The sequence below is a fragment of the Pongo abelii genome, chromosome 18 (genome assembly GCF_028885655.2).
Source record: "Pongo abelii isolate AG06213 chromosome 18, NHGRI_mPonAbe1-v2.0_pri, whole genome shotgun sequence".
Classification (NCBI taxonomy): domain Eukaryota; kingdom Metazoa; phylum Chordata; class Mammalia; order Primates; family Hominidae; genus Pongo; species Pongo abelii.
The window spans coordinates 83,750,644-83,876,413 of record NC_072003.2 but is presented as its reverse complement, the minus strand read 5'-3'; the positions used below and the strand labels follow the sequence as shown (position 1 = coordinate 83,876,413).

Sequence of the window (125,770 nt, the reverse complement as noted above, 5' to 3'; positions counted from 1 at the left end):
TGGGAGGCTGAGGTGTGAGGATCATTTAAGCCTGGGAGGTTGAGGCTGCTATAAGCTGTGATTGTGCAACTGCACTCCAGCCTGGGCAACACAACAAGACCCTATGTTTAAAAAAATTGTGTACCTGGTTTAGAAAAAAAAGATAAAAGGATACAACTTAAAGTCAGTCATCTTCCTGCCTCTTCTCCAGCTATTTTCCCTCCTGACAGGCAAAGGCACTGATGCAAAAATCACTCAGGTCTCCTCCCTGTGACTTGGTGCATACCTGAGCATCACCGTGTTTTACACACTGATGTGTCCCTCGCTTTCTTTTTTAAAGGGAGGTCCGTAACCACCCACCTGCCTCCCTGTTGTGTTTATGGACTGCGTGATGTCCCACCATATGGATGCTCTCGGGCCTAGCAGTCCACCCTCCGCAGCTGGGGAACATTTTGTTTGCAGCTGATCATTGTCATGAATATCATTTATGTGTGCCTTGGTGTGATGGTGTCTGTGGGATAAACTCTTAGAATTGGAATTGTTGGATTGAGAGGTATATGCCTTTTGTTTAGATATAGATGAATTAAAAAACCTCTTGAGCTCAATTTATACTCAATATACCGGGGTGCCTGTTTGCCATGTTTTCAGCAACACTATATTAAAATATGTTTTTTTAACCTGATAGACAAAAAACTATGTTTCGTTGATACATAATATTTACATACTTATAGGGTACATGTATTCACTACATACATAGACTGTAATGATCAAGTGAGGGTATTTGGGGGTGTCCATCATCTTGAGTATCCTTTCCACATTCCAAGCATTTCAAGTCTTCCCTTGTATGTACTGTGAAATACACGGTGTATTGTTGCCGACTACGGTCACCCAGTGCTGCTATGGAACATGAGAACTTATCTCTTCTAACTGTATGTTTGTACCCACTTGTGGGGCACCTGGTTCTGTTGCTGTTCACGGTGCAACTAAGTAAGCCCCACAGACCTAGGGGGACTGAACAAAGGGGGCGAACACGGGAATAAAAGACGAGACAAAAGAGTATATTTGGAAGAAGGGGTCGGGGGCACCTTGCCTCTAGTGGACAAGGCCCTCCGTATTTATTATGCAAAAGAGATAGTGAGAAACGGAGTGGAAGAAGGGGTCAGCTGCTCAGTCCGGAGTAGGCTTGCAAGACTGCATTCCTCAAACAACAGGCTCTAGATGTCGCAGTAGATAACCTCGGTGACAGGGAGTGATGGCCTCCAGCAAACCTTCTGTCAGCAGGCGCAGTCGTGAGTTTGCTCACATCCTGCATTCATGATAAACAGTTTGCTGTTTGATCATATAGCCTCCAGTGGAATGCTGAGTTGGTCACATCCCACGGGCCTTCGGCTCCCTGTACCCACTAGCCAACATCTCTTGCTCCCTCCCTCCCACCCATACATCCTTCCCATCCTCTAGTATCTATCGTTCTTTTCTCTACCTCCATGAGATCGCCCATTTTTTTTTTTGTTTGAGATGGAGTCTCGCTCTGTCGCCCGGGCTGGAGTGCAGTAGCGCGATCTCGGCTCACTGCAAGCTCCACCTCCCGGGTTCACACCATTCTCCTGCCTCAGCCTCCCGAGTAGCTGGGACTACAGGCACCCGCCACCACGCCCGGCTAATTTTTTTGTATTTTTACTAGAGACGGGGTTTCACCGTGTTAGCCAGGATGGTCTTGATCTCCTGACCTTGTGATCCGTCCACCTCAGCCTCCCAAAAGGCTGGGATTACAGGCGTGAGTCACTGCGCCTGGCTGCGTTCCTGTTTTTCTACAACCTCATCAGCATCTATTGTTTCTTGACATTTTAATAATTGCCATGCTGACTGGCATGAGATGGCATATACCACGTTTTCTTTATCCGTTCATCCATTGATGGATGTTTAGGTTGTGTCTGCATCTTTGCTATTGTGAATAGTGCTGCGGTAAGTGTGGGCATGCAGATATCCCTTTGACACACTGATTCTTTTCCTTTGAATAAATACTCAGTAGTGGGATTGCTGGATTGGATGATACTTAGTGATGTTGAGCTCTTTTTTTTTTTTTTTCCATATAGCTGTTGGCCATTATATGTCTTCTTTTGAGAAATGTCTATTCATGTCCTTTGTCTACTTTTTAATGGGATTGTTTATTTTTAAATTGTTGAGTTCCTGAAGTGTTTTCCCTGTTTTCTTCTAGTAGTTTTATAGTTTTGGGTCTTACATTTAAATCTTTAATCCATCTTCATCTGGTTTTTGTAGATGGTGAGAGGTAGGGGTTTCATTCTTCTGTGTATGGATATCCAATTTTCCCAGCACCATTTATGGAAGAGACTGTCCTTACCCCAGAGTATGTTTTTGGCAACTTTGTTGAACATAAGTTGGCTATAGATATGTAGATTTATTTCTGGTTTCTCTATTCTGTTCCATTGGTCCATGTGTCTTTTTTTTTTTTTTCAAACCAATACCATGCTATTTTGGTTACTATAGCCTCATAATAGATTTTGAAGTGAGGTGGTGTGATGTCTGCAACCTTGTTCTTTTTGCCCAGGATTGCTTAGGCTACTCGGGCTCTCTTTTGGTTCCATATGAACTTTAGGATTTGTTTTTAATTTTGTGAAAAATGACATTTTGATAGGGATGGCATTGAATCTCTAGATGGCTTTGGGCAGTATGGTCATTTTAATGGTATTAGTTCTGATCCATGAGCATGGGATGTTTTCCATTGGTTTGTGTCCTCTTCAATGTCTTTCATTAGTGCTTTGTAGTTTTCCTTGTATAGATCTTTTACTTCTTGGTTAAATTTATTCCTAGGGTTTTTTTTTTTTATAGTAATTGTCAATGGGGTTATTGTCTTGAATTCTTTCTCAGATATTCCATTATTGGTATGTAGAAACACTACTGATTTTTGTATGTTGATTTTGTATCCTGTAACTTTACTGAATTTATGAGATCTAATAGTTTTTTGATGGAGTCTTTCTAGATATAGGGTCATATCATCAGCAAAAAGGGACAACTTGAGTTCCTCTTTGCCACTTGGGATGCTTTTTATTTCTTTCTCTTGCCTGATTGCTCTGGTCAGGACTTCCAATATTATGTTGCATAGGAGTGGGAAAAGTGGGCATCCTTGTCTTGTTCCAGTTCTTAGAGGGGAAAGGCTTTCAGCTTTTCCCCATTCAGGATGATGTTAGCTGTGGGTTTGTCATATACGGTCTTGATTATGTTGAGGTATGTCCCTTCTGTCTAGTTTGTTGACAGTTTTTTTTTCAGGAAGGAATGTCGTATTTTATCAAATGCTTTTTCTGCATCAATTTATTAATTGATTATATCTGATCATATGGTTTTTGTCCTTCATTCTATTAATGTGATGTATCACATTTATTGATTTCTGTATGTTGAACCATCCTTGCATAACTGGGATAAATCTCACTTTATTATGGTGTATTATTTTTGTTTTGTTTTGCTTTTTGAGATGGAATATTGCTCTGTCGCTCAGGCTGGAGTGCAGTGGCACAATCTTGGCTCACTGCAACCTCCGCCCCCTATGTTCAAGCGAGTCTCCTGCCTCAGCCTCCCAAGTAGCGGGGATTACAGGCACCCACCACCACACCTGGCTAATTTTTGTATTTTTACTAGAGACAGTTTCACCATGTTGGCCAGGCTGGTCTCGAACTCCAGGCTTCAAGTGATCCACCTGCCTTGACCTCCCAAAGTGCTGGGATTACAGGCGTGAGCCACCACACCCGGCCTATTTTCTTTTCTTTTCTTTTCTTTTTTTTTTTTTTGATGTGCTGTTGGATTCAGTTTGCTAGTGTTTTGTTGAGGATAGCTTGCTTGGATGCTAAATGGCAGTAGTGGGCCAGGTGGCTGGGCTCTTGGGCCCCTGGGCAGCCAATGTGGCATAGGAGATGGCAGTGGCAGTGGCAATGGCAGGGTAACCCTCTGGGTCCCTAGTAGTGTACACTGGTAGTGGTGGTGGCTGTGATGAGCTGGGTGGGCCAGTCTCCAGGCCCACAGGTGGCACATGCAGGTAGATGCCAACTAGTGCAGGTAGTGGCAGGGTGGGTGAACCCAACCTCAGCAGTCTAGGAGGAGTGCTCAGGTACCAATAGTGGTGGCCTCGGCTGGGCCATCCACAGTCGTCTAGACTGTGTGTTCCAGCATAGGGTGTGTGTATTAGTCCGTTCTCATATGCTGCTAATAAAGACATATCTGAGCCTGGATAATTTCTAAAGGAAAGGAGTTTAATTGGCTCACAGTTCAGCATGGCTGGGGAGGCCTCAGGAAACTTACAATCATGGCAGAAGGGGAGCAAACACGTCCTTCACATGATGGCCGGAAGGAGAAGTGCAGAGCAAAGCAGGAGAAAAGCCCTTTATAAAACCATCAGATCGTGTGAGAACTCACTAGCATGAAAACAGCATGGAGGTAACCACCCCCATGATTCAATTACCTCCCCCACCCAGCTCCCTCCCATGACACGTGGAGATTACGGGAAGTACAAGATGAGATTTGGGTGGGGTCACAGCCAAGCCATATCAGCATGTGTGGCAAAGCCAGGCTGGGCAGGCTTGTTCTGAGGTCCCTCGATGGCATACGCAGGCATTTCCTGTGGTAGGTGGGGAGGGGGCAGTCCCCAGGCCTCCGGTGGAATGCTTGGGTGGGAGGTAACAGCAGTTGTGCTGTGACCTTGCCACTGGGGAGGGTGAGGCTGCCTTCAGTGGCAGCAGCCCATGCCAGCGAGTGGGAACACGCACCCCACTTGCACCTTGGCAGTGGCAGCCCGCACTTTGCTGTGCCTCTGCCCTGGTGCTGCTGAGCCCCAGGCTGGTGTGCAGTCTCTTGTGGGCTGGGCTCCCATATGGTGCCTTGCTCAAAACTGTACCGTTTAAATTTTTCTTACAAGTGACAATGAACAGCCTCATTTTCCAAAAGCTTTCTGTATCATCTTTTTCTTGGTTTTCTAGGGTGTGGGTCTTTTTCTTATCGATTTGTAACAGTGCTTTTAAAAAATAAAGTAGAAATGAGGTCTCAATGTGTTGCCCAGGCTGGTCTTGAACTCCTGAACTCAAGGGATCCTCCTGCCTCAGCCTCCGAAAGTGCTGGGATTACAGGCGCAAGCCGCCACACCCGGCCAGCAGTGCTTTTTATGAATGAAGTAGCATTTCCCATGTATGGTCAATGTTTTTTACAGTTTATTTGACTTTGTGGTGTTTTTCTGCCCATAAATTTTACAGTTTCTGTCATATTTGCCAGCATTTCTGCTTAAGGGTCTTAGGATTTGCCATTTGTTTAGGCAGTCTGTCTCTACTCTGAGTATTAAAAATATCATTTTCCTCTACTGTGGTTTCTGTTTTTACCTCTTAAATCTTTTATCTATTCAAAAGGCATTTATATATATATGTGTGTGTGTGTGTATATATATATGTATTTTTATGTGTGTGTGTATATATATAAAAATTATATATATGTGTGTATATGTGTGTGTGTGTGTGTGTGTATATATATATATATGTATATATATATAAAAATTTATTTACTTTTTGAGATGGAGTCTCACTCTGTCACCCAGGCTGGAGTGCAGTGGTGCGATCTCAGCTCACTGCAACCTCCGCCTCCTGGGTTCAAGACATTCGCCTGCCTTAGCCTCCCGAGTAGCTGGGATTACAGGTGCGTGTCACCACACCTGGCTAATTTTTGTATTTTTAGTAGAGATGGGGTTTCACCATGTTGGCCAGGCTGGTCTCGAACTCCTGACCTCAGGTGATCCTCCCATCTTAGCCTCCTAAACTGCTGAGATTACAGGCATGAGCCACCATGCCTGGCCTTCAAAAGGCATTTAAACATATACCCCTATCTTAGCCCAAAATAAAGTCCCATTACCTTGTATATTAAGTGGTTTGTCTTTTTCCCATTGACTTCTAATGATACTTTCTCATCAGCTGAGTTTCTGTATGAATTGAGGTCTCTTTCTCATGTTGTAATTGCTGGAGTTTGGTGATAAAAATATGTAAGAGCTGTTTTTCTCTTACTACTGCTTTTTGGAATTTTTCTGCAAATGCTTGGCTGCTTATTTTCTCCGACCTTGGCACTGTGACCACTTCTAAAAAATAGGATAGTACTTTCCAAATGGTTCTGCGTATGTTAATGTATATTTAATGCTGACATTTGGCTAATGTTGATGCTTCTATCCAAGAACAGGGACATCGAGCTTCTTAGGTAAATTTTTATTGTCATTTCTGGGACTGTCAGTGGACATTTTTCCCTAAGTGATGGTTATTTTAACATAGGAAGCTCTTGATTTTTGTAGTTTTATTCCCAGTTACCTTACTGAATTCTTTTTTTTTTTTTTTTTTTTTGAGATGGAATCTTGCTCTGTCATCCAGGCTGGAGTGCAGTGGTGCAATCTTGGCTCACTGCAATCTCCGCGTCCTGGGTTCAAGCAATTCTCCTGCCTCAGCCTTCCAAGTGGCTGGGACTACAGGCATGCAACCACCATGCCTGGCTGAGGTTTTGTATTTTAGTAGAGGTGAGGTTTCACCCTGTTGGCCAGGATGGTCTCAATCTCCTGACCTGGTGATCTACCCGCCTCAATGTCCCAAAGTGCCAGGATTACAGGTGTGAGCCACTGTGCCTGTTTTTTTTTTTTTTTTTTTTTTTTTGGAGACAGGGTCTTGCTCTATTATCCAGGCTGGAATGCAGTGACATGACCTCAACTCATTTCAACCTCCGCCTCCAGAGTCAAGCGATCCTCCCACCTCAGCCTCCCGAGTAGCTGGGACTACAGATGTGCACCACCACTCCCAGCTATTTTGTGTTTTTTGTAGAGATGGTTTCGTCACGTTGCCCAGGTTGGTCTCAAACTCCTAAGCTCAAGCAATCCACCCACCGCAGCCTCCCAAAGTGCTGGAATTCCAGGCATGAACCACCGTTCCAGGCCTCTTACTGACCTCTTTTATCCAATAGTTCTCCCTCCTTGAGCATGCATCAGATTTGCCTAGAGAGCTTCTTAAAATGCAAATTGTGGGTCTGCATTCCTGCTTCTGATGATGTAGGTGAGGATGGGATTAACTCTTGACAACCTTATTCATTTCTTTTACCATTGGATTGTTTTAAATCTCTGCTGGAAGTCTTCAGATTACTTTATGTAATATTGACCCCAAAGTATTGAAACTCTTTTGTAGTTATTTTTTTTTTTCCTTTTCTTGTGTTTTCATTTTCCTAGATTGGATTCAGTTACTAATTTTGCTTTTATATTATTTCTTCCTGCTTTTCTTCAGTATTTTTTTTTTCAGTTTTTTGAGTTATTTTACTAAATAAAAAATAATGGAAGTAAATGAATACATAAAGCTATTACTTTTTTCTTGGGCCCTGAGTTATTTTGCAGTATTGTATAGATACTGATAGGTGTGTGTTGATCATAAGCTTCTAGATTTTCTGTGGCCTTCATTTTGATTTTCTCTTGTACCCAAGAGTTTTTAAATTTTGGTATGCTAGAGAATTTCCCCTAGTCCTGTCACTCGTCTTTAATTACACTGCATAATGATTAGAGATGTCATCTGTATTATTATTTTTTTGAGACAGAGCCTTACTTCATTGCCCAGGCTGGAGTGCAGTGGTGTGATCTCAGCTCATTGCTACCTCTGCCTCCCAGGTTCAAGCGATTCTCCTGCCTCAGCCTTCTGAGTAGCTGGGATTACAGGCGCCCACCACCATGCCCAGCTAATTTTTGTATTTTTAGTAGAGATGGGGTTTCACTATGTTGCCCAGGCTGATCTCAATCTCCTTACGTCAAGTGATCCAGCTGCCTCGGCCTCCCAAAGTTCTGGGATTACAGGTCTGAGCCACCATGCCCGACCAAGAAGCCATCTATATTAGATGTATTCTTTGGAATCACTTTGAGGTTTTGTGTCCTTTCATGTGGTAAGTTAATCTCCTAATGAATTTTCTGTATCCTTTGCCTGAATTTCCCATACTGTTTCCTCTTTAAATTTGAATGTCGTGTTGGTACATAGTCTGGCCTATGGATTTATCAGTGGTGATTATAACTTGTTAAATTTCCTTCTTGGTCTCCCTTAATGCTTTTGGCCTTTCTTTTAATCTTGTCTGATTAGACTGTGTCACCTTGGTCGTGTGTGGTGTTTGCCTTTACCTGGTGTATTTTTGCTCTATGAGTATATCTTATCTTCTTATACACTTTGAAATAATTTTAGATTCATATAGACTTACAAAAATTGTACAGGAGTTTCTGTCACTCCATGAGTGAGTGGATAAAGAAATTGCGGTACATCCATGCAGTGGAATACTAGTCAGCCATGAAAAAGAACACACACAAAACAACTTGAAGGGACCTTACAGGTATTATGCATAGTGACAAAAGCCAGTCTTAAAAGGTTCTATACCATGATTCCATTTATGTAACAGTACTGAAGGAACAACATTATAGTGATGAAGAAGGGATTAGAGGTTGCTGGGATTAGGAGGGTGTTACTATAAAAAGTAAGGAGGAGTTTTTCAGGGGCGATGGAAGTTTTGCCTCCTCATTGTAGCAGTGGTTACCTGAATTGATGTGTGTCATACAATTTCATAGAATTTGTGTTGTGGGGGGCAGGCAACCACCCTCAGACCCAGTGATTTGCTAGAAAGATTCAGGACTCAGAAACTGTTGAGCTCAGAGGGAGAGGGTGACCAGTCTCTGCAGTTGCAGCCCTGGGGCTGTTCTAATCTGTATCTTTTCCTGGTAATAGACATGGCTGTGAGCATGACAGGTGTCAGTGAGCTCTGTGTGCCTCATCAACGAATCATCCAACCTGAAGATGGTTTTGGGAAACTCTTGGACCTGCAGTCAGTATCAGAAGGCCTGGGCAGACTTGGCCAGCCACCTGGAGCACTGTGCCCTTAAACTCTGGTTTGCCTAACATCAGGTACTATGTAATAACCAGTGAAATTGAAATAGGTCTGCTGATAACAATATCATACCAAGCTTGTTAGGACAAGTTTATCTGTGTCTAAAAAAAAAAAAAAAAAAAAACAAACCTGGGATTTTGATGGTAATTGTGTTAAACCTAATAAAACAACCTGGGGAGAACTGATAGTTTTGAGACAGGCAAATAGTATTCAATTTTAAATTTCAGTTTCCAGTTGTTCATTGCTAATGTATACAAATATGACTGCTTTTTGTGTGTTAACCTTGTATCTTGTGGCTTTACTAAACTCATTAATTCTAGGAGGGTTTTTCTTTATTAAAAAGATTTGTTGGGATTTTCTGTGTGGACAATTATGTTATCTGTGATTTTCTCCTTTCCAGGCTCTTTTGTAATGCCTTTTAACTTTTCTTGCCATATTACACTGGCTAGGACTTCTAATACTATGCTGAATAGGAGTGGTGAGGCTGGTCACCCTTGGACCTTATCGTGTGGGGAAAGAATTCAGTTTTTCATCATTAAGTATGATGTTAGCTATAGGTTTTTTGTAGATGTTCTTTATCAGGTTGAAGAAGTTTCCTTCAGTTCCTACTTTGAGAGTTATTACAAATGGAGATTGAATTTTATCACATGCCTTTTCTGCATCAATTGATATAACCATGTGTTTTTCCTTCTTCAGACTATTAATATAGTGGGTTATATTGGTTTTTGAATGTTGAACTTTTCAGTTATATTGGTTTTGAATGTTGAACTTTTGAATGTTTGAATTCCATTCCTCAATTAACCTCACTTCGTTATGGTGTCTTATATTCTTCGTACCTGGCTAGATCTGATTTACTAATATTTTGTTGAGGATTTTCGTGCATATATTCATAAGGGATGTTGGTCTCTAGTATTTTTCTCTAGTTTTGGTATCAGAGTGATTGTTGACCTCATAAAATGAGACGTGCTCGGTCCCCTTTTATTTTTGGAATACAGTGTATAGAATTGACATTTCTTTACAAGTTTTAGTAAAATTCACCAGTGAAATCACCTGGCTTCAGAAACTGCCTTCTTTGGAAGGGTTTCAAATTCAGCTTATCTAGTTCATCTTCAGTGAGTTTTGGTAGTTTTTGGTTTTCAAGGAATTGGTTTATTTCATCCAATTTGTTGAATTTAGGTACTTAAAGATGTACATAGTATTATTTATTATTATTGTTGGAATATCTTGAAAGGTTTGTGGTGATACACTTTTTCATTCCTGACATTGGGTCATTCCTCTTCCCTTTTTTCTTTGATAAGCTTATTGCAAGACTGATAGTTTATTGATCGTTTTGAAGAACTAGGTTTTGATTGATTTTCCTCTATTTTTGCTTTTTCATTTGATTTCTGCTCTTTATTTTGATGACTGTTTCTATGCTACTGTAAATGGGGTGTTCTACAAGTGTAAATCAAGCTAAGTTGCTTAATGGTGGTGTTCAAGTCTACTGTGTCCTTAATGAAAGGAAGGTCTTAGTTTTATTGTAGTCTAATTTATGTTTTATTGTTAGCATTTTGTGTCTTATTACAATTTTATCCCTCAAGTTTTACATGGTATAAGCAAGAGTTAAGAGTAATTTTTGTTGTGATTGCAAATATCAATCAACCCTGGTTTTTTGATTACTTATTTTTAAATGGGAAGTAAATTTCTTGGGCCAGCAGTGTGCCCAAGGATCCTGTAAAGTAGAGCCGGAAGTCTCCCTGACTCAGGGGGAGGCACTCCTTAGCAGACTGTGTAAGTGGCACAATTCAGCCTTGACCTGTTAGTGGTTCCAGGGGTGGGCAGCTTCTGGGAAGACAGCCCCACAGCTTGAAAGGTTTCTTCTCCAGCCAGCCCTGTGTCTGCGTCTCACTAGGAATGGCCTGTCTCTGCATCTCCTCCTGTGGCCCTGGTGTCACAGGTTGGGCCGGAGAGGGGCTTCTTCCCAGGCTGTGAATCCTACCATGGAGGACTTTGGACTCTGCCTGGAACCCTGGCGGGGGTCCACTCTGACCTTCCTTATCTTGGTCTGACCCAGCTGTTACCACCCCCGGTTAGCCCTTTTCATAGCTACTGTGGCTGGGTTCAATGGTTACTTTTATCTGACAACTTGGTCAGGCCAAGTTGATTTTTGTCAAACACTGGTCTAGATGGTGCTGTGTAACTAACATGTAAGTCCATAGACTTGAAGTAAAACAGATTATCCTTCATAATGTGAGTGGGCCTCATCCAGTCAGTTGAGGACTATAAGAGGAAAAGGCTGAACTCCCTTGAGGAGGAGGAAATACTGCCTCCAGCCTGCATCCCCAGCTCTTCCCTGGGTCTCCAGGATGCTGGCCTGCCCTCAAGATGTTAGACTTGCCAGCCCCCAAAATCCTATGAGCCAGTTCCTTAAAAAAAATCTCTGCATCTCCCTGCATCCTATTGGTTCTGTTTCTCTAGTGAGGCCTGACTACTAACTGGGGGTTCTAGCTCTGGCCTCATTTCCTGAGAGATGGGGACGGAGTTCCCCTTCTGGTTCTCTTTGGTGGTTCTAGTGTGGCTTCAGGCAGAAGAACAGCATGGAGACCTCTCTCTTCTGCCATCTTTCACCTGGAAGAGCAGATCGGTTTTTGGAAGTCTTTGGGGCAGTGGGAAATCAAGTTTGTCTGCAGGCAGCAGGAGATACTGCAGTTTCTGGTTCTGGAGAGAAGGGCCACTTTTTGAGAGGGAGTCTTGCTTTGCTGCCCATGCTGAAGTGCAGTGGTACAATCTCCGCCTCCTGGACTCAAGCCGTTCTCGTGCCTCAGCCTCCCGAGTAGCTGGGATTAACAGGTGTGCATCATCACGCCTGGCTACTTTTTTTTTTTTTTTTTAATTTTTAGCAGAGATACGTTTTGCTGTGTTGGCCAGGCTGGCCTCAAGTGGTCCGCCTGCCTTGGCCTCGCAAAGTGCTGGGATTACAGGCGTGAGCCACCAGGCCCAGCCCTACTCTTTATCTCCAAAAGCCGAGGCCTTCCTGTAGGCCATTCACGATGGATTGCTGCTCACCCCACGTGGCCATTAACACACGGCTGTGGGTTTCCAACCTGGCCCCTTGTATGAAAAACCCTAGGTAAACACATCAAAATAATAATTAGTCCCCGGCATAGCACTTTATTTAAAAAGCCCTCATTTTATGATGAGGAAATGGGGCCTCCAGGAGGACAATGGGCAGAGTGTGACCATCCTACCCACTGCCTCTCAGGAGCCCCTTGTATCTGCCACGACTGGCCTGCCTCACTGCAAGCTGTGGCACAGATACGTAGACATGGTTAATAAAAATCACTGTGATTTAATAAATAGTGTGATGTTTCTGTACAGGCCCCTCCCTGTCTGTCCCAGAGCCAGCGGGAGTGCTGGAGGGATGGGGGCCTGGGTCCCTGGAGCCCACGAGATTCCTGCAGCTTTCCCAGGAGGAAAAACTGATCCGGTGACAGAAGGCTGCGGCATCCTAAAAGTCTCCCCTGAAGAGTAGACACGGCAGGGCCCCCAGCCACATCCAGATCGAGATGATTAGGGAGGGTGCCGCAGAGCGAGGGTCACTACACATCTTCAGGATGCGTCTGGACTCTCTTGGTGCTGCAACAGTATTTTTCACATAGTTTGAGGAGCTCTGACAAAATGAAGACGGATGAGGCCAATCCAGTTAAAAACAGCAAATCTGCCAAAGGGGAAAACAGAAAAGAGTCAGGACATGCTGCAGCTGTGCCGCGCCAGCAGGAGGTGCCTTCCCTGCCAGTCCTCCTGATAAAGTGAGAGGGGCGGAGGACCAGCCCTTTTCATTCCCCTGAAGGCAGGGAGATCTTCCTAACCCAGGATCCAAAATGCTGTAGTTCCAGAAGGGCCTGCCTGTCGTTCCAGGCAAAGGCCAGGCAGCTCCAGAGCACAGGGTGGGTCTGGCAGGCAGCTGGGAGCATGTTATGGACTCGGGCTGGAAGGGGAGTGAGTTTCCTTTCCTGACAGCAGCTGTCCCAGCGCTCTGCTGCTTGCAAATGGCCCGAGTGACCAGTCCGGGCTCCCTGTCCTGTGCACCCCGACACGTTCCGTGGGATGAATTCCCAGCGTCTCCGTCTGCTCCTGTCACATGCTATTGTGAGGAACGATCCCTGGCTCCCTGTTGATGATTCCTGATGTACGGGCTACCCAGGCACAACCCCTTCAGCCGTGGGAAGCCTACTTCCTTCCCGGCGGGTGGAAACAGCCAGTGAGCAGAGTGTTTTGGGGGGTCCTTTTGTCTGTTCCTACAGGGCATTCACTGGTGACCCACACTGACACTGCTTTTTGGAGGACAGGGCAGAGTTGACCATCCCAGTCTTGCCTGGAGGTCATAGGACCGTTGTCACTGCAGCCTCAGGCCTTGACGGATAATCCCATGACCCTCCAGATCTGAGCCAGGATCCACTCTGGGCCCTGCCGGGGAGGAGGCGGTGGGCCCGTGGGGGCTGCCTCACTGGCCTCCCTCATCCTCCATTCCGGGGTGGGGGTGGCTCTCAGCACCCTGGGGAAAAGGGTGGGGTCGATGACTTGTCCTTGGCTCCCTCTTCCACTCAACCCTCCCCTCACCCCATGCCTGCCATAACCGCAGCTTCAGAGAAAGGTGCCACACTCGCTTGGCTGACAATGTTGGGGAGTCCCCTGGGCTCCACACCAGGGCGTGTGCCGTTGGAAAGCCACAGTGACTGAATCATGTCCCTTTCAGCCAAAACTGGAAGACAGCCCAGCTCCCTGTCTTCAGGTGACCAGATCTCTAAATCACACTACTGGCCCCAGGGTCAAGTCCAGGCTCCCCAGCTGGGGCAGATCCCAGGCTGAGTCCAGGCCTTGCACAGCTCCCTCCTTCCTCCCTGCACGTGCTCTGAGCCTCCAGCCCGATGCCTGGGATGCCGATGCCCCTTGGGCCCCAGACCCTACTACTCTTGAGTGACAGGCCTCTTCCTGGGGGTTTCTGTGTATCCTCTGTGCATCCCTCACATCACCCACATTAGAGTCCCTTCCTGTGAGGACAGAAGGGCCCTGCAGAGAGAGCTGGCCCCTGGTGAGCTCCGCTTTCCTGCACTGACCCCTCCTGGGCTGCAGCTTCCCACCTGGCAGCTGCCGCCCCCCACGGCCGTGGTCCGAGGTCACCTGTCGTTCCTGTCCCCGCCACTCACCAAGCGCTCCCAGGTTCTCCGTCTGGAAGACCCTCTGTAGCGGGGGGATGTAAATGACCGCCAGCTGCCCCAGGATGGACCCAAGGACGGAGTAGAGGAACATGTGGTTCCTGAGAAAGCCGATCTCAAATATCAGCTTGGTCTGCGGGGAGAAGGTCACACAGGGGATTGTGTGCTGTCCACACCCCAGGTACAGGCAGGGGAGCTCTGGCTGCCCGTGCTGAGCCAGAGCTGCTCAATGCTGTGGGCAGGGCCGGGGCATTGCTGTTGAGAACACGCTGCAGCTCTGCAGCGAGGAGGGTCAGCCCGGGTCTCACCTGAGAGCGGCAGCTCAAGGCGTTGAAGAGATCAAAAAACACAAAACAAGTGAACGTCATCGTCGTGGTGCGGGGAGTGCTTGCTCTGTCTTCAGGCATCTGGAAGGTGAGTACAAAGGTGAGAGGTTAGGCAGGAAGAGCCATCCTCCATCCTGAACCAAAGGGCACATGCCTCACTGCTCCTGGGGCATGGCTGGGGGCCACTTATAAGCTCATGAATCGGTCACACAGCTTCCTCCAGGTGTGAGGTCAGTGGCTGCTACCCCAGGGTCTCCCCAGCACATGCTGGTTTGCTGCCACCATGAGGATGGGGGCAGGGCACCTATGGGTGGAGGAAACACCACCTCCTCCAGGAAGTAACTGTCTCCCAGGAAGGTGATGCCACTCCAGTTAAACCCAGAGTGAATGTCATTTCCTACAAGGAAGGCTGAAGGATGGCCTTCAGTAGTAGAGGGAGAGCTGGAGGGAAAATGGAGGCAGGGTACCCGGCCAAGGTCCCCTCCCGCTTCCTGCACATGTGCGATCTGCGGTGCGGTCACATGGCTCACCTGCCTCATTTCCCACCTAGGTCATTGCCCGTCCTGGCCCAGAGCTCCCTGAACCTGCAGGCCATGAAAAGGTGACCCAGGCCTAGATCCAAAGCAAACAATCACCTCTAGAGCGTAACACAGGAGGATCTTTAGCAGATTTCAAATTGTTTCCTGGGACAAGGGAACAGGGGGCAGCCTGTCCTCATGTACATTTCAACTCCCGTCTCGGCAAAGTCATCCCCACCCCGCTGGCCTCTGCAGTTCCCAGGCACACACCTGGCGACCTCCCTTCTTTCAGGGGTCACCCAGTCCCTTTGCCTCATGCACCCCACCCCTCTGATGGCATCACATTGTCCGGTGTCTGTACATGTTTGCCTCTCCCAGATGTGAGCTGTGGCAGGAGGGCAGGGACTGCAGTCCCCAGCGTCTGCACCGCACCAGGGCTTAGAGAACAGGCCGGGGTGGCCCTCGCTCACCTCCTTCCAGAAGATAAAGAGGGTCCCGCTGATGATGACGGCCGCAGACATGAGGATCTTCAGGATGAGGGCTCTGCTGAGGATGGTGTCCTTCACACTCCTTGGTGGCTGCCTGAAGGCGTCTTTGTCAACGGGCTCTACCCCCAAGCTGCTCCGAACAAGACATGGACACTTTGAAATGAACCAGGAATGAAATAAAAGACCCTTGAAACAGCTGTGCCTGAGCCTCCCAGGCCAAGTTGGCACAGGTGGCAGGGCCAGGCATTTGCTGAAAGCCCCCAGGCATCGCACCTGCCCTCCTCGGCACCTTCCAGAAGCCCCAGAGCCTGGGTCCATGGGCAGCTGTGCCCCTCCATCTGTCCGGCAGACAGTGAAGGAAGACCACCCAGTAAGGCCAACCACACACAGTTCCTTACACCCAGGTGATCTCCATCACCCCGAGGGGACCCCCCACGTTGAGCCTGGAGAAACAGGCTCCAGGCTCCACCCTCCGCAGGGCCCCTCATTGGCCGACGGAGACCTGCCTCCAGCCAACTCCACACAGCAGGGTTGAGGCTAGACCAGCAGCGGGCAGTATGGTGGGAGCGGCCGGGTGAGGCCCCACTGCTCAGACACAGCTGAGGCCAGCTTCGTGGTCCCACTTCTGCTCCCAGGGAGAGCTGGCAGGAGAGGTAACCCTCACACTTGACTTTGGGGACACAAATGAGGACTCTTTCCCTTGGCAGCTGTCACTGGTGATAACAGCAGCACTGAGCTCCAGCGGAAGCAATGGCTCTGTGCTCACACGGTTACGCACGTGTGGCCAGATGGCTCCCCTGACTTCAAAGCGCATTCCTTCCCCCACACCACTTGGCCAGCTTGTTGAAGGGGATATTAAGTCGCGGAGCGGGTAGACTCCTGAGCACCTACTGAGTGGCAAGCCTTTTATCTCTAGACATCAGGGATGAAACCACAAACTCCGCCTCCATGAAGCTGATGTTCTAAAGGGGGGACAGATCACAATCAGATCCATAAGGAAAAGTGTGTGTGTGTGTGTGTGTGTGTGTGTGTGTGTGTGTGTGTGTATCTTCCTCTCTAGGGAAAAATACAGCAGGGTGAGGGGAGTGAGTGGGAGTGCAATCAGGGAAGACTTCCTGAAGGCAGTGACTGGAATGAAGAATGAGAACGAGCCATGCACGTTGCCCAGAGAGAGCATCCAGGCAGAGGGAGCAGAAAGTTCCATCCTCGCCAAGCTCTGCTGGTCCAGGTACTTTCTCCTCTGCCTTCTACTCCCAGTCTCACTCCAGTGCAACACACTTCAGTTTTCTGGGAACTCCTAATGGAAAGTGGCTGTATTTGTTCATCCCTATATCATTGGGGCACAGCCAGCAGCCCCTGGAGGAAGCCCCGCAGGTGGGTAAGGAGACACAGGGCTCCCAGCCGGCCCGGCCTCACCTCTGTGCTGGTGGCCCATCCATGATGATGTTGATCCACAGGATCTGCATGGCGTTGAGGGGGCTGGGCAGGTTGAACACGGTGGACAGAGTGATGAGACTCAGGGCAGAGATGCTCCTGCGGGGCACACGCAGCCAGTCAGCGGCCGCCCGCCAGGCGTGGTGCTTAATGACACTTGGAATGCTGGCCTCTACTTACGTGCTCAGCTGGAATCGGACAAAGTTTTTGATGTTGTAAAAAATCCCCTTGCCTTCCTCCACTGCATTCCTGCAAGAGAAGAGAGCCATTTACTCACGGAGCGGGCTTGCGGGAGGGCTCAACCAGTGCATCGGTTGCTGCAAGGGGCAGTGGTGACTCGCCCAGATGGACGTTGTACTTGGGACCCTGCTGGTTCCCCTTGCTGGCATTCTTGGGGACACGGTTGTAGGAGACGGTGGTGTTCTAACAGGTGCCCCTCAGCCACTGGGAACTGATCCTCGAGCCATGTTCGCCCTTCTGTGCCAAGGGTACACTTGATGCCTCCAATTAGACCATAAATTACTCTCCTGCCGAGCCCACGGACCCCATCCCTGCCCAGACTCCCGAAGCGGACCGTGCATCTGAGCCATTTACCAAAGAGAAGAGAGAGACACAGCAAAACCAGTCAGGCCTAAAAATGAGGTGAGGAGGGAGGGATGGGGAGGCTGAAGGACATCGCCTGCTTCTGTCTCTAGAAAGCTCTTCGCGGAAGCCCTTTTAAACCTTAACCTGGGGTCACTAATGTAGAAAAACCATCTATGCACCGCACCCGCCCTCGCCGCCAGATTTTACTAAAATATTTTGCAAAAGAACTATAGAGCTGATATTATGACTTTTTTTTCTTTCTAAGTGTGTTAAGGTTCCTATGGTGAATCAATTGTGGAGACACCTTTGTAAAGTGCACGATCACACCTAGCCTCAATATTTGTTCATTTGGATTTTTTTGTATCAGGCTTAAAAAAGTTTTCCCTCACCCCTAACTAATTACTGCGATTTGCTTATGAGGAGAGTCTTAGAACTAATTGAAGATGTTCATTTTAATTCTTTCTCACCCTACACTCAAGTGCGAGCACGTATTTGGCCACAGGTTTTCCTTACAGACTCAGCTGCTGCCCACCAGCCCGAGCCAGGCAGGCATTCCCAATAACACATGAAATGCACCCACAGGCAGCAAATCCCATCTCTGCTTCATGTCCGTAACATTCCCCTGGGGGCAGCATGCGACTAGCCCCAGGGGTCATGGACCCCATGACCCTGCTATGAGAGGCTCTTGGTACTTGGAGTTGGGGGCATCTGCCACACTGACTAGCCCCGAGATTCAGCTCTCCCTGGGGACTCTGCGAGACCCCCCCTCTATCTCCACAGTAGCAGGTTCCAGGGAGAAGCTGGTGACCCAGGCATTTTTGCAACTGAAAAACTACCAGAAGGGCAGCTTACATGATGGCTGAGAAGTCATCGTCCACCAGGATCATGTTGGCAGCCTCTTTGCTGACGTCCGTCCCTGTCTGCCCCATGGCGATCCCGATGTCTGCAGACTTCAGGGCCACTGCGTCGTTCACCCCATCCCCAGTCATGGCCACGATCGCCCCTGACTCCTGCAGAGCCTTTGGAAAGAGCAGGCAATGAAGGCCTGCAGCCTGAGGACCACGTCCCAATGCCCGGCCACGCACATCCTGTGGCCAGCCACAGAGACCTCTGTCTGGAGGGCACCCAGAGTTCGAATCCCAGCTTCACCCACATTAGCTGTGGGAACTGGGCGAGCCCTTGACCCTCTCGACCTCACTTTCCCCATCTGCAAAGTATGAGCAACAGTTTCTTCTTCCCAGGGCTGTTGTGAGGCCCAAACTGAGATGATGGATGTGACGGTGCCCAGCATGGTCAGTAAAGGCTCATAAAGGTTATCCAGTCCCAGTAATAAACAGTAATCAACAATGCGGCCCTGGAAACCATGAGGTACCTGGTAAGTATTACTACCTTCTTTGAGGAGTAACTCACATAGGGATTTACTCTGTAGAGCTAAAAATAACAGGAAAGAAGAAAACCCGTCTACTAAAAGACCTCAAGAGCAAACTTTCAGAGCACAGGTGAGAAAACCAAGCACATTTTCTACCTTTTTTTCGTATTTAGAGTCAGAAAAATCACATCAGCTCTTTACTGGGCTCCTGCTGTGTGCCAAGAGATTCATGGGCCTGGCTTTGTTTAGTCCTCTACCCAACCCTGTGAATTAGCTGACGGCATTAATAGTTCCCCCATTTTACAGATAAGGAAATGGAGGAACAGAGTTGAATAACAGGAATAAAGCCAAAAAGCACCCAGCACTTTGGGAGGCCAAGATAGGCGGATCACCTGAGGTCAGGAGTTTAAGACCAGCCTGGCCAACGTGGCGAAACCCTGTCTCTACTAAAAATACAAACATTAGCCGGGTGTGCTGGTGCACACCGCAATCCCAGCTACTTGGGGAGACTGAGGCAGGAGACTCGCTTGACCCTGGGAGGCAGAGGTTGAAGTAAGCCGAGATTGTGCCACTGCATTGCAGCCTAGGTGACAGAGTGAGACTCCGTACCTGCAACCCCCTCCCCCAAAAGAAAAAAGATAGCTTCTGTTGTAGTTTTCCCCTTTCCATTATCTAATTACAGCTCCTAGTTTTCAGTGTAGGTAGCAAAGGTCCCCCAGTTCTCCCCTCTTCCTTAAAATGACCCCCAGGTTTAGTGGGGCTCGTGTCTGCCCAGCTAGAGATGACACTTCCCAGCATCCCTTGCAGCTAAACCTGGGCCCGTGACTGCGTTCTGGCCAAGGGGCTGTGAGCGCAAGTGATGCTGGCAACTTCAGAGCCTCGTCCTCTCCAAGGGAGCTGCCCGTGCGCCCCTGTTCATCCTCATCCCCTCCCCCTGGGGCAGCTGCCCTGGACCTAGAGAAGGAAGCCACCGTCGGGCCCTGCACTGTCACCCGACGGACGCATGAGCTCCTCGAGCCACAGTGTCTCTGGCCCCAGCAGCGCAGCCTGTGCCCGCCTTGCCCAGCGAACCTTGATGATTTTGAGCTTGTGCTTTGGGCTGGTCCTGAAGAACACGGACACCTGGACATGGAGACCGGGAAGACAAAGAATCAGATTTCAGAGCTGCGACCCAGCCCCGCCGCCAGCCGAGCCTCCGGGGACCCACCTTCCCCACGCGGTCGGCCAGCTCGCCCTTCTCCACTCCGTCCACCTCCTCTCCGGACATGGCTTGCAGCTTCCCGTTGCACAGGCCGATGTTTCTTCCTTCAGAAGAACCTGTTCTGAGGGCCTGCTCCGAGGCCCCCATCCCCACCCCTCACTCCCGGCCCTACCTCGGCCATGGGGAATACCAAGAATAAAACCATGCTGGAGACTGTTTACTGAGGACCTACCATGCTGCATGGCCTCGGTTCTATCCACAGGATTAACTTACACCAAACGCCTCATTGTCCCCACTTTAAAGATGGGGAAACAGAAGTGACTTTGCCAAGGACACACAGCTGGTAAGGAGTAACACTGGAACCTGACACGGCTCTGATTCCAAAGCCCGTGAACCTTTCCCCAGCACCAGGCTGTGACCACCCACATAATAGTAACTAGAGGGGCTGGGTGCAGTGGCTCAGGCCTGTAATCCCAGCACTTTGGGAGGCTGAGGCGGGCAGATTCCCTGAGTTCAGGAGTTCAAGACCAGCCTGGGCAACACGGTGAAACCCTGTCTCTACTAAAATACAAAAAATCGGCTGGGCGTGGTGGTGGGTGCCTGTGATCCCAGCTACTCAGGAGGCTGAGGCAGGAGAATTGCTTGAATCCAGGAGGTGGAGGTTGCAGTGAGCCAAGATTGCACCACTGCACTCCAGCCTGGCCAACAGAACAAGACTCCATCTCAAAAAAAAAAAAAAAAAGTCACTAGAGGAGAAGGGCTGCTAGCCCTGTACTGATGAAGAGACTGAGGGTCAGAGTGGTTCAATGGTTTGCCAAGGGTACACAGCTAGAGGCAGAAGGCAGACTGAAACTGTACATGGCCATGATGCTGTCTGTGAACACAGTGGATGAAAAGCCCCTGACACACAGTAGGTCCTCAGTATCCATGAGGACTTTTTCCCTTTTGCAGAACCTGCCAACATTTCAGAAACAGGAACACCTCAGAAATTGGAATGCTGGCCCACGAATACTCGGCATCTTTTCTAAGCCCATAGGGCTAGGCTTGAGCACTCCTGACAGAGTTTGCTGAGTCTTCCCTTTGGTAGCAGCCCCCCATTGTAAAGGATGGGTGGGTCCTTTCATCCTCACCCCCGACCCTGTCCCGGTTACCTATGGCCAAGGCCGTCTCCAGGGCATCTCCCGTTATCATCTTCACGGACACGCCAGACTCGGAGAGAACCTGGACTGCTTCCTTCACGCCAGCCCTCGGGGGGTCGATGATGCCCACAAGACCCAGAAACGTCAGCCGCCCCAGCTCGGGCCCAGAAGCCAGGGCCAGCACTAAGGAGAGAGGGGGAGTAAGGGGGGGTCACCGGGGGCTTAGGGGCCATCGTTTTTTTGTTGTTTCTTTCTTTTTTTTTTTTTTTTAAGAGAGAGTTTTGTTCTTGTTGCCCAGGCTGGAGTGCAGTGGTGTAATCTTAGCTCACTGCAGCCTCCGCCTCCTGGGTTCAAACAATTCTCCTGCTTCAGCCTCCTGAGTAGCTGGGATTACAAGGCATGCACCACCAGGCCCAGCTAATTTTTGTATTTTTAGTAGAGACAGGATTTCACCATGTTGACCAGGCTGGTCTCCTGACCTCAGGTGATCTGCCCACCTCAGCCTCCCAAAGTGCTGGGATTACAGGTGTGAGGCAACGTGCCCAGCCCTTTGTTAGTCCCCAGCCAGCCCCCACCATGGCCCAGATCCTCCTCGGTCTGCAGAGGGCTCGGGCAACAAGTCCCTAGACTGAAAGGGAGGGCAGAGATGCCTCTAGCGGCTCTCAGGCCTGCACAGATGCACAATAGAGAGAGAGGCCAGAAACAGCTGCGTAGCGGAAAATACCACTGCTGTCCGCTTGATATGGTATGGCTGTGTCCCCACCCAAATCTCATCTCGAATTGTAGCTCCCGTAATTCCCACGTGTTGTGGGAGGGACCTAGTGGGAGATAATTGAATTACGGGGGTGGTTTTCCCCATAATGCTCTGTGGAAGTGAATCAGTCTCATGAGATCTGATGGTTTTATGAGGGGTTTCCCCTTTGGCTTGGCTCTCATTCTCTCTTGTCGGCTGCCATGTAAGACGTGACTTTCACCTTCCACCATGATTGTGAGGCCTCCCCAGCCACATGGAGCTATGAGTCCATTCAACCTCTTTTTCTTTATAAATTACCTAGTCTCAAGTCTGTCTTTATCAGTAGCATGAAAATAGACTAATACACCACTCATGGTATAAGACCCACCCCACTTCCCAACAAAAGTGGCCGCAGAAACCTGTGAGCTGGCCCAGAATGGGACATGTGAGGGGCATTTCTGACCGTTCTTGCCCCCATTTGCTCTGTGCTAACTCATCTTGTCATCTCCAGCAGACTTGGTGGGGCGGTTCAGAGGTGAAGAGAAATTGACAGGGGAGCAATCCATCTGAGGGGACTCTTGCTGTGAGCTTGCCCTGGGCCTTGATTCTCTTCTGGTGGCACAGAAGCCAGGCCCAGCTCCTGCCACCTGGGTGATCTGAGAGGAGGTGGTGTACTTGTCACCTCACTGACACCAAAGACAGGGCTGGCATCCCTCCTGCACAGTCATGATGCTGCACCAATGACACTGGTGCCCTTCCTCCCCTTTTCCAAGGGCTCCCTCCCCTCCCTGAACCTGGGCTTTGCCAAGCCAGGAGCATCCCCTGCTTCTAGTGGCCATCTAGCAGGGCTCTATCCCCAGAGGATACTCCTGCCTCCGTGCTCCCCTCACCCTGACTCTCCTTCCCGCTCCGTGGGGTTTGTCATCTTCCCCTGGATGCATGTGGGGTGGAGGGTCTCAAAGCCCAAGACGGGATTCACCGACTCTTCCAATCCCCACAGCAATCACTCCAGGGGATCTAGCAGGTTGGGGGCTTCTCCAAGTCACTCGGGCACTGCCCCAGGCCTGCCAGGCAGCAGGCATCAGTTCACGGTCACCTGCTGAGGAATAACATCCCTTCTATTCTCAGACCAGACATGGGTTAGAAAAACACACAGGCCTTCTCTAAGGCCAGTTCCCAGGTTGTAGCTTTCCCAGCCACAGGTGGGAGACAAGTCCATTTGTAAACACAAAAGGACCTGCATGTGGACTGGGGGAGACAGGAAAAGGTCTCACTGCTCCTCCGCCACTGACCCGTTCTCATTACGCTCTCCCGCAAGGTCTGGAGCAAGCCCCTGGAATGCGTCATCATGCTCCGCAGCAGACATCCGGGCGAGGGCGCTGGCTGCACTAGGTGGGGCTGTGTCACCTGGGCCGGCTCCTCTGCCCGGTGGGGACTGAGGGTGTGGCCTCACACAGGCACTTAACCTGGTGCCCAGCACACAGGTGGGGCCCAAGTGCCAGGAGCAGATTTAGACGCCAGTGCCACGCAGGATGTTTACTTACTAACGTGTCCACTCTTAAGTGAGCCGTTTCATCGTCAGCAGAGGCACGATGTGACCAGAACAGGGAGCTACTGAATGGCTTGGTCGTATCAACCATGACGAAAGCAGCTGCCACCCACGTGCCAGATTGTCTCCCAATCCCTCCGCTGTGCAGGAGGGATGCCACAGCCCCGTCTTTGGTGTCAGTGAGATGAAAAGGACCTTCTTACACCACCCGCTCTCAGATCACCCGGCTCGCAGAAGCTGGGCCTGGCTTCTCTGCCACCCAAACAGAGTCAAGGCCCAGGGCAAGCTAAGATGGGATTCACCGTCTCTTCCAATCCTCACAGCAATCAATGAAGTCACTGCTCTCGTGCCTTCCTTACGCATATGGGGAAACTGAGGCACAGTATTTACCTGTAATCCTATTGTAGACCCAGCGCTACACAAACCATTTGGGGGGCAAAGTGCCCATGCTTTGGGGAACGCTCCCCTCACTCAGGAAGAGGGGACACGTGCTCGGCGCTGGCTTCACCGTGCCCCAGAAAGCCGCAAGGGTCTCGCCCCGTACACCTCTGAGCAAGCTTGCCAGCAACCTACAAACTCTGTTCCCCGAAGGGGAAAACCAAGGCTCCTGAGCCAGTAAGGCCAGCCCAACGCCTCTCACTTTCCCCCGAGGGAACATCAGTGCTCAGAGCGCTTCTAAACACTTCCTCTGTAACTGGCCAGGGTGACAAATGACACCAAGGGAAATGTGAGATTTAATGTTCAGCCCATCAGGGCAGGCACTGGCTCTGCTACAGAAAATTGAAAATGGCTAAGGGAGAAAATATGTTCCTTGACTGAAAAGAGCTTCGGGTTTTCCTGACAAGAGGCAATGAGCAAAAAGACCTATTGAGAAAATCAATGTTTGGGGTGCAGCCCATTCACCTGCCTTAAGAAACTCAGCAAGGGAGGGTCCCCCTCTTCTCTGGATTAATGGGGGTCACTGAGGAACTGGGATGAGGTGGGGACCTCTCTGCTTTTCATGTGACCATCAGGTTCCAAGCACACGTTATTGCCGTCAGCATGCTGCCTGACTCCTTGGGACGGGTGACCTCCTTGACTGGGGACCCTGCTGGAATGCACTTAAAAGTCAACATTACATGCAAGCTTAAAGCTCTGGGCCGGGACCACAGGCACTGACCCCGCAGACCGAGCGACCCCATCCTCTTCTCTTCCTGCAGGCAGAATGACCTCTGCTGGGGCATCAGCGGCAGGGAGATGCCTCCGTTGTTGTACATGGTGCAGTAGTGGATCACCTCTTCCAAAGCCCCTTTCATGAAATAAATGTCTTCCTGATCCTTAGAAAAGACAAAGGGAAGAAATCCACTATCACTGGAAGCCTTGGTTCATAGTGACCATCACCCCACTCTGCACAAGGTTACAAAGACACACACGGGGATGTTTGCAGCAGAGTTATTTATAGTGGTGGGCTGGTGCTGTTCACTAAGTGGTGCTGGACAGGTTCACTAAGTTCTAGAATCCATCCATGGAATGTTTTGCAGTCCAGAGAAAGAACAAGGCCAATCTTCAACCTGTACCACCTTGTTCTTTTTTCAGTTCCCTTGTTACGGTCACTCAGAGCGTCTTGTATGTTTCAAGCACGGGAGGTATCATCCCACTTTGGACTATGCCTTTCGGGGTGTGATTAACTGGGAATATTTCCATTAGACTGTTGCCTCCCTAGGGCAGCACCAAGTCTATTTTGTACCCACCCCCAGCACTTGGCTTGTAATAGTGAACCCACATGAGTAGCTGATCATTTTTCCTGTGTTTCTGTTAAGCTCTGTATGACAAACATGTAGACTATAAGCTCCATGTGGGGAGGCCCTGGGTCACTGAGAGTCACACTGTATCCCTAGCCTCAATACCGGACTCACCTGGCTCACGTGGGTGCACAGTGTGAATATAACACTGTTATAAAATAACATAATATTAATTATATATGTTATTAGTTAATACATTAATTATGATACATATGTATTGTATTATATGCATGTATATTATTTATATGTATTATATTACATTATATTATTTATATGTATATTATATGTTATATATTATATATTACATATAATTATTATATATTACATAATATATATTAAATAATATATGTAATATATGTAATATGTATTACATAGTATATAATTAATATGTTAATATAACAAGCTTATATTAACCAACACAGGCATCTAAGACATAATATTAAAAGAAAATCTTAAGGGGAAAAAGCAAATTACACACACTGTAAACAGTGAGCTTGTTTTGAAAATACCATCCAGATGTTGTCATTTGCATATTTAGAATGTGCAATGCTCCATCCCAGACTTAAAACAGAATTACCTCTGGGTGGGTGGTGGGGAGGGAGGGAAGAAGGGTGGAATGAAAAAAGCTTTCATTTTTATGTCATATTTCTATACTTTTTCAATGAGAATATATTACCATTGCCTTGCAGGGAAAAAGATTTAAAGGTCTAAAAGTTTTTTGAAAATCTATAATCCCTTCTAAGCCCCTGAAATGTACATGTGACCATCCACGTACAGCAAGGGCCTGGCACGAGCTGGCTGAGCTGCCCATAGCCCTGAGTGGGAGCTGAGCAGTCTGCATGGGCAGACACGGAAGATTCTAGAAAGAGTGGGAGGGAAGAGGAGGGGTGGAGAAAAAGCTAGAAGGCAACAAAAACTTTAAAAAATAGCTTTTAAGGAAAATCTGAAAAGCCACAACAAATCTGAAAAGAAAATTTTAAAAATCAGCTGTAATGTCCACCCGAGGTGGCCATAACTTGGTATGTGTTCCTCTAGTCAGGGACAACATGTGTGCACACGCTGATGCACCACGCGGACACGCCTTCCGTACTGAAGGATTTGCTCCCCAGTATGATGGGGAGATGAGCTAAGAAGTATAAAAAACTTAGCACAGGGCTGCAAAGAGAGGACTGGCAAGTTGGCGACTGGTGTTAGCAGCAGGGCCTCAGTCATTGGATTGGATTACAGGCTGGTCAATCTCAACATTCACACCTGCATCAGAATCCGCAGAAAATGAAGATTACTGGGTCCCACCCCTGGACCATCCGACTCAGGAGGTCTGGCATGGAACCTGAGATTCTGCATTTCTAATAAATTCTCGCGTGATACAACCGCTACTACTCCAGGGACCCTGCTTTGAGAACTTCTGTTTTAAACAAAAAGCCAGAAGCAGACCCAAGAGAATCAAAGGTTTGATGGTGACTAAGTTTTTCCATGTATTTGGAATGTCACAGAAGCATCCAGGAACTTTCAAATTATCCTTGAAGTCTGCATTTTGCTTTATTTCTGGGTGGGGGCCCGGGCAGAAAGAGAGAAGAGGCTGAAGATTGAAAGGTCTCACCTCAGTCTTCAGACTGCATTTCACCGCCATCCACTTCTGCTCTGAACTGAATGGAATCTCTTTTTTTCTTATATATGAATTTTTAATATCACTTAAGTCCATCTAGCATAATAAAATGACACATTTTTAGTGAGTCATCCAAAGCCAATTTCTATACAAAGCTCAGTCCATTTAAATTATTCATTGTTCAAACCACCTCTGGCAGATAAGAAATCCTAGCATTTAGCACACAGAAGAAAGGCCATTTCTCTTGGAATGTCCCACCTGGAAAAAAAAAAAGAGTCTCTTCTCTTGGCTGAAGGGCAGACCCGACGTCTTTGCAACAGCCTCTATCTGAAATCTGCTTAGAAACAAACCTGCAGTGTTTCTGCTGGGAGGAACGTTTCAGACTTGAAGGTGTAGCAATTTCTCAGAAGGAACCCCCTGAGTCAGTGAGACAGCCCTGCGTCCACAGCCTGGGGTCCTTGCCAGCCCTGCCGTCCACAGCCTGGGGTCCTTGCCAGCCCGGCCCTTTGTTGCTCTTTGATGGCTTTTGGATCAGTGATGTGACAACTCAGAAGCTCAGTTTCCCCAAGTGTAAACCAGTCATGGCCCATGCATCCCACAGGGGGTGAAAATGGGGTGCAGCAGGGGCACAAAAAACTACTCCTTTTACGTATAAAGTACGGATATGCGTACAACACTGTATCTGCAGTATTAAATTTCAGGGGGAGGGAGTGGGGTGATTAGGGAAGAAATGCCTAAAACATCTCCTTAGTGGGGTTGAATTGTACCCCACAAAAGATATGTTGAAGTCCTAACCTTGGAACCTCTGAATGTGATCTGATTTGGAATAGGACCTTTGCAGATATCGTCAATTTGAGGCTATTAGGGTTGGCCCTAAGCCAATATGACTGGATATAAGAGGAGGAAGGCCGGGCATGGTGGTTCATGCCTGTAATCCCAGGACTTTGGGAGGCCGAGGCGGGCAGATCACAAGGTGAGGAGATCAAGACCATCCTGACTAACATGGTGAAACCCTGTCTCTACTAAAAATACAAAAAGTTTTAGCCAGGCGTGGTGGCGGGCGCCTGTAGTCCCAGCTACTCGGGAGGCTGAGGCAGGAGAATCATTTGAACCTGGGAGGCAGAGGTTGCAGTGAGCCGAGATCAAGCCAATGCACTCCAGCCTGGGCAACAGAGCAAGGCTCCATCACAAAAAAAAAAAAAAAAAAAAGAGGAGGAAAACGTTGCGCATAGCCATGGCGGGGAGCACCTCGTGACAGAGACAGAGCTTGGTGTGAGAAGCCAAGGCAGGGATGCATCTGCGAGTCAAGGAACGCCCGGGCTGCCAGTAACACCCAGAAACTGGGAGATGGAGCCTGGCCCTGCTCACACCTTGATTTCAACTTCTGGCCCACAGAGCTGTGTTTCAGTGTGTTTTGGTTACTCTAAATCACCAGCCAGTGGTGTTTTATTTCAGTAACCCCAAGACCGTAATCCAGGAGCAATAATGGAAGAAAAGTTGGGAACCAGTGGCCTGGCCTCAGTGCCATTTAGAGCAGGCGAGACAGGTAAGAACCACGAAGTGCTTGCCCCATGCCTGTCACACAGGCAGCACTTCCTACATGCCTGTGTTTGTTCTATATTCCAAAATCTTAAGCCAGGCCCCAGGGAAGAGGAAAATTATAACACATCAAGGAAATCTCCCAGCTTCTGGGTTCTGGAACCTCTCTCCTCTCTAGGCTGCAGGGATGGCTGGTGGCGGGAGCAAGGTGACACATAGGTGTCATTCCTGCCAGACGGTCAGGCCGGCACCTTCCCTTCTGGGCAGCAAGGAGTTGTTGAATGGGGCAGACTCAGCACTATTTTAAAACGGGAAACAAGCTCCATTCACTATTACAGACATTGCAGAGGGAATTATCTTCTGTGAATGGAAGAAAAATAATACGATGTCATGATTTCTGTTTGTTTTTTTGAGATGGAGTCTTGCTCCGTCACCCCGGCTGGGATTCTCCTGCCTCAGCCTCCCGAGTAGCTGGGATTACGAGTGCGCACCACCATGCCCAGCTAATTTTTATGTTTTCAGTAGAGATGAGGTTTCACCATGTTGGCCAGGCTGGTCTTGAACTCCTGACCTCAGGTGATCCACCCGCCTCGGTCTCCCAAAGTGTTGCGATTACAGGTGTGAGCCACTGCTCCCAATCTTTTTGTTTTTTTGTTTTTTTTTTTTTTGAGGCAGGATCTCTGTCATCCAGACTGGAGTGCAGTGGTGTGATCATAGCTCATTGCAGCCACAGACTCCTGGGCTCAGGGGATCCTCCCGCCTCAGCCTTCTGAGTAGCTGGGACCACAGGCATGCACCACCATGCCCAGCTAATTTTTATATTTTTTGTAGAGATGGGGTTTCGCTATGTTGCCCAGGCTGGTCTCAAATGATCCTCCCGCCTTCGCCTCTTAAAGTGCTGGGATTTGAGCCACTGCACTCAGCTTGTAATGACTTTCCAGCACTCTTATGCTGCGGAAAAGCACCTGATCTACTGTCATGGGGGCTTAAGAGAGGGCGACCACCTCTCCCCCACCCAGCACCAGCTTCGGGAAGGCAGCGGTGTGGGAGGTCAGAGTCTTGCACTTGAGGGAGGGACAGGTAAGCTGATAACAGAAGGCAGTGAAGTGAGCCCGGAATGAGAGGTGTCTGCTGGGGTGGAAACTGGAGTGAACTTGAAGAGAAAGTCAGCGCTCACCAGTGAGGACAGGCAGGAGTGGTCAAAGCCCAGGAGGAAGCAGGAAGGGGGATGAGTGCAGGGGCCAGGCTGGGCGGCAGCAAGGGGTCAGTGCTGGGGGATGAGCACCCTGAGTCGGGCTTTTCCCTTGACCTTGATGGAGAGGGGTCTGATCAGACCCGAGTCAGAGACAAGTCACACAGCAGAAAGCACGGAGCGGGTTGGGGAGAGGAGCTCCCACAGTGTCCAGGGGAGCCCCAGCTCTGGCTGAAGAGGAGGGACCCAGGCCAAGTGGCCATGGAAACAGATATGGGAGCTGACCGGGGCCACCTTCCTCCTTCCTTTGTTCCCTCCTCTTAACCTCTGCCGGCCCCTCCTTTCCCATGTCCTTTGTCCTCTCTTCTCCTTGCTTTCCTGTCACCTGCATTCCCAGCCCGTTTTCTGCTTCTCCTTCTGCTAACTTGTCCTCTTGAGCACAGAATGCAGCAGGCCCCCGTCAGCCCCCACCCATCCCCTCCACACTGCAAGCAGCCACTTGGTACCTGGTGCTGGGTACAGAATGGCCTGGGGCAACCCTGCACAGCCACAGAGCTCAGGGTCTAACACTGAGCCCCGGACACAATCGAATGCATTCCCAGGAATCAGCCCCTCCCAATGGTGCCTCGGTGAGCACAGGGTAGTGCTGGGCGCATAGGGAGTCTCGTTCCACTGTCTGTCGCCCCAACACCTGACCAGGGCCTGAACCACAGGTGAGCTCATAGGATTCTTTTGGAATCGCTGGTGGAGGGATTACAGACCTGCAGAACTTGCTGCAGTCCCGTGGAATCTCAGAGCTCACCTCCTCCACCACCAACAGATGGCCCAAGGCCAGCTTGGGCCATTTTCTTCCATGATTACCTAACATCTCCAGTCCTGTTAGCTCAGACAGGAGCTGGCTTTCTACCAATGAATCCAGCCCCGAGTCAAAGAACTCCCCGCAAAGACACCCCAGGACCTCCTACCTTCATCGCCAGGGCCATCAAGGCACCCTCGGTGGGCTGCCCCATCACGGCGTTCTTTCTGATGACTGCGTTGTTGGCGACACAGCCCGCCTAAAAGGGGATTGTCCGGACATCTGTAGTTAGTACTGGGCTCATGAAAAAGTTAGACACTGTAGGCTTGGCCCACTTTTATAGCTGGGGCTGTGGGGACAAGACTTGCTCTTTAAAACAACTCAGCGTCCCGGCTTTTTAAAAGAAACATCGTGACTATTTCTTGGCTGTGCTGAATGTTGGTTCCCACAAAGTTATCATGAGGGAACCCAGCAGGGAGGCACACGGGTGGTGACAAGTGTGGGGTAACAGGGAGTGACCGATAATGGGGATGATGGCGTTTCCGCTTGGGGTGACAAAGTGTTCTAGACAGTGGTGAAGGTTGCACAACTTGTGAACATATTGAAACCACTGAATTGTGCACTTTAACGGGGTGAATTCATGGTAGATGACTTCTATCTCAATTTAAAAATAAATATTTAAAAAATGAAATAGAGACAAGCAAAAAGAGTGGGATTCCCGGCACTCTTCCTTCCCGGCCTGGTGAGCCTGGACACTCGCATTACTTCTCTGCCTGTTTCTTTTATTTTTTATTGATACTAATTTTGCATATTTTTGTTTCATTTATTCATTCATTCATTCATTCGAGACAGAGTCTCAGTCTGTCACCCAGGCTGGAGTGCAGTGGCATGACCTCAGCTCACTGCAACCTTTGCCTCCCTGGTTCAAGGCAATTCTGTCTCAGGCTCCTGAGTAGCTGGTACTACAGGTATGCGCCACCATGCCTGGCTAATTTTTATATTTTTTAGTAGAGACGGGGTTTCACCATGTTAGCCGGGCTGGTTTTGAACTCCTGACCTCAGGAGATCCATCCACCTTGGCATCCCAAAGTGCTGGGATTACAGGCATGAGCCACCACACCTGGCCATATTGTTTTTAATCTGCAAAACCGAGACAGTGTTCGCTGTGATATTGAAGTAGCCCCTGGAGGCAGGTCCTTCGCAGGCAGCGCTCACTGAATGGTACAGAGGAAGAAGGGTGCATGCTACAGAGGCTTCTAGCTCTTCTTTTTAAATAGTTATTAAAAAACATAATAGAAACAGGGTCTCACTATGTTGCCCAGGCTGGTCTCGAACTCCTGGCCTCAAGTGATTCTCCTGCCTTGGCCTCCCAAAGTGCTGGGAAAACAGGCATGAGCCACTGTGCCCAGCCTAGCTGTCCTCTTACCTCTGATGTCTCCATCAGTTTTGGGGCCATTTTTTCAGTGCTGTGACAGCCTCACCCCTCACCAGTAGGTTCAATGGCTGTTTCCCTTTTCAGAGAGAAGCCCCAGAAGCCTCAATGTAAATGCCTATTTCCCCCATGGCGCTTTTGACACCTACCTCCACTAACTTTCCCACTGAGACATTGGAAAATTCCTTAATGACTTCCTTGGATGGTAGAAGACACACAGTCCCTTGACCGTCATACCCAACTCCGCTGACCTGCAGGGCGAGGCAGAAGAAAGGGTGTTGCCAAGAGTCAAAAACATGCTCCCCCAGTTGGCCCACAATCTCTGTCCTGGGGATCCATTCCAAGGACATAATCCTAAACATGGACAGGGCTTTCAGTATGAAGATGTTCTCCGAAAGATTATTGATTAATTGGATACGTCACGGGTGGACACAGCGCCGGGCATTAGTAAATTGCGGCAAGTTGACTCAGTGGGATACTCTGCAGCCAGTACAAGTGATGGTTAAGAAAACTAAGAACTAGCATAGAAGAGTGCTTCTATTCTAAGAACAGCACTGGGCAAACGTGTTAGCCTTTGCAGCCCATATCACCTTTGTCGTGGCTACTCAGCTTTGCTGTTGTGGCACACTGAGGCATGAAAGCAGCCATTGGCAACATGTACACAAATGGGTGTGGTGGTACACCAAGAAAACTTTATTTTCAAACAAGCACTGGCCCATGGGCCATCATTTGTTCACCCCTTGCTTTGGCCAGTTTTGTAGAAAAAATATCAGGATAAAAAATTGCACATTCAGGGAGCTTCCAATCGCACCAAGCGCACAGAAGACACTGAAAAACACGCGAGGACTTGGGAGGCTGAGGTGGGAGGATCCCTTGAGCCCAGAAGTTAGAGGCTGCAGTGAGCCATGATTGCACCACTGCACTGCAACCTGGGCAACACAGCAAGACCCTGTCTTAAAAAACAAAACAGGCTGGGCGTGGTGGCTCATGCCTGTAATCCCAGCACTCTGGGAAGAGGCCAAGGCGGGCAGATCACCAGAGGTCAGGAGTTTTAGACCAGCCTGGCCAACATATAGTGAAACGCTGTCTCTACTAGAAAATGCAAAAATAAGCTCGGCATAGTGGGGCATGCCTGTAGTCCCAGCTACTTGGGAAGCTGAGGCAGGAGGGTCGCTTGAACCTGAGAAGTGAAGGTTGCAGTGAGCCGAGATCAGCCACTGCATTCCAGCCTGGGTGACAGAGCGAGATTCTGTCTCTCAAAAACAAACAAACCACAAATGGACTAATCATGGTTAGTTTGTCATGGGAGGTATGGAAGATTTTTTCTAGGTTTTAAATTTTGTAATGTGCTTATAATTAATAAGTAACTAAAAGAGGAGGCTACCTTAAATTGGTCATATCTATTAAAAGGAAGTATGGGATGATTAAAAACAAAATCAGTCATGTTAGCAAGGAGATTGTAAGATGACCCCAATTTATTTCTTCCTTATTGTGTTCTAGAAGACATTGTGTGCTTTGTCTAGAAAGGAGACAGCCTGGCTGGGCGCATCTTTAAGGCTTGTAAATTCCTTTGGGACTCACCTCGGCACGAAGCCCATCTGACGTCACAAGCTGGGTCACTGTCATTTCATTGGCAGTCAGAGTCCCCGTCTTATCAGAACAGAGAACGCTGCAGCAACCTGGTACAACAAACATCAGTTTATAGAAAAGAGAAGTCGTCACCCTCAGGCTTGTGAAACCCCAGGCTGGACTGCCCTGACAGCAAAGCCCCCATTCAATTCCACGTGTAAGAATTCCACCAGCCGGAGTCCCTCACCTAAAGTCTCCACGATGGGTAACTTCTTCACGATGACCCGCTTCTTGGCCATCCGCAGAACTCCCAGGACCAGCGTCACCATGACGACGATGGGCAGACCCTCTGGAATGGCCGCCACAGCCAGGCTGGATCGAAAGGTCAAATGAGTCCCCTCTAACACACATTTAAGGAGTGTGTGACTCTCAGCTGGGGCTGGCAATGCTTTTGGCTGGTGAAGCTTGTCTTAGGTGTCCCCAATGTCCTGGTTCTATTCTCCATTCCCAATCCTAAGGTGCACCTGCCTCATTCTTCAGCACCCACTGTCCTGAGCCCTCCCCTGCAGACCCTGCTCTTGGGAAGCGACCTCTCCTGTCAGTCATCCACACCTTAGTGTGAATTAGTCTGTCAGCAGTTTTGCCTCTTTAAAAGTATTTTGTATTTACATTATTCTCATTTATTAGAGAGAAAAGGCTTTGGGTTCCATAAAAGGAATTCCCAAAATCAGACAATAAGTGGGATTAAGAGTTTTTGGTTCCAAGGGTCCTCGAGAGTCCCTTGAATTTCACTTTTCATGAGTGTAGGGTGTAGACACTTCCTATGGGGAAGCCAGACGAGGAAGTCCAGGTCGGGTGAGGTGAAGGGCCACAGCAACACCCTTGCCTGCTGCGTGGATCTGTTTCGGGGTGTCTGCTCACTTCTTTCTTACCCCTCCAGTTCTCCCTGTACGGCACGACCCCACTCTCCCGTAACCAGGGTTGACTGGATTTGAGGGGAGCATGTGACCCAAGCTGAGCCGGTGAGATGCTCTCTTGGAAACGAGACTGGGGCTGCGGCACATGGATGCCCCTTCTCTGGGTGTGTCAACAGGTTAGAGCATGTGTAGAGGGGGCTTTTTTGTCCCTTTTGGCTGAGACTCCACAACATCGGGGCTGACTGGCCCCACATTCCACGCTCCTGAAGTGGTGGAAAGGTATGATGCCTGGTGCCTGGTGTCCAGTTTGACATAGCCAGGGGTGGGCTGTAGAAAGGGCAAGAGTGTTTGCAAGTGGGCCACTGTTGAAGCTGGGTAGTGGCTACACAGGTGTTCACTTTATCATCCTCTCTGCTTTTGTACATGCTTGAAATTTTCCTTTAAAAAATGTAAAAATAAACATGAAGAAACCATGACAACCCAAATGTCCATCAGTGAACAAATGGATGAGCCAAATGTGGTCTATCTATACAGCAGAATACGCTTTAGCCAAAGAAAGGAACGAGGCACTGGTACACGCCACCATGTGGGTGAGCCCGGAAAATGTGCTGCTGAGTGGAAGAAGCCAGACATAAAGGCCACTCAGTGTATGAGTCCATTCAAAAGGGATGTTCAGAATGGGGAAATCTACACAGAAAGGAAGACGAGTGTTTGCTTAGGACTGGGATGCGGCATAGGCGGGAATGTAGAGTGATAGCTAAAGGGCACAGGGTTTCTTTTTGAGGTGATAAGAAAATGTTCTAGGCCAGGGGTGGTGGCTCACGCCTGTAATCCCAGCACTTTGGGAGGCCCAGGTGGGCAGATCACCTGAGGTCAGGAGTTTGAGACCAACCTGGCCAACATGGTGAAACCCCATCTCTACTAAAAATACAAAAATTAGCTGGGCGTGGTGGTGTGCACTTTTATTCCTAGCTACTCAGGAGGCTGAGGCAGGAGAATCACTTGAACCTGGGAGGCGGAGGTTGCAGTGAGCCAAGACTGCGCCATTGCACTCCAGCCTGACGACAGAGTGAGACTCCATCTCCAAAGACAAAAGAAAATGTTCTAAGGCCAGGCACAGTAGCTCACACCTATAATACCAGCACTTTGGGAGGATCACACTGGCAGATCATTTGAGCTCAAGAATTCGAGACCAGCCTGGGCAACATTTTTTTATTTCTACAAAAAAATATATATAAAAATTAGCTAGGTGTGGCAGTGTGCACCTATAATCCCAGCTACTCAGGAGGCTGAGGTGGGAGGATCACTTGAGCCTGGGAGGTCAAGGCTGAGGCTGCAGTCGGCCGTGATCATGTCACTGTGCTACAGCCTGCATAACAGAGTGAGACCCTGTCTCAAATAAAATAAAATAAAATAAAATGTTCTAAAATGGACTGTGGTGATGGCTATGTATATCTGTGAATACACTAAAAACCATTAAACTGTATGCTTTAAATGGATGAATTATATATGTGAATTATATCTCAATAAAGCTGTTTAAGAAAGAAAAAGGCCGGGTGTGGCGCCTCATGCCTGTAATCCCAGCACTTTGGGAGGCCGACGCGGCTGGATCACCTGAGGTCGGGAGTTCGACACCAGCCTGGCCAACATGGAGAAACCCCGTCTCTACTAAAAATACAAAATTAGCCAGGCGTGGTGGTACATGCCTGTAATCCCAGCTACTCGGGAGGCTGAGGCAAGAGAATTGCTTGAACCTGGGAGGTGGAGGTTGTGGTGAGCTGAGATGGCGCCATTGCACTCCAGCCTGGACAACAAGTGTGAAAGTCTGTCTCAAAAAGAAAAAAGAAAAAAAGAAAAGCAGCCTTGGCTGGCGATGGGGAGGGGAGGAGAGATTTTGAGCAGGTGAGGGAGGCTGGCCGGATCCTCCCCACCAAGCCTCCACCCGTGGCCAGGCTGAGGAGTGGGGAGGATGTGACTTAAATGGAGCTCCAAGTGCTGTCACTGCATGGAACCACTCTGTACAATTTCTAGAAAGAGACTATTTAGGGAACTAGAATTGATGAGGAATTTCTGTTATCTGAAATACCAGAAACATCCTGGAAGAAGGGGGCCACTGTCTCTCACCACACCTGCAGCCCACCCACAGCCACTGCCAGGGACCCTGCAGAAGCCCCTCGAGACAGGTCCAGGCCCTGGGGCCAGGCTGCCCAGGAAATACGTGAAATCGGCCAGGGTGAGCAAGACCACGTGGCGATCCCAGAGCCCAGGCCCTCCTCTAAACAAAGAGCCACCACGAAGTCACCAGGGACGACAACAATGCACAGTGCTGCCGGGCCTCCCATGCTCCCAAGAGAAGCTGGAAATCCAGTATCTTTTTCATGCAAACTCCCAATTTTTAAATGTTGGCAACAAATTCCAATGAAAAAGATACAGTTCAAACAAAACACATTTTCTGGCTATATCGCACAAGGGTGGCTGGGTTTGTTTGAGATGGAGTCTTACTCTGTCACCCAGGCTGGAGTGCAGTGGTGCAATCTCAGCTCACTGCAACATCCACCCCCCACCTTCATGCAATTCTCCTGCCTCAGCCTCCCGCATAGCTGGAATTACAGGCATGTGCCACCACACCTGGCTAATTTTTGAATTTTTAGTAGAGATGGGGTTTCACCATGTTGGCCAGGCTGGTCTTGAACTCCTGGCCTCAAGTGATCCACCTGCCTTGGCCTCCCAAAGTGGTGGGATCACAGGCGTGAGCCTCTGTGCCTTGCCTGTTTTTTACTTTTTTTTTTTTTTGAGACAGGTTCTTGCTCTGTTGCCCAGGCTGGAGTGCAGTGTCGCCATCAAGGCTCACTGCAGCCTTGACCTCCTGGACTCAAGCAATCCTCCAGCCTCCGCCTCCCTGGTAGCCGGGACACAGGCATGCACCACTATTTACTCCCTAATTTAAAAAATTATTTGTAGAGACAAGGTCTCACTATGTTACCCAGGCTGGTCTTGAACTTCTGTGCTCAAGTGATCCTCCCACCTCAGCACTCCCAAGTGCTGGGATTACAGGCATGAGCCTCCAAGCCTGGCCAGGTGGCTGTTTTTATCCTCTGCATTAGAAAACCCAGCAGAGCAAGGAGGTATACATGAAGAAGTGGGTATAACAATGCTTAGGCCTGCGCTGGCCTAGCACACAGAGAGCGTTCTACCTGGGTTGGCTGATAGTCAGAACACCTGGTGAGAATCCATTCAACCAGGATCACACAGGGAGACCGTATTTCATCAGAGCTAAGATAGTTGACTGTGAGGGGCACCATTATTTTGTGCAGTGCTCAGAAAAGAATGAACACTGCCAATTAATCAGTAACACCATACTTTCTAATTACATCGCTTATTAGAAGTGATCCGATTTCAGAGGAGTTGAAATGTGAAAAACAATGTACATCTCAGAATCAAAGAAATACGGTACATTAAATGTTGGCAACAAATTCCAATTACAAAACAGGCAGTTTGAATAGAATGGTTGTGAATGGTGACCTTTCACCCAGGGACAATAGAACAGGCATGGACAAGTCATATAAACCAAGATTACAGAATTTGATCAAGGGGCTGTGCCCGGTTTCTACAGTGACAGCCAGAAGGCTTCGTTGGTTTTATGGCACAGGCTGTGAAGACCAGCTAAGCAAACATTTATGGAGGGTTACAACGGGGACTTTCATCCCATATGGCAGGGGAAGGGCATCTTTGTATTACTTGGATGAATTCATAATAATAAATTAATCCACAAACTAATAAAGATTAGAAAGGGCCGGGTGTGGTGGCTCACACCTGCATTCCCAGCACTTTGAAACGTAGAAGCGGGTGAATCACTTGAGGTCAGGGGTTCGAGACTAGCCTGGCTAACATGGTGAAACCCCGTCTCTACCAAAATACAAAAATTAGCCAGGTGTGGTAGCGAGCACCTGTAGTCCCAGCTACTTGGGGAGGCTGAGGCAGGAGAATCACTTGAACCTAGGAGGCGGAGCTTGCAGTGAGCTGCGATCACATCACTGCACTCCAGCCTGGGTGACAGAGCGAGACTCCATCTCAAAAAAACAAAAACAAAACAAAAATTGATTAGAATGGACCAGGAAAAGCAAGTGCCTTGGATCATCTAGAATGTCACTTAACATATAGGGAATTCTTTTTTGTTTTTTGTTTTTTGAGATGGAGTCTTGCTCTGTCGCCAGGCTGGAGTGCAGTGGTGCAATCTTGGCTCACTGCAACTTCCGCCTCCAGGGTTCAAGTGATTCTCCTCCCTCAGCCTCCCGAGTAGCTGGGACTACAGGCGCCTGCCATCACACCTGGCTAATTTTTGTATTTTTAGTAGAGACGGGGTTTCACAATGTTGGCCAGGATGATCTCAATCTCTTGACCTCATGATCCACCCACCTCGGCCTCCCAAAGCACTGGGTGGGGAGAGAATCAGCGGATTTGGGGCTTGAGCGCAGAAGCCTTTTTTGCTTTTTCTTCTGGAAATATTTAATCGTCTTTCTTGCCTCATGAAGCTTCTCATGGCTTATAAGACAGGGATTGGATGCACCATTATTTGCAGGAGGGTGTGTGTTTGTGTGCGTGTGTGTGTTTTGTTGTTGTTGTTTGTTTTGTTTTGTTTTTTGTTTTGTTTTTGAGACAGAGTCTTGCTCTGTTCCCTAGGCTGGAGTGCAGTGGTGAGATCTCGGCTCACCACAACCTCCACCTCCCGGATTCAAGAGACTCTCCTGCCTCAGCCCCTGAGTAGCTGGGACTACAGGCGTATGCCACCATGCCTTGCTAATTTTTGTATTTTTAGTAGAGATGGGATTTCATTGTTTTGGCGAGGATGGTCTCAAACTCCTGACCTTGTGATCTGCAGGAGGTTTTTTTGTTTGTTTGTTTTCTTTTGTTTTTGTTTTTTAAGATAGGGTCTTGCTCTGTTGCCCAGGTTGCGCAGCGGCAAGATCATGGCTCACTGAAACCTTGACTTCCCAGGCTCAAGCAATCCTCCCGCCTCGGCCTCCCAAGTAGCTGGGGCTACAAGCATGCACCACCAAACCAGGCTAATTAAAAAACATTTGTTTTTGTACAGACGGTCTCACTATGTTGTCTAGGCTGGTCTCAAACTCCTGGGCTCAAGGAATCCTCTTGCCTCAGCCTCCCAAAGTGCTAGGATTACAGGTGTGAGCCACTGTGCCTGGCCTACTTGGGGAAGTTTTTAAGCATTCTGTTTTCTGAGAGTCCTGTGTTCTCTGGCAGCCTCCTTGAGGCTCAAATGTCTCCCTCCCTGCCACCACCCCTGCCTCCAAAGGCTCAGTCACCTGAAAACGCTGTTCAGGTGTCTTGGCCTCTTTCCTGGTCCTGTTCTTGCTGGAGCCCGCTCTCGGGGGATAGTGTCGAATCACAGCCTCACGCTCAGAGGGTGCTCCCTGGACCAGCTGTGTCAGCACCCTTGAGAGCTTGTTAGAAATATGAGTCTCAGCCAGGCACAGTGGCTCACACCTGTAATCCCAGCACTTTGGAAGGCAGAGGCAGGCAGATCACCTGAGGTCAGGAGTTTGAGACGAGCCTGGCCAACATGGTGAAACCCCACCTCTACTAAAAATACAAAAATTAGCTGGGCGTGGTGGCGGGCACCTGTAATCCCAGCTACTTGGGAGGCTGAGGTAGGAGAATAGCTTGAACCCAGGAGATGGAGGTTGCAGTGAGCCAAGATCGTGCCACTGCACTCCAGCCTGGACAGAGCAGGACTCCATCTCAAAAACAAGCAAGCAAATACTGCATGTTCTCACTCCTAAGTGTGAGTTGAACAATGAGAATACATGGACACAGGGAGGGGGACATCACATACCCGGGCCTGTCGGGGGGTAGGGGGGAGAGCATTAGGCCAAATGTCTAATGCATGTGGGGCTTAAAACCTAGATGACGGGTTGATGGATGCAGCAAACCACCATGGCACATGTATACCTATGCAACAAACCTGCGCGTTCTGCACATGTATCCTAGAACTTAAAGAAAAATTTAAAAATAAAAAAGCAAACAAACAAAACAAAGGTGAGTCTCAACACATTGGGTACAGTGTACACTGCTCAGGTGATGGGTGCATGAAAATCTCAGAAATCACCACTAAATAACTTATGCATGTAACGAAACACCACCTGTTCCCCAAAAGCCTATTGAAATAATAAAAAGAAAGAAAGAACTGTGAGTCTCAGGCCCCACCCAGCCCTGAGTTGGGGGAGTGGCCATCCAGGTTTACCAGCTCTCTCAGCTCAGTCGGAGACCTCGGCTCTCCGGTGCCTGCTGCTGTAGGTGCTATTCCACTGTCCCCAGCACAGCTCGGCGTCCTGCTCCAGGGCCCCCTTCCTCCCAGCCCCCACTTCTGTAATAAGCTGGGGCTCCCACCTCCCACTTCCTTCGGCCTCTAAATCAAGGGTGACCAACACTTTTCATCTCTCTGCTTCCAAAGTGTCACAGAGACGGCCTGGCGTGGCGTATTGGGAAAGGCTCTGATGATGAGGTTAGGAATAGGAGAAGGGACCATGAGTTTCCCCATGATCTAAGCCACTCCATCATCTCGTTCTGCTCACAGAACTCAGCTGTGGTCCCCCCCCAAATGGCCCTTGGACACGTTCCCACCCCCAAACCTTTGCCTATGCTGTTCCCCCTGCCTGGCACACCCTTCCCGCTCATCTCCTGACTCCTCAACTCTCCACCCAAAACCCTCCCTGGCCACCTCTTCCAGTCCATCCCCTTCTACCTTCCTTTTTTTCTTCTCGAGACAGAGTTTTGCTCTGTTGCCCAGGTTGGAGTGCAGTGGTGAGATGTCGGCTCACTGCAACCTCTGCCTCCCGAGTTCAAGCAATTCTCCTGCCTCAGCCTCCCTGAGTAGCTGGGATTACAGGTACACACCACCATGCCCGGCTAATTTTGTATTTTTGGTAGAGATGCAGGTTTCACCATGTTGGCCAGGCTGTTCTTGAACTCCTGATCTCAAGTGATCTGCCCACCTCAGAGTCCCAAAGTGCTGTGATTACAGGCGTGAGACACCACGCCCAGCTGGCTTCTACCTCCCTTTTAATCTCTTTCTCCGCAGTTGTTTCTTTGTAGCACTCATAAGCTGTAATTATTTTTATTAATGTGTGCTTAAATTGTTAACATTCACTTTTCTCCCCAGCTAGAAAACTCCAGGAGGGCAGAGATCTACCTGATCCAGCTGGATCAGCACTTTTGATGTAAACAGAGAGTCAACAGATGCCCAATACATATTCATGGGGCAAACAAACTCGAGCCCATTGACAATGGCTGCCAAGGATAGGGAGTGAGGGGCAGTGGCTGGCAGCAGAGTCCCCATCCTGCCGAGGGTGGGGGGCTGGGTTGCTGACAAGGAGCCCGGTTTTGGATCAGGCTTCAGTGGTTTGAAGTCTGTCTCTTCCATGCCCTGATCCCATAAGTTGTGTTAGCCTAAGCCTGTTTCCCATTCTGTAAAAAGGAGGCCAGACTTACCCCATGGGCTGTGTAAGGATGAACTGGGATCACATGTTCTACTCCTGCTCCTTCTCCAGCACCAACAGACCCTGGTCCCTCCTTCTTCAATTCCTTGAAGTTTCTAGAACTGACTTTTTTTTTTTTTTTTTTTTTTTTGAGACGGTGTCTCACTCTGTTGCCCAGGCTGGAGGGCAGTAGTGTGATCTCAGCTCACTACAACCTCTGCCTCCTGGGTTCAAGCAATTCTCCTGCCTCTGCCCCCCAGTAGCTGGGATTATAGGCACGCGCCACCACGCCCGGCTGATTTTTGTATTTTTAGTAGAGATGGGGTTTCACCATGTTGGCCAAGCTGGTCTTAAACTCCTAACCTCAAGTGATCCGTCTGCCTCAGTGTCCAAAAGTGCTGGGATTACAGGCGTGAGCCACCGTGCCCGGCCCAGAACTGACTCTACTGTGTCCACCTGCAGGCTACTCTTGGCAACTTTGCCATTCGCGTAGACGGGTCTTCCCAGCCCTGGCTCAGGCCTCCTTGTCCTCATCTCTTTCAATGAGCTTGTTGTCCACCCACCCCCGTCTCCCGGCAGCCCACTGCTTGCTGCTAAGGGATTGAATTGTGTCCCTCCAATAAAATATGTTCACATCCTAACTCCTGGTACACGTGAATGTGACCTTATTTGCAAATAGGGCCTTTGCAGACGTCATCAAATAAAAATGGGGTCATTAGAGTATCCATCCTAGTCCAATATAACTGGCGTCCTTATAAAAAGAGAAGAGATGCAGAGACAGAGGAGGAGACCATGTGACAGACAGAGACTGGAGGCAAGATATCTATGTGCTAAGGACTGTCTGTGACACCAGAAGCCGAGAAGCATTCGGCTGATTCTCCCCCTAGGGTCTTCAAGAACAGCATGCTCCTGCCACACCTGGACCTCGGACTCCTGGCCTCTAGAATGGTGAGCATAAGCTTCTATTTCCAGCCGTGCAGCCTGTGGTGCTTTGTTTTGGCAGCCAAAGGAATCTGCACACCCAGTCTCCTTCAAGGCCTCATCGCATCAGCCACAGCTCCTCCAGATCTCAGCTTCACGCTCCCTCTCCCACCTGCCTCTGCCTCTCTTCCCATCTAGCCCTTGATTCCCATCGATTCTCCATCCCCACTGAGACCTACAATCTCTGAAGGTGGGAACCATGACTGTCTTGTTCACAACCTCCCCCAGTCCCAACACTACATGAACATGAAAGGGATTCAATGAGAGTGATACAAACAGATCACACAGTCACGTGCTATATACAGTAACACTGAAGGATAAATGCCCCCCAAAAGCTCCACGAAGGCTGGAAGCGTTGGCTCACACCTGTAATCCCAGCACTTTGGGAGGCTGAGGCAGGTGGATCACCTGAGTTTGAGACCATCCTGGCCAACATGGTGAAATCCCATCTCCACTTAAAATTTAAAAAATTAGCTGGGCTTGATGGTGCGCCCCTGTAATCCCAGCTACTTGGGAGGCTGAGGCAGGAGAACTGCATGAATCTGGGAGGTGGAGATTGCAGTGAGCCAAGATCGTGCCATTGCACTCCAGCCTGGGTGACAAGAGTGAAACTCTGTCTCAAAACAAACAAACAAACAAACAAACAAAAATGCCATGAAGATCGTTCTGTTCAGGATATTAAGCCAGAAAGCCCCAATTCACTAGAGATCAAGACCATCCTACATTCAATAGACCCCCTTGGGTTTCATTATCCAGAGCCTAAGATGCCCTTTCGCAGGGCCATTAGCAAAACAAACCGAGGACCTGGGCATATTCTTAGGGAAAAAGGGCTGCAACCCAGCAAAGACACCTGTACAAAACCACTGCATCATTTTCATGGTTCCAAACAGGTCTGGGGGGAAAGTCCAAACCCTGGCATTCGTCTCCGCTCATTTATAGGTTGTTTAAAGCTAAAACCTAAAGACTATTATCTATTAGTACAGCTTTTTTTCTTGTTCTTCTTTTCCTATTGAAAACTATCATTTAAGGGTATTCTGATGTGGTTTGAATGTCTTGTGTGTCTCATTACAGAATTTTTTTTTAAGGGAAGAGATGAACTTATTATGGCTTAGAATTTATCTGGGATGGGGTTTTCCAAGTGTCTGTCATTTGTATTTTGCTTTTATGATTTTATCACATCTGTGTGCCCACATCATCACATAATATTCCAACTCCTGTTTTTTTTGTGTGCTCTCAGCATTTGGTGTTACTAAGATTTTGTTTGTTAAATACACCGAGTGACAAAGTATCCAAAGCCAGACACAGTATTTCCAATTCCCATTCACTCAAAAAAGTTATTGAATGCTTTTGTCATTGATTTTACCGCCTGCCCCTCAATTAATGCGTACCGTGCAGTGTCGTTGAAAAAATAAGGCATTTGGAATCTCTTATACTACAAATTACCAGATAACCGTGTATATTCATGTATATACAGGCAAGCCTGACTATGCACCAGAGCCATGTACACCTGATACTATGTACCTGATACCATGTACCAGACCCAGTACGCTCAACCCTTAAAGCAAGATTCTCTTGCCCACACTGGCCAGCAGGACAAACCTCTGTGTCCCAGTACACACTGGGATGCCTCAGTCCACCAGGAGTTTGTCTGTGTAATTCACTGTAATGATTATTATGGCACACGTTTGCAATAATGGTTTACTCTTCATATATAAATTAGAAAGGCTCCAAGGACCCTTTCAATAACAGCATTCTTAGTTGCCTGTTCTATACCTTTCTGGTTTCTTTATTGGTATATAATTTGTATATGACAAAATCCACTCCTTTAACATATATAATTGAATGGTGGTTAGTGTATGCAGAGTTGTGCACCTATCCCCACAATCAATTTTAGAACATTTTCTTCACCCCCAAAGGAAACCCCATAACTGTTAGTAGTCACTACTCACTCCCCAACCCCAGGCCCTGGCAAACACTAACCTACTTTCTGTTTCTATGAAATGACCTATGTTTTGGTTTGTTTCTTTTTTTCAGACAGTGTCTTGCTCTGTCACCCAGGCTGGAGTGCAGTGGCGCAATCTCTGCTCACTGCAAACTCCACCTCCCGGGCTCAAGTGATTCTTCTGCATCAGCCTCCCGAGTAGCTGGGATTATAGGCGCCTGCCACCACACCCAGTTAATTTTTGTATTTTTAGTAGAGACAGGGTTCCACCATGTTGGCCAGACTGGTCTAGAACTCCTGACCTCAGGTGATCGTCTGCCTTGGCCTCCCAAAGTGCTGGGATTACAGGTATGAGCCACCGCTCCTGGCCGAGTGACCTATTTTTGAATATTTTATATAAATAAAATCATATAACATGTGCAACTGGCTTCTTTCACCTAGGAAAACGGGTTCAACATTAATCCATGTTGCAGTATGAATCAGTACTTCATCTCTTTCTGTGGCTGAAAAATATTCCACTGTACATAAGTTGTTTATTCTTTCTTGAGCTGACGGACATCTAAGTTTGTTTACATCATGGGTTTGATGTATTAATTACATATATATACATATGAAGAGACACTACAATAATTTTCCACACATCACCTAAAAGCATCTTGCAGACAGCAGCTACATGTGTGTTACCATCTGGGAACCAATGGGCCTGACGTGAGCCTAGACATGGGTTGGTTCCTCCGTGTCCTGGAACAGCCCCTAGCCTCCCTTCCAATGGAACTTACCCAGTTAGTGACAATCCCCGGCCTCTGCTTCCCTTGCCCTTGGCAAATAGCTGTGGAAGAACTACTGACAAAGTCACACCGCTGCACGATGCTGGGCTGCCCGTGCCTCTCCCTGTCTCGGCCACCAGGACCCAGGGGCTTGGGATAACTTATGAATCACTATGTAGAAGAAGGGCGGGTCCCCTCGGCTTAGCATCATCAAGTGATGATGACTCCCAGCCCTGGTGTCCCTGTGTGGCCTTGGGCTCTACATCCATTGCTGCTGCTCTGGTAGCCTCCTCTGTAAAACAAGGGCTTGGATCAAGTTCTAAACCAGTAATAAGAGCCAACGCTCACTATGCCCTGTGCATCATGTGGGTGCTTGCACAGACTAACTCCTTTAATCCAGACAGTCACCCTAGGAGAGGGTATACGAGCATTCCCATTTTTCAGAGGAAACCGGGGCACAGAGAGCTAAGAAACGCTGGAGGTCACAAAACCAGCAAGTGGCAAGTGTAGAATTTAAACAGAGGCAGGCTGGCTCTGGGGTCCTTGCTCTTAGCCAGAAAGACCCAAACCCACAGGCAAACAGTGACAAGAAAGCTGATACAGTTTGAATGTGTGTCCCCACCCAAACCTCATGTTGAAACATAAGCCCCAATGCTGGAGGTGTGAGGAGAATGGACGATGGGGTGGATCCCTCATGAATGGTTTAGCGCCATCTCCTTCGAGCCGTTCTTGCTAGAGTGAGTTCCTGAGAGATCTGATTGTTTCAAAGCATGTGGCATCTCCCCTTCCTCCCTCTCCTGCCCCTGCTCTTGCCATGTGACATGCCTGCTCCCCCTTCCCCTTCCGCCTTGATTGGAAACTTCCTGGAGCCTCCCCAGAAGCTGAGCAGACACCATGCTTCCTGTACAGCCTATAGAACCGTGGGCCAATTAAACCTCTTTTCTTAATAAATTACCAAGCCTCAGGCATTTTTTTTTTTTAGCAATGCAAGAACAGCCTAATACAAAAGAGACCCCCTCCCCCGCTGCCCGGATCATTTGCTGTCATTCATTTTGCAAGCATTCACCGGGCACTCTGTACCTGTCGGAGAACGTGCTACTGGGAGGCTGGAGTTTGGGTGATGGGGCTGCACGTTTCCCAACCCTTCCTGTTCTACAGCCTCCCCACCTTCTCTTGCTGCAGGGAAGGGCTCAGAGCCCATTGACCACCCTGGCAAGGCAAGGGGCGGCCACTGCACTCTTACCTGACCCCGATCGTGAACATACTCAGGAGCTGTTTCCCTTGCAACCAGCCAATGAGCATGATGAGACCTGGGGAAGAGAGAAAAACATCCTTATCTCCATATGCACTACACACGCCGATGCCCGGAGGGATTCAAACCCACTTCCTTAGAGAGTTTACAGGAATGCATGCACAGAGGAATGCCTGATAACCTCAACCACTTTCAACCGTCTCTTCTTTTTTCTAAGGGAGATACGTTTATACCTACCAAAAACTGGTTTTACTTTCTCAGGAAAGGTCCAAGCCAAATTTAAGTTAAAGTCTCAATCAGTTTATTTTGGACTGTTTGCAAGCATTTACATCTTATTCCCAAAGTTTACCAAGTGCTATGTGTATCCAGAACATCCCCCCATGTGGTGTTTGGTGTGGCAAATGCAGCTGCTCCTGTGATAGGCAGATGGGTCACTGTTTTTTCAAATTATTTTATTCTGTGGTACTCATGATTAAATATACTCCATTTCCATTTTCCTTCATTAATAATTTACCAAATATTTACTGCACACCAGTTACTGCACTAGGTGTACGAGACAGGGAGGTGGTTACGGATAGACCATCAAGGCACAAATGGCAAGAGCTGCCCTGGGGCCTGTGGAAGTTCATGAGATGCTCTGGCAACAGGGAAAGGTGCTCGGGTTGCCTGGTGCAGCCTGCGTCTCCTCATCTGTAAAATGGGGCTCATGGCCGTGCACCCCTCAAAGAATAGTTCCCTGGTTTAAGGTGTGACAGTCTGTGCTCAGCACACCTCCCGGACGACAGCAAACACGAGCCTAATCGTTAACTCTTGTTGCCATCATTATCGGAAGGAGTGAGTAGGGACTGGGAAGGTGGGTGGTGTTGCCAGGTGACACCCTTGGAGAGCTTGCTAAAGAACGTTAACTTTGCTTTGCAGGGGCCAGGGGGACAGGGATGTTTTCTGATGGGTGGTAGTGGTGTGTGTGTGTATATGTGTTGAGGGGGGCAGCTGCCACAGTATCTGTTAGTTTTGTTTTGGGCATTCTACTATTGGCTACTAAACTCAGTCATCAACTGAAATCTTAGCTAGAACCCAAATGAACTCAAATGAAATAGATTAGCAAGGGGAGCTCTATCGGAAATAGGGGTGAGGCAGTGAGCCTAGAGCCACCCCCACTAGGAACTTACTCCACCCTTGTGGCATTCCCACAGTAGAAGGCTGGAGATTCCTCACAGGAGCTCACAAGAATCAACTAGGTACATCTCTTCCGAAATCCATGTTCAGTGTCTATACATTAGTAGCTTGAAAACGGCCACACTGAGAGTATTTGCACCATGGGAACTGGCAAATGCTACTTTCCTCTTGAAGCACTGACCAGCATGGTGTTGCTTCCCTGCACCTGCCCCTTGGGCCTTCTAGGGGGTCCATGGGACTGAGTGTCAAAACTCTTCATCTGCTAGAGCAGTTCTCAAAATGTTAAAACAAAACAAAACAAAACAAAAAAGCCCAGTGTGGTGGCTCATACCTGTAATTCTAGCACTTTGGGAGGCCAAGGCAGGCAGATCACTTGAGGCCAGGAGTTTGAGACCAGCCTGGCCAACATGACAAAACCCTGTCTCTACCAAAAATACAAAAATTAGCTGGGCGCGATGGTGCATGCCTGTAATCCCAGCGACTCAGGAGGCTGAGGCAGGAGAATTGGTTAACCCAGGAGGCAGAGGTTGCAGTGAGCTGAGATCACGCCACTGCACTCCAGTCTGGGCAACAGAGTGAGACTCCATCTCAAAAAAAAGAAAGTCTGAGTGATATCATGGGTCTTGCTGTGGACATGTCAATTTAAGTTCTAATTTAACTTAAGAAACATGGGCTTACATAAGCTGTTTCTCTCAAGACTGTTCTCTGGCTCCGCAGTTCTGGCCACACTCACCAGCACCTCCGTCATCACTGGATGTGCTATAGGCAGTGGCTTGTTGGTTTATTCCTTGATTAAGTTTTTCACTCAACAAATACTTACTGAGAATCTATTAGGGGCCAGGCATGGGTTGATCCTAAAGGCTGGAATAAAGGACACAGAAGTAAGGCCAGAACTGGAAAGAGCAGGAAGAAGCCGGTGAAGGGACCGGGATAGCACTATGGGGATGTTAAGCCTTAAGATCTAGATTCAGGACTGCAGCATCATGTCAATGCTGTTTGTTGTGTTACCAAAGGTCAGGAAGTCCCAGTCCAGGCACAGGCTGCTTAGAAGCATAGAAATATGGTTGGGTGCACAGTTAAACTATATTTCTCAGTCTCCTTTGCAATTATGTAGGCCATGTGACTCCATTCTGGCCAATAAAAGATGGTCAAATTGATGATTCCACTTCCTGGTCCATGCCTTAAAAATGTCCCCCACAAGCCTCCATGTTTCCTCTTTCACCATCTGCTGGCTGAACAGAAATACGGCCTCCAAGGACCCAGAGGAAGATAAAGCAGCAATATAACAGGGGCCTGGGCCCAAGTCACTGTTTATCGGCGAGCTATCCAGGAGAGCCACTGGACCAGGAATACACCCACGGATTCTGGACTGTGGTGTGAGCAAGGAACAAGCGTTTACTATGTTAAGCCAAGAAAATGTAGTGGCTGCTTGTTACAGCAGCCAGCCTGGTCCAACTCTACAGAAAGCTCTTGTTGCTTTTGGAGAGCCTCTGATCCCAATCCCCAAGCCTTATGCAGCTGAGTAGCAAGATATTTGAGAAACGGCCATGGTGGCCCCCCTATGGTGGCTCCCCTCCACCTGCAGAACGAACCCAGCATGGAAACTGCTTCACTCACCAATTATGCCAAAGGAGAAGAGTGTCAGTTGCTTTCCTAGCCTGTCCATGCTTTTCTGCAAAGGAGTTTTAGGTGTCTGAAAGGGCGAGCACAATGGGTTAGTTGGACAAGATCCTAGCTTCTGCCTGCCTTTGTTCAAAATGTCTTCACTTTGCCATCCTACAGCTTCAGTGATGATTACACAGGGGTACACATATGTCAACATTCATTGACTTCTGCACTGAAGATCTGTGCGTGTTACTGTCTGAAAGCTGTATGCGAACATCATAAAAGCTGTTCGCATTTATGAAAATGTGAACAAATGTCTTACACGTTTAAAAAGAGGCCAGGTGTGGTGGCTTACGCCTGTAATCCTGGCACTTTGGGAGGCTGAGGCAGACAGATTGCTTGAGCTCAGGAGTTTGAGACCAGCCTGGGCAACATGGCGAAACCCTGTCTCTAATAAAAAAAAAAAATTAAATGTTTAAAAAGTATACTCATATTAACCACATGCCACTCATTCCTAAGGAGTAGGCAGGGCTGGTATTATTTGCCTGTAATAATCTCAAACTCCAGCTTACAAAAGTCCCGAAGCCCCCTCTTGCCCCTTACCTCTTCAGCCTGCATCATCTTAAACACTTCTCCGAACTGAGAGCTTTCCCCTGTTCCAATCACGACCCCCTGTGTCCAGGAGAGAGAGAAGTATGACATCTAAGGGCTGGGAGCCTGTGGGTTATGGGAGCCCAAGGCCTCGGTGCTCCAGGGCTTACCTGGCCCCTCCCATACTGCACCAGGGTCCCCATGAAGACGATGTTGCTGAGGGTGGTGAGGTCCCCACCGCCTGTCAAGGGGCTGTCTGTTTTACTGCATGGCTCGGCTTCCCCGGTGAAACTGGATTCATCCACCAAGAGGTCCGTGACCTAGGAAAGCAAGGGGAAAATGCTGTGGAACCTCCCTGTCACCCTGAGAATTGGTGTTAAAAGCACAAAATGGTACCAGCACCTTCATGGACATGAACTCAAGAGCGCAGTGAACCTACAGAATGAGTGTCACAATGACGGCCTCTGGGGCCTCCAGGATCAGAAAAGCTTTGAATGAGTGGCCTCTCTTAAAAACATTGAAGTCTCATATCTTCGCTTAATATTGTTTGAAATTTTGATACAATCTAAAAAAAAAATGAAAGTGATGGCTATTTTAGGATATACCTTTCAAAACACCTGTGTGAGTCTCCACATACGCAGTCCACTCTTCACCTTGGAGATGCCTGTACAATCTGTATGGTTCCCACACAATCCCATACAATAACCGACCCAGGTTATTCAGTGAGAATCTAAGGCAATAGTAACACCAGAAACACAGACAGGGACGCAGAGACACTCACACACCCTGGCAAGGGGAAGGGAGGTACTGACATTTGTAGAACACTGACTATGCACCAGGCCCTGTGCGCAGCTCCCCACAAGGCTTAGCCCTCAGACCTCAACACCCCCAATGGAAGACTCTACTATCTTCTCCATTTTGCATATGGGGAAACTGAAGCATGGAAAAATTAAGTAATTTGTTCAAGTTTCCATAGCTAGTTAGTGGCAAAACAGAGATTTGAACCGAAGCTCTGGTTCCAGAAACTATACTCTTAACCATCTCGCAAAACCGCAACTTGACCTCAGACTTAACACATCTCACTCCCGAGGTGAGGCTCCCAGGGCCAGAACTGTGCCAGACACCTCTGAGTTCATAGAGCGGGGCTGGGTGGGCCTATCCCTAGGGACCTGGTCATGTAAGCATGTAACACCAAGCTAGAGAGAAGCCTTCTTCCACAAACCACCAGAGAAACACAGCTAGATAAATGATTCTCAAACAGGGACCTGCGACTTCTCTATAATTTAAAACTGTTTAAATTTAGTAGTCATCTTTTAAAAATATGTGCACTGCCATAGGATCTCAGTCCCCAAGAACAACAGCGGCCACCACTCACCCAGGTAATGCCCGTCTCCCCCCTTCCTTCCCAGTGGACCCCACAGCATAGGGAGGCGAGGCCTCCTGCTGCACTACCACATTTCCGCCTCCCCGTGGCTCCCGCGGCTCCAGCTCTGGACAATGAAGCATAAGAAGTCACTGAGTGATGCTGGGGAAATCTTTGAAGGAGGCTCGAAGAAGATTCTGGAAAATACCTGGCTGGGGCTCCTCAAAACTGTCAAGGACAGCCGGGCGTGATGGCTCACGTCTGTAATCCCAGCACTTTGGGAGGCCGAGGCAGGCAGATCACTTGAAGTCAGGAGTTCGAGACCAGCCTGGCCAACACAGTGAAACCCTGTCTCTACTAAAAATACAAAAATTAGCCGGGCATGGGGGCAGGCGCCTGTAATCCCAGCTACTCAGGAGGCTGAGGCAGGAGAATCTCTTGAACCCAGGAAGTGGAGGTTGCAGTGAGCCGAGATTGCCCCACTGCACTCCAGCCTGGGTGACAGAGAGAGACTCTGCTCAAAACAAAAACAAAACCGAAACTGATAAGGTCAAGGTCAAAAACAAGGAATATCAGAAAGTGTCAGAGCCAACAAGAACCTCAGGAGACATGACCACTAAATGTCACGTGGGATCCTGGAGCAGAAAAAGGACATTAGGGAAATCTATGGGGATCTGAAAGTGGCACGGACTCAAGGTAACAAGAAGGCATCAATACGGTTTCCTTAGTTGTGACTGATGCACTCAAGTGAGCTAAGGCATTAAAAACAGGAAGGGAACCTGGGTGAGGGGTAGATGGAAATCCAGAGCTGAATTTTTCTGCAAATCTAAAACATTTTTAAACAATGAAGTCCTTCAAAAAAAAAAAAAAAAAAAAAAAAAAAGAAAGGGAGAGATCAAAGGTGACCCCCACCCCCGGAAGGCAGCTAGGAAGAGAAAGAGGAAGGAGGAGGAGGCGTTTGGAAGAGAGGAGGCACATGGGGTGGGGAGTGAGTGTGGGTTTGGACAGATTGGAAATCTGCCCATCCATATCCTCCGATAGGCCAGGGACTCCTCCGGACACTGGGAATACCGCAGTGAATGGGATACAGTCTCTGCCTCAGGAAGATGATACTCCATGGAGGGGGCGGGGGGGAACTGACGATAAACAAGCACTGGATCCAACACCAGGGTGTACAGAGCAGGGAGGGAGGCCCCTGAGAAGAGGCTGCTGGGGGAAGGCCTGGGAGCAGGGACACGGAGCGGAGACCTCTGGGATGAGATAGGTTAAGTCACACGTGGTGGGGGAGGGTTTTAGGTGCCCCCATGGTGGTTGAAAGCAAAAACTTATCAGGCTTCTTGGTCAGCATGAGACAAGTAGCTTGGGCCTCCTTTGCCTAAAACGGCTGTTTTGCGCCAAAAGCTGCTGTCTCCAGGAAGCCCTCCCTAACTGCACCAGGCCAGGCAAGTCTCTCCCATTTGGGAAATCCAGGATTCCCAGTACTTCCACTCATGGGTCCCTTAGCAGTCCTGGAACAGTTCTTGTCACTAGTAGATTTAGGTTAGTCTATCACTCTGGGCTATAAACTCATGAGTCCAGGGACCAGGTCTGCTTCCTACGCAGTGTCCTCGGCACCCAGCCCAGGGCCTGGTACGTAGTAGGTGCTCAGCAAACACTTGTTGAATGAATGAGTGATGGGGATGGGGAGTGGGGTGGGGGGCCCCAAGGCAGGAAGGGAGGAGGGAGGGGGCCTGGAAAAGGGCCGGAGTGTGGCCCGCTGAATAACGTCCCCCCGCCCCCAGCTTTCCCATGATGTCCGCATCCTAATCCTCAACTTGGGAATGTGTTCTCTGATGTGGTGACAGAGACTTTGCAGACGTGACTAACTGAAGGGCCTTGATATGGGGAGAATATGGTCTGGGTGACCGGGGTGGGCCCAGTGAGGTCACAAGGGTCCTTATAAGGGAGGGGAGGAAGGATGGTTGATGTGTCTGACGTCAGGGAGATGTAACAGGAGCAGGTGGTGCGGGAACATGGAGCCACAAGCCAAGCAATGTAGGCAGCTTCTAGAAGCTGGGAAAGGCCAGGAAACGGCTTCTCCCCTGGAGCCTCTGGAGGAGCATGGCCCCGATAGCACCTTTTTTTTTTTTTTTTTTTAAAGATGGAGTCTCACTCTGTCACCCAGGCTACAGTGCAGTGGTGCAATCTCGGCTCACTAAAACCCCTACCTCCCAGGTTCAAGCAATTCTCCTGCCTCCGTCTCCCGAGTAGCTGGGACTACAGGTGCACGCCACCACGCCTGGCTAATTTTTGTATTTTTAGTAGAGACAGGATTTCGCCATGTTGGCCAGGCTGGTCTCGAACTCCTGACCTCAGGTGATCCACCCACCTCAGGCTCCCAAAGTGCTGGAATTACAGGAGCGAGCCACTGCGCCTGAACCCTGATAGCACTCTTGATTTCCATCCAGTGAAAACGATTTCAATTTTGACCTCCAGAAGGTCAGACCATACCTTCACCTTGTTTTAAGCCCCTAAGTAAGTGGTCATCTGCCACAGCAGCCATAGGCAATGGATACATGGAGGAAACTCAGGGGGAGAGGCAGTGCCAGGAAGAGTCTGAACAGCTGCTCACAGGGAGACAGAGAACATCCTGGGGGTAAGGACATGGGCTGTGGAGCCAGAGGCCCAGGGTCACGTCCCCCTCTACCACCTACCACCGTGTGACTGCGCAGGGCCACGCAACCTCTCCGGGCTGCTGTGTCCGTGTAGTAAAATAACGCAGAGGAAAAATAACAGTGCTGGTCTCTTAAGAGTGTTGGGAGATGAAATGAAGCAATTTTCATACGGTGGTTAGCATAGACCTGATATACTGAAAAATATTCGTTGTCTTCATATGACAAAAATAAAGGCAGGTATAAGATCAGATGGCACCTCCGGACCAAGAAGGAGCGAAGCTGGTTGTGTGTGCATTCAGCAGGTGGGCAGGAGGGGCTTCTCGTGACCTCCCAGGCTCCCAGGGCACAATCTCAGGTAAGGGACAAGGAGGGGTGAGGGGCAAAAATAGAGTCGGGGGCACAGAACCCATGGCCACCAAGGAGGCCGCGGGCCGAGCCTGAAGACAGAGGCACAATCGCGGGCTCACCTCCTATCTCCCACACACAGGGCTTATGCCCACCCGGTGCCTCCACCTCCAAGACGAAGCGTCACTTGGAATCCCGTCACCTCCGACCCAATTCCCTTTTTCTTTTAGACATGGTTGGGGAGAAAGAGTGACCCAGGCTTGCTGGCTGTACCAGCTTAGCCTCTGACTGAGGGCTTCCTCTGTTTTAACTCTGGGAAAGGGAAAAGAATGTTCTGGGACCCCCATATACTGTGCAAAAAGGTCTATTACTTTAAGAGTTTTCTTGAACTTGCTGCTTCCTGCTGAACCTGCTAGACCGAAATGGTTTTAAAGTGTACACTTGAAGTACTCCTGGATCTCAGAGCTTACTAGCTGATAAGGATTTTCCACTGAATAGACAAAACTATTGATCGTTTAATGGAATTGCAAAGTACCACCAGGAAAATCCATAGAGTGTTCACAGCCAGTAGCCTTAAAATAACCTTCGTGGTATCAATACACAGGTACAATAGTTTTTGTACAGATGGGGTGTCACTATGTTGCCCAGGCTGGTCTTGAACTCCTGGGCTCAAGCAATCCACTCGCCTTGGCTGCCCAAAGTGTTGGGATTACAGGTATGAGCCACTGTGACCAGCCACAATTTAATTTAATATAAGCAGGGCAGAGAGAAAGCCAGCTGAAGCAGTAAGGAAGTTATCTGGGGTCTAAAAAGTTGTTTCAAAGAACTGTTGTATAGACCGATGATAAAAAATAAAAGCAATCACCAGTGTCTGGTGACTGTTTACCCCACGAAAGGCACGTGCTAAGCATAGCATAGGTCATAGCTTGTTTCAACTTCACAATAACCCTGTGAAATGGAAACCAACATCAGCCCCTTTTAGAGATGTGGAGATCGAAGCTCAGAGAGGTGAATTCCTTCCCCGAGTCACATCCTAGGAGCTACAGGGCCCGGGGTTCTCTGACTCCCAACACACACTGCGGTAACGGCAGCCCCCACACTTGCCTCTCACTCACCTGTGCCAGGCACCGTTCTGAGCACTTTTGGCATCTCTGAAGATCTGTAATCTTCACAAGTACCCTATGGGCATCACCACCCCCCATTTTGCAGATAAGAAAACTGAGGCACAGAGAGGTTAACTAACTTGCTCAAGGTCGCAAGGCTTTAAATGATGGCCCCAGGGCTCAAGCCCAGGCTAATGCCCAGCCCCAGGTCACTGGCCACCTCTCATACGGCCTTTCTCTGCCTCTGCACCAGCCCCTGTGGTGGACCTGGGTCCTTCTCACGGGCTGCCTGGCATCTGGAGCATCCCCTGTTAGGACCCCCCATCTCAGGAGAAGGAAAATGTGGAAAATGTGAGACCAGCTTCCCCAGTCCTCCTTGCAGGCGGGGATTGGCCACAGACAGTAGTTCCTCTGACCGGATCCATGCACCCCAGACTTGGGGTCAGACGCTGACTGCTGGAGTTGAACACGGGGAGAGGCGGGGGCCACAGAGGATCTATTTCTGGTGTTACAGAGGGCACCAGCCTGAGCCCGAGGGTGAACCCTCCTTTACTTTGGTACCTGAACATCTCCCACCCTTATCCCTGCCCTGCCTGGAAATCTGAAGGTCACGGCAGAGAGGTTCAATGTCCGAGTGGCCACACATAAGCCCTGGCCCCTGCCTCCTATTTCACAGACAGGCTAGGAATGTTGTAAACACAGGTCCCAGGGCATAGCTTCCAACCCTTTGTGCTCCTCTCCATCCCCTTCCCTGATGCTGCCCTCTTAACAGCCGGTCCTTGATCCTACAGTTCCTGAGAATGCACCCTATCAGTAGATAAATCAGGCAGATAATCTGTGTCTAATTCTTTATCATGCAAAGCTTTGAACAGTCCTTACACATTATTGGAAGGATTCTTGAAATAGATTACTCACAGCAACAGATCGTGTTGAACTTGATGGAACCTCTCGGGAACCCAGGATAATCTCAGCACAGTGCCTCAGGCATGGCTCTGTGAAGCTGTGACACCCAGCGACCCACGAAGCTTGCCCCACAGCCAATATCCCCAAACCTCACTACTCTAAAAGCGTGTGCTTTTCACTCTGTTGCCCAGGCTAGAGTGCAGTGGCATGGTCTTGGCTCACGGCAACCTCCGCCTCCCGGGTTCAAGTGATTCTCCTGCCTCAGCCTCCTGAGTAGCTGGGATTACAGGCGCATGCCACAACGCCCAGCTAATTATTGTATTTTTAGTAGAGATGGGGTTTCACCATGTTGGCCAGGCTGTTCTTGAACTCCTGACCTTAGGTGATCCACCCGTCTCTAATACCACTTCTTTCTAACACTTGTGTGTCTGTTTTGAGAGGCAACTCTCACATCATTCCCCAAGCCCACCTTGGTTTAATTTGTTATTACAGCCTGCTTTAAGCTGGAAAATCATATAGCCAAAAGTTGTTAGGCTTAAAGTGAGAATGACAATTTATGAAATATGGTTTGAGGGGCTCTATGCATAGAACACGCTTGTCTGCTAACTTCCTTCCTGTCTTGTGTGCATGCATGTACATGTATGTTTGAGCATGTGTGTATGAGAGAGACTATAATGCCTACAATAAGCTAAGTGTCTGCTCCTTGACCAGCCCCATCAAATACCCCATTGACAAGGGTTTGGAACCACTCACCTCAGTGAGTCGGATGTCTGCAGGGATCCTGTCTCCGATCGAGAGAGATACGACATCACCAGGAACCAGTTCTCGAGCAAGCAAGTGCTGGAGTTTTCCTTCTCTTAGGCTGCATTTGACATGGTAAAAAGCAAAAGCATCCATGCTGACATTCGTTTTTATGCACTTTGATACATTTGAACAAGGAGAATAGAAACACACTTTTCTCTTTTAATACACACCAACCCTGTGCCTTTAGGGTGTTATTATTTTGAAATTAACATATCCTATAAGACTTTAGGAAAAGTATGTGGTTTCTGGGCATCCCCGGGCCACATCTGAAAGGTGATGCCATTGCTGTTTACCCTGCCTGGAAACCAGGTGGACTTCATGCCCCAGGGAGGCTCCTAGGGTCAAGGTCAGCGGTTCTAAAGCCTCCAAATGCAGCCGGCAGAGTTTTGCCCTCAGAGCACACAGCACTCAGGGTGCAGGGTCTGTCTCAGGAAGTCAGGGATGGCAGAGCGTTATCACAGCTGGGAGGAAGCCCAGGACCTCCGTTCCCGCAGGGCCATGACCAGCTGCCCTCAGACTACGGATGTGCTTCCGTGCAGGCTCCAACTGGAATCCCCCACACCACCGCCCCTTGCCTGTCCCAGCTAACTCCGACCTCCGACCTGGCGCTTTCAACCCATCCCGCATATGGCAGCTGGAGCGCTCTTAGAACCCCAAACCAGATCCCAACTCCCTCCTGCTCCAAACCCTCTGATGGCTTTCCCATGACCTTGGTACCAAACTCAAAGATCTCCTCCGGGGCAGGCCAGCCTCCTGCAGCTCCCATCTCATTCCATCCAGCCCCCTTAAACACACGGGCTCCTTCTGGTCTCAGGGGCTTTGCAGACCTCAAATGCAAGAGCAGAAATTCCCCTCTTCCTTGTTAATGGAATTTGATCTTGTTCAGGTATCCACCCTCTCCCCATAGCCACGTGCTCTGGGGAGTGGGTCATGCCTGGCTAAGACCCCTGCCCTTCATTGGCTTAGGTATCAGCACATCATGTAACACTGGCCTGAGAGACATGAGTGGATGTTTGCTGGGGGCTTGTGGGAAAAGATTTCCTTACTGTACGTGCGTGTGCATGCACACCCCCACCCCCCCTTCTTCTATAAGGCGTTTGTGTGTTTGGCTGTGATGCCTGGAGCTGTGGCAGCCATCTGGGACCATGAGGAGAGCCAGCCAAGAACGAATGCAACCCCAATGAGCTCAAGGTGGCAGGGTAAGGAGGTGAAAGGGCCAGGCCCTGGGTGCTCTCCTGAATTAACTAACCCCCACGGCTCCCACCTCAGATCCCTGGCTATGAGATAATATACTTTTCTTGGGGTTTGTGCAATTGGACTTTCTGTTCCTTGTAGCCAAGAGCACCTGCCAGAGATATACCTGTTGCTCCCTCAGCTCCTCCCATGGCAGGCTCCTCTTCCTCAGGCCTCAACTTAAATGTCACCTCCTCTGTAAATATCAGCCTGATCGACAGCTATTTAGGGTTGTCCTCACCCTTCCACCAGCCACTATTACATCTCAGTGGGGTTTTTTATTTGTTTTGTTGGCCTTGGGTATTTTTTGGCTTTTGTGTACCTGGACAATTCCAAAGTCATCTTGTTTCTTCACTGGCTTATTATGTACTCCCTTGGTAGGAATGTGAGGTCCCCAAAGGCCAAGGCCTCCCCATTTCTTCCACTTGTATAACCTCAGTGCCCTTTCTCCAGGCATACAGTAGGTGCTCAATAAATATTTGATGCCTGCACCAGGGATGGAGTAACACAGGGAGGGGGTCCCGCACGGCAGGGTTTCCCCTGACTTGGAAATGGGTCTCAGAGACTCAGAGGGTGGGCTTCACCTCTTCAGCGCTCTTTCAACTCTACTGGGCTGCCTGACACCGCTGCTTTTGTACATAAAACCGTCTTTTAGAAGTGACCTCCCGGGAGACATCAATAATGCATGCTATTCACCTGAAAGGCCAAGACTTGATATTTAAGCTTAAGATCGGATCATCAAATCACATAAATCATTTATGCTTCCGTTTGCTCAGTTAATGGTGTCACATGTCTGGATTTCTGACAGCGTTGTTCGTCTGACCAGTGAGCCCAGACGTTTCCACTGCTCCTGTGGTCTTTCTACAATTGACTCACCCTCTGTGATGTAAGTCAATTCTGTATCATCCTCTTCTTGTCCCTATTTGGTCCTTCATCATTCTCCGCCTTGTATTATACACACACACCCCTTGAATGCTGACTCTTTGAGATGCGGGACCGTATCTCACTAGGGCTTTCTATCCCAGCCCTATGGCTCAGTTGCACAACATGTGCCTGGGATATATACTAAAGCTCTCCCTGAAAATTATCCTTCAGAAAATATGGACTTGCCATATGTTGCCAAATGTTAGAAATGGGTCTTGGAGACTCAGAGGGTGGTCTGAGTTGTTCCCAGTCACCCCAGATCATGAGATACTTTTTTTTTTTTTTTTGAGACGGAGTTTCGTTCTTATCGCACAGGCTGGAGTACAATGGAGCGATCTTGGCTCACTACAACCTCCACCTCCAGGTTCAGGCAATTCTTCTGCCTCAGCCTCCCAAGTAGCTGGGATTACAGGCACCCACCACCATGCCCAGCTAATTTTTAAAAATTTTTAGTAGAGACACTATCACCATGTTGGCCAGGCTGGTCTTGAACTCCTGACCTCAGATGAGCTGCCTACCTCGGCCTCCCAAAGTGCTGGGATTACAGGTGTAAGCCACCGTGCCTGGCTGATCACAGGATACTTTCTATCACTTTGAGCAGCCAGGTATGTTCGGGAAAGACAGATCAGCCTGAAACAACCTCAACCAATGTTAGCAGGGATGGGGAGAAGACTTCGGCCTTTTTTGAAATCATTTCTTCTTCTACAAGGAGAACGAGCTTATGGACCACTGCTATGCTAAAAGTTAAGCTTAGAATGAGCTGTTTTCCCAGCCTGAGCAACATAGTGAAACCCCGTCTACACACACATACACACACACAGACACACATACACACACGCACATACAGATACACACAGATACACACACACGCACGCACAGACACACACATGCACACACACACACAACATACACACACGCACACATACACGCATACACACACAGACACATATGCACGCATGCACACATGGTCGCACACACGCAGGCACACACACGCACACACATGCGCACACACGTGCACACACATGCACACACACAATCAGGTTTAAAAAATAAAAATGCAAAAAATGCAATAACTTTTGTAGCAGCTGATACAAAAAAGTAGTCAGGTGTGGTGGCATGGCATGCACCTGTATTCCCAGCTACTTGGGAAACTAAGGCGGGAGGATCACTTGAGCCCTGGAGGCAGGCACAGGTTGCAGTGAGCCGAGATCCTGCCACTGCACTCTAGCCTAAGCAACAGAGCCAGACCCTGTCTCAACAACAACAAGAAAGAAAGAAAGAAACAGAGAAAGAGAGAAAGGAAAGAAAGGAAAGAAAAAGGAAAAAGCTGTTTTCCCTCCTGGGCTTGTCAGCTTCCTCCACCAATGGCAGCTGTTCCTAGAAGGGCCCCCGCAGATGTTCTAAGCTGAGCTGCCCAATATGGTAGCCACTAGGTCCATGTGCATGTTAAAATTAAAATTAAAATTAAATAACATTAAGAATTTAGTTTGTTGGCCGGGCACAGTGGCTCACACCTGTAATCCCAGTACTTTAGGAGGCTGAGGCAGGCAGATCATCTGTGGTCAGGAGGTCGAGACCAGCCTAACCAACACAGCAAAACCCCATCTCTACTAAAAATAAAAAAATTAGCCAGGTGTAGTGGTGCATGCCTGTAATCCCAGCTATTTGGGAGGCTGAGGCAGAAGAATTGCTTGAACCCAGGAGGCGGAGGTTGCAGTGAACCGAGATCGTGCCACCGCACTCCAGCCTGGGCGACAGAGCAAGACTCCATCTTAAAAAAAAAAAAAAAAAAAGAATTGTCAGATGCCATATTGGACAGGGCAGATGATATTAATAGAACATTTCCTGCAAGTTCTATCGCACAGAGCTATGCTAGACAGAAGTGGCCATGTGGTACTGGCAGACGTTTTAGTCTTTTCTCTTTCCTTGTTAAACGTCTTTGGTAAGAGCCGTGCAATAACCAATGGAAAGCTCTGGGCAGGAAAGAGTCTGTTGCAGCTGCTGAGTAGTTACTCAAATTCACTCTCTCTATACCCTATGCTGCAGCCAATGTTCTGATGGCTCCGCTTGTTAAAGACCTGGATCTTACTCTCCTGAGTCCATTCATTGAGAATTCAAATAAACCTCCAAACCCTCTCCCTAGAAAAAATGCACAGTTCTGCACACTATTTCACAGGCTTTGTGGGCTACCCTCTTCCCAGAGTCACTCCTGCTACCTGTGGCCCTCAGGCTAGGCACCTGATTTAGACACTGATGATGGAGCTGAGGCCCAGAGAGGTTGAGTGACATGCCCAAGGACACACAGCAACCTGTTGGCAGGCGGAGACCAGGCCTTAGAACTCCCAGTGAGATGTGGTTCTCTTGTCCGACACTACCAAGGATACAACTTTCACCAAACATTTGCCAAACTCTCCAGCTCACTGGCTCCTCCAGTGAACCAAAAAGTCCCAGGGAGGCCCTGACTTACCAGTTACATTCTGGAGGAACCAGCTTGGTCAGCTCTTCCAGAGATTTCTCCGACCTGTACTCCTGGCAGGAAGCACATCAGATGTGCTGTTCAAAGGTGGGGACTCCATGAAGCTCCTGTCCTGCCCGGGTTACCCTGACTGGGACCTCAGGAAATACTCACCTGGATGAAAGCCACAGTGACCACGATGAGCACTGCCTAGACAGCAAACGGAGGAGGGTGTCAGTGCCAGAGGCTCAGTGGGTGGGGGGACAGGGCGGGGCAGGCTAGGGGCTTGTCTTTAATGATTGATTTCCTTTCTTCTTGCAAAATAAGTGCACAGTACAGAAATTTAGAAAATATACTAGCCAAAAGAGCTAGTATTGACACTATCTGTTACTGCCCAGAGGTGCACATTTTGGAGCACCCATCTAGATTTTTCTACGTAGACATACTTAAGGCACCGCATCTTTTAATACAAATATATTCTTTTACAAACTGCCATTTTCACTGAACATGCTGCAAACACCCTTCTCCATAGCAGATATGGATCTTACCCCAGCCTTTTTTTTTTTTTTTTTTTTTTTTGAGATGGAATCTTGCTCTGTCACCAGGCTGGAGTGCAGTGGTGCAATCTCGGCTCACTGCAACCTCTGCCTCCCGGTTTCAAGCGATTCTCCTGCCTCGGCCTCCCAAGTAGCTGGGACTACAGGCACATGCCACCATGCCCTGCTAATTTTTTTTTATTTTTTTGTAGAGACAGGGTTTCACCAAGTTGGCCAGGATGGTCTCGATCTCCTGACCTCATGATCTGCCCCCCTAGGCCTACAGGCATGAGCCACCGCACCCGGCCTACCCCAGCCTTTTAATTGGAAGTAGCAAATTCCATCGTGTGGAATGAGTCTGTGTTTGTATTTTAAAAGACCAGCTGGAACGAACAGAAAGAAGTGGGGAATGACAGCCATCAAAAGGTGCTCAGGCCAGGCACAGTGGCTCACGCCTATAATCCCAGCTACTTGGGAGGCCAAGGCAGGTGGATCACCTGAGGTCAAGAGGTCGAGAACAGCCTGGCCAACACCGGGAAACCCCATCTCTACTAAAAATACAAAAATTAGCAAAAATTAACCAGGAGTGGTGGCGGGCACCTGTAATCCCAGCTGCTCAGGAGGCTGAGGCAGGAGAAGCAGAGGTTGTAGTGAGCTGAGATTGCGCCACTGCTGTCCAGCCTGGGCGACACAGCAAGACTCTGTCTCAAAAAAAGAAAAAAAAATGTGCTCAGGAGAAGCCAGATACGAAAGGTCATGTATTGTCTGAATCCATTTTTTTTTCTTGTTATACTTTAAGTTCTAGGGTACATGTGCACAACGTGCAGGTTTGTTACATAGGTATACATGTGCCACGGTGGTTTGCTGCACCCATCAACTCGTCATTTACATTAGGTATTTCTCCTAATGCTATCCCTCCACCAGCCCCCTGACCCTATGAAAGGCCCCGGTGTGTGATGTTCCCCGCCCTGTGTCCATGTGTTCTCATTGTTCAACTCCCACCTATGAGTGAGATCATGCGGTGTTTAGCTTTCTGTCCTTGTGATAGTTTGCTTAGAATGATGGTTTCCACCTTCATCCATTTCCCTGCAAAGGACATGAACTCATCCGTCTGAATCCATTTCTGTGACATATCCAGAATAGGTCATTCAACGCACAGAGATAGAAACAGATTGGTGGTTGCCAAGGGCTGGTAGGAGGGGAGACAGGAAGTGACTGTCTGGTGAGCAAAGGGTTTCCTTCCGGGGTGATGAAAATGTTTTGGAACTAGGCAGAGGTGGTGGTTGCACCATGTCACGAATGCACTCAATTTCACTGAATTGTTCATGTGAAATAGTCAATATTTTATTATGCGAATTTCATGTAAATAAAAAAAAAAGAGTGCTCAGTGGTTATGTCTGGGTAATGGATCAAAGGTGTTGTTCTTCGGAAGGCAAATGTGCACAGCCCAGGCTCTAGTCCCCCCATCCCAGGGTCACGGGAAAGGAATTCCCTGCAACACTGCTCTAGCAAAGACCCAGAAGCACCTGTGTGTCCACCAAGCAAGCAGTGGCCAAATAAACCAGGGCACCTTGATATTAGGGTAAAGAAGGACGTGGATTTGCTTTCCTTTCTTTCTCCTGTATGTTCCTTTTTCCCCCCTACAGCAAACTCTTTTTTCTTTGTATACAATAACAAGCAGAGACTCAGCAGACCCTTGGCTGCCCGCCTGGGAGCCGAGCGCTGTCAGGGAACTCACCGTGGCGATGCTGACGGCGTCCTCATACTCCTTGGTGAGGACACTCACCAGGGCAGAGCCCAGCAGCAGCAGGATCAGGGGGTTCTTAAACTGAAGAGGAAATAACAGGGTGGGGCACGTTCTTTAGTCTCAGGGACCAGAATGGGTTTCTTACTGTGCAGAAGCTTGTGTGACAGGGGTCTCAGTTCAAGGCCAGGCCTCCAGGTCAACACCATGGTGACCAAGGGCTGGGGAGGCCACCCCCATGCAGTGGTCCTCCTCTGCCTGGAACTCCACCCCATTGACCCTCCCGGGTCCCAATACTGACCCCCTGAAGACACCGGCCTCGGCCCTGCCTTTGAGTTCTTGGTCTCGCCTCTCCACATCTCCATGATGCTCCAGGCCAGGACTTCGGCAAGATGCCAGTCCTGGCTCAGAACAGCCAAGGATCCTCTCTCACCACACCAGCTCCCCAAATCCTGCACATCCCACTCAGCAAACTCAGTACCAACCTGCTCCTGTAACAGCCTCTAGGGACTGCAATGATGTCCCTCTCTAAAACAGCTGTTCCCAAAACTTTCTGAGAAGATTTTTACTTTATTTTATATATCTGCCCTTTCATTTCAGAGACATCTCATGGTAGCTCATGTTACAGAGGATTGAAAAGAAACGCAAACACATAAAACCGGATTCAGAAGGCAGACCAAAGATCAGGATAAGGAAGAGAGCTAAAATATCAACAAGGGCTGGGCACAGAGGCTCACACTGTAATCCCAGCCCTTTGGGAGGCAGAAACGGGAGGACTGCTTGAGCCCAGGGGTTTCAGTCCAGCCTGGGAAACACAGCAAAACCCCATCTTTATTAAAAAATGGAAAAATTAGCTGGGCATGGTGAGGTGCACCTGTGGTCCCAGCTACTCAGAAGGCTAAGGCAGGAGGATCACTTGGGCCTGGGAAGTTGAGGCTGCAGTCAGCCGTGTTTATGCCACTGCACTCCTGCTTGGACAGCAGAGAAACCCTATCCCAGAAAAAAAAAAATGCACCAGGTCTGGGCACCTTGATTCCCAGGCTGCCAGGCTCCTGTCCCCTCAGGGACTTCTGCACCCTGCCCTCCAGCGACGCCCTCCATCCACATCCTCACACGGCTTCTTTTCTTATTTTACTCAGGTCTCTGCCCAGATGCCACCTCCTGAGAGCACCAGCCTAGTGCCTCCCTGCCATCCCATCCAGAGCCTTAGGTTGTGCTAAGGTAGAAGTCCTAATGGTGACACTCCCGAGACAGAGAAACAGGGCTGCCTTGTAAGGTGATGAGTTCCCTGTCACTGGGGGAAAGATAGGAGAATCGCAACACTTGGCACGCAGCAGGAACTCAACACATGTAAGGAATTAATAAGGGAGTGCAGACAGAATCTGTATATGCAAGGGCAGGAAAACCCAGCCGTCAGGAGCTCCCGTCCAGTCCTACAAGGATTCCCACAGATGCATTGCTGAACCGACAAGCTATAAGATGAATGAGCAGGTCCTCTGCTCTCAAGAAATTTAAGAGATTTCATTCTGGGGAATACCCTGGCTGGAGGCTGGAAGAGGATCCTTGGTGTGAAGGAAGATGTTCACGGTGGGTTTTGACAGGAATAAGGGGAAGGAGGACAACCAGGGGAAGTGGGGGAGCAGGTCCTAGTGGAAGGGGTTCAGCGCAGAGCAAAGAGACCTCCAGTCGCAGAGGGGAGCTCCTCCTTTCCTGAACCCCAACTTCCGGGAGCCTCCACTGCCTCTTCTCAGCCCTGCAGTTTTAGGAAGCTTCTGGGCTAGCCAGAACCACCTACATACCCAGAAGCCTATTTTGGTGCCAAAACGCATCGATGAATAACATTCCCAGAACACTGAGAACTGAGCCGTGATCAGGGAGGGGACCTCAAGGAGAGTGGAGACAGAGGATGCTGCACGGAGGACTGTGATTGGTTCCGGAATCGACCAATGGAGGAAGCTGTAAACATAGAGCCAATAGGAAGGCGGCTGAAGCCTGGGGCAGCCCAGGGGCCAGAGAATGAAGAAAGGGATGTCAGGGATGGGGCCAAGAGCATGCAAAAGGCTGGAAAAGGGGATCTAAGGCCATCTAAATGCCCGCAGGCACCTGGAAAATTCTGCCTGTTCACTGGGCCTTTCTGAACTGGTCCTGCAAAGGTGGCGGGGACTGCCGACTTCTAGAATGGAACTTGGAGCCACGTCAATTGCAGTTTTTTCTTTCCTCTTCTTAGTGACTTCCAGGCATTTGATTGTGTGCCATTCATTCAGCACCGCACCAGCACCGACGGCAGCAACTAGCAAGGGAAGGGGCTCTGGGTGCAGCTCCCTGGCTGCACTTCTCTGCACTGCTCCTCATGGCTATGTGACTTTGGGCTCAGGTTACAGATTCTATAGGACACCCAGTTAAATCTGAATTTCAGATAAACAAGGACCTTTTTTTTAAAGTATAAGCATGTCCACTGTATTGGGACACATTTATAATAGAAATTGCTTCTTGTTTATCTATCTGAAATTCATTTTGTTGCTGTTGTTGTTATTGTTGTTGTTGTTGAGACAGGGTCTCACTCTGTTGTCCAGGCTGGAGCACAGTGGCACAATCTCAGTTCACTGCAGCCTCCACCTCCCGGGTTCCAACAATCCTCCCACCTCAGCCTCCTCAGTAGCTGGGATTACAGGCATGCACTACCACATCTGGCTAATTTTTATATTTTTAGAAGAGACGGGGTTTTGCCATGTTGGCCGGGCTGGTCTTGAACTCCTGGTCTCAAGCGATCCACTCGCCTCAGCCTCCCAAAGTGCTTGGATTACAGGCGTGAGCCACCACGCCCAGCCTGAAATTGAAATTTAACAAGGCATCCTATATTGTTATTTGCCAAACCTGGCAACTCTGGGGAAATCTTTCAACCTCTGCACTTCTCCTTCCTCATGTGCAAAGCCGGGATTAGGAGGCGGATTAGTAAGTGCATGCTTACCTATTCACTTACTCATATAGCGTGGGGCCCGGGGCCTGCTCAACTGTCTACGAAAGTGATCACTGTTTTTCCTAATCGCGGCTGCCTGGGAGTTGGTGATTTGCTCATGATTGATGCTCAGGCTGGCTGGGGCAGCGCAAAAGGGGCGGGAGCTGTCCAAGGATGCCTTCCATCAACACTGAAAGATGGAATGGCTGCCCCACCCTCCCTGGATTATGCTTGTTAATGCAAAGAATGACACCTCTGGTCCTACCTGATCCAGGTATTTCTTCCACACAGGTTCACTGTTGTCAGCAACAAACTCATTCCAGCCATGGGCCAGCCGGCGCTGCGTCACCGAGAACTCCGACAGCCCAGTGTGTAAGTCCACCTGGAAGGAGAGGTCAGGCACAAGCTCACCGATGGGCACAGCAAGGAATGAGGCAACAAGGTACAGACTCCCACTCTGAAAGGCAGCGGCTTCCATGATGGGCCAGGGACATCGGCTTGTCCACCAAGATGCTGGGACTTGTTCAAAGACCCCGTGCAGATGGGGCAGAGAGAGGAGGAAAAGGCACAAGCCAGTGACCGTTATAATTACCGCAGAAAAGATGACTCTGGTCTTAAATTTCAACAAATGGAAATGCAGCATAGACTTCCAGAAATGCAGAAACACATCTTTTCTTCTTTAAAAAAAAAAAAAAAAAAAAAGGTCTTGGGAATGTAAAATGGTGCAGCTGTTATGTAAACTGTGTGGCGATTCCTCAAAAAATTAAAAAGGGAGCCACCAGATCCAGCAGTTCCACTTTGGGGTATATACCCAAAGGAACTGCTAGTGGGGCTCCAAGAGATGTTTGTACAACCACGATCGTAGCACTGTTCACAAAAGCAAAAATGAGGAAACAACCCACCAATCTGTTGAGAGATGAATGAATGCATGAAACGTGGTGTACACACACAATGAAATACTATTTAGCCTCAGAACGAAAGAAAATGCTGACACGTGCTACAACATGGATACACCTTTAAGTTGAACCTTGAGGATGAAGTAAAATAAACCAGTCACAAAAAGACAAATTCTGTTGATTCCACATATGAATTACACAGACTAGTCAAATTCATAGAGACAGAAAGTAGAATGGTGGGTGCCAGAGGCTGGAGGGACAGGGAATGGGGAGTGTTTAATGGAGACAGATTCAGTTTTCCAAGATGAAAAGAACACTGGAGATGCTAATGTAACCCGCTTTGCTGACTGTGGGTCTTAAGACCCTCCCACGAGAAGGTCCCACCCTATAATCTAGGGGAAGGAATGATGTCATGAAGCTTCCCTAAAAACCCAAAGATAGGATTCAGTGAGTTTTCACGTAGCTGAACATGGGGATGTTCCTGGAGAGTGGCATCCAGGGAGATGTTTGAACAACCGTGTTCATAGCAACATTGGGCACGGAAGCTCTGCACCCCTTCCCCCATTACCTGCCCTATGTGTCTCTTCATCGGTATCCTTTGCCTTTATAATAAACTGGTAGGGCTTGGTGTCTCAGGCCTATAATCCCAGCACTTTGGGAGGCCAAGGCAGGCAGATCACCTGAGGTTGGGAGTTCGAGACCAGCCTTGTCAACATGGCGAAAGCCCGTCTCTACTAAAAATACAAGAATTAGCTGGACGTGGTGGCATGTGCCTGTAATCCCAGCCACTCAGGAGGCTGAGGCAGGAGAATCGCTTGAAGCTGGGAGGCGGAGGTTGCAGTGAGCTGAGATCGTGCCATTGCACTCCAGCCTGGGCAACAAGGATGAAACTCCATCTCAAAAAAAAAAAAAAAAAAAGAATTCTGGAGATAGAGAATGGCGATGGTTGCGCAACAGTGTGAATGTACTTAATGCAACTACAATGTACACTTCAAAATGGTTAAGGCCAGGCACAGTGACTCACACCTGTCATCCCAAAACTTTAGGAGGCTGAGGTGGGGAGATTGCTTGAACCCAGGAGTTCAAGGCTAGTCTGGGCAATATAGCACGATCTTGGCTCTATAAAAAAATTAAAAAAATTAGCCCATTGTGGTGGCAGACTCCTGTAGTCTCAGCTACTCAGGAGGCTGAGGCAGGAGGATTGCTTAAGCCCAGGAGGTGGAGGCTGCACTGGGCCTTGATTGCAGCACTAGACTCAAGCCTGGGCAACAGAGTGAGACCATGTCTTGGAAAAAATAACATGGTTAAGATGGTAAATTTTATGTTGTATATTTACCACATATCAGACATTTTTTTAAATAGGCCTGTCTTAAGAAACAAGAGTATTTTTTGAAAAGATAAACAAAACTGACAAACCTTTAGCCAGGCTAAGAAAAAAAGAGAGAAGAACCAAATAAGTACAAACAGAAATGAAAAAGGAGACTTTACAAATTATATCACAGAAAGTCAAAGGGCCATTAGTGGCTACCAGGAGCAACTATATGCCAATAAATTGGAAAATATAGAAGAAATGGATAAATTCCTAGACACACAGAACCTACCAAGATTGAACCATGAAGAAATCCAAAAGCTGAATAGACCAATAACAAGTAATAAGATCTAAGCCATAATAAAAAGTCTTCCAGTTAGGAAAAGCCCAGGACCCAGTGGCTTCACTGCTGAATTCCACCAAACATTCAAAGAAGCGATACCAGTCCTATTTAAATTATTCCAAAAAATAGATGAGTAGGGAATACTTTCATTCTACGAGGCCAGTATTGCTCTGATACCAAAACCAGACAAAGACAAATTTAAAAAAGAAAACTACTGGCCAATATCACTGATTACTATTGATGCAAAAATCCTCAGCAAAATACAAGCAAATTGAATGCAGTAACACATTAAAATGAAAATTCATCATGACCAAATGGGATTTATCCCAAGGGTGCAAGGATGGTTCACGATACACAAATTAATGTGACACATCAACAGAATGAAAGACAAAAATCATATGATCATTTCAATTAATGCTGAAAAAAAGTGACAAAATTCAACACCTCTTCATGATAAAAACCCTGAAAAAACTAGGTATAGAAGGAACATATCTCAATGTAATAAAAGCCATATATGACAGACCCAGGGCTAGTGTCATACTGAATGAGGAAAAACTGAAAGCTTTTCCCGTAAGATACCCACTTTTACCACTATTATTCAACAGAATACTGTAAGTTCTAGCTAGAGCAATCAGACAACAGTAAAAAATAAAGGGCATCCAAATTGGAAAGGAAGAAGTCAAATTATTCTTGTTTGCAGATGATATGATCTTATATCTGAAAAAACCTAAAGACTCCACCTAAAGCTATTAGAACTCATAAACAAAATCAGTAAAGTTAGAGGATACAAACTCAAATTATAAAGATCAGTAGCATTGCTATATGCTAAGAGAAAGCAATCTGAAAAATAAATCAATTAAGTAATCCCATTTACGACAGCTACAAATTAAATATCTAGGAATTAACTTAAAGTAGTAAAAGATCTCTACAATGAAAACTATAAAACATTGATGCAAGAAACTGAAGAAGACACAGAAAAATGGAAAGATATTCCATGTTCCTGGGCTGGAAAAATCAATATTGTTAAAATGTCCATACTACCCAAAGCAATCTATAGATTTAATGGAATCCCTATTAAAATAACAATGACATTCTTAACAGAAATAGAAAAAACAATTTAAAAATTTATATGAAACCACAAAAGACCCAGAATAGCCAAAGCTATCTTAAGGAAAAAGAACAACACTGGAGGAATCATATTACCTGACTTTAAATTATACTACAGAGCTTTAGTAACCAAAATGGCATGGTACTGTGATAAAAACAGATACAGAGATCAGTGAAACAGAATAGAGAACCCAGATATAAATCCATACATCTACAGTGAACTCGTTTTTGACAAAGATGTCAAGAACACCCACTGGGGAAAGGGCAATCTCTTTAATAAATGGTACCAGGAAAACAAAATCTCTATACACAGAAGAGTGAAATTTCACCCCTATCTCTCATTATCAATAAAAATCCAATAAAAATGGATTAAAGACAAGGTGGGCAGATCACCTGAGGTCAGGAGTTCGAGATCAGCCTGGTCAACATGGCAAAACCCCAGCTCTACTGAAGATACAAAAATTAGCTGGATGTGGTTGTGCATACCTGTAATCCCAGCTACTACAGGAGGCTGAGGCAGGAGAATTGCTTGAACCTAGGAGGGGGAGGTTGCATCGAGCTGAGATTGCACCACCACACTCCAGCCTGGGCAACAGAGTGAGAATCCATCTCAAAAAAAAAAAAAAAAAAAAAAAAAAAAAAAGATTAAAGACTTCAATCTAAGATCGCAGACTATGAAACTATCAAGAGAACATCGGGGAAACTCTCCAGGACATCGAACTGGGCAAACATTTCTTGAGTAATATACTACAAGCACAGGCAACCAAAGCAAAAATGGATAAATGGAATCACATCAAGTTAAAAAGCTTCTGCACAGCAAAGGAAATCATCAACAAAGTGAAGAGACAACCCACAGAATGGAAGAAGATATTTGCAAACTACCCATCTGACACGGGATTAATAACCAGAATGTATAAGGAGTTCAAACAACTCTATAGGAGAAAACCTAATAATCTGCTTTTAAAATGGGCCAAAGATCTGGATAGACATTTCTCAAAAGAAGACATATGAATGGCAAACAGGTACATGAAAAGGTGCTCACCATCACTGATCAGAGAAATGCAAATCAAAACTACAATGAAGTATCATCTCATCACAGTTAAAATGGCTTTTATCCAAAAGTCAGATAATAACAAATCCTGGATATGAAGAAAAGGGAACCCTTGTACACTGTCGGTAGGAACATTAATTAGTATGACTCTGGTGAACAGTTTGGAGGGTTCCTCAAAAAACTAAAAATACGCTGGGCGCGGTGGCTCATGCCTGTAATCCCAGCACTTTGGGAGGCCAAGGCGGGCAGATCATGAGGTCAGGAGATCGAGACCATTCTGGCTAACACAGTGAAACCCCATCTCTACTAAAAATACACAAAAAAATTAGCCAGGCATGGTGGCGGGTGCCTGTAGTCCCAGCTACTCAAGAGGCTGAGGCAGGAGAATGGCATGAACCCGGGAGGCGGAGCTTGCAGTGAGCAGAGATCGTGCCACTGCACTCCAGCTTGGGCGACAGAGCAAGACTCCATCTCAAAAAAAAAAAAAAAACTAAAAAATACAACTATTATATGATCCTCAATCCCACTCCTAGATACATAACCAAAAGAAATGAAATCAGAATATTGAAGAGCTATCTGCACTCCCATGTTTATCGAAGGAGTATTCACAATAGCCAAGGTTTGGAAGGAGCCTAAGTGCCCATCAACAGACAAATGAATAAAGAAAATGTGGTACATATACACAATGGAGTACTATGCACCCATAAAAAAGAATGAGATCCTGTCATTTGCAACAACGTGGATGGAACTGGAAGGTCATTATATTAAGTCAAATAACATAGTGACCTCCAGACGCAGAAAGGCAAACTTTGCAGGTTCTCACTGATTTGTGGGAGCTAAAAATTAAAATAACTGAACTCATGGAGATAGTAGGATGGTTACCGGGGCCTGGTAAGGGTAGTTGGGAGCAAGTGGAGAGGACTATGGGTGCAAAAAATATAGATAGAAAGAATAAATAAGACCTAGTATTTGCTGGCACGACAGGGTGACTGTTGTCAAAAATAATTTAATTGTACATTTTAAAATAACTAAAAGAGTGTAAGTGGATGACTTGTAACACAAAGGATAAATGCTTGAGGTAATGGAGACCCCGTTTGCCCTGATGTGACTATTACACAGTGTATGCCTGTATCAAAGTATCTCTGGAACCCATAAATATACACCTACTATGTACCCACAAATTAAAAATAAAAAAGAAACAGTAGCTAAAACAATTATATTGTGCTCAACACCATTCAAGCTCTTTCTGTAAACAAATTCATTAAATACAGCTAATTTATGAGTCAGTCATAATGGAAGGAAACTTTGTTGCTCTTGTCACAACAAAAGTGTCCTTGTTTTTAAAAAGCCAATAACAAGAAAACTGTACTTGCTGGTAGAGGAAACAGGGAGAACAGAATTGATTTGTAGATTCTTTTGAATAGTGAAAGAAAATCTAGCTCATTTTCTAGGTAGGGATAATGTTCAGGCAGAGAAGAAATACTTCCTCCCCCTCTCCAAATACTAATACACAGGACTTGAATTTAAACAGACTTGAGTTATTCTCAAGAAAAGACACTGGCTTCCAACTTCCTGAAATTGTTAGCATGTGCCCTTTTCCTGGGGGCTTTTTATTTGCTCTCCCAAAGTGTAGTGGTTATGAGTGTGCACGTGCACACACGTGTGCACACACACACACTTATGTGTAATGCAAATGTTTCTTGTCTTGCACTGGCCAGGAATTAATTCATACTCACTTGAGAAACTTGGGAGAATTTAGTTTTAGTACCTGGCAACTCCACGGATTATAAAAGACGACGGTGGGAAGACTGGATGACGAACAGTTTGGGCTTTGATGTGAAACAGCTGGACTCCACGCTGGGCTGTGCTACCTCTAACACTGGACTGTGCTACTTTCTGTGTCTCAACTTCATCTTCCATCCCTTTATGTTTTTGCCAAGAAATGTGAGGCTGAAGAGAAGCAGCGTACACAGAGTGTCTGAAAGGACGCCGTCTTCCAGTAAGGGCCTGGTGAAGATGAGCTCTACTGACAAGTACTGATATTCTACCTGTGGAATCTGAACCGTTCTCTACTGACAAGTACTGATATTCTACCTGTGGAATCTGAACCGTTCAACATCAACAATATTTTCCAACCTTGATGATAAAATTGATTTTAACACAGAATTTCAAAGCACTGTTCAGGGCTTTGTGTTGCTTTCTTTTAAACATAAAACCTTATCACAATTAGCACCAGATGCAAATTCAATTCTTACACAAAACGCTTTGGCCAAATCCTCTTTCTGACATTTGCATGCTTCCTTGGGGGGCAGGGCTGTCACCTTCTTCTCTTCCTCGATGGCTTTCAGCTCACTCTGTTCATCAATCTGTGAAAAGAGCAGGGTTGCTGTTGAGCAGATTGAACTTTTGTACTGATGCATTTTTAAATTTATTTATTATTTTTATTATTTTATTTTTTTGAGATGGAGTCTCAGTCTGTCACGCAGGCTGGAGTGCAGTGGCATGATCTCAGCTCACCACAACCTCCACTTCCTGGGTTCAAGAGATTCTCCTGTCTCAGCCTCCCAAGTACCTGGGATTACAGGTAAGCATCACCACACACGGCTAATTTTTTTTGGTATTTTTAGTAGAGATGAGGTTTCACCATGTTGGCTAGGTTGGTCTCAAATTCCTGACCTCAGGTGATCCGCTTTCCTCGGCCTCCCAAAAGTGCTGGGATTATAGTTGGAGCCACTGAGCCCAGATGCATGTGTTTTTTTTAAAGCATAACACACACACAAAAAGTGTGCATACGTGTACAGCTCACAAACTAACCCTTATAACCAGCCCCCAAATTAAGAAACAGATATGACTGGTCCCCTGATGCTCCCTCGGCCAACCTACCTACCTGAGGGGTAACTGCTGTCGTGGTTTCAATCCTCATAGATTAGGTTGGCCAGGGTTTGAACTTTATGGAACTGGTGCCATGCAGTATACACTCAGACATGCTTTCTTGTCTGATTTCTTTCACTCAACATTGTTAGTGAGATTTATACAAGATATTGCGTGTAGCAACAGTACGCTAATTTTCACAGCAGCTTAGTATTCCACCGTATGAGTAGATCACAATGTATTTGTTCTCCTGTTGATGAATATCTGGGTTCCAGTTGTTAGTTGTTGGCTAATACTGATGCATCTATTTTTAAGCAAGTTGTTGTTTTTTTTTTTGTCACCCAGGCTGCAGTGCAGTGATGCAATCATAGCTCACTGCAGCTTCAACCTCCCAGGCTCAGGTGATCCTCCTGCTTTAGCCTCCTGAATAGTAGGACCACAGGTGCATGCTATTGTGCCTGGCTAATTTTTTAGTATTTTGTAGAGACAGGGTCTCCCTATGTTGCCCAGGCTGAGCAAACTTATTTTACAGAATTGAAACTTGTAAGTGGACAGAGTAGGGCAACAATATACATATTTAGAATCCTGAACCTCCAACTTCCAGGATTCTCCATCAAGTATGCACCATATTGCAGAGAGTGCCTCCTACTGATGATAGGTGGTATCACAGCCTGGTTCTATGGGACATTTTAAATAACCCAAGAAAAGGGAAGGGGAAACACAACCAAGTTCTGGAAGTCCCAGCACTCTGTGTTGAGACCCACGGGCCTGGAAGGAAGCCACGTGAAACACCTGGAGGCTTCAGGAGGCTTTGCTAACACAAAGGAGACCTCAGAAACAGGAAAGTGTGAGGTATTTTTGCAAAACCATTCCTAGCATCCTGATACCCAGGATGTGATAATCATCTTTTCCTTTTCCACCAGGTTATTGGAAACTGGGAAAGAGGAAGCAGGAGAGGTATTGAGTAACTTCCTCCTTTAGCTGTAACAGAGATTGCAAATCCCACTTTTCCTTCTTGCCAGTGGCCCTCCCCAACCCCAAACCATCTCCTCCCAAATGCCTGTTTGCTTAGAAAAGCTGTGCTAGCCACCTCAGTTTCCTGGGGCTGCTTCTCAGTCATGCCCAGTGCCCAGGAGCACAGCAGCGATTACGCAGATCTTTAAGCAGGCTTAGCCATCCATTGGGAGCCCTCCTTAAGTCAACATTGCATTCTTTGTAGAGTTACTTCAAAGAAAAATGTGGATTGCACGAGACTTTTCCCCCCATTCTCAAGATCTGCTTCCATTGTACCAAATAAAGTGCTTGATTCTTGCTCACACCACAGGTAGAGGCAGGCTGGGGGCTGGGCATTCCCCCCATCCCCCACACTCCCTCAGCTGCCCTCAGCCTTGCCATTTCTGACTCACTACATCGAATTCACTTTTCCTTTTTTTTTTCTTTTTGAGATGGAGTCTTGCTCTGTCACCCATGCTGGAGTGCAGTGGTACGATCTCGGCTCACTACAACCTCCTCCTCTGGGGTTCAAGCGAGTCTCCTGCCTCAGCCTCCCTAGTAGCTGGGACTACAGGCACGCACCGCCATACCTCGCTAATTTGTTTTTGTATTTTTAGTAGAGACGGGGTTTCACCATGTTGGCCAGGCTGGTCTCAAACTTCTGACCTCAGGTGATCCGCCCACCTCAGCCTCCGAAAGTGCTGAGATTACAGGCGTGAGCCACTGCACCTGGCTCAAAACACATAAATCCCATCACACACACACACACACACATACACACACACACACACACACACACCCCATGCTTCAAAACACTTGCAGAGATTCCAGTGCTCTCAGGATAAGAGCCCAATTACCTTCAATGTGACTGCCCAGAACCCACACATGCTACAACATGGATGAACCTTGAAGACGTTATGCCTGGTGAAATAAGCCAGACCCGAAAGGACAAATCCTATAGGATTCCAGTTACAGGGGGTCTCTAAAATAGTCAAACTCACAGAGAAAGAAAGGAGAGCAGAGGTTACCGGGCTGGGGAGTTAGTGTTCAATCACTACAGAGTGTCTTTGGGAAAGATGAAAGAGTTTTGGAGGCAAATGTTAGTGATGGTTGCAAAACAATGGGAATATACTTAATGCCAGCAAGCCATACCCTTAAAAATGGTTAAAATGGTGAATTTTATGTTATGTATATTTTACCACAATAAAAATCCAGAAGAAAAGCACCAGACACTGTGGCTCACACCTGTAATCCCAGCACTTTGGGAAGCCAAGGCAGGCAGATCATCTAAGGTCAGGAGTTCTAGACCAGCCTGGCCAACATGGTATTTCGTAAAAATACAAAAATTAGCCAGGCATGGTGGCAGGCATCTGTAATCTCAGCTACTTGGGAGGCTGAGTCAGGGAGAATTGCTTGAACCTGGAAGGCGGAGGTTGCAATGAGCCAAGATTGTGCCACTGCACTCCAGCCTGGGCAACAGAGTGAGACTCTGTCTCAAAAAAAAAAAGGATCAAAGTCACCCATTCCCTTGCCTTTGAGGGCAGGACTAGCATGTGCCCCCAACCTTTCTCAGGTGCTCTGGACATTTGAAGGCCCAGGGCTGTCCACCCACATGTCCCTGGAGAATGAGCTAGGTGGATTGAGGAGGTCATGGGGTGACAGGGTACCATGCTGGAGTGACACTGGAGGGGAGACGGGGTTGGCTGCAGAGACCTCCCTCACTCCCCTGTGTTTTGTGACTGGGGAAGCAGAGTCCAGAGCACAAAGAAGAGAGGACCCAGCCTCTGACTTCCCTCTGTGAGTAAAAGCCACCTACACACTCCCAGCTCTGTAACCAAGGGTACTGGATACAGGGACTCTGCTCACAGCAGCACAGTTCACGAGACCCAAAAGTCAGACACTGCCCAATGTCCATCCTCGGATTATGGAGAAGCAAAGTGTTGTCCATCCAGACAGTGGAGCATCAGCTCAGCCTCGAACAGGAATGCAATATTGATGCACGCGGATGTTGTTAAACTGTGGCCTCTGCAAAACCGTTCTTTGAAAGCCTAACACCTGGTACACAAGAATGTGACTTTATCTAGAGGGGGTCTTTACAGAAGTGATCAAGGTCAGATGAGGTCAAATATGAGCGAAGTTCTTGCAAAAAGGAGAATTTTGCAGAGATAAACATGCACACAGGGAAGTCCATGCGGAGACACAGGAGAAAACCCTGTGATGATGGAGGCAGAGGCTGGAGTGACGTGTCCATCGGTCAACGAATGCTGAGGATTGCTGGCCATGCCAGAAGCTTGAAGAGAAGCGTGGAACAGATTCTCTCCTGGAGCCTCCAGAGAGAGCACAGCCCTCCTGACTCCTTGAGTTTTGACTTCTAGCTTCTAGAACTGTGAGACAATACATTTAAATTTAAGCCACCACGTTTTTGGTACGCGGTGACCACAGCCCTGGGAAACACACTTGCTACAACACAGATGAACCTGGAAGACATCCTGCTAAGCGGAAGAAGCCAGACACAAAAGGCCACACGGTATATGATTCCACTCACAGGAAATGCCCGGGACAGGCACACTCATAGGAGCAGAAAGCAGATTGGGACTGGGGAAGGGGGAATGGGGAAAAACTGCTAATGGGTACAGGGTTTCTTTCATATGTTTCAGGACTGAATAGAAGTGGTGGTAACATGACAGTGTGAGTGTACTAGATCCCATTACAATGTTTACTGTGAGATGGTTCATTTTGTTATGTGAATTTCACCTCAATAAAATAAGAATTTTGTTTTTTGTTTTTGAGGCAGAGTCTTGCTCTGTTGCTCAGGCTGGAGTGCAGTGGCGTGATCTTGGCTCACTGCAACCTCCGCCTCCCAGGCTCAAGCAATTTGATTCTCCCACCTCAGCCTCCTGAGAAGCTAGGACTACAGGTGTGTGTCATCACACCAGGCCTTTTTTTTTTTTTTTTTTTTTTTGTATTTTTAATTGAGACAAGGTTTTGCCATGTTGCCCAGGCTGGTCTTGAACCCCTGGACTCAAGTGATCCACCTGCCTTGGCCCCTTACGGTGTTAGGATTACAGGCATGAGCCACCACGCCCAGCCTTTTTGTTTTTTTAAAGCCATTTACAAGCTACAGGCAGGAACTCCCTCCACCACCTAGAAACTGTCCTCCTGACTCTCTCCTGGGTCCCACCTGTGTCAGTCACAGCCCCCTCCACCCTCACTCTGCCCACACCCATAGCCTCCCATCCACTGGCCTCCCATCCTCTAGCCTCCTCCCCTGTTCGCTGGCTCCTCCCATAAACATCTCCCCATGGGTTTCCACTCTAAACATAACCTCTTTTCTTAGCCTTACATTGGAAATACACATGCTCCTTCTTCATTTGCTAACATCGAGCTTTTGAAGGAGTGTCTACACTTGCTGTCTCTATCTTTTCATTTCCCATCCACTTCTCAACCCACTTCAGCCAGATCTCCAGGTCATTCCGGTGTTTCAAGGCCACCGGGACATAGCCCTGGACCCAATACATTGTGAGTGAGGGCTTGCTCTGCCTCACTCCAGTCTCGTGACTCTCAGGAAACAGAGCCCCTGGGTTGGTGACTGAGCTCGTAGATTCTGCCACTCCTCGCCCTGCATTTGGGGGACTCCTACCTGGGATGCTCACCCGGGCACCCCCCTCATCTCCTTCAGAATGAATAGGGGTCCGGGGGCCTAATCTGCCCCAGGTTGATTCCAATCACACAGCTCCGTAATCTAAATGGCACTTAATGTATCCTCTGTTGAAAACAAGATTGCCCACTCTGTTTCCAGAAACTGCAGACTCAGGTATGGCCCCCATCCCTGTAGCCAACCCCAAACATACACTCACTTCTCTCCAAGTGGGCCCATGCCCGCTGCTGATCAGGACATTGCCATGACCCAGAATGGCCCACCTTGAAGCTGAGGCACTCAAAAACTGGAAACAAACTCAGGGTAAATTGTGAGGAAGGTTGATCAACCATGATGCACCTACGCTGTCAGGCAGCCAAAAACATCCCCTGAGTTGCACCAAGCCTCCCGTCTAGGCCCACCCACCAGTTTACAGGAAATACTGGAGATAATAGACACATTGAATGACACCATGGGGACATGATCACTAGACTGTGGGAACTGTGGGACACACTGCCCGGCCTCCCCAGCATGTAAACTACAACAAAAACACAAGAATGGTCCGGGCGCAGTGGCTCACGCCCGTAATCCCAACATTTGGGAGGCCAAGGCAGGCAGATCACCTGAAGTCAGCAGTTCGAGACCAGCCTTGTCAACATGGCGAAAGCCCGTCTCTACTAAAAATATAAGAATTAGCCGGGCTTGGTGGCGGGCACCTGTAATCCCAGCTACTCAGGAGGCTGAGGTAGGAGAATCGCTTGAACTCAGGAGGCAGAGGTTGCAGTGAGCCGAGATCACACCACTGTACTCCAGCCTGGGCAACAAGAGCAAAATTCCATCTCAAAACAAAACAAAACGAAAAACACAAGGATGAAACGTGCAGACGCAGAGAACCATCAGAGACCCCAGCCAAGCGCAGGCTGGGACTTCACTTGAGTCCTGATTTGAATAAACCAGCGTGAAGCCGTGTTTAGGAGCCCACCAAGGGAACCTCAATATTGGCCAATATTTGATTTTCTCTAATTGTTAATATTTTATGATATGCTAATGGTAATTGTGATATTTTAAAGAGTTCTTATCTTTAGCCATATATATGCAGAAATATTTATAGATGAAATGTTAGGAAGCCTGAGATTTGTGTCAAAACAATCTGGGGTAGCGAGGAGTCAAGATTGGCTCCCTTCATTGGCACTGGGTAATAGAGTCATGTGGGCTCATTCCATTATTCTGTCTATTTCTGCATATGATTGGAATTCTCCAATACAAAATACAAAATTAAATGGTATAAAATTAAAGAGAAAAGAGGTGTTATATGATTTGACCTAAGAAGACATCACTGATATGTCATCAAATTAAAAAAAAAAAACCTTTTGCAGAACAATCGTCATAATATAATCCTAGTTTTGTTTAAAAAAAAAAAGAGGAAGGAAGGAAAGATGAAGGGAGGGGAGGGGAGGAAAGTCACATAAAAGAAATTGGAAACAGTTTCAATTCAACTTCGTGTGTGAGTTTCCCATGGCTGCTTGGTCTTCAGGGCTGTAACAAACAACCAACACAAACTGGGTGGCTTAAAACAACCGAAATTTATTCTCTCAGTTCTGGAAGCTAAAACTCTGAAATCAAGATGCTGGCAGGGCCACGTTCCCATTGAACTCTGCAGGCAAGATCTTTCCTTCCTCTCCCAGTTTCTGGCGGTGGCTGACAATCTTCCGCGTTCTTGGCATGTGCACGTATCACAGCAGTCTCTGCCTCCGCCAGCACTTGGCTGTATTCCCAAGCGTCTCTGTCTGCTCTTCTTATAAAGACCCCAGTCATTGGGTTAGGGCCCACACAACTCCAGTGTGACCTCATTTTAATCTGACTGCATGGATAAAGACCCTATTTCCAAATAAGGTTGCATTCACAGGTACCAGGGGTTAGGGCTTCAACATGTTTTTGGGAGGACACGCCTTGACCATAACAGCACGTGTGTGCGTCCACAGAAGATGGGAGAGATGGCAGTAGCTGCCCCGGGGCTGTGGGGCCGAAGGGTCCGAGGCTGTAGCTTCTTGTAACTTTGTAGACAACAGTCCACTGTGAATCCCAAGTGTTCCTTTTGTAATGAGAGTGGCACATCCTGGTAAAGGTCGGAGAGTGTCCCTAATTCTCCCGCTCCACGCACGTGATTTGGGCAGAACCAAACCTTCCCTTCTTCTTTTTTTTTTTTTTTTTTTTTTGAGACTGAGTCTCACTCTGTCACCCAGGCTGGAGTGCAGCAGTGTGATCTCGGCTCACTGCAACCTCCGCCCCCCGGGCTCAAGCCATTCTCCTGCCTCAGCCACCGGAGTAGCTGGGATTACAGGTGCCCACCACCACGCCCGGCTAACTTTTGTATTTTTAGTAGAGACGGGGTTTGGAACATGTTGGCCGGGCTGGTCTCAAACTCCTGACCTCAGGTGATCTGCCCACCTCGGCCTCCCAAAGTACTGGGATTACAGGCATGAGCCACTGCGCCCGGCCCCCTTTTCTTTTGTGTTTCCTTTTTTTAAAGCTTTTTATAGGATGAAATCCACATAACAAAAAATTAACTGTTTCAGAGCATAAAGTTCAGTGCATCTAGTACCTTTGCAATGTTGTGCAAGCACCACGTGGAACTCATCCCCAAACACTTTTACCGCCCGCCAGAGGAAATCCTGTGCCCAGGAAGCAGGCGCTCCCCACGCCCTTTCCAGCCCCCGGAACGACTCATCTGCTTCCACTCTCTGTGGACATCATGGTCCTGCCTACTTCACATCCATCTTCTGTGTCGGTGCCTCCTTTGGAACCCCCAAGATGTCATTTGCCTGCTGCAGACAGACCCACACGGGCGATGGTGAGCGGAGCCTCCCTAGCCCCAAGGAAACGGCCTAGAAGAAAAACGCTTCTGAAAGAAGCTGCACCAAACAAGCGTAGCTCAGGACTGATGTTTAACCTACCAGAGGCTCCCGAGGGGACCACGAAGTGCACATATGGCCCTTGCTGAAAGGTGAGTTGGAGCTGTGAGCTCACTCCAGAGCCAGGGAGCCAGCGGCACCTCCGGACGAACAGCCTCCCTCAGCCCAGCCCCGCTGTGACGCCCTCCCGTCCAGCCCTGGGATTCCGTCCATGCGAACTTGGACTGCGTTAGACCCTAATGATGTTCCCTGTTAGAGGGCTTATGCAGACATGCATTTCTTCAACATATTTGACCAAAGCCTAGCCCGTGCCTCAGTTTCCTCCCCTGGAATGTGGGGGGCTAAGGGTATAACAGCCGGGGTCCACAGGGCTGCCGTGGGATAAAGGAAAGTGAGACTGGGCATGGTGGCTCAGGCCTGTAATCCCAGCAATTTGGGAGACCGAGGTGGGTGGATCATTTGAGGTCAGGAGTTCGAAACTGGCCTGGCCAACATGGTGAAACCCTGTCTCTACTAAAAATACAAAAAAGTTAGCCAAACGTGATAGCACATGCCTGTAGTCCCAGCTACTCGGGAGGCTGAGGCAGGAGAACTGCTTGAACCCAGGAGGCAGAGGTTGAAGTGAGCTGAGATAGCGCCACTGTACTCCAGCCTGGGTGACAGAGCTAAACTCCGTCTCAAAAAAAAAAAAAAAAAAAAAAAAAGGAAACAGTGAGAGTGAAGTTTCCAGCACAGTGCCTAGCACCAAGGAGCACTGAGGGCCTTAGGGTGACAGCGGTGACCAGAGGTGGCGACAGCAGGAGTCCTTGTCCTTAGAGGACACCAAGGGGCCCGAAGAGGGCTGCCACATTTAAGAAACAAAAATACAGATGCCAGTTACCTTTGCATTCTAGATAAACACCAGATGATTTTCCAGTATACACACACACACGAGTACCGCGTGGGACATGCGTGCACTAAAATTATTTTTTGAAATTCAACCACGACTGTGTGTCCTGTGTAAATCTGACAACACCAGAGGCATGAACAAGCCGAGAGATGCTCAAAACTCGCGTGGTGGTGCCCTGCTGGGGTGCAGCTAACCACGAAGGAGATGGGTGGGCCCCAGTGCAGATTGCAGGGGATCTAGAAAGGTACCCAGGAATTGTGAGAAAGCGGTTGAGAGAGGTACTGGAATGAGGGGGGCTTCTGGGCTGAGGGAAGAACAGGCGTGAAGGTGTGAGAAGAAAAAGAAAATGGCTCATGTGGGAATCGCAAATGTCTTAGGTTGTGGAAAGCACTTGGCCCCTGGGGGTTTCAGAGAAAAAGAGGCAGAGAAAGCCCTGGGCCTAGTGAATCCTCCAGCCCCAATCCTTCAAGAATTTCACAATATAGGCCGGGCGCGGTGGCTCATGCCTGTGATCCCAGCACTTTAGGCGGATCACGAGGTAAAGAGATCGAGACCATCCTGGCTAACATGGTGAAACCCCATCTCTACTAAAAATACAAAAATTAGCCGAGCCTGGTGGCGCCCACCTGTAGCCCCAGCTACTCAGGAGGCTGAGGCAGGAGAATCGCTTGAACCCAGGAGGCGGAGGTAGCAGTGAGCCAAGATTGCACCACTGCACTCTAGCCTGGCAACAGAGCGAGACTCCATCTCAAAAAACAAAAACAAAAACAGAAACAAAACAAAACAAAAAAGAATTTCACAATATAGGGCATGTAATTATTGGGATCGATGTCTTTGGAGAGAATCAATGCAAGAGTCACAATCACACGAGAACAAAACAATCGAGTGGGCTTCCTGACAAAGGTGACATTGGAGACACACACCCAAATAAGCCACACTCAAGCAGATGCTTCCTTCTTGCCAAGGCTCCTCTGTCCTTCTCTCCCAAGGCACAGATCTGGGTATTCTCTAGTTTTATCTTAGTCCAGGATTCTCAGAGTATGGGCCTCAGGCCAGCATCACCTGGATATTGTTAGAAATGCAGAAACTCAGGCCCTACACTGGGCCTACTACCTCAGAAGCCCTAGGGGTGGGCAGACAGTCTGTGTTCCAGCAAGTTCTATAGAGGACTCTGACTGATGTGTTCAAAAGTTGATACTAGTTTTTCTTTCTTTCTTTTTTTTTGAGACAGCGTCTCGCTCTTTCACCCAGGCTGCAGTGCAGTGGCATGATCTCAGCTCACTGCAACCTCTGCCTCCTGGGTTCAAGCCATTCTCCTGCCTCAGTCTCCTGAGTAGCTGGAGTTACAGGCGCCTGCCACCAGGCCCAGCAAATTTTTGTATTTTTAGTAGAGACAGGATTTCACCGCATTGGCCAGGCTGGTCTCCTGACCTCAGGTGATCCGCACACCTCGGCCTCCCAAAGTGCTGGGATGACAGGTGTGAGCCACCGCGCCCACCCGGCCAAAAGTTGCCGCTGGTTCTTATAAAAACACATCTGCTGTGGGCTCGCCCGAGACCAGCAGAGGAGTGAGGCCATCAGCGCTCCACAAGCCCCGAGGTGCTTCTATTTAAAAAAAAAAAAAAAAAAATAGGGATGAGATCTCACTATGTCACCCAGGCTGGCTGGCCTTGGACTGCTGGGCTCAAGCAGTCCTCCCACCTCAGCTTCCCAAAGTGCTGGGATTACAGGCATCAGCCACCACACCCAGTCCCCCAGGTGATTCTAATATTCTAAAATGTACCCAGAGCTGCCTGAGACGGGCTGTCTTGGGAGATGCACTCAAGGGCCAACCCAGCAAGGTCCTATTCTTGAGGGGCTGCAACCTTGGAGAAGGGAGAAGACCGTGAGCTTCACTGGTGCCTTTCCATGAATAACTGCCACTCATTCTCTTTTGTTGCTCTATAGTATTCTAAGTATGCTGCTTCATGGCTACACCACAGTTTATTTAAGTACGTGCACGTGGCTGGCATTTTGTGTCCAGTTTGATCTTTTTTTTTTTTTTGAGACGGAGTCTCACTCTGTCGCCCAGGCTGGAGTGCAATGGCGCAATCTTGGCTCACTGCAACCTCTATCTCCCTGGTTCAAGTGATCCTCCTGCCTCAGCCTCCTGAGTGACTGGGATTACAAGCACCTGCCATCATGCCTGGCTAATTTTTGTATTTTTAGTAGAGACGGGGTTTCAGCATGTTGTCCAGGCTGGTCTTGAATTCCTGAGTTTAGCTGATCCGCTTGCCTCGGCCTCCCAAAGTGCTGGGATTACAGGCATGAGCCACTGCGCCCGGCCCAGTTTGGGCTTTTATATAGGACACTACTGCGGCCATTCACATGCACGCCTTCCAGGACATACGAGTGCCCAGATGTGCTCAGAAGTGGAACTTAGTCTGGGGTTAGCTCAGTCTCGGGTTCTCAGAGCGTGGCATGCTTGTTCAGTGATAGTCATCACTGCCAAACAGTTTTTCCCTCAGATCTGCACCCCCAACCCCACTGCCCACAGATGAGTGGTGACAATCAAGCTGAAGACCATGTGTGAAAATGGGGAAGAACACTGCAAGAGAACTCAGAAGGGCCTGCCTGAATATTTTTTAATGTTAGGGACAAAAAACAAACAAAAAAATCCTAAATGCAGCCAACAGAGTAGAGGAGGCATCACCAGGCCCAGACTCGGCCTAGTCTGGCTGCCCCCACCTACACTGTGTGACCCTCAGCAAGCCCCTTGACTTTTCTGAGTTGCAGTTTCCTCCTCTTTAAAATGGGAATGATGATACCTCGCTCCTAGCATTGATGTGAGGAAGGGCTTCTGAAATTTCAGCCTCAGGTCAAGAGGGGCTTCAGAGATGTTTTCCAGCCCCTGAAGTCCTTTCTAGGTAGTATCTGTGTGCGTCTGTGTGTGCATACGCAGTGGGAGTGTGACACCAGTGAGCAAGGAGCTAGCAACAGGACAAAGTGAGATACTTGGAGCATGAACCTTGCTTAAGGGTGGCCAGTGCATTCGGGCCAAGAGGAGACGGCTAGGCAGAGTGGTGGCCAATGCAGTTGTTGGCAAGGTGAGGAGATGGGTTACATACAGGGAAATTGTGCAGTAAGGAAATATACTAATGGTAATGGTAGCCGGTGTTCTTACTGTTGGTGAAAAGAGTTAAAAATATACAAAGAGCTGGCACAACCCCTGTGGTATTTGTTGGACTGGAAGAGATGGAGATATAGAGAGAGACAGATATAAAACTAAATATAGATCTTGCAGCATATGCACACTTACACCCCCTCCACTGAGAGGGCCCAGGAGCCATGGCACCCAGTAACAATGAACACATACTACCAGATCTTGCTTTCTAAATATAATTCTTCTGGTAAAAAGAGCCAAGGATCCTGGGAGAAATGGCTTTTTCCAGGGCCAAGGTACAGAAAGTACAAAATGAAGCTGAAGTTTCTCATTATGCCAGAAAGGGAAGTGCTCAAAGGATAATGTAAAAAATGTCAAGAGGACACGGCAGCCACCTTGAAGGGGTTCCCATTGGCCAAATTAAGGCAATCAAGCATCAAAATAAATATTGATAGTAACAAATCATAACATATTTAATCAACCAGGACTCTGATATGGCCTGGCTCTGTGACCCCACCCAAATCTCATTTTGAATTGTAATGTGAAGTGTAATCCCCGCATGTTGGGGAAGGGACCTCATGGGAGGTGATTAGATGGTGGGAGTGGTTCCCCCATGCTCATGATAGTGAGTGAGTTCTCACAAGATCTGAGGGTTTCATATGGGGCTTCCCCCTTTGCTCAGCATTCATTCTCTCTCCTGCCGCTCTGTGAAGAGGTGCCTTCCGCCATGACTGTAAGTTTCCTGAGGCCTCTCCAGACATGTGGGACTGTGAGTCAATGAAACTTCTTTTCTTTATACTCAGTCTCAGATATTTCTTCATAGCAGCATGACAGTGGACTAATACAGAGTCCTTGCATTCCTACTGATATCAGTGAATAAATGACCAAGTTAACAGGGAGAAGAGAAAGCTCTTCCTTATAGAAGACCATAAATGAGGGAGAATGATGATGATGGTGATATGGTTTGGATCTGTGTTCACCCCCAAATCTCATGTCCAATTGTATTCTCTAATGTTGGAGGTGGGCCTGGGGGGAGGTGACTGCATCATGGGGGCATATATCTCATGAATGGTTTAGCACTATCCCCTTAGTACTGTCCTCACGATTGTGAGTTCTCATGAGATCTGGTCATTTAAAAGCATGGAACACCTTCCGCTGCTCTCTCTCTTGCTCCTGTTCCCACCATGTAAGACACTTCACTCCTCCTTTACCTTCCACCATGATTGGAAACTTCCTGAGGTCTTCCCAGAAGAAGCCACTGTGCTTCCTGTACAGCCTGCAGAACCGTGAGCCCATCAAACCTCTTTTCCCTATAAATCACACAGTCTTAGGTATTTCTTCTTTTTATGTGTGTGTTTTTTGAGACAGAGTTTTACTCTGTCACCTAGGCTGGAGTGCAGTGCTACAATCTTAGCTCACTGCAACCTCCGCCTCCTGGGTTCAAACTATACTCCTGCCTCAGCCTCCCAGGTAGCTGGGATTACAGGCATGCATCACCAAGCCCATCTAATTTTGTATTTTTAGTAGAGACCAGGTTTCACCATGTTGGCCAGGCTGCTCTCGAACTTCTGACCTCAAGTGATCCACCCACCTTGGCCTTCCAAAGTGCTGGGATTACAGGCATGAGCCACCATGCCCGGCTTCAGGTATTTCTTTATAGCAGTGTGAGAAGGGACTAATGTAGGTGGAATTAGAAAATCACCATTCAGCAAACATTGTGATAGTAATCCATTCAGCCAAGCATTGTCCATGCATGCCGAACTTAATGAGTGAAAATAAAACGAGAATCAGATACTGACACAGTCTCAACGTGTCTCTCTGTAAAATACTTAATCATTACAAGGGAGAAAATAATAGCTTTAATTAAGGGAAACCTGGCAGACGCTGTCTTAACCAAGGGGCAAAAGTTACACCCACCAGTAACGAGACAAACAGCTGGATGGGCCTCCCAATACGATGTACTAAGGAGGACACAGTATCGTGCCACAAGGCTTTCTCCAGAAGTACGTAACCTGAGCCAAATCCCAAGGAAACATTAGACAAACTCAAATCAAGGGACATCCTATGATGTCCCCAAGCCTGGAATCTGAGCCCGGAATCTCTAAAAAGGTCGAGAATACAAAAGCCAAGGAAAATCCACAGGAGTATTCCACACAGAAGGAGACCAGGGGGACGTGGCAACTAAGAGCCATATCCTTTCCCTGTTACCGGGACAACGCTGATTGGAACTTGTGGACTGGATGGTCATGTTGCATAGATGTTCATTTCCTGATTTTTGGACTCTGTTGTGATTAATGAAGACTGTCACTTAAAGAAAATAGGCTGGGCACAGTGGCTGACACCTGTAGTCCCAGCACTTTGGGAGGCTGAGGTGGGAGGATTGCTTGAGCTCAGGAGTTTGAGACCAGCCTGGGCAACAGGGTGAAACCCAGTCTCTACAAAAATACAAAAATTAGCTGGGCATGGTGGCACATGCCTGTAGTCCCAGCTACTGGGGAGGCTGAGGTTGGAGGATCACTTGAGCCTGAGAGTTGGAGGCTGCAGTGAGCTGAGATTGCACTACTGCTCTCAGCCGGGTGACAAGAGTAAGACGCTGTCTCAAAAAAAAAAAAAAAAAAACCAAAAAAATCAACACCCCACCCCCAACACACACACACACACACACACACACACACACACACACACAGAGCATCATGTCTGCAATTTATGCCTAAATGGGGGCGGTGAGGCTGAGGACAACGCAGCCATTGTCGAAATATACTAACGATGCTGAGAGACCCTGGAGGAAGGATGTGCTAAAGTGTTTGTGCTATCATCTTCTTACAACTTTCCTGTCCATTTGAAATTATTTCTAGACAATAAGTGAAGAAATGATTCCAGAATAATGGTATGGCTGGGAAGAAACAGGTTCATTCCTATATTCAGGTTCAACCTGCACTGGCTGAGCACGTACTACGGACCAGACATGGCTGCTTATTATCATCACGCGCACCTTCGCTCCTCTATCTGACCAAAAATTCAAGTTGGCAGGTGCTGTGCCCATTTTGTTGGATGGGCAAACCAAGGCCCTGGATTTGAGAGCTTTGCCCAAGGTCACGGCAGGTGAGTGTGGAGTGAGGGTTTGATGCAGGCTTTCCTGGCAGCCCACCTCTCTGCCTCTAGACACAGCTGGGCCTCCCTGGCACTGATTCACACTCAGTTTTGGGACAGTGAGGCTGGTTCCTAGTGGACCTGCTTGTGGCCTGAGCAGCAGAAAGCAGTAGGCCACTGAGCTGTGCCCAAGATGACAAGGACAGTGGCTCCCAGGAACCCCCTAGCTTTGCTCCAGGGCAGGCCCAGCGCTGGATCCCAGCATGTCCCTGGGAGAGGAGGCACACCTCTGTCTCCAGCTGTAGACTCTTGCCTGTCTCTCCTAAGGCTGCTTTTGCCTGGATGGTCCAGGAAGAGGGGCAGCTCTTCCTCCTGGCTTGGCCATTTCTTTCTTTACTTTTTTTTTTGAGATGGAGTCTTGCTCTGTCGCCCAGGCTGGAATGCAGTGAAAACATCTCAGCTCACTGCAACCTCCGCCTCCTGGGTTCAAGCGATTCTGGTGCCTCAGCCCCCCAAGTAGCTGGGACTACAGGCGCCCGCCACCATGCCTGGCTAAATGTTTCACATTTTTAGTAGAGACAGGGTTTCACCATGTTGGCCAGGCTGGTCTCAAACTTTTGACCTCAAGTGATCCTCTCGCCTTAGCCTCCCAAAGTGCTGGGATTACAGGTGTGAGCCACCACATCTGGCCATGGCTTGGCCATTTCTATGGTCAGCCTTTGAGCCCTGGCTGCAATGGTGTTGAGCTGAACAGATCAGCCTCCATGCCAGGAGGAACCTGGCTGCCCATCCTGCCCCAGGACTGACCCTGAGAGTCGGCAAAAGGCAGGGGATTGGGAGGCATGAGTCAAGTCAATCCAACTGTTCTTAAAAGGGGGTGGGGAGGTTTCTGTGAAGAATGTATTTGAAGCTCAACAATGATAGCTGGATAAAGAAAATGTAGCACATGTACACCATGGAATACTATGCAGCCATAAAAAAGGATGAGTTCATGTCCTTTACAGGGACATGGATGAAGCTGGAAACCATCATTCTTAGCAAACTAACACAGGAACAGAAAACCAAACACCACATGTTCTCACTCATAAGTGGGAGTTGAACAATGAGAACACATGGACGCAGGGAGAGGAACATCACACACTGGGGCCTGTCAGGGGATGTGGGGCTAGGGGAGGGATAGCATTAGGAGAAATAACTAATGTAGATGACAGGTTGATTGGTGCAGCAAACCACCATGGCACGTGTATACCTATGTAACAAACCTGTACGTTCTGCACATGTATCCCAGAACTTTAAGAAAAAAAGAATGCATTTGAAGCAGAGGTATTCCTAACACTGACAAGGAGTCCAGGGGGCTCGAGCTTAGAATTCAGGCCGCCCTGAGCCCATTCCATGAAGAGCTGTGCGACTCTGGGCAAGTTACTTCATTTTCTAAGCCTCAGATTTCTACAGGGATTTTTGTAAGGATTCAGAACAATGTGGTGTAGCCATATATGTTCATTATAACATTGTTCTAAAAATCAAAAAAGGAAACCAACTAACTGTCGGCAGGAAACGGGTTAAATACGAATGCCTACACCGCCATTGAAGATGTGTTGACCCACATGCACTGCAGGAATATGGGAGCGTGGAGTGGGCAGAATCGTGTGCCCAGCATGAATCAATGAGGGAAAAGACACTTATGTAGTTGTATAATTTTTTTTTTAATATTTTTTCTTTTTTTCAAGACAGAGTCTTGCTCTGTCATCCAGGCTGGAGTGCAGTGGCATGATCTTGGCTCACTGCAACCTCCGCTTCCCAGGTTCAAGCAATTCTCCTGCCTCAGCCTCCTGAGCAGCTGGGATTACAGGCGCATGTCACCACACGCGGCTAATTTTTGTATTTTTAGTAGAGATGAGGTTTCACTGTCAGGCCTCTGAGCCCAAGCCAAGCCATCGCATCCCCTGTGACTTGCACATATACATCCAGATGGCCTGAAGTAACTGAAGATCCACAAAAGAAGTAAAAATAGCGTTAACTGATGACATTCCACCATTGTGATTTGTTTCTGCCCCACCCGAACTGATCAATGTACGTTGTAATCTCCCCCACCCTTAAGAAGGTACTTTGTAAGATCCACCCCTGCCCGCAAAACACTGCTCTTAACTTCACCGCCTATCCCAAAACCTGTAAGAACTAATGATAATCCACCACCCTTTGCTGACTCTCTTTTCGGACTCAGCCCGCCTGCACCCAGGTGAAATAAACACCCATGTTGCTCACACAAAGCCTGTTTGGTGGTCTCTTCACACAGACGCGCATGAAATTCACTACGCTGGCCGGGCTGATCTCAAACTCCTGATCTCATCATCCGCCCGCCTCGGCCTCTCAAAGTGCTGGGATTACAGGCGTGAGCCACCACGCCCAGCCTGTAGTTGTATAATAATAATTACTTATAATTAAATAATTATTGCTAATAAAAATCACCATGATCAGGTGCTACCCTACATGCTTGATACGTATTAAATGACTCCATTCCACAACAGACCCCCTGATGTATGTACACTTAGTTACTACCCCATTGTACAGAAGAACAAACAGAGGCAGGGAAAAATTAAGTTTGCCCGAGGTCTCACAGCTGGCAAGTGGCAGAACTAGAATTTGCATCCAGGCAGCCTGGGCTGTAGACTTCTGTGTTCTTAACCACAATCCTGCAGCCTCTCTAGACGTGCACAGAAAAGGGGCCAAGAACTCCCAAGCAGTGACCTGAATACCGCAAACTGATCAGAAACAAACAGGACCTTCCTCCCTCCGCCTCCCCCAACCCCAAGTCAAGGGGAAAATAGGATCCATAAAGTAGGGGAGTGAAGCAGGAATTTTAAATTGTGCCAATTTTTATTTATGGTTTATGAGAAAAAATTAAGACAAGTTTAGACAGGAAAAGAAGGAAGGAAAAAGGGAAAGAAGAAAAAAAACCCATACAATTCCCGGTTCACACGAGATAGTAGATAAACGGCAACTACTATTAGCAGAATTCAATAATAAGTGAAGGCAAAACTGTCACTCAAATTTCAATATGCTGATATCTGGGGGAGGGGGTAGAAGGAGGAGAAGGCCTGGTGAGATAGGTGTTGCTGAAGGAGACTGGCTATTTATAGACTTTCCCTGGGGAACAGGCACCTCCCAGATCACAGGGGAGGGAGGCCAGCTTATCTTTCCTGAAATCTCCTGCAGGTCAGGCTGTAGGCTCCAGGGTGCGCCAAATGTGGCTGATATAAAAAATAAAAATAATAAATGCAGGAGCACGTGTAGCCCAAATGCAAGGCTTAGTTCTCTGAGTTCTTACCACCTCCTCCAGGAAGTCTTCCCAGATGGCACTGGACTTTAACAGTAGCATTCCCACCCATCCCCCACACCCAGGCCATGCCTACCTTCTTTCTTACATGCTCTGCTTTCCTTCCTGGGGTTTATCTCAGTGTGTAATTATGTACTCACTGGAGGAATTATTTGACAGACATCTTCTTTCCCCACCAGAACATGAGCCCCACCCAGTAGGATCAGCGCTTTGCTCACTCTTTTGTCTCTAGTATCTGCAAGAGGGCCTGGCAAACAGGAGGATGGATCTGAGACACGCAGAGAAGCTAATCATCCAGAGCAGCAGTGCTCAAACTCCAGGGAGTCTCAGAACCCCCCGGCGGGCTTGCTGAGTCTCAGATTGCTGGGACCCAGCCCAGAGTTTCTGATTCTGTAGTTCCAGGGTGGAACCTGAGATTCTGCATTTCTGGCAAGCTCCCAGGTGATGCTCACGATGTTGGTCCCCAGCCCACACTTGGAGGACGTGATCAAAAGAATCAGCCAGGCACAGTGGCTCACGCCTGTAATCCCCACACTTTGGGAGACCGCGGTGGACAGATCTCTTGTGCCCAGGAGTTCAAGACCAGCCTGGGCAACTTAGCAAAACCCCATCTGTTCAAAAATTAGGCAGGCATGGTTGTGTGCTTGTATTCCCAGCTATTCGGGAGGTGGGAGGATCACTTCAGCCCAGGAAGATTGAGACTGCAGTGAGCCATGATTGCGCCACTGCACTCCAGCCTGGATGGCAGAGTAAGACCCTATCAGGAGAGGAAAGGAGAGGAAAGGAGAGGGAAGGAGGGGAGGGGAGGGGAGGGAAAGGGAGGGGAGGGGAGGGGAGGGGAGGGGAAGGGAGGGGAAGAGAGGGGAATGGATGCTGGGCTTAATTCCTGGGTGATGGGGTGATCTGTGCAGTAGAACGCCATGGCACATGTTTACCTATGTAACAAACCTGCACATCCTGCATGTTTACCCTACACCCTGAAACTTAAAAGTTGAAAAAAAAAAGTAGGTGAGGGCCAGAGGAGTGCCTGGAGTAGAGGCTGAAAAAGAGAACCCCAAACAGCAAGAGCTCACTGGTGTCTCCAGCCAGGGACCTCGCGATGGTGAGCCCACCAGGGCTGGCTCCACGTTCATGGCTTCGTGTGTCCACGGCAGCCTGCACTTTGCTCAATCTCTGCTGCCCCCTTTTTGGGATTCGTAGTCATTTTTCAAGGAGGGGGCCATTTTGCACTGAGCCTGACAATCACGTAGGCGGTCCTGCCCCCACCACTGAGCGCTTTCTATGGACACAGTGCCTAGCACATGACCCAAGGTCAAAGCAAGACAGGGCTGGATTCTTAAAAACAAGATCATCTTGTGAACAAGGCATTGTGCAGAGAGTTTTAAACACCTTCCCTCACTTACTCTTTTTTGATTACTAACACTCACTGAGGGAGGCATAGTGAGGGGAACTTTGTAGATTGCTTAGATCTGTTACCCAACACAGCTTCCACAAAAAGCCAGGGGGAGGAGGAACCTAGCAGTCAGAAGAGAAATCCAATGCTGCCCTCCATTCTTGCACCCAACACCTCCACTTTCACACCAGGACACATGAACGTGGAGATCACACCTGCCTAAATCCATGTGGCTGGCGACAGATGGGCCCTGTCTGCCCTACACCAATGGCTCCTGGTTAAGAGTGGCCACTCAGGCCAACACTCCTTCCCCTACACCCAGAGCCCCCAGATTCGGTCCAGCTGGAGAGGCAAAGACAGAGAGGGTCCTGAGAAGTGCATGGGGGTGAAATAAGCAGTTCTAGTTAGCCTGGGAGTCGGCGTCTGTGGTTTGGCTTAGGAAAGTGAGGTGCAGTGCCTGCCTGTCATCTCTGCCCCCTGGGTCTCTGGAATCGCAGATCTTGGGCGCTTCTCTTCCCTGTCTCTGTTTGCACTTGAGTTTCAAGTTGGGCCAAACAACACATCCTCTGCTGAGCTCTCTTCTCTCCAACAGGACACAGGGAGGTCTTAGGGAACGTCATAGGAATATGGCCCAGCTAGGGGGCACCATGCCTGCATCTCCTGAGGACTTGGGGCAGACAGCAGAGGTGATAAGCATTTCCAGAGGGGCTGCAGCCTCAAGACACAATTACACATTTTCTCCTGGTGGCCCATAGCTCCTCAAAGAAAAAAATACCTTTCAAGTCAATTTCTACACAGAACATGGTGTTGGACTAAGTTGTCCAACCCCCCTACCATTCCCAGGCTGAAGCCCTAAACCCCCCATCCCATATCCTCAGAAAGTGACTGTATTTGGAGATGGGGCCTTTAAAGAGGTCATTATAGCTAAATGGTGTCATTGGTGGGGCCTTAATCCAATACGACTGGTGTCCACGTAAAAGGAGGAGATTAGGACGCACACATGCACAGAGGACAACCGTATGAAGACACGGGCAAGGCGGCCATGTGCAAACCAAGCAGAGAGGCCTCCGGAGGAACCAACCCTGCTGGCATCTTGCTCTTGGAGTTCTGGCCTCCAGAACTGAGACAATGAATGAGGTGTGAGGAAGTGGAGTCTCTAGCAAGGGCAGCTGGCTGGACACCTTTGGGATTCACATTCATTGACAACAAAGATGCCTCTCCGGCCCACTCCACCTTCCAGGCAGGGAGAGGGAAGACAGGTGATCTGGACTGAAAGCTCCCACCAGCTCCTGCTTACCACACGACTTCCACTACTTGCTAAGACTTAGCACATGACTTCCACTACTACTAGGACTTAGCACACAACTTCCACTACTAAGACTTAGCACACGGCTTCCACTACTAAGACTTAGCACACGGCTTCCACTACTCGCTGATACTTAGCACACGGCTTCCACTACTCGCTGAGACTTAGCACATGGCTTCCACTACTCGCTGAGACTTAGCACATGGCTTCCACTACTTGCTGAGACTTAGCACACAGCTTCCACTATTCACTCAGTCTTAGCACACGAGTTCCACTACCAAGTCTCCCGTGTTCTTATCACCATCATGTGAGATGCCTTAGAGACCAGAGGTGCTGGGATTATTAGCCTCTGAAGTGTCCACAGATCCAGGCTAACCCCACGACAACTCAGAAGAATCGCTGACAGTCCACAGGGGAGGTATCAATTGGATATTTCCTCTCCGACAAGAACCCTTCAGCAGGGCCAGCCTCATGGGCATGAGGCCAGCACAGTTGCACAGAGATCCCCATGCAGGACAGGTGTTGGGCTTGAGGCTTCATGCTCCACAGCTGCCATCTTGAAATGCATAATCATTGGATCTGAATGTGTATGTGGAAATTTAGCCCCATGGGACGATGTATGCCCGGGGCTTGGCATCTCCCCCCCTCCACCCAGCGGCCATGACTGCCCTCCCCAATGGGGGATGCCTGGCAGGGTCTACACAGGGGTGTCCAATCTTTTGGCTTCCCTGGGCCACATGTGAAGAATTGTCTTGGGCCACACATAAAATACACTAACGCTAATGATAGCTGATGAGCTAAAAAAAAAAAAAAAGAAATTGCCCCAAAATCTCATAATGTGTTAAGAAAGTTGATGAATTTGTGTTGGGCTGCATTCAAAGCTATCTTGGGCTGCGGGTTGAACACGCTTGGTCTACACTCACCCGGTAGTAATCCCTTGTGTGATGGAGACCAATAATCTACAGCAAGTGGAACTCACCAGGACAGTTGAGGGAGAAATCATAGAAGACAGAAGCAAGTGTCTTCCTGCTATTGGCAGTCTGCCCCATGAATTCTGTAGCCAGTCCTGCCCTCATGGCAACCTCATCGCCTCACCTGCCTTCGTTGAACCAGAGACCTTTCCTCCCTGTCCTTGTTCATTCCACACTCCCCTGTGGAAATCTCAAATGCGCTCACCCAAACTACTTATCTCTGTGTTGGGAAGCCCCAGGGGGTTGCGGGAGCCCCCAAATGGCCATGTACAGACCCCCGTCCCATCCACCTCTTTCTCCCACTGGCGCCCGAAGCGCTGGGCTGGCACCGCTCATACACCGCCACCCCTGGGGATCTGGATTCTTAGCTAATAATGCTGTTTACAGTACCACTCCCACCCAGCTACGCCCACCCAGCTACGCCCACCGAGCCCAGAAAGGCAACACAGACCTAAAAACCCACAATCCTTTCTCTCCCCTTCTTTTGTTCAAACTTCCTCTTTATTTTTCACATCTCCTTTTTTTCTGGCTACAAAATTAAACCATATTTGTGGCTGGAAATTTGGAAAATGCACAAGATTACAAAGAAGAAAATTTGTCATCCCAAGATAAAAATACTGCTCAAAATGATCTTTTTCCAGGTTTTATTCTCTGCACATTGTAAAAGTTTGTTTTCTTCCAAAAGAAATTACGACCACCTGTTTCCACTGAATGAGGCATCATGTGGGGCAAAGATGGCAAAAGAATCGTGGAATCCATGTGGGTGAGCGGACAGCCGTCTAGTCCTTCTGTTTTTCTGTATGTTTGACATTTTTCTTTCTTTTGTTTTTTTTTTTTTTTGAGACAGATTCTTGCTGTCACCCAGGCTGGAGTGCACGGACACGATCTTGTCTCACTATAACATCTGCCTCCCCGATTCAAGTGATTCTTCTGCCTCAGCCTCCCAAGTAGATGGGATCACAGGCACGTGCCACTACGCCGGGCCAATTTTGTATTTTTAGTAGAGACGAGGTTTCACCATGTTGGTCAGGCTGGTCTCGAACTCCTGACCTCAAGTGATCTACCCACCTGGGCCTCCCAAAGTGCTGGGATTACAGGCATGAGCCACTGAGCCAGGCTGTGTTTGATGTTTTTCATGTTAAAAACATTAGATAGAATCATAGCCGTCCACTGTGTCATTACATATGCTTCTACAGCAACTGTTTCAGTGTCTGTGAGAATTCTGCTATCTAGCTATCCCAGAATATGTGTAAACAAACCTCTACTCATGGGCATTTTTTAATATTTTGAATATCTCATTTCTTGTTTTAAAGTATTTGTTTTCATCATACCTGATACGAGACAAGTCCTTTTTACCAGGTGTCTATATTAACCCTCAAACAACCATCCAAATACCATCCTTCTCAACATCTGACTTGGATAGGTTCATCTAAATACTCTGCGTGATTTTTGAAGTCCCTGAATAAGCTTTCTGCTAATTCCCTTTCTCTCCTTTTTGATAGATTATTAGGTGGGGTGGGAATAAAACCCAAACTCTTGGGTCTTTCATAACTTGTATTTCTTTGTCCCTGAAACAGAAATAGCAGCTGAATGTCAACCCTTGAAGATATAGCAGCTGCCTGTGTTCTCATCCAGATGGCCTCTGCTTTAGGAGAAATACCAAATCTACAAACAACTTGTGTGCACACAAATGAAAAACACAGGACCCCCTATCGGCTCCCAGTCCCCACCCCTAATATGATGGCCACCAAGCAGCAACCATTTAACACACTGGAAGTTCCTTCTAGTTTCCTCTCCCTAGGAGTTTGGGACTCTAGGATTCTTTATGGTTATTAAAAAAAAAAAGCTTGTGACATTAGGATTGGGGGCAGGGTTTCCGGGATGCCATCTTCAGACGTATTCTCAAGAGCCTTCAAGTTTTCTGAGAACTTATTAACCTTGAATGTATGTTTCAATGACTGTCTGATCAACACAGACCCTCCAGGGTGGGGGGCAACTTACAACTAAGGACTGTGACATAACACCAGTGTGCATATTTGCATCCATGACAATGATCACAGCACACACTGTAGTGTCCCAGTGAAGGCTGACACACACTGAAAGCTTCAATGGCTCAGAGAGAAAGGTTAGCAGGAGAATTGAGTCATCACACAGCACACAATTGTGGAATCAGTGAGAAAACTCTAAGATACCTAAATATTGAGAAGTATAGTCACGTCGCAAGCAGGTGCCTTACATGAATCCAGTCTTTGTACATAGCAGCTGGCACAGTCAATGAGCACTAAGCGTAGTAGTAAATACAAATAGATACCAAATGAAGAAATATTCTTTCAACAACGCCCAACACTAACATTATCTTCAAGTGAACGAGCCAGTTCTACGGTTATCAGATGACAGCCTTAAAATTGGCATTCGCAGGCTGCTTGCTGGCAGTTGGACTTGAGTTTCAGTCTGATTATCCTAAACTAGCAAACAAAGTCCTGACAAATGTAAATGTCATTTTGTACATACACACGTTAGCAGACATTCTTAGCATCAGTATTTTCAAAATCAAAAGTTCAAAAGAGTTTAAAGAACAGAACTCATGATGAATGAAAACACTAACAAAACTAGATAAGTAATGAGCAGATGACATGTCAGGTGTGGTTCTAGCGTTTTTTTTTTAACGTGAATGACGTCATTTAAGGAAATATTTCTTTCTACTATTCCAATGGGCAGCCTTTAAGGCAGTCCCCAGCCATCACTCCTTCCCAGTACCCATGGCCAGTGGAACCCCTTCCCTTTGAGTGTAGACTGGACCTAGACTTGCATCAAATGAATAGAATATGGCAGAGGTTATGAGATCTCATTTCTGAGATGTGATTCAAAAAAGGCTTTGGTTTCCAGTCTCTTTTTTTGTTTTTTTGAGATGGAGTCTCGCTCTGTCACCCAGGCTGTAGTGTAGTGGCGCATTCTTGGCTCACTGCAACCTCCACCTCCCACATTCAAGCGGTTCTTCTGCCTCAGCCTTCTGAGTAGCTGGGGTTACAGGCACCTACCACCACACCCAGCTAATTTTTTGTATTTTTAGTAGAGATGGGGTTTCGCCATGTTGGCCAGGCTGGTCTCGAACTCCTGACCTCAGGTGATCTGCCTGCCTCGGCCTCCCAAAGTGCTGGGATTATAGGCGTGAGCCACCGTGCCCAGCCTGATTGAGTTTTAATAGAACATCACCAGTATATCAAAATAAGGCTGTTCTATTTGTACTTTATAATTTTATTATAAATTTGACTTGATTTTTTTTTTTTTTTTTTTTTTTTTTTTGAGAGGGAGTCTTTCTCTGTCTTCCAGGCTGGAGTGCAGTATCGTGATCTTGGCTCACTGCAACCTCCGCCTCCTGGGTTCAGAGGATTTTCCTTAGCTCCCCCAGTAGCTGGGATTACAGGTGCCTGCCACCACACCTGGCTAATTTTTGTATTTTTAGTAGAGAGGGGTTTCACCATATTGGCCAGGTTGGTCTTGAATTCCTGAACTCAAGCGATCTGCCCACCTCAGCCTCCCAAAGTGCTGGGAAAACAGGCGTGAGTCACTGCGACCAGCCTAAATTGAACTTGATTCTATAGTTGAGTTATAAGCAAACAGTTATGTTTATTACAAGTTTTATGCTTATACTTACTTGAAGTCACTTTTGTACAAATCATTTAAGACAACACTGGCCGGGTGTGGTGGCTCACGCCTGTAATCCCAGCACTTTGGGAGGCTGAGGCGGGCGGATCATGAGGTCAGGAGTTTGAGACCAGCCTGGCCAAGATGGTGAAACCCCGTCTCTACTAAAAATACAAAAATTAGCTGGGCGTGGTGGCGGGTGCCTGTAATCCCAGCTACTCGGGAAGCTGAGGCAGGAGAATCTGGGAGGGGGAGGTTGCAGTGAGCCAAGATCGTGCCACTGCACTCCAGCCTGGGTGACAGGGTGAGACTCCGTCTCAAAAAAAACCAAAAACAAACACAAAACAAAACAAAACGCTGTGGGGTTGCAGTACATTTAAGAAGATGCCCACGTGTTGCTAAATTCTGAGAAACACTAATGATTTGTGAGTTTCGGCAAGCCTTGGGTTAAGGTTGTGTGTGCATGAGCTTCAGAATTCCCACGCATATACTCTTTTCCGGTAACCGAGTGTAATCTCTTAAAAACACAAATCTGACTGTGCCTGTTTTATCACAGTTCTAATGTTTGGCCCATCTGGGAATAAATGAGTGACTGTCATGTCCTGACTTAAAACCCTTCAACGATCCCCCACTGCTCCCGGGATAAAGCCCACACTCTGACAAGGCTCCGTATGACCCTCCTCTGCAGCCTCGTCCTACCAACCCCAACGCCTCTACCTCTTTTGTCTAGAACTCGCTGTCAACCCCCGCCCTTCACCCAGCTCACTCTTTGCCACTCCTATTCATCTTAAACATCACGTCTTTCCCCCAGCTCTGACACATCGGCATTAAACAGTGAACCGTGACCTGTTGTTGGGTGCCTGTCTCTGCCTCCCAGATGGGATACCTGAGGGCAGGAAGCTGCGCATCCTTATCAGCCCCAACTCCAGCAGGTAGCACTCACTTGACACACAGAGGGAGCCCCCTCCGTGAATCTAGGTTGAATGGATGGGTGGCCACTACATGCGTCTGTTGGGATCCAAGCCTCACCCTGGAGAGCCCAGAAGGATGAATCTGCTCACCAGCCAGGAAGGCAGTGGGCTGGGGGCTATACCTGCCTCAGTTAAGAGATGGGAGCCCTGAGGGTCAGAGACAGCTTCCCCCAGAGTCGGCGCGGAGTCACCTGGGAAGCAGGAATTTCTGGTCCAATCTCTTCCTTACCTTAATGTTCAGGTCAGCAGTGAGAAGCTTTTTCTAGTAACTAAATTAAGGAGGCCTCTCAAAGACCTTTTTGTTGTTGTTTTGTTTTGAGACAGGGTCTCCCTCTGTTGCCCAGGCTGGAGCGCAGTGGCATGATCACAGCTCACTGCAGCCTTGACCTCCCAGGTGCAAGCAATCCTCCTGCTTCAGCTTGGTGAGTAGCTAGGACCACAGGTGCACACCACCACGCCTAATTTTTAAAATTTTTTGCAGAGATGGCACCTGGCTATGTTGCCCAGGCTGATCTTGAACTCTGGGGTTCAAGCGACCCTCCTGCCTCAGTCTTCCAAAGTGTGGGGATTACAGGCATGTGCCACTGCGCCCGGCTCAAACACCTTTCTTTCCATTCCTGGAAATGCTGAAATCCAGTCTCCAGTGCTTCTAACATGGGGTCGTCTCCAGTTCCCCTCTCAACCACCAATCCTCTGTCTGGTCCTCTACTCTTTGATTCTCCAGTGCACCTAAGACCACTGGATCTCAAATAAAGCATCTCCTGGTTTCTCAGCTGACCGTTGGCCTCCTTTATGTACTTTGTTTTGTACACATCTGTATCCTCAGTGCCTGGCAAAACTGGCTGTCAGGAAATGCTCACTGAGCAAACGAACGTGGCCCCACTAGGAGCCTCACATCCTCATTGATCACATGACGAGAGTAAAACTTACCTTGGAGGTAAGAGGCCCAAGAGAAGACACAGCAGGTTCTCAGTAACAATCACTATTAGAACTGGGGTAACTGGTCAAAGTGGCTGGGGGAGGGGAGGGCTTAGAGGCCTCCTACAGGCATCCTGGATGTGGCATATAATTAGTGCTCATAAAAAACGGTTCTATTGAGGAGTGAAAATGGAACCCCTAAATAAACCAGTATGAAATAACGCAAAAAAAAAAAAAAAAAAAAAGACAATTCCAACTATTGTAGAAGTGATCACCTCAACACACATTGCCTCCTTTCCAAACCCTGGGAGAAAGGAGTTCCAACGAGAGGACATGAGTGTGACAGCAAAGGAGGTGTTCAGGTCTCAGCCAACTTGGCAGGAAGTGAGTGCCTCGCCCAGCCTCCCGGCCTCCCCACCTCCCTCCCTCCTCACACTTCCCATCGATCTTCATTGTCATTTCCTGGGTTTGCACAAGGCTGCCTCTGGAGACAGCATGCCTTCTTTCTCAGCTGGCCTTTGGTGCCAGTGCTGGTATCACCCGCCTCCTGGCTCTGCACACTGCCCATGATCACGCACCCAGGGCCTCAGGACGCTGCTGAGAGCACCCCAGTCCACAGCCAGGTGGGAGAGCACACTGACAGACTGGCTGAACACCTGTCAGACCTTTGAGAACTCTTCTGCAAAGCTTTGGAGGGATGAGTCCACCTGGCACAGAGATCAAACTCTCCCCAGCATCTCCCTTGAGGTTACATCATCCATGCACCTGCATTCCTGGACATCCTATGAAACCTGATGGTAACCAACTACACACCAGGAGTGTTTGAAAAATACCTGGCCTGATGCAAAAATCGAAAGATGGAAAGGAAAAAACAGGAATGGCAACGTAGGAAAGGCAACCTGTGATGGCAAATGAACTTCAAACTACTTTAGCAGAACGTATCACACAAGCAGAGAAATGGATCACAGCAAATTAATTGAACTCTATATCCTATCAATATTAACATGTCACTTCAGAAAAATCGAGATTGTTCAAAAACTGCTAGTTACGTGGTCCTGTGGCCTACCACCCTAACACCAGAATTCTTACATCAACAGGGATGTATAAAACACTATTTTTAAAAAGCACAAAACACTATTTTTAAAAAAGCATGAATACTTAATCTCACAAACAAAATGTTTTGGCCATTAGTATTCTTTGGGAGAAAAAAATAAAATTTTAAGTCAAATATTTTTTCAGCTAATTTTTATTTTTAATTAAAAGGTAAGTTTACCTTTGAAGTTTCCTTTCACTGGTCAAAAGACCATCGCCAATTCATATTTCTCATTAGCAACCCAGGGGACTCGTTCAGAAATGTTATTTTTGAATGACTGCTTAAGCGTAAATGAAAAAAAAAAAAAAAAGTGCAACGACCCTCTGGCATGCAGAGAAACGCTTCTGCAGAAATTCAGTGCCTCCCTGACCTTAAAACATGCAAGGAGTTCTGTTTGCGAAGCCAAAAAGAAGGGTGTTGGGTCACCCTCAAGCCTGGCTTCACCCCTGGCTTCCAAGAATCCAAGGAACAGGAGGGGCTTTATTTGACAGCTTTGCCACTTTGTTCCCTCACGAACCGCCCTGCCCTGGCACCCTGCTGCTTTATCCCAGAGGGTCCCCTGGAGGTTGCAAAGCAGGCATACAGCTCTGAGTGGCTTTCTAAAAGTGCCTGACTGTAGCAAGCGAGGCTGGGAGGTCCCTCAGCTCCAACTTTGCTTTCTATTATTGCTACAACATTTCAGCAATCTTTTGTTTTTTGCAACCCTCTAATTTTATTTTCCAATTTAAGTTTTAAAAATCCATAAAGCAGCCCAAGTCTGGAGACCCAGGAATTTTAATTCTCTGGAGTCAGAGAAACCTAGGTTAAGTTCCCAGCCAGGTCACTTCCTAGCTCCGTGCCCCTTAAGGAATATACTTAACCACTCTCGGCCTCAGTTTCTCATCCGCAAAATGGGTTCACGTGAGGGTTCCATGCTGAGCTCCCCGCGCCAGAGCGCAGATGAGAGCGCGGTTGCTGTGAGGACGGCTTCTTTCCAGAGCCAGGGGAGGACGGCGAGTTCGCGGATCGCAGCGCGAACGCGGGGTCTCGGGTCGGGGACGGTTACGATGGAGGGGATGGGGGGTCGGGTCGCACGCCCGGCGCGGGGTCGCCCGGACTCACCAAGGCTTCCTCCTCGTCCTTCTCCAGCGCCTGGTACTGGCGGCCCCCGCCCGAGAAGCCGAGTTTCCTCAGGAACTTGGAGACGCGTCCCTCGACCATGGTGAGCGGGCGCAGGCGCTGCCTGCGTCCCTCGGTCCCCGGCGAGGCCTGGGGTGGCTGCGCGCGCCCAAGCCTCCTGGGCCAGACCCGGTTACCAGGTAGCTGTCTACCTGCCCGCGGCAGGTGTGGCCCCGCCTCCGGGGCGGGGCTGCGCACAGGGAGGTGCCGGCTCACCCGGCCCCGCCCCGCGAGCTCGCCTGGGACCCCAGGGCCCCTGGGGACAGCGCCGGCTGGCCATGGAAGGCCCAGGGAGCGGCTGCGTCGCCTCAGGACTTGGGCTGTTTCCCAAACTTGCAGATCCTAAGAATCACCTGGAGTGGGGGAGGTGGAGGAGCAAATGCTGGTTTAAAATCCGGATTCCCACACCCCTCCCTGCCCAGTCACTGGGTTTGGAGCCGCCGGGAGCTGGGTTTTTAAGGAGCCCCAGGTGATCCTCTTGAGGAACCCAGGGTGGGCCGCTCTAAGGCGCCGGGAGCGAGGTGGCTGGAGCTGACTAAGACTCACACCTGCGACTGTGCACTCTGGATGGGTCACGTGGCCTTTCTGAGCCTCGGCGACCTAGCCTGTCTTTGAGCGGGGAGCAGCAGAAGGCTAAGACCCCCACTCCAGGGCCCTGGGAGTGAGTCCAGGAACAGGAGCCACTGAGAACCCTGCTGCCTTTGGCGCTTGCATGATCTCGGATGGTCAGGGCCCCTGCCCTCGACTGCAGGATGAGCGCCGCTGTTGCTCATCCTGGGACCTGAGCAGGTTTCTTACATTTTTTGCGCCTTGGTTTATTGCTCTGCAGAATGGCCACCACGGTAGCGCCTCCTTCACAGTGACATTGAGAGGCCCCAGCGGACAGTGCTGTACAGGAAGGTCTGGAGCAGGGCTTGGCGTAGAGAACGTGCTGGTGTCCCCATGACACCATCCTCCTCCTCATCATCATCAGAAGGTGCTGGGCTCAAATGGCTCCCAAAGTATGTGAGTCCATACGCAGTGTAGACAGTTGCCAGCCGCCAAGTGGGTGCTTTGAAGTGCCAGGGCTTTCTTTGGCTTCAGGTAGGACTAGATCCGTAACTAGACCCACCACTTAGCAGAGGGGGAGCTCTGGGGAAGGCCGTGCCACCCGCCTTTCCACTGGCTTCCTCATCTCTACGGGGAAGTTACTTACCGGCTACAGGAGGTGGCCTCTGCATTTGTCCATGAAATTCAGCCACCCCTTTTGAGCAAATATTTGCCACCTACCTCAATTGCTCCCGAGGGTTGACTCCAGCCCACGAAAACCTGCAGGGCAGTTCCAGTGCCCCTTCTTGTATCTCCTGCATCTTCCTCTTTTCAGGAAATAAAGGCTACGGTATCAGCCTGCCCCCACTCCCCAGTTTCAACAAAGGTGCAGGAATAATGGTAACAGCAAACCTCTGATGTGAGTGAGTCCAGATTTGAATCCCAGGAATGTTCCTTTCAGACCTTGGGCAACTTTCTTCACCTCTCTCCACCTCAGTTTACTCATCCATGAAATGGAGATGTCACTACCTACCTTTATGAGTCAGGGTCCCAGTAGGAAACAGTAATTTGAGGAGAGTTTGAGAAACAGACTTTTTACAAAGGTGTGGGTATGATGTAGAGAAACCAGATGCGCTTGTGCCATTAACAAAGACTAGCAAAGAGTGAGAAGTGGCTTTATTCCCACCCAAGGCCTGAAGGGCCAGATGAGAGAGGAGTTACCTGGAGGGGGGAGCTCTGGGGGGCTGATAACTTCTGCAGAGGGCAACTGCTTAGATCAAAAGCCAGAGAGCAACAGAGCCAAGGATGCAGCCTCCTGGGCAGAGAATCCAAAGAAGGGTGGAGAGTGGTGTAGAGGAAGCTGGGCAAGGTGGCTCACACCTGTAATCCCAGCACTTTGAGAAGCCAAGGTGGGCGGATCACCTGAGGTCAGGAGTTCGAGTCCAGCCTGGCCAACATGGGGAAACCCTGTCACTAGTAAAAATACAAAAATTAGCCAGGTGTGCTGGCGTGCACCTGTAATCCCAGCTACTTGGGAGGCTGAGGCAGGAGAATCGCTTGAATCCGGAAGGTGGAGGTTGCAGTGAGCCAAGATTGTGCCACTGCAGTCCAGCCTGGGCAGTAGAACAAGACTTCATGTCAAAGAAAAAAAAAGAGTGTTGTAGAGGAACAAGGAGGAGACAAGGAGACATCCCGCAGCCCACCTCAGCATCCTGTGGTTCAGGCTGAGTGAATGCTTGCACAGGTAGAGTACCCAGTAGTATGACGTAGTAGTACTCGACATTGCAGGCTCTCCGGCACTTCTATATTATTAATATAAAAGAACATATGGGAACTTGGCTCAGTTATTTCTCAGGTCCTTCCCAACCGGCATTCTGTGATTTTAAGATGATGTTGGATCCAGGGAAGAAGAATGCCTTGTTGGCATCTTCATGTTTTTCCAAGCTGTTAACCAGATGTAATCTCTCCAGGCAGATCAGCATCCCCGGAGCAGAGGATTTGAAAGCCCAGCCTTTCAGATCCTATCACCATGGCTTCCGCTCCAGCCCAGAGATGTCAAGGCTGGAATTCCTGGGCTAGGTTGGAAAATGCCCAGGGCATTCCAGAAGGAAACTCTAGGTGGTGGATATATATATGTACATTTTAGAGACAAGATCTCACTCTGTAGTCCAGGCTGGAGGGCAGTGGCGCGATCATAGTTCACTGTAGGCTTGAACTCCTGGGTTCAAGCAATCCTCCCTCCTGAGTAGCTGGGACTACAGGTGCACAGAACCACACCCAGCTAATTTTTTAATTTTTATTTTTATGTAGAGATGGGGTCTTTGCTATGTTGCCCAGGCCTATAAATTAGATTTGTGGTGTGTAAAATTAGGTAAATTAGGCTCCACCAGTGTTGGTTATGGTAAATGATGTGCCTGAAACATGGCAAATACTCCAAAAATTTTTTGAATGTCTCTCATAAACAGCAGATCATTAAAATTTATATTTAACAGAACTTTCATATGAATGATTTGCTTTATAATAGGGAAATGTAGGCCGGGCACAGTGGCTCATGCCTGTAATCCCAGCACTTTGGGAGGCCGAGGCAGGCGGATCATGAGGTCAGGAGATCGAGACCATCCTGGCTAACACAGTGAAACCTCATCTCTACTAAAAATACAAAAAATTAGCTGGGCGTGATGGTGGGCACCTGTAGTCCCAGCTACTTGGGAGGCTGAGGCAGGAGAATGGCGTGAACCCGGGAGGCGGAGCTTGCAGTGAGCCAAGATAGCGCCACTGCACTTCAGCCTGGGCGACAGAGCGAGACTCTGTCTCAAAAAAAAAAAAAAAAAAAAAAAAATAGGGAAATGTATTGTGTCTACATTGTTATAGTTGTCATTGTTAGATTGACTTCTGTCATCCTCTTTCATGTTTTATTTCTGTGCCTTTTGAGGCAAGCACTCAATTTGCTGTCAATTTTTACTTTGGTTTTGGAATAAACATCTCATTAAAAGTTCTATTGGGAGCTACCTGAAAACACTTCAGAAATACAGATGAGTATTTACAGTCTCTTTTGGTTTCCTTTTCCAAATTTAAAGAAATTTTCCAACTTTAATTTTTGTTTTTCTAACCTCTGCATCCTTTTATATTCTAAGTAATTTAATTATCCAAACTCTCCATTCTTTTTTTTTTTTTTTTTTTTGAGACAGAGTCTTGCTCTGTTGCCCAGGCTGGAGTACAGTGGCACCATCTCGGCTTGCTGCAACCTCCACCTCCCGAGTTCAGGCGATTCTCGTGCCTCAGCCTCCAGAGTAGCTGGGACTACAGGCGTGCGCCACCATGCCCAGCTAATTTTTTTTTTTTTTTTTTTTGGTAGAGACAGGGTTCTGCCACGTTGACCAGGCTGGTCTTGAACTTCTGACCTCAAGTGATCTATCGGCCTGCCTCAGCCTCCCAAAGTGCTGGGATTATAGGTTTGAGCCACCATGCCTGGCCCAAGCTCTTACCTTCTGAGTTGGTTGTTGTTGTTGTTGTGTGTTGTAAATTTCCCTGTCAGTTACACCTGCTATTTATGTTTGTCTTAAACGACCTTTCTGAGCTCTGTCACTTTGTTTGGATTCCGTGATCATCCCTACAGACTTCAAGATTCTGTTTTTCCAAGTTTTTTGTTTATTTTTTCTGCCTTTAGCCTGTAAAATGCTAGAGCCCACTTGCAAAGAATCTAACAAGACAGTTGGCTGGAGAACTTTCTGGGGTTTGCAGCTCAACACCTCAGAGTGATTCTGCCACATTGGCCAACGACGAAAGCCAAGGGTGGGACCCAACCAAAGGCATCCAGCCTTTCTCGAAATGTCTGCTCTGGGCGCCTTGAACAATGAGGCCATGCTCTGCAACTCCCATTCACTCTCTATATCAGAGTGGTGTCTTTTCACTGCCCACAAATTATCCCCAGCAAAGCGCCCTGCTGGGAGCCATGGTGCAACCTCAAGGCACCTGTATTTTGTTTGGTAACAAACTTCACTCAGAAGTTCTCTAAGAGTGGCATTGAAGACATCCTTTTTGGAAAGGGTACACTGTACAAAAGTATATTTTGTACAATTTGTTTCTAATGTTAAGAATTAGGTGGAAGTTACGGTTCCTTGCATAAACCCTCGATTCTGTTTGTTTTGCAATAGCTGTGCACACAGGCAATAATCATTTTATAGACGGGAACATTGGGACTTGGAAAGATAAAACCATTTCGTTCACTTAACAAATATTTTTCAGCACCTGCCCTGTGGGAACACAACAGACTCTTTCCCTGCTTTCCTATATCTCATCTAATGGTGGAGACAGGCTGCGGACAAAGCCATGTGGAATGCAAAATCAGGCAGTGCATGTCATGGGTTGAATAATGTCCCCTGCAAAAGATATGTCCATGTCCTAACTCCTGGAAACTGAATGTGACCTTATTTGGAAAAACATCTTTATAGATATAATTAAGGATCTCAAGATGAAATCATCCTGAATTAACTGAGTGGGCCCTAAATCTAGTGACTGGTGGCCTGATAAGAGACAGAAGAGAAGGCCACCTGAAGATGAAGGCAGGGATTTGACCACAAGCTGCAAAACACCTGGGTCCATGAGAAGCTGGAAGAGGCAGGAGGAATCTCCCCACACCTATCATGGAGCCTCCAGAGGGAGCACAGCCCCCCTCACACCTTGATTTCAGACTTCTGCCTCCAGAATGGAGAGAGAATAAATTTCCACTGTAGCCACCCAGTTTGTGGAGCTTTATTGCAGCAGCCCAGGGAGACTAGGACAGTGGGTGACACTAAGAAGAAAAGTGAGGCCAGGTGCGGTGGCTCACGCCTGTAATCCCAAGACTTTGGGAGGCTGAGGCGAGTGGATCACCTGAGGTCAGGAGTTCCAGACCAGCCTGGCCAATACGGTAAAACCCCATCTTGACTAAAAATACAAAAAGTTAGCCAGGCATGGTGGCGGGTGTGGTGGCCTGTAATCCCAGCTACTCTGGAGGCTGAGGCAGGAAAATCGCTTGAATCTGGGAGGAGGTTGCACTGAGCTGAGGTTGTGCCACTGCACTCCAGCCTGGGTGACAGGGCGAGACTCAGCCTCAAAAAAAAGAAAAGAAAGGAAAGAAATGAGCAGGATGGGGCCTGGAGAGTGGGGCCTCTTGTAGCTAGAGGAGTCAGGAGAGGCAAGAAGGGACCTCTGTGGGTACAGGGGGAGGAGGGAGTATTCCAAGCAAAGAGAAGGGCAGGAGCTAAGGCCCGGAGGGGGAAACAGCTCTGCTGCCACCACAATAGTCAGACCCCCTTATGTGAACTGGTCTATGCATTTGCACCAAAATGAGGGTCACGCTCACACGCTCCCCACACACAGCCTGTTTCCAGGCACTATTCACGTCTTACTTTCACTGTTTCATAGCCATTATTTGCTGAATGACAGGCAAACGTTGGTTGAGCACTTCCTGCAGCTGTGGGCACTGCTGGGCTTCTAAAGGGCTTAATTCCAGCAGAAGCAACAAGGCACTGCCCCTTGGAACATGACACCAGGTGCCAAATGAACGCGGCTCGGGACTTGCTAAATTCCAGGAGGTAAACACACAGCACAGATGCCTCTGCTCCTCCTCCCTCTTCTGACACCTGTAGCAGGCATCAGTATTTGATCACCAGGCAGCATTTCCCCCTTGGCTGGGACAGGCCTCCGAATCCTCCTTATCAAACTTCAAGTAGCCACTGACAATTGTTTGCACCTGGCAAATGAATAAACCCATTTACCAAAGGATTTTCAGAATAAGGAATGATGGGGACAGGGAGGAGTTATGGAACCTTCTAGAAGATAGTGGGATGGCTGAAGGAGAGGCTCTGTCCATGTGGAGAGAAAAGTCAGGTGGGGAGGCAGAAAGAAGACCCAGACAGAGAAAGACTGACCTCAGAATTCCCAAACTTCAAGATCTTTACTCTCTCTCTTTTTAAGCCTGCCTGCTTTAAAAAAGAAGAAAAAGTTTTTTAAGAGACAACTTCTGACTGTGTTGCCAAGGCTGAATTCCGACTCCTGGGCTCAAGGGATCCCCAGCCTCAGCCCTCTGAGAGCACCCCCACACCGGGCTCTTTTCTTTTAATTTCTCCAAGATCTCTTTTCACAATTCTTTCCCAGGCCAATGGATGGTTGTCCAGTAGGATTTTGTCTACCAAACACCATGGCAGTTATTAAGTATAAAACTGACTCCTTTTAAAACAAACTTTGGTTTTGAGAGCAGAAAAAATTGCACAGAAAATAAAGAGTTTCCATGTGTCTCTTCTCCCAGACCCACTCCCACCCCGTGTCTCTTATGACTAACATTGTGCATTGGTGCGGCACATTGATACCACTGATGAGCAAACATTGATTTATTATTAACTAAGTCCCTTTTTTTTTTTTTTTGAGACAGAGTCTTGCTCTGTTGCCCAGGCTGCAGTGCAGTGACGCGATCTCGGCTCACTGTAACCTTGCCTCCTGGGTTCAAGTGATCCTCCTGCCTCAGCCTCCTGAGTAGCTGGGATTACAGATGTGCATCACCACACCTGGCTAATTTTTTTGTATTTTTAATAGAGACAGGGTTTCGCCATGTTGGCCAGGCTGGTCTTGAACTCCCGGCCTCACATGATCCAGCCACCTCGGCCTCCCAAGGTGCTGGGATTACAGGCATGAGCTACCGTGCACGGCCGGTCCATTGTTTACAATAGAGCTCACTCCTGGAGTCGTACGTTCTGTGGGTTATGACAAATGTATAAATGACATAATGACACAGGTCCACCATGGTGGTGTCATGGAGATTAGTTTCACTGGCCTAAAAACCCTCTGAGTGCCATTAATTCATCCCCTACTTCCCTGGACCCCTGACAACCACTGATCTTTTTACTGTCTCTATAAGTTTTGCCTTTTTCAGAATGTCACACAGTTGGAAATGTGACTCCCTTTTCAAACTTACTCTTTCAAAAATTCAAACGCATCCAGGCCTGTCACTCAGAGTCAAGAGAACTGCGATCCAAAGCAAAGAGGCCCAGGGCCTTCCATGTTGAAACTCACCAGTTTGTGCCTGCCATGGTCACTCACGGAGGTAACCACCCTGATTTGGCCAAGATGGTCCCAGTTTTACTGTGGCTGTCCTGGTATCTTGAAACTCACAAGAGATGAGGTCATCCCGTTGGTTTAAAATCCAGACTCCTTCATAGGCCACACCAGGGCCCTGTAGCCCTGACGCCTGACTCTCTCTCCATCTCTAGACTTCCGCCATTCTAAACCTCCTTCCTTGTCTAGGCCCCAGGTATGTGCTCTCTCCCCGCCAGCCTCTGCTTGACCTCTTCCCTCTGTCTGGAACACGCCCCAGAGGCCCCAGCACCCCTAAATCTCACCCTGCCGACTCCTGCGCATCCTTGAAGTTGTAACTGAGTTGTCGCTTCTCCAGAGAGGCCCCTCCTGATCCCTGGACCAAATGAGATCTCCTGCAGTGGGGAGCCCCACTGCACCCATGGTTTCCCCAAAGTGATGGCAACTTTATCAGTTATGAGTTTAAAAGAGGGCGCTGAATGCAAACAGCGCTAACATCCACCAACAGAGAGCAGGTGAACAGCACGTGGCATACCCAGAGGATGGGACAACGTTCAGCCATAGAAAGGAATGAGACACTCATCCACACGACAGGATGGATGGGCTTGGGAAACATGATCCACGTCAAAGAAACCAGTCACAAAAACCACATCCTGTGTGACACCACTCAAGTGACCTGCCCAGAACAGGCAACTGCACACAGACAGGAAGCCGATGAGTGGTCGTCAGCGGCTGCGGGGAGGGGGCATTGGGAGCTGTTGGTGTTTCTTCTTTGGGTGATGGCAATGTTCTGGAATTAGAGGGAGGGTTTGCATGACCTTGTGAATATACTAAAACCACTGAATCACGCTTTTAAATGGTGAATTTTGTTTGGATTGTGTCTCGATACAGATATATTTTAAAATAGGCCCTGAAGACATACTTGTTGAATGGAAAATGAATGAATATTTTTAACTGGGAAGCCTGATCAGAAGTTAAATCTATGATTTTTGTTGGCTTTTGGATACAATAGAGTTCAAAGTTCCCAGTTTCTCTCTTTGCAAGTTCCTAGAACCCTGGGTTTCCCAAGTTAGGTTGTGCCTGAAGGGGTGAGGTCAGTTCTCAGGAAAGCAGCTCTTAGAAATGCAGGAGGGGCGGGGTGGACAGGGGGTCTGCGGCCGGATCTTCCTTTCTCCTCATCTGGTGTAGCCTGTTCCCTAGACTCAGTTGCCTGTTGAGGAATTCAGATGGGCTTGGGATCCCCTCCAAGCAAGGGCACAGGGTGGTGGTAGCCTCCCCTCCCACAGTCGATTCTCAGTAACACAGAGAGGTGGTAAAAATGAATGCCAGAGCACATCCCTCCCCATCTCAAGCCCCCCATAGCTTGCTGTAGCAGAAGCTGCTGCTCATAGCCCCTCTCCACTCACCCTCAACAAGGTCTGCTTACTGAAAACACCTGAGGCTCTCTGCTTGAGGGATTTTATTTTGGCACCTGGGCCAGAAATAAGGCCATGTTAACTACCCCCTCCACTTCCAGGCATTCCCCCTGACTGACCCCAGGGGATGGGTAGACGCCCCAGCTTCCGCACCCCTGTGAAGTGAGGTGCCTCCCTTCCCCACTCCTCTACAACTGTTTCCTGGGGTTACCTTGGGGAACCCTGGGAACGTGGAGAACCCGAGCAAAGACCTTGCCATCACCCTTGTAATACAATTAGATTTCTTATTCTGGCCCCAAGAGGCCCCATCTGTCAACTCCCCTCCTCCTGCCCCAACCCCAGTCTCCTGGCTATTTGTCAAACGAGCTGAGCTCAGTGCTGCCTCCAGGCCTTGGTGCTTCCTGCGCCCCTTTGCCAGGCACGCTCTGCCCCCAGCTCTTCCCTGCTACCCTCCTTTCAGGGAGGCCTTCCCTGAGCACCCCACATAAAGTGCACCCTCCTACTGCCCTGCCGCTGTGTTCCCTTTGTAATAACCCATTGAGCGGAACTTGCAGTGTGTGTACTTTTCTCTAGGTAAGTTTCGCTTCAATTAAATGCTCTGAAAACAAAGCAGGTCAAAGTTTAATGAGAAACAGGATATTTGAAGCTCTCAAAGTATGTCCCTACCAAAGGCTTATTCATTGCAAAGGGAAAACAGTCACTTTACAGTGGAGAAACGTGGCAGACACCAATCAAGCCAGGGGATCAACATGACCGTCACCAGGAATGGGACAAGCCACATCATGTGCCCCGATATGATTCGCAAACGAGGACACGGTGCCGCGTTTGGGGCATTCCTGCAGAGGCTCAACCTGAATCTCATCAAGACGTGCATCACACCCAGGTGCAGGATGTCCTGGAGTTTGACTGGCTTGGATTCTTCAAAAATAACCGTGCTAGGGAAGTCAAGGGAAGGCTGTGGAATGTTCCAGATTAAAGGAGACTAAAGGCCAGGTGTGGTGGCTCACGCCTGTAATCCCAGCACTTCGGGAGGCCAAGGCAGGTGAATCACTTGAGGTCAGGAGTTAGAGACCAGCCTGGACAACATGATGAAACCCCATCTCTACTAAAAATACAAAAATTTATCCAGGCGTGGTGGCAGCTGCCTGTAATCCCAGCTACTCGGGAGGCTGAGGCAGGAGAATCGCTTAAACCTGGGAGGCGGAGGTTGTAGTGAGCCAAGATCACGCCACTGCACTCCAGCCTGGGTGACAGAGTGAGACTCCGTCTCAAAAAATGAAATAAAATAAGGCCAGGCGCGGTGGCTCACGCCTGTAATCCCAGCACTTCGGGAACCCTTTGAGGCGGGTGGATCACCTGAGGTCGGGAGTTTGAGACCAGCCTGACCAACATGGAGAAACCCCATCTCTACTGAAAATACAAAATTAGCCGGGTGTGATGGTGCATGCCTGTAATCCCAGCTACTCAGGAGGCTGAGGCAGGAGAATCGCTTGAAGTCGGGAGGCGGCAGTTGTGGTGAGCTGAGATCACACCATTGCACTCCAGCCTGGGCAACAAGAGCAACACTCTGTCTCAAAAAGTAAATAAATAAAAATAAAAATAAATAAAAAAGGAGACTAAAGGGCTCCCTGATGACAATCAAATGCAACTTGCAATTTTGGGTCAGATTCTGGATTGGGGGAAAAAAGGTCTTTCTCTTTTGCTGCAAAGGACATCAGAGGGACATTTGGTGAATTTGGATAAGGTCTGTAGAGAATTGTATTGTCTGGTGTGAACTTCCTGATTTTGATCACTGGACTCTAGTTATGTAAGAGAATGTCCCTGTTTTTTTTGAAAATGCACCCTGAAGATTTTCAGGGTAAAGGAGAGGGAAGAGGAGAGGAAAAGGGAGGGGGAGAGAGAACACACAGACCTGGGGAATCCGGTGAAGAATATATTCAGATCTCAAAAGGTCACATACCATGTGATTCTACTTATATACCATGCTTGAAATGACAAGATTATAGACAAGGAGAACAGATGAGTGGATGCTGGGGTTAGGGATGGTGTGGATGTGACCACAAAGGTTGCGCAAGGCAGACCTAGGCGTGATGGAATCGTTCTCTTCCCTAGCTCTACTGGTGGTCACATGAATCTGTGCAGTGATAAAATGATTAAGAAACCATACACAGTGGCCCTCCCTGCATCCGAGGTTTCTGAGGAGCCTGCAGATACTGGGAGGGCTGACTGGGGGACTTGAGCACCCTGGGATTTTGCCATCCTGGGAGACAGGGTCCTGGAACCAATCACCGTGGATACCAAGGGACTGCTGTGTTCACATTGTAGCTGTGCCCGTTTCCTGGCTTAGATTTGGCACTGTGGTTATGTAAGATGTAACCATGGGAAGAAGCCGAGTGAAGAGTACCGTGGACCACATCCTGGGAATCTGTAATTATTTGAAAATACAAAGATAAACACACCTCTGTCCCTCTCCATTCCTTACTCAGCTTTATTGTCCCCCAAAGCCCTTCTACCACTGAGTTGGTCTGTTTGCTTTTTGCCCGCGCCCCCTGGACTGCCAGCTCTCTGAGGTCTGTTATCTTCCCTGCTTTATTCCCAGCACCTGGAAGTGTGTCTGGTATATAGTAGGGGCTTGAATGGAATGTTTGTTGTGTTGAATGAACAAGAGAGCCCCAGCCCGAGGCAGCAGAGTGCCTTGGCCCCAGTGAACCTGAAGGGAGCCAAAACCCAGGGACAATGACTACATTCAGGCGCCCACCCCAGGAAGCCTGGGGAGCCCCCAGGGCGATGGGACTGGATGCCGCAGCTGGCTCTTTGCATTGGGTCTGCCTGTCATTTTTACCAGCCAGCCTGGACACAAAGGGACTTTTGATCAACAGTTTGGGCGGTACAGGGGTGGGCCCCATGAACCCAGTTAAACCAGTAGGAAAGCTGGTTAATTCATTCAACAAATATTTAATGAGAGCCAGAGGAGCTTGTGGGAGGATAAGAATAGTCCAGTGTGAGCAAGTGATACCGCTGACCTGCCCCCAGGCCCTGTGCTCAGATTTTGCCCTCACTTCATCCTTGTAACAATTTGCTTGCGCTCAGCAACCCCATTTTGCAGAAGGGGAAATTGTAGCCAACAATGTGGTACCCACCCAGATCCCCTCAGACCTCTTTTTCCCCATGTGGTGCCCTCCTCCCTCAGTGTTGAGGCTTCCTCAATAACCCCCAGCACCTACAGATTTTGAAGGCCAGATCTGGGCTCCTGGGCTGCTTTGCCTGGATGTGCAAGACTGGAAGTGCCTGGAAATGTTCTCACCCCCAGGCAACTGGCTAGTGTGAGGCAGGAGGTTCTAGCTTTTGGTGCGACAAGGCAGAGTCATAACTCGCCCTTCACAGCTCCCAGTGGGGTGAGGCCAGGCCTGGGACTTGGCCTAAAACTGCACCCATCCGCACTGTGTTCCTGCACTCCCTTGCCGGTTTCTGTTGCGGCACTTCCTTCATAAATCACTGGCATGTGGCCTGGGATGGTGGCTCACACATGTAATCCCAGCACTTTGAGAAGCCGAGGCGGGAGAATCGCTTGAGCCCAGGAGTTCGAGACCAGCCTAGGGAGAGCCCATCCTACAAATAATTTTAAAATAAGCCAGGTGTGGTGGTGTGCTCCTGCGGTCCCAGCTACTCAGGGGGCTAAGGCAGGAGGATTGCCTGAGCCCGGTAATTCCAGGCTACAGTGAGCTGTGACTGTGCCACTGTACTCAGCCTGGGTGAGAGAGTAAAACTCTCTCGGTGGGTGGGGGGGAAATCACCCACATGTGAGTCTTTGTCTCGGGATCGGCTTCTGCAGAACCTGACCTGAGACACAATCCGAGACACAGGGTGGTTGAGTCTGTTGATCACAGCCACACAGCTAAGAGAACAGGAAAAGCCAGGTTCTGTGTTCCTAGAGTCAGATGCCCAGGAGTCAGATGCCAGAACCTGCACTGCTATCATGCTGCACTGCCTCCAGCTAGACCACCCGCCCACCCACCTGTGTACCCACCCATCCATCCATTCATCCATCCACCTACCCACCCACCCATCCACCCATCCATCCACCCATCCATCCATCCAGCCACCCACCCATCCATTCATCCAACTACCTACCCACCCATCCATCCACCCACCCATCCACCCATCCATCCATCCACCCACCCACCCACCCATCCATTCATCCATCCACCTACCCACCCACCCATCCACCCATCCACCCATCCATCCACCCATTCATCCACCCATCCATCCACCCATTCATCCTCCCATCCATCCACCCATCCACCCACCCATCCACCCACCCATTCATCCACCCATCCACCCACCCATTCATCCACCCATCCACCCACCCATTCATCCACCCATTCATCCACCCATCCATCCACCCATTCATCCATCCACCCACCCACCCATCCATTCATCCATCTACCTACCCACCCACCCATCCACACACCCATACACCCATCCATCCACCCATCCATCCATCCACCCACCTACCCATCCATTCATCCATCCACCTACCCACCCACCTATCCACCCATCCATCCACCCACCCACCCATCCATTCATCCATCCACCTACCCACCCGTCCACCCATCCACCCATCCATCCATCCATCCATCCATTCATCCACCCACCCACTCACCCATCCACCCTCCCCTCCACTCCTCCACCCACCCAACCACAAACTTATTTTGACCAGCCCCTACTGCTAGGCATGGAGGAAGGCTGGGGATCAGGACAGATGAGGGCGATTATGACTCTCAGGTCCCTCCCTGGAAGCTCTCAGCCTACTTAGGAAGGAGACTCAACCTCATCCCTCTGATCACTCACTGACTCAAAAGTCATGGACTGAGTACCTACTGTTTGCCTGTGCCACGCTAGACGTCAAGCAGAGAGATGACTTAGGGTCTCTGCCCTCTAAGAGCTCTCAATCCAGAGGAGGAGCAAAACCACATGGTACATGTTATGATGACACCATGTGCAGGCACAGTGGGGACACGAAGGGAACCTGTAGGTGAGGCTCAGGGAAGGCTTCCAAAGAGGTGATTCAGAGCCGGCGCTAAAGATTGAACAGAGTCCTGGCAGGAGAAGGGGGTGGAGACGTGCTGCCTAGGAGAGCAGCAGTGATTGCACAACATTCGGGGTTCCTGATTGATGCTGAAATGAGGGCTGGGAATTGCAGCAAGCTTGCTCCTGGCCCAGCTCTGCAGGCAACGCCTTTGGAGGTGGCCCTCTGCCTGTCCTCCGACAAGGGTCTTGAGTCACACCCTCCCATGGGAAAGCTTTAGTGTGGGGCTGAACTCCAGGGCCCTAGTTTGATCCCTTCTATGCTTTGGGACCTTGAGCCATATATCTTACCCTCAGAACCTTGGCCTCTTTCATCTCTAAAACGGGTCAGTTACACGTACCTTACAGGCGGTCATGAAGGCTACACAAGTATTGCCTGGCTCCAAGGAAGTGCTGGATAGATCCAGCGGGGCCCAGGTGTGCTTCGGCAGGTTGGTGGATCTCTAGGGAGTGCCACTGACACGGTTGTGATTTGCATATGCTGATGGCAGAAGATGGGGCCCCCTTCTCCAACCTGCACAAAGACACTGAAGGGGGTTGTGAGTGCCCATGGGTGCACTGCTGGGGCCTGCCTGGGGAGGGGGTCCTTGGTGCCCACATGGGAGTCCTGCCACTGAGAGCTGTTCACCAGAGCCCAGGAGCTTCAGGCCCCTCCATGGGTCCTTGGGGCCAAGTCAGGTGGGGGAGAACACAGGGTGGGAACCCTTTCAACAGAGGGTAGGTGTGGACATTTAGAAAACTAAATTCACTCTGGGTCAATGCTTATTTTACCTGTGACTTCTGGGAGTTCTTGACAAATTGCCTCACTCCCTGAGCCTCATTTCTTTTCTTTCTTTTGAGACAGTTTCGCTCTTGTCGCCAAGGCTGGAGTGCAGTGGCGCAATCTTGGCTCACTGCAACCTCCGCCTCCTGGGCTCAAGCAATTTTCCTGCCTCAGCTTCCTGAGTAGCTGGGATTACAGGCGCCCACCACCATGCCCAGCTACTTTTTGTATGTTTAGTAGAGACGGGGTTTCACTATGTTGGCCAGGCAGGTCTCGAACTCCTGACCTCAGGTGATCCACCCACCTCGGCCTCCCAAAGTGCTGGGATTACAGGCTTGAGCCACCACGCCCGGCCTCATTTCTCACAAGTTGGAATGGAAGGAGAATACTGCCCCCCACTCAGGGCTGCTAAGGACTGAATGGGCCCAGAATACACGAGGTCAGGCGAAAACTCCCAGCCTAAGGCTGCTTACGACCTCGAACCCGAATGCTGAACTGGGATGCCCAAAAACAACCCCTTCTTCTGCGAAAAGTCTACCCTCCTGAAGTTATTGCATTAGTTTCTTTATTTTGTTAATATTTTAAGTGTTTCATAAATGTGTTTTCATTTCAAAATACAATTCCATTTATTTCTCAGGACCTGGCCAGCATCAGATGATATAACTTTTTTTTTTTGAGATGCAGTCTTGCTGTGTCGCCCAGGCTGGAGTGCAGTGGCATGATCTTGGCTCACTGCACCCTATTCCTCCCAGGTTCAAGCAATTTTCCTGCCTCAGCCTCCTGAGTAGCTGGGACTACAGGTGTGCACCACCACGCCCTGCTAATTTTTGTATTTTTACTAGAGGCAGAGTTTCACCATGATGGCCAGACTGGTCTCGAACTCCTGACCTCAGGTGATCTGCCCGCCTTGGCCTCCCAAAGTGCTGGGATTACAGGCGTGAGCCACTGCATCTGGCTGAATAGAACAACAACAACAACAACAAAAAAACCAAAAAAAGTGTTTCTCTCTTCTCTCGTGATGAACTGTACCCCAGCTGATCTTCCTCCAGGCTTTGGGACTTTGGGCCATGTACTGGAGCCTTGGCCTCTCTTATTTCTAAAAGGGTCACACACACCTTACAGATGGTGATGAAGGCTACGTGAGTATTACCTGGCCCCAGAGAAGCCCTGGATAGATAGAGTTTCTCCACATTGGAATTGTGTCTTAGCTGTCAGGACACTCGATGCTCTATTTAACATTCAGTACCTGCTGAGCTTCACGTGGCAGTATCAGTTAGAAATCGCTTGGTTACAAGCAACAGAACTGACTGTGGCTCTATTAAGCAAAGCCAAAAAGGGAATTTAGTGGAAGGATCAGCACCTCACATAATGAAGAGGAGAAGGGCAGAGGTTCAGGTTTGGAAATTGGGAAGGAAACAAGGGAACTTGAGGTGAGGGTGGCCAGAAAGCCAGAAGCTCCACCACCCTCACCTGGCCAGCAGCCTTGTCAGGACATAGGGGCAGGGAGAGGAAAGACCTGTCTTTCTCAACTTCTCTTTTTTTTTTTTTTTTGAGACGGAGTTTACACTGTCACCCAGGCTGGAGTGCTGTGGCTCAATCTCAGCTCACTGCAACCTCCGCCTCCCAGATTCGAATGATTCTCCTGTCCCAGCCTCCTGAGTAGCTGGGACTACAGGTGCATGCCACCACACCTGGCTAATTTTTGCTTTTTTAATAGAAATGGGGTTTCACCATATTGGTCAGGCTGGTCTCGAACTCCTAACCTTCAGTGATCCACCCGGCTTGGCCTCCCAGAGTGGTGGGATTATAGACGTGAGCCACCGCACCTGGCCTTTCTCAACTTCTCTAATGGGAGGTGGGTCACTGTCTTTCATCCATCCACCTGCCCATCCAGCAAAATAGTTACTAAGTGCCCATCAGGTGCCAGGTACTGTGGGAGGAGCTAGGGATGGGGCGGTGGTGGCGGTAGAAGCAACCAGGTAAAGGCCACAGAGGTTCTCTGTGACTAGGTGTTCTATATTAATCATCTGGCTGAGTGCGGTGGCTCATGCCTGTCATCCCAGCACTTTGGGAGGCCAAGGTGAGAGGATTACCTTAGAGGATCAGTGAGACCCTGTCTCTACATATATATATATATATATATATATATATATATATATATATATGCATATGTATGTATATGTGTATATATGTATGTATATGTGTATACACACACACATACATTTATATACATATATATAAACCATCTCCTCCCATCTTATTATACTTTTAGTGCCTTGTTTTGGGTTCCCCAGAGGCAAATCCTGAGAGGAAGATTTGAATGCAAGCAGGTATATTTGGGAGGTAACCCTGGCATGAATTATGCTCCCCACAGAGGGAGCATCACTGAGCCCATCACCACTATGGGCAACAGGAGCTCAGTCTTGTGGGGGAAGTCTGTGAGATGGTATAGAACACAGAGTTATCCCTACCAAGGGGTGGGGAGCCTGGGGTATTGATCCCCAACTTCCATCCCTCCCAGGTTGAGGGCTGCTCCTCAGGCACCGCCTCTGGTCTGCCATGAGGTACACGGGCTGGGCCTGCTTCTGCAGCCAGAAAGGCACCCCTCAGGCAGGGAGTCCCGGTCTCATATAACCTCAGGAGGCCGCCTTTTTTTTTTTTTTTTTTGAGATGGAGTCTAACTCTGTCGCCCAGGCTGGAGTGCAGTGGTGTGATCTTGGCTCCCTGCAACCTCCGCCTCCTGGGTTCAAGTGGTTCTCCTGCCTCAGCCTCTCGAGTAGCTGGGATTACAGGCGCCTGCCAGAATGCCTGGCTAATTTTCTGTATTTTTAGTAAAGATGGGGTTTTACCATGTTGGCCAGGCTGGTCTCAAACTCCCGACCTCAAGTGATCCACCCTCCTCAGCCTCCCAAAGTGCAGGGATTAGAGGCATGAGCCCCTGCATCACCGGCCCGGAGGCAGCCTTCTGCAAGGAGAGATGAATGGGTGCGGGGTGGAGGGGGGTGCCTGGCTCATCTGCCACACTGGGCTTTACATTTTTACGCTGGGCTTTTACAAAACATTGCACACCCCATATTCCATTTGGGGTGAGCCTGCTCTGCCCACTTCTTTGCAGAATGTAAGTCATGAGCTCTGAAGACCGGCCTTTCTTTTCTCTCTGCACTGATTCCTGTGCTGTTGCTGCTGCTGCTGCAAGAAATCTCAGATCAGAAGAAAATGTTGCTGCTGCTTGTACAGCTGCAGAGAGAGAGAGTGAGAGGTGCTATTCTACACCCTAAAACTGTCCTTGCCACGATTACGATTTTTACCTTGTTAAATGTAAAATCAAACAGTCATTGGGAACACCCCAAACAAAGGTGCAGCTTAATGAACCCTGGAAGCCAGCAGCCAGGACAAAGAGGAACTTTGCCCCCATCCCCGCGAGCTCCCTGCAGGCCCTCTCCCTGCCCCGCAGCCTGCACCCTCCTCCGAATGTGGCCATTCTCCTGACTGTGACATTCACATGCTCATCCCTTCCTTGCCTGCCTACACACTCTAGTTTGGCTGTGCCCATTTTGTGAATTTGCCATGTCTGTTACTTGTCTTTAGCCTATAGGTTTCCCATCTGTCTTAGTTTCCGTTGCTGCTGTAACAGATTATTAGAAATTTACTGGCTTAAAACAACACAAGTTGGTTGTCTTACAGTTTCAGAGGTCAGATATCCAAAACAGTCTTACTGGGCCAAAGTCGACGTGCAAGGTGTGTCAGCAGGGCTGTGTTCCTTCGGGAAACTTGAAGGAGGGGATCTGTTTTCTTGTCTTTTTCTGCTTCTAGAAGCTGCCTGTGATACTTGGCTCATGGCCCCTTCCTCCATCTTCAAATCTCTCTTCCTCCCTCTCTCCCTCCCCCAATCTTTCTGAACTCAGTTTCTGTCACCCCCTCTCCTCTCTGACTCTAACCGCCCACCCTCCCCACCCACAACCCTTATAAGGATCCTTGTGATGACATTGGACCCACCTGGCTAATCCAGACTCCTCTCTCCATCTCAGGATCCTCAACACAATCGCACCTGTGAAGCCCCTTCTACCCTGCAGAGGACACATTCCCAGGTTCTGGGGATTAGGACATGGACATCTTTTGGGAGCCATTATTCTGTCTAACACACCATCCATCTTTCTTGCTTACAGTTTATCTGTTGAAGAATCCTGGCCGTTTGACCTGTGCACTCCTACAGTCTGGATTTTTTATTTTTCGAGACGGAGTTTCGCTCTGTTGCCCAGCTGGAGTGCAGTGGTGCGATCACTGCTCACCACAACCTCTGCCTCCTGGGTTCAAGTGATTCTCTTGCCTCAGCCTCCCAAGTAGCTGGGATTCCAGGCGTGTACCACCGAGCCCGGCCGATTTTGTATTTTTAGTAGAGATGGGGTTTCCCCATGTTGGTCAGGCTGGTCTCGAACTCCCACCCTCAGGTGATGCGCCCACCTTGGCCTCCCAAAGTGCTGGGATTACAGGTGTGAGCCACCATGCCTGGCCACAGTCTGGATTTTTCTGGTTGCATGTTGCCAGTGCCGTTCTGCCTATCCCTCTGTCCTCACTATTCCCTGCAAATTGGGATCCAGAGGGTTGCCCAGCCTCCGGATGGATGGCATCAGGAGACTCAGGATGCCTGGGGAGCGTCTCTTTTTATAATGTACTTGTTGTTGCTGAAAGCCTAGATTCACTAACTCTTTGGGGATTGCAAAACTGTACTACTCCACCATTGCTTTTAAATTTATTGATTGGAATACTTCTATAAAGAGAGGCATTTCTTCATCTGCAATTTTGTTACCGATTGGTACAGGAAAGGCAGAATAATTGCTGGATTCCTTCCCTTTATTAGCCACTTTTCAAGATAATGTGTTGGTTTCTCATCATCCTCTGAAAGTGATCAGATAGTCTTTATATTTTTTATTTATTTTTCTTTTTTAATCACATGTACATATGCAAGTTTTAAAAATACATTTGTGAACTCGTGAGTTTAAACATAGGTGCATTTCTATCCATTGCAAATATTATTCATATTGAAGCTCACACGGTCACACAGCTTTGGCTGGTGGGAATGTCTTCAGATTGGCCCTGAGTTCTTTGGCATAATTCTTTGCTATCTTGTGTAATAAGATAATCCAGCCTTGTCTTGTACACTGGCTGGCACCTTTCCAGTCCTGGAGTCAGCTATTTCTCCAAGACACCGTGCTTTTTAATTTTAGTGTTTCAAATGAGAAATGGCATTTCAAGACCATAATTTGTGTGTTAGGCTACTGAGGCGACTACTTTTTCTAGGCCTTTTCGGTGGTCAGGGCTACCTGATATAAATATAAAATAAAAATTTTTTAAAATAAAATATCTTGAGCGAGTGCAGTGGCTTACACCTGTAATCCTAGGAAGCCAGGGCAGAAGGATCACTGGAGCCCAGGAATTTGAGACCAGCCTGGGCAAAACAGCGAGACCCCCCGTCTCTACAAAACATAGAAAATTAGCCATGCATGGTGATGTGAACCTGTAGTCCCAGCTACTTGGCAGGCTGAGGCAGGAGGATCGCCTGAGCCTGGGGGGTCGAGGCTGCAGTGAGCTTTCCTCATGCCACCGTACTCCAGCCTGAGCGACAGAGTGAGACCTTGTCTCAAACAAACCAACCTCCTGAGTTCATATCATGAAGCTCTGAAATGTCTGCATTTGGATCAGCCGTCTCATTTCATAACTTGTTGCCTTATTCAGTTGGAATTTCTGTCCTTCCCAAGGTGTAAAGCCTATGAGTTTTCTTTGCTAAGACGGACAACTGGGGAGGTTTCAGTGTCTCCCTTGTGCATAGGTATAAAGGAGACAAGGTGTCTATCACTCTGCTAGACAGAGTTTGAGAGCCCATGTCCTTTTTATTTATTTATTTTTTATTTTGAGACAGAGTCTTGCTCTATTCCCCAGGCTGGAGTGCAGTGGTGCGATCTTGGCTCACTGCAACCTCTGCCTCCCAGAGTCAAGCGATTCTCCTACCTCAGCCTCTCGAGTAGCTGGGATTACAGGTGTGTGCCACCATGCCTGGCTAATTTTTTTTTTTTTTAAATTAGAGACAGGGTTTCACCATATTGGCCAGGCTGGTCTCAAATGCCTGACTGCAGGTGACCCACCTGCCTTGGCCTCCCAAAGTGCTGGGATTACAGGCATGAGCCACTGTGCCCAGCCCCATGTCCTATTTAAATCACAGTACACAACTGGTTTCCTGAGGCTTGGGGACAATCAAACCTGGGACAATGGTGGCACTGGGGTTTGCTCAAAACCCAGCCCTGACCTCCTGACCCTCTGCCTTCCCGGGTGTCTGGGGCACCCCACTCTCCTCAATTGCTTGAGTCTCTCGTCTCCCCACTGGGCCTGGGGAGGACAGAGCCTTCTAGAGACTCCTGGAGGCATTTCGGCTCTTCCAGCTAGTGGGCCCCCTCTCGTCCTCTCCAGGATTTTGGGAAGCAGGTCCCCAGGAGTTGCTTGTGGGGCATCTCAGGAGCATCACTCCGGGCAACCCAAGCTCAGTCCTCGCCACCTCCTGCCAAGTCACCACCTGCAGCCTCCCCACCTCGGAGATGCCTGCTCTGCCTGGATCCCTCAGGTCGAGGGCACCCTTTGAGCCCCTCTTTAATCCTGCACTCCCCAAAGCTGTAAAAGAAGCCCCTAGTCTCCTTCTGTTCTCTCCCAGCCCCTCCCTTGCACGACAGACTCCTAATCACTTGCTGTGATCTCACTCCCGGGGTCCTATGGCAGCCTAGAGATCTGGC

The 125,770-nt window shown here is 48.5% G+C and overlaps 1 protein-coding gene and 1 long non-coding RNA gene across 6 annotated transcripts; both read right to left on the bottom strand.

Annotated features, from left to right (window-relative positions):
• Positions 1–9,858: 9,858 nt before the first annotated feature.
• On the bottom strand, positions 9,859–104,647 carry ATP2C2 (ATPase secretory pathway Ca2+ transporting 2). 5 transcript variants are annotated; one of them, XM_009251000.4, is made up of 28 exons: positions 104,070–104,647; positions 74,059–74,169; positions 67,363–67,479; positions 64,136–64,225; positions 62,036–62,071; positions 61,874–61,935; positions 57,199–57,307; positions 50,248–50,397; positions 50,090–50,158; positions 49,499–49,574; positions 46,697–46,763; positions 33,601–33,725; positions 33,366–33,463; positions 31,934–32,035; positions 30,522–30,611; positions 26,820–26,921; positions 24,598–24,754; positions 21,169–21,339; positions 20,024–20,121; positions 19,888–19,938; positions 18,300–18,466; positions 17,043–17,111; positions 16,845–16,961; positions 16,639–16,725; positions 15,411–15,558; positions 14,405–14,503; positions 14,088–14,229; positions 9,859–12,598 (listed from the first exon to the last, which is right to left on the bottom strand). In XM_009251000.4, the coding sequence occupies exons 1-28, from the start codon at positions 104,166–104,168 to the stop codon at positions 12,480–12,482; spliced, it is 2,928 nt and encodes a 975-aa protein (XP_009249275.3). In that variant the 5' UTR covers positions 104,169–104,647; the 3' UTR covers positions 9,859–12,479. The 5 variants fall into 5 exon arrangements, with proteins under 5 accessions (XP_009249275.3, XP_002826752.4, XP_024089300.2 ...); XM_024233532.3 differs by lacking the exon at positions 16,639–16,725 and having other exon boundaries at positions 9,860–12,598; XM_054534214.1 differs by lacking the exons at positions 14,088–14,229; positions 16,639–16,725 and having other exon boundaries at positions 12,497–12,598.
• On the bottom strand, positions 91,061–96,967 carry LOC129050857 (uncharacterized). Its single transcript, XR_008514718.1, has 3 exons — positions 96,350–96,967; positions 91,600–91,745; positions 91,061–91,319 (listed from the first exon to the last, which is right to left on the bottom strand). It is a non-coding gene; the product is annotated as an uncharacterized LOC129050857 (long non-coding RNA).
• Positions 104,648–125,770: the final 21,123 nt, after the last annotated feature.

What these genes read in the sequence shown, in the direction of transcription:
- ATP2C2 (XM_054534213.1), bottom strand. Translation starts at nt 104,168, where the DNA reads ATGGTCGAGGGACGCGTCTCCAAGTTCCTGAGGAAACTCGGCTTCTCG. An exon ending in ATGTTCACGATCGGGGTCAG is followed by an intron (nt 33,726 to 46,696) that starts GTAAGAGTGCAG and finishes CTTTCGATCCAG; the next exon opens with CCTGGCTGTGGCGGCCATTC. An exon ending in GGAGACGGCCTTGGCCATAG is followed by an intron (nt 20,122 to 21,168) that starts GTAACCGGGACA and finishes GTTCTTCTGAAG; the next exon opens with GAAGAAACATCGGCCTGTGC.